This window comes from Passer domesticus, chromosome 2, assembly GCF_036417665.1.
Source record: "Passer domesticus isolate bPasDom1 chromosome 2, bPasDom1.hap1, whole genome shotgun sequence".
NCBI classification, from domain to species: Eukaryota; Metazoa; Chordata; class Aves; order Passeriformes; family Passeridae; genus Passer; species Passer domesticus.
Genome location: NC_087475.1, coordinates 122,763,677 through 122,873,351, shown reverse-complemented (window position 1 = coordinate 122,873,351; position 109,675 = coordinate 122,763,677). Strand labels below are relative to the sequence as shown.

At 46.3% G+C, this 109,675-nt stretch overlaps 2 protein-coding genes across 2 annotated transcripts; both read left to right on the top strand.

The window, feature by feature from the left end:
• The first annotated feature begins 3,903 nt into the window (after positions 1–3,903).
• PTGFRN (prostaglandin F2 receptor inhibitor) lies at positions 3,904–69,519 on the top strand. The gene is made up of 9 exons (XM_064411026.1): positions 3,904–4,136; positions 31,768–32,133; positions 32,982–33,401; positions 36,793–37,176; positions 40,411–40,836; positions 47,533–47,952; positions 57,474–57,581; positions 64,422–64,727; positions 66,003–69,519. The coding sequence occupies exons 1-9, from the start codon at positions 4,073–4,075 to the stop codon at positions 66,167–66,169; spliced, it is 2,661 nt and encodes an 886-aa protein (XP_064267096.1). The 5' UTR covers positions 3,904–4,072; the 3' UTR covers positions 66,170–69,519.
• Positions 69,520–70,706: 1,187 nt separating this feature from the next.
• On the top strand, positions 70,707–95,600 carry CD101 (CD101 molecule). Its single transcript, XM_064411024.1, has 16 exons — positions 70,707–70,950; positions 73,172–73,232; positions 73,671–73,689; positions 73,763–73,857; positions 75,403–75,491; positions 76,437–76,547; positions 76,658–76,804; positions 80,267–80,403; positions 81,299–81,676; positions 82,440–82,856; positions 85,545–85,922; positions 86,745–87,128; positions 87,910–88,314; positions 91,721–92,122; positions 92,946–93,341; positions 95,286–95,600. The coding sequence occupies exons 7-16, from the start codon at positions 76,746–76,748 to the stop codon at positions 95,477–95,479; spliced, it is 3,150 nt and encodes a 1,049-aa protein (XP_064267094.1). The 5' UTR covers positions 70,707–70,950; positions 73,172–73,232; positions 73,671–73,689; positions 73,763–73,857; positions 75,403–75,491; positions 76,437–76,547; positions 76,658–76,745; the 3' UTR covers positions 95,480–95,600.
• Positions 95,601–109,675: the final 14,075 nt, after the last annotated feature.

Genomic DNA, 109,675 nt, shown 5'->3' with positions numbered 1-109,675 from the left:
GAAGAGGAAATGAAGACGAGTATTGTGCCTGCTTGGAAACACAAAGGGAACCTAAGGGCGGAATGAAATCAAGCAACGTGGGATTTCGCCAGCGTGCTGGGGATGAAGTCCTTAACTCTTGAGAAAAGGGTCCTTAAATGAGACGGCACATCCCTGCACAGATGTCTCCAGTTTGTGGTGTGGCTCCTTTTCCCCAGGCTTCTCATGCAAACAGCTTGGAAGCCACCGAGCTCTTCCTGCCTTAGAGGCTGCTGTGCTGCTGACAGGGCAGTGGAGCATGGCCTTACCTGTCTGTCTGCCTACGCCTCTCGTTTGTTGTGGAGAGCTCCTGGCTGCCACACGCCAGGCAATGGCACCAAAAGATTTCTCCTCTAGTTAAGGTTTGCAGCCTGCAATCTGCACTGCATGTGAGGAGCACTTTTGCACCTCTGCCCCTAAGCAGGGTGCTGGGTCCTCATCAGGCCGGGTCCTTCTGCTGTTGATCAGCCCTTCTAAATGTTCTTTATTCTTCCACTCCGTGTTGGATGTGGGCCTCGTGCACAGACATTTCACCCCGTCCTCTGCTGCTCAGGCAACAAGGTGGGGAGAACAAAAGTTTATCCATGTTTGCCAAGAGAGAAACTGCAAAAGCTAGCAAGTGTATGTTGGGGGAGTGGTGCAAGCAGGGAGTGGTTGCGTGTGGGCTTCTTTAGGATCAGGGTGTGTTCATGTTTCATGAACATGTGCATGCATAATAGTGTCTTTAATATAACACTCCAATCTTGATCCTTCCCCGAAATTCTGCTGGCTAACCTAGTTACCCCCAAATGAGAGACACTTTCAGCCTATACATTATGCAGAAATGTAGGTATGAAGAAACGTAAGCAAGCATTTTTACAGCATCATCAATAAATAAATACATGCTATCTACTCAAATCAACAACATGCTAAACAGTGAAAGTCAAATGGGATGCCTTCCTGAGAAACAAACAACTGACCATGTATTTACTCTGCAGCTCATGAATAAACATTGAAAATGCACAAAAACAGAGGAAGATATTTGTCTCAACTTGGAGAAAGCTTCTGGCTCAGACTGGCTCTCATAGCTGAACGATACAAAATGGAATTGGCAAGGGGGAAAAATGACATAATCACATACATGTAACAATCCATTGAAAGTAGGACACACAAAAAGGAGAAGAAAACAGGCTTTGAAGGAGAAGGTAGACTACCACAGCGGTCAGCTTCAGACCTGCTCTTTCTGGCATCTGTGCTGGCAATTTACCAGGCTTGGAGAAACGGCTCTCAAGTGGAGTGAGAATCTCAGACACCTGCTTAAATTGTCACAATGTTACAGAATGTATTTTAACACACCCTGCTGCAAGGCCATGTTCTGAGAAGGGAAGAGCATAGTGATGAATAGCAGGATAAAGATGCTTTCAGGAAAAACACAGATGCAGAAAGAGATTTGGGGACTCAACATGGGTAATGAACTCCACGAGCTTTTTGTACAGCACAGGAAATGGTCTACTTCCATTTTTAGTTATGAGAGAAGGGGGAAAACAATGACTGAGAAATTGCTTTTACTCTGTGCACAGCATGTGTGTATAGACCACAATGACATTGTACCCACGCTGGGTGCCTGCAAGTCAAAAAAACGCTTAGAAACACTGGAGTCCAAAAAGTCTGCAGTGACCAAAATGAAATGTTACAATGTGAGGCTTCAAAGAAAACAATCTATTCAGTTAAACAAGAAGTGATGGAAGCACCGTGTATAGTTACTTATCCATGAAAATGGGATGGGTGTGCAGTTTTGTAGGCAAAGGCATAACAAGTTCTGATGTCTCAAAGTTGAAGTTAGACAAATTCAACCTTGAAAGAAGCAATTTCCTAGCAGCAAGGATAATTAAACATTGGAATAAATTAGCAGGTGAAAGAAGGCAGTTGTGCCATTACTTGGAGTCTTTAAGACGTGTTGTGTTTCCAACTCACTTTGATCCAGCTGCTGAGGAAAAAAATCTATGGCTTTTGTATATGGGTCAGATTAATGGGTTACAGTGGCCCTTCAGTGTGGAAGTCTGACTCTATGTGGGGGAAAAGTGATTCTTACTGAACCTAAAGAGTGAGAGGTGCTTGTTGAGAACACAACCCAGGGAACAGGACAGCAGGGTTTCAGGACTAAAGCTTGATGAAGGATCAGGAGTTTAACCAGCGTGGTGGAAGCTGACTGGTAAGGGTGAGACATCTAACCTGCTTTCTGAGTTTGATGTAAGGGACACATCTTGGTTTATGGAAGTGACATTTTCAAGTGAAGAAAAAGTGTGTTTAAATGCTGGCTAAAGGAGGAGATGACTGGAAACAGGCAGCAAGAATGAGCAGGGATATGAGGGCATTTTGAACATATTTGAAGACAGCCTTGTTTTGATCAGGCATTTTCTTCTCAGTCACATTTGTGGATTCAGCCTCATTTGCTGTCTGGGAGCTGGGAGAACTTCAGTTGTGCACAGGACCAAGTGTCCTCCAGACAGCTCGTGGCTGCAGCTCTGCAAAGAGGTCAATCTACTCCTTGCAGGAGCTCAGGTAACTGTGGCTGGAGGGTGAAAGTTCTCCTCATCAGTTTTAGGAGGGTCTCATTTCATTCCTATCAGGCAACACCCTCTTTCCTGTAAAGCATAACGGAAGGAATAACAAAGTCCAGCCTAAAATCCAGTCTGATAATCATGCACAGTCAAGAACACAGCAGACACTTCCTGAACCTCGCCCAAGCCAAGTCATGCTCAAGAGCAAGGTGCACTGGAGATGCTAGAATAAAACCTAAACCAGCCAATTTGTGCAGGAGCAGCTGCCCCAAACCATGCACAGGATCCAGAGATTCCTTGCTGGAAAATGTATAACACGGATCCCTCTCTACCAGGGAGCCTGGACAACAGGCAGAAAGATGTGCCCAAGATTTCACAGAGAATGTGGCAAGGGGACTGAAAGAGCAGATAACTGCCCGAGTTACTAGAGAGCCGCCCAGTGCCTCCGCTCTTTGTTTTTACAAACAAACAGGAAATTAAATCCCCGAGCAAACAAAAATCTCTGAGCGGGCTGGGAAGGAAGGCGGTGGAGTTGGTAGCACGAATGTCACGCTGCAGCAGCCCCTTATTGAGTAAACTGGGATCTCAGGCGGGGGAAAAGAAACCTAGTCTCAAAAAAGTGCAATGCTGCTTGTGGGGCTGCCTGGCTCCAGTGGGCGAGGGAGCGGTGGCCTTGCCCACGAAGCGCTTGGGGCACAGACACACTTGAGAGTGCCCGTGTCTCCTGCTCCCAACCCGGGCCGTGAGCAGGGTGGGATCGCAGGAGCGCGGGCAGGCCCGCTGCTGCCCGCGGAAGGGAAGGGGACACGGCCGGTGCTGGTTTTTGAGGTTACACACGCATGGAAGGGGGCACGAGTCCGCAGCGCCGGGGCTGTGCTCGGGGCCAGGGCCGGCGGCGGCTCCGTGCGCAGGGATGTGAGGGGACACAGGCGACCCCCGAGCCGCGGGAGCGGACACGGGGGGACCCCACCCCCGTGAGGCGGGGCCGGACGGGCTCCGCAGCCGGGGCAGGAACGAGAGACCAGAGTATCCCGGCCCCACGCTGCCCAAGGGCCGCTCCGCGGGTCCAGGGCACGCTCCCGCCCTCCCCGCACCGGGGCTTTCCCAAGCCACGTGTGCGCGGCGGCGGCCCCGGGAGGGAAGCAGGGAAGGAGGCGGCGAGGGCAGCGCCGTCCTCGGCTGGGCCCTGCTCGGCGAGGCGCTCGCCCCGGGGCCGGCGGCGCCGCTCTCCTCCCTCCCTCCCTCTCCCGCCTGAGGGGAAGGGGCCGGGCCGGGCCGGACCCCGCGCCGCCCCCGCTACCTGCGGGCGGGGGCGGGCGCTGGGAAAGTTTGTCTCTGTGGTTGGCTGCGCCGCGCGGCGCGGCCGGTCGGGGCGGGCGGGCGGCTCCGTGCGCTCGCAGGGCAGCGAGCGGCCGGCCGAGGAGCGCTGCCGCCGCCGGTGCCCCCGGGCCAGCCCAGCCTGCGAGCCCGCGGTCCCGCTCGCCTAGGGAGAGGCGCCGCGCAGCCCTGCCAGCATGGGGCACCGCGGGGAGAGGGCGTCCTGCCTGCCTCTCCTCCTCCTCGTCCTGCTGCTGCTCGGTGAGCCGGGGGTGCGCGGCCGGGGGCGGCGGGGAGGGCGGCCGGGGGTGCTCAGCCACCTTGCCCGCAGGTAGCGCGGCGGGGCCGGGAGGGAGCCGCCCGCCGGGCCGTGCCCGCCCGGGGCGCGGCGGAGCCGGGCCGGGCGCTGCCCTCGGCGGGGCCGGGCTGTGCCGGCCCCGGGAGCGGGCGGAATCGGCCGGCCCAGATCCCCCGGTCCCCGCTGCTCCCTCCGGGGGACCGCTGCTGGGCATTTCCCCGAAACTTTAGGGGGGCTCCCCGCAGCGGGGGTGGGTCGCGGGGGCTCCCGGCCGTGAGGGGCTCCCGCAGGCTCCGGGGTCCCGCGGCGCCGCGGATCGCGGCGGGCGAGCCGTAGTTGCTGGTAAAGGAGCCGGTGCGGGGCTGTGCTGGCGGTGAGGCGGGAGCGCTCTTTCGCTCTTGGACCTCACCTGGCGGAGGTGGAGCCGCTTGTTGAGGTGGGCACCGTCCTTGTGGCCGTCCCCCGGGGGCCCGCACCCTGCTGGGGCTCTCCGGGCACACGGGCACCCCTGGCGCTCCCCTGGCGCCCTCCCCGCCGGGCTCCCGGGGTTTGCTGCCTCTGCCGGGAAGTTCTCCCGCTAGGAGATAGCGTGTGGTTGGGTAGGTGGTGGTTGAGGCTGTGTTCAGGTAATTGTGTAGCTGTCGTTAGCGTGACATGTGGCATTGTTCCTTACGGGTGTCAGTGCCAGCCAGGCAGCGTGCAGGGATAAAGACAAGCAAGCTGTATACAAAAGGGTGGGTGGTGGGTTGTCGTGGGATTTTTCTTTTCCTTTTTTCTTTTTTTTTTCCTTTTTCTTCCCCCCCAACGCTGTACTTGTAGCGTTGTTGCTGACCCCGTTACAGAACTAGCAGTGAATGTAAAAGTAGAGAACTAGAAGACCATTGGGGTGAGATAGCTCCGTCTGGTAGTGTTTGAGCGGCTTTGTGTCAGCTCTGGGCAGCCAGAGGGACAGCGGGTGCTGGTGAGCAAGCATGCCCCACAAGTTACGTAGTTCATGATTCAGAACACCTGATTAATTGCAGGTAGTAAGTGGGAGCCTTTTGCAGATTTCAGGTAGAAGGAATAACTAAACAGTGCCCCGGCGCCACACTTGCCAACAGTCTTCTTTAAACAAAACTCTACTCGCTGACTTAGTTTGTGCTTGTACTTTTGACTTCGCTGCGACTTTTTTTTTCCTTAAGTCTGCCGGAGCACTTTCCTGATAGTTTGGATGTTGAATCTTTCACAGCCAGGTCTGCAGAGCTGAGAGTTGCGGTTGAAAAGTCAGCTTCCTAAACCTGGTCTTGTCCCAGCCTTTTTCCTGAGTCTGCTTGCAGGCTGCTGGGGCAGAGGGTGTTCTGTCTACAAGATCCTACCAGACAAAAGTGTCCACTGTGCTTTTTCTTACTTGCAGCTGACGTTAGTCATCTCGTTTATCTTTGCAACATAGGCGTGCTGCCAGCTGGGGAAACAGTCAAGAGCTGGAGAGCTCACCTTCACTATTTTTGTTTAGAAACAGAAAGGGAATAAGATTTTTCAAGAGGATGGTTTAATAGGACAAGCGGAAAATCAAGACTCTCAGATGTTCAAGGTCATGCAGCAAAAAGTAAAAACTATTAAGGATGACGCACAACAGGAAAGTTGTTTCCTTCTTAATTCAAGATGCAATGATTTGAAGAACTTAAAGTGTGCATGCAGAGATATATGGCCATTGTTCATCATCTGGTTTGTCTAGATGTTCTGAGTTGTCTCTTGGGGATCTTTTTTTTGGTAATTGGAATGGTGCTTTTAAAACTGAAAGTGTTTGTGTGTACAGAAAAATCTCTGAACTGTAGTCTTATTTGTAGTGTGTGTTGCGGAGTGCCTATCTTCTGATACCATTGCTTGAACACTTATATGAAATATTTGAAAGGTTAAGAGGTTTGGAAAGTAGTCATTCTCTCACTCTGTACACTTCTTTGAACCATTTCTAGCAGCTCTTTAATGGAGAGATGGATTGGAGCTTTTGCTGCAAGTATTGAGGAATTCTTGTGTAAGGGAGGGAAGGAGCTGAAGCATACACAAGTTTATCCCTTGTGAGTACTTAGACTTGACTGTTTTCTTCAGATATTTACAAAATAATCCAGCAAAAGGATGCAAATGGCTGAAGTATTTGGCTGTGACAAATGAGAATGTTTTATCATCCTTTTTTTTTTGATCCAGTACAGTTATAATCTGTTTGGTAAGGAGATTTTGGGATCCTGATACTAAGGCTTCATCCAGTCTCTCTTTTCTTCCCTCCTCTGGTGTGGTTAGATCCTGTGAAAGGAGGGCACTGTAAGAGCATTTTGCTCTGTCTGTTTCATGTATGATTTCACTCTGTAGCCAATCTACCTAATCAACCTGTGAAATGCTCTGGAAACCAAAACATCTCTCCTAGGACAAGACAGCCAAAAACCAAAACAAGTATCTGATTGTTACCAGGGCTCAGACAGTAAAGTAAACAATAAGCATTCCACCTCCTGGATTTTTTTCCTGGTTCTTGTTTGAGGTCCAAGGTAATAATTTCAGTGGACCTGATAAAAAAAGGTTTTTGTTTAGATGCTATGGGGCATGTACTCAGTAGATCCTAGGGGAAAACCACTGATAATGGGTTTCCCAGAGATGGCCTTTTTCTTACTCACCTTTTAGACCCGAGTGGCACTCACTGTCCGCTATGATGGAAGTCAGTTCCAGCATGCCAGAACCCCAGGAGCTGTGTGTTTAGATGGATGGAGTTGTTTCCTGCATCTCGTGTCTGAAATTATTTTTTGTTTCTTTTCCTCAGAAGCTACAACAATTAGTCATTTGAATCGAGGTTTAATTCAAGCTCTGCAATAGAAGGCTTTTGGTAATTAGTGTAAGTTATTGTGATCATGCACTTCAAGGAAAAGCACGCTTTAATCTTTTCCTGCATTTGCAGCTAAAGTGGGAGCATTAGAGAAAGGGAGAGCCTCAAGGTTTAGGGCAGGGAGGCAATGAAAGGATGATTGCCTGCGGAGTGTTCAAGGTATGTTGGAGTGGAATCTCCTCCTTCTTCCCTTGCTGGTGCCTGCTCACCTGCAGGTGAGCCCAGGGCTGGCCCTGGTGGCTTTTGCCTGCCTGTTCTTGGAAGGAGGCAGGCTCAGATCCTCACTGGTGCTGAGAGAAGGCTTACAGCTAGACCGGCCTATCTCTTGTGACTTAGGAGGTGGCTAAAAAGGCTTCCAAAAGGGAAGTGCAGGCTGCTAATGCACTAGAAGCACGTAGTGAGTGTTGGAACTGGGTTGGTGAGGCACTGAAGGGCAGGTGGTGTTGCCGAGGAGGAAGCTCTTTCCCTGTGGCTTTGTCATGCTGATGTATTTTCTTGGTGTGTAGGCTGCGGGAACATGTGGGAATCGAGGGGTGAGCAGTGTAGGGAGTGTTTGTTCTTTACATCCTGTCTTCTTTAGGGCTGGCAGATGATAGCTTAGTCACCTTCTCTGGCTCTCTCTTTGTAGGTGCCTGTCTGGAGTTGCTTTTTAGGGGTCTAGGTGCTTTTTCTGAAATTCTTTGACCTTGTTGCCCAGGTTTCTCGATGGCTACATTTCAGCGTAGCAACAGCTTGCTCTCTTTAGGTAGCCTCTGTTGTATTTGGCTCTAATCCCCGAACTGAGGTATAAACCTGCCTGAACAAGATTTGAAGTAAGCAGTAGGGGTCGTTTAAAAATGCAGCCACATGCTTGATTAGAGGGGAATGTGCTTAAGAAATAATATATATCCATCCGTCTAGTTATATAAACAAACATTCAGGGACGTTTGAGATTTCAGCTTTCACATCTAATGTATTCATGGGTTGATTTGTTTCTGCGTGGTTGTTTCTTGTTGTTGTGGGTTGGGGTTTTTTTTCCCCATTTCCATAATCCTTGTCAAACACTAACCTGCAAAACAGAAATGTATATTTTTTTTAGAAGGGAAATGGATACATATCTGAATAAGGTATTTTTAGAAAGAGAGCATTTCAGTTGTCTGGCTTTAGATGCCTTTCAGTGATATATTTTATGGTGTGTAAAGTTCTGTGTTTTAGAAGGAAGGGAAAGGGGACACATTGTCTGAAAATGTGAATTCTTTCAGATTATGTATAGAAGTCGATTGAAAGTTAAGTTGGAAAGAACTTGAGGAAGACAAGGAGCTAGGTCAAAATAGTGGTTATGTCAGTGTCTATAAAAGTCTTTAGTACTTTCAAAAGAAAGATATTAGATGGAGTATAGAGTCAGTCTGTATATTGTAATGCAAATAAAAATATCTGTTTAATACTTTGTTTTTGACTTTTATTGGAGATGTTACCAGGCCTCTGATATTTGTTCTGCTTTCTCAGATCTGTGATAGTAAGTGATAAAGTCTTATAGACTTTAAAGTTTTATAGAGACCTGCGAGGTGAAATTGTCTAGGCATACCAATGTTTCCATTTCTGTCCAAGAATAATAAGCAGTTTCCAGCGTGACCCCAGTTCCTAACCTGCACAAGGTACCTCAAAATGGGATTGAGCAAGGCAGGGAGAGAATGTGTCATAAGCGGGTTTGAAGCTGTTAGAATTTCCTGTTCCAAAGAAGAAATGAGCTTACAGGGAGATACTAGTTTCTCAATGGTTCTCAATTTTTCCTTTTTTTGTTTTGTCAGTTGATTCTCTAGAAAGACTCAAATATCTACTGAGAAGAGGCTTTAAAAATAATGAGAAACTTTTAATACACTTTGTGTTTTGCTAGGGGCAAAGGTGCAAAATCAGTTTCAGACCAAACTGCTTTTGGATAAACTGACAGGTAGCTGCAAAGGTGCCAAAAGTCTTGAATAATGTCTTTCCAGATGATCAGCATATATAAAATAGGATAAGAAGGAAAACGGGAATTAAGGAACTTAGATTTTTTTTTTTTTTTTGAGTTTCATATCAGAAGCTGGCTTTTTCATATACATGTAAGATTTCATAATTGGAAGGCATAACTGATTTCTTCATAATGAAGTCTGAGACAGAAAAAAAGGATGGTTTTTTTGGTTTTGATTTTTTTCCCATTCCTTCCAGAGTTGGAAGTGGTTTCAAAACTGCCTTTCCAGAGCAAACTGTAATCATCTTTGACATTCTGACCAAGTTTAAAGTGAATTAGGTAGAAGGTAGAACTGGTGTTGCTAAATGCCTTTGCTGAGTCTTGGAAAAGTTATAAAGCAATGTGGTAATGCTTGTAGATTTGGGTTGATGTGACTGCCATGGGGACTGCTTGAAACTGGCACTGGAGTATTGCACTTGGTGCTCCTGTTCATTACCCTGGAGGAGGCAAATTTTGGGGAAAGAGGGGCTGAAGAAGCAGCCTGGGGAATGGTATCTGTTGTGTGCAGCAGAGGCAAAATACTGCTGCAAAAATATGAAGAATTGCTGAAGCAAGCTGAAGTATTTGACTAGTGATAATCTCCACGGCCAGATGGAATTTGCATGGATGCTCTAAAGGATCTGAACTGTTAGCTGAGCTATGGGAAGAAGAGGTAAGAAAGGCAGAGAATTCTGGACAGGATTTCCTTTAAAAAAGAATCTGAGGGTGGTTTTTAGAATTAATTGACTTGTGAACTTCAGGAATGAGAACTAATTAAAGACTGGAGCTCCCAGGCAATCTGTCACAGCTGCCAATAAGCAGAGCTGGCAGCAATGCCTGTAGTATATCTGCTTGTTACTGTTTGTTATGAGTGCCATCTCTTAAATTGTTTATTATTCTGCAGGACTTCAGGCATTCATGCTGAAATTTTCTGGGCTGGATATCTACCACAGGTTGACTTCCCCCACCCCCACCAAGGAAACACTGCTCCCCTTGCTCTCTCTTTCCTTAAAATGCTCCAGTATTTCCAATAGTTGCCCTTGGGAAGGCAGCAGGGTGAATTCTTTTTTTTCCTTTTTGATTCTTGCAGGTTCTAGCTATTTCTTCATTGTCACTCTTGAACCAATAATAATCTCAGCTGCCAAGTTTGGAAGTTCTAGCACAACCGTGCCGTGGTTTAGAACAAGAACTGGAAATTTGGCTGGAGTGTTAACTCTACATCAAGAATGTGGCTTTTGCTGTTCCTAGGAAAATGTCCAAATTTGGCCACATTATAGACTTGGAAAAGCATCAGTTTGTAAAAGCTTAATAGGGAATTAGTCTCAGGTCCCTAGAGAAAGCATTCTGTCATTGCTTGTAAGGTGTCAAAGGATTACAACTGCAGTTGGGGGTGGAGAAATGGAGCCCTCCTTTTTATTCCAGTTTCAGACTTCTGTAAATGTGTGTGAAGGCCTTTCTCCCTGCTCCCTTGCCCCACACTTCTGTTGTTTTTTCCTCCCCTTTTGCCAAATTGGCCAATGCTGGATTGATGTACTGGTTTATGTGAATCACTGATCAGAGCTGCTGTGAGAGTCTGCTGCTTTTAGCACACAAAGTATATATATCATCTTTCTTATGTGTAGCTTGGAAAAAAAATCAATGTAAACTTTGTGTTGCTTTTAACTTTTGTTCTCTGGCTTCAGTTCTTCTCTCAGGCTTTTTTCCCAGATATCCATCACCATTCTTTACTTCTCACTGGCTGTAAAACAGTTCCTGCTGCTGTAGCTGCTCTTATTCCACTCTTTCTGTTTAACAGGCTTGATTAGTCTGGACTTGCCTTTCTGCCTTTCTTAAAGACGTGGTTTAGCTGTGCTGCTCAGTGCTTGCTTTGTGACTGTGATGTGTGTGCTCTCCTGCTCTTTGAGTCATTCTCTCCTTGCCGTATCAGAAAAGAGTTTGGTGGAACCATTGCTGGGGGTTGTGTTGGTTAGCAAGAGTCCAGTTCCAACAAAAAGCTGGCTCTGCTTAGGTTTGCCAGTCTCAAAAAGAATAATTGCCAGTGTAAAGGACTTTGTTTCCGTGCATGTTGCACTGCTGGCTCCGAGTGCAGAGATTTAGCGTGGAGTTTCTGTGGGCCTTTGATGCGGCGTGGCTGTGGGGAATCTTTGAGCGGGCTGTAGCACATTGTTCTCCTACACGCATTAGAGTGATTGTTGCAAGAGAGGCATCCGTGGGGACCTCTGCCAGCTCCTTATTGATGTGTGCAGTTTCATCTATTGACACGCTACCCTTCATTATTACACAGTGAATCCTGTGGCAGTGGAATTCGCTATTAAATCTGCCCCGCGAAAGAGAATTGGCAGAGGCTGCCTTAAAAGCAGTGTGACCCCTGCATTTGCAAAGAATAGCTTCTAAATGTGAAACAGATGCTGAATTGATGGAGGATGCTTCCTAGATTTTCAGGGTACCAAACATACTCATTTTGAGCAAGAATTCGGAATTTGCTTTGCATTTGATTTGTGAATGGTAATTTAAGTTTCAATGCCCATTTTCCCCCTCAGAAATGCATGTCTAATCAGTACATGTATTTGTGCTTGAATGAAGCTAGTAATACTGAGGTGAAAATAGGCAATTATTTGTTAATGGAAACTGTTAGAATAAGCAGCGAGGTGTTAGTCTTTCTGTCTGCGCTCTAATCCTCTTCCTAGAGGGTGAGAGAGGTGATGTATCTTCCTTTGCCTTTTGCCTTTGCCACCAGACTATTTTGTGCTTTCACCACCTGTAATATTTACCCAGATAACATCCACCTTCCCCCAAAAGAGGTGTTACGTTGTTTGGAAGCCCAGCAACATACTGTGTGTTGGGGAGGCGATGTCTGTGGATGGTGTTTGTGTAAAGAGCCTTTACGCTGTATGTGCAGTGTTCTTGTTCCCATCCACTTTATACAGAGGTTTAAATTAATGCTGAGTAAGAAGTGTATCACATCAGCCTTGTTTCTGTTTGATCTCAGGGCTTGGTTCTAGACAAGGCATGCTGTACCTTTTGGCAAACAGAGCTTAAGTGTTTGGAGGTGGCCTCATCAGTGAGAAAATAAAGAGCATGACAGCTTATTGGAGACAAAATCACTCCGTGATTGGAAGTGGGAAGTAACACGAGGCTGGGTCTTCCCTGTCTTATCACGAAGCTGGGTTGAATGGTCACTAAAGCTATTGACTGAGCCCTGTCTGCTGGCAACTCTATTGATGGGCACCTGTCAATAGTTGCAAAGCTGCTGATATCCCTAGGTCTGTAGGTTTAGCTATTAAAAAAAAAAAAGGTTGAGAAAGTAGAAAATACTCTGGGGTCCCTGGGCATAGAAGTATGGCTGTTGCTTGAAATTAGAAGTGGGAGAAGGAAGTGGAGGAGAGATAAGTGGAGCAGGGCATGCTTTCCACAGAGAAATGGAAGTGGGGGAATAGCTTGTTTAAAATGGAAGAATTAGTTAAATGTATGTCTGCATGAGATGGTGGTGCTGGGGCAGTTATCACCACAAAACAGCATTGGTAAAAACCTGCCAGTTTCTCAAAACTCTGCAGTTGAATCTTGAAATACTCTGGTTTTGTAAGCAAAGTTTTCTGCTCACCACTGGCAGGTAAATGGAATATCTAATTGTAGACGCCTGCAGAGTTTAAAACAAGGACTGAAGTGTGGTGCATGTGGCTGCAGGGTATGCTGTGGCATCTGAGTAGTTGCTGGTGTCTGCCTTTAAAGTCTGAAAGGGCGGGTTGAGGGGGAGGCTGCAGTACTGTGAATAGAGTTACTGGGTGGGGATGTCCTTCCAAAATAGCTGAAGAACAAATGACATTTCACATGGTACCCTTGTTCCTGCTTAGGATCAGAGGCTGCAGGGCGTGTGCCTGTTCTGGACTTTGCCTTATGAACCTCTAAGGATCAACAGAGATAGCCAAAGCTACTTAGAAAGTAGCTGTTAAAGGTAGTTTGGAGTATTTTTCACTGATCCCCCTCTTGATGTGAGCTGTCAGCTTTTAGTTTGTATGTATATAGGGAGATTTTTCACCCTGTCTGATGCTGTAGAGACATTTAAACCTCTTTCTGTGTGTGGACAAGGGTAGTAACCTACAAGTCGGTGCAGGGCAGTGCATGGGGCACTTCTGTACTCAAACTTGTAAGGTGGGTCCTTTCCTTGCTTGAACAATTCCTATCCCAGAATAAGAAATGAGTCCCCTTACCTGGACTTTGACAGAACATGCGTTTGTCATCAAAGTAATGTGCTGGCTTTCTTCTGTATTTTCTTTTTTGGTTGCACTTCTGGTATTGGTGCACTGGGGCGAGAACATGCTTTGCACATGTGGGTTTGGCCCACATCCAGCGCGAGTTCTGCTTTCACACGAGTGGCAGTCTGGGCTCAGCACTAATCCTCCAGTGTCAGGGCTGCCTTGTTGCTGTGGGATCTTGATTGCAGTCCAAAGCGGGGCTTTGGTCAGGTGACTCTCACAAGTACACAGATGTTTCTTGGAATTAAAACTCTGCAGCTGAGGTTGGCTCCTGAGTGAGCTCGGAACCCAGTTTCTGGTACAGAACAGCCAGATATGCATGTGTCAGCCACAGCCACTGCACAAGGAGGGACAGCCCTGTCTGCCATGGTTGTGACTGCTTTGTTTGCGTGAGTGAGTGAAGAACTTCGACCTTCAAAGTTATTTGAATGCTTCTTGGCACTGGTTAACACCAGCCCTTCCTTCTGCACCTCCCCAGCAATTGCTGTTTTTGTATGCATTAGAAACTTGAAAGGCTCATGAAATGACAATTGTTTTCAATACATGAAGCCAAGGAGATTTTTAGCTTGTGGTAATTAATGTCCTACCTGTAAGACCTCTATATTGTCCTGGATGTATGTCCCCACATGACGACAGGAACTGGTCTGATGACTGTTTCTGAGTCTTTTCAGGATCTCTAAGTTCCTCACAGGCAATTTCATGTACCCTTCTCTTGTAATTTGATATAAATTTTCCTCTTGGTACATTTACCATGTTTCAGACAGATCTTCAGTGCTTCGTCAGAGGCAGTGATGTGTCTGGGTAAGTCAGGCTGGGTTTGGACACTCTTTAAAGATGTGCAAAGGGGAGCAAGCATGGCTTGCCTGTGTTCTTGTTCTGCTGTAGCATTTTTTGGAGATGCCTGGTTCATGCAGTAAGCATAGCTTGGAAGGTTGGTGGGAGCTTCAAGGGACCTGTGGGTCTGCTTCAGCAGCCTCTGCCACAGGAGCCTCAGACTGTCTCCTAACTAGCCTGCTTGTGCTGAGGAGGTTCTGCTTTCCCTTGGAAAAGATGGCAGGTGTGCTTTGTATTGAAGTAGGTGAAGGGCAGTGAGTACCTGCTGGGAAACCTGAATAGCACTTGGACAGAATTCTGCTTATCTGGTGGTATATATTGTTGGCATTCTTAGGGGAGTAAAATCTCTTTCGTGCCCTCTTTCAGAACATCTGTTTCTGTGCATGAAGTCATCTTTTGCCTGCCTTTTTTTCTTCCATTTGAATCCACTTCTACCTAAATAGTCTTCTTTGCAGCATGAGAAGTGTGAATGCCAGCAAGGATTTTGTCAGGTCGTCTTGGGTGTTTTGTTCTGCAGGAAAGTCACAGTGAGCAGAAGCATTGGAGTGTACACTTGTGATGGGCAGAACTGTGAGAGGCTGTGGGACGTGAGCTGAGCTGTGTTTGAGCTCACTGAGGCAGAATGATAGCAAAGGTATAGCAGTAGAGGATTTTTTTCTGTGGGATCTTGGTGCTTGTGAAACTTTACAGAAGTTTCTTATTGTATCTGTTTCAGAAAAAGGACATGTATGTCATCTCTTCTTACTGTGACAGCTGGTCTAATGAAAGATCTCTAAAGAATATTGCCTTATATTACTGTGGTTACATAAATACTGCTACTCTACTATACAGTTATTCTGTGACTTGTAATTTTGATGAGTTTTGCCACATGAATGCTGAATTATGCATTGCATGGAAGCTCCTGTCACAAGTCCCAAGTAATAATAAAACTGGAGTTTAAAACCAAGTGAGCTCTAAAAATGAATTAGTTGGCAGAACATTTTTGAACTTTTGGTGGGGGTCATACAGAAATTCCACTGTCCATTACTGTATTCCCCCTCCTTAGCACCATCTACCTCCAATTGTTACAGAATTTTTTTATGTTGAGATAGAAACTAATTGGAATTAGGGCTGTGAAGATGGTGAAGGGGCTGGTGGGGAGGCTGTACAAGGGCAGCTGAGGTCACTTGTTTTGTTCAGTGTGGAGAAGAGGAGACTGAGATGGTCTTCAACATTCTCATGAGGGGAAGCAGAGAGGCAGGCACTGATCTCTGCCCTGTGGTGGCCAGGGACAGGACCCAAAGGATTGGCCTGAAGGTGTCAGGGGAGGTTTAGGTTGGATATTGGGAATAGGGTCTTCACCCAGAGGGTGGTTGGGCTCTGAACAGGGTCCCCAGGGCAGTGGTCACAGCACCAAGACTCACAAAGTTCAAGAAGTGTTTGGACACTGCTCTCAGGTACATGGTGTGACTCCTGGGGTGTCCTGCCCAGGGCCAGGAGTTGGACTTGGTGATCCTCATGTGTCCCTTCCATCTTGGGATACTCTGCAATTCTGTGAATATTTTCTTTCCTGTCCTTTAACATTTCTGGCATTTAAGGATGAAATAGGGACAAATATTTAACTGACTGACATCCAGGCTTAGCAGGAGCTCATGAAGTTAGGCTGTTAAAGTCTGTTCTCTTTCACTGACAGAAACTAGGGAGCCTCATTTTAAGCTTTTCCTGCAGGATATTTCTTGTAACCCCAGTACTGCCTCATGGACTTAACCTGACTGTGATAATGGCAATTGAACATTCAACTCTTGTGCATTTCCATAAAAATACATAAATCCTGAAACAATCCACAGTAGTGATGTTAAATTTGTTATTGGCTTCTAGTGTTGACATTCAAGGATACAGCTTTTGCCTCTGCTGTTGTTTCAGGCTCTCTGCAGATAACTTAACAGCCTTGGCTTACAATACTCTGGGTAGGCTTCACTCAAAGTTTGAGCTGCCCTGTGCAAATGTGTGTCCTTCATGCAGAAAACAGGGCTCTGATTATTGAGTTCTGCTGCTTAACAGATGTTTGTTTCAGGGATGACCAGTTGACTGACCATGCCTGTGACTTTTCCCTGGCAGTCAGCTGTGTACATACCTTTTCTTAAAGTGGGTGTCAGCTAGGAGTAAGAAATGGTTTTGATGATTTACAGCACCATGCTCAAAAGCTTTCTTTTCCCAGAGAATTTGTAATCTGAATAATGTGATGTGAGTACAGCTTTGTTAGATTTGTAAACTCACATAATGATTAGAAGGGAAGAATGCATCTGCCAGGTGGATTAATGAAGATGGTTCTTTTCATCAGTAGTGAGATTTTTTCAATAGGATCTTGGAGAATTCTGGGAGAACTCACTGATTGTACTGAGCAATTGTAGGTGATGGACAGGTAGTGAATTTCTTGCATTGAATTGCTAAGAGATGAAAGTGAAGTTTGAGCAGGGTAGGCAGAAATATGAATACCTTAAAACTGCCCAGGGAAGATAATTACTCAAATATTAAACTGTTGGGGTTTTTTTTAACACAGTTCTCTTTGGTAAAGAGGATATCCTTTTACAATAAAGGCAGAGTGCTGTTTTTCCATTTAGGGACAGACTGGACTTCTTTACTTTAAGACTTGCTGGCAATCCCTTGTCCAAGGCTTCCTTTTTCTTCGTGAAAGGAATAAAGATCTTGAAATAATCTGTGTTTTGTCTGGGGAAAGGCAAAACATGATCTAGCTGTGTGCTTTTGACTCCAGGTAGGCTTAGGCTATAAAACTACAAACAGTGGAGGCATTTGTAGGCTGCTCTTACATTCCCTTAATGCGGGTGCTCTTCTGCTTGAATTCTTTGAAACGTCATAATTTGCTGTTGTGGATTTGAACAGGTTTAAGCTTCTGGGAAATGCTCTTCAGATTATTAATCACTAAAAACCTGTTATTTTTCTGAAAAATTAAGTGGGGAGGCAGGAGGTGAGAGCAGAATTGTATAGATAACTAGAGCCCCGTAAATTCTGTGTGTGTACCTTCTATTTAGACCTTCACTAGCAGCAGGAGTGCCTTTTAGGCACTTTGTTATTTTCTTGTAACAGTAGTAATACTGATTGCTCTCTAATAATAAACAAATTTTCTAGAGGATAGTGATGCTGTTAGCATGACTTATGACTGCCATTCCAGCAAGACAGAAACCCAGTTGGTTATGTGGTATAGTAAAATAAAAATTGAGCAGGGCGTGTAAGTAGTACTTAGAAGGTTTAAAGTGTGAATTTATAAACAGTGAAGAAATTAAAAGGGAAATAAACAGTTTTGTTGTATTTATTTATGAAAGGCTTGTCAGGCTTATTGTTATGTATTGCTGACATTGGACATGGCTAGACCTGGGAGGAGGATACTTTATTTTTAAACCATCCTTTGAGAAATCTGAGTACATGTATACCTGAACATTAATGAAGGCATAACTCCTTTTCTTTTGCCCAAGGGGGCTTAGATACAGCACTGACTTTTTAAACAATGATATCTTTTCAGATGTTATCATGAAGTATTTGAGCAAGGAAAAATTCTTGGTGCTGCGCAGAATTCTGTCTCTTACTTGCTTATCTTTTTATTTGGGTTTTTTGTTTGTTTGTTTGTTTTTGTTGGTGTGGGTTTTTTGTTGATGCTTGTGAAATCAGGCTTTCAGTTCACTTTTTTTTCATCTACAGCTCTCCAGGTGAATTTTAGCACCTTGACTTTCTAATTGATGATGTACTTTACCCTTCTGTTCTTACACTGGTAGACAGCTACTATGCTTGCACTAGACATAATTTCAAGTGATGTTAAAATTTTGTTTGCATCAACACAGGGGTTGGTGGAGACTTCTGAGGCTTATTCAGCTCTGCACTGTTGCTTTTGCAGTGTGTACTTGAGGTGTTGTCTGTAGTTGTGCTACACACGTGCACCAGTGCAGGATCCTCAAAATGGCTGATGTGCTGTCCATTGGGATGCAGAGTCTTTTGTTCTGCTGAACAATGTACTGTGGGACATAACTCTTCTTTCCAACGCAGCTAATGTGAGGATGCCTGGGGTGCATGCAATCTGCTGTCGGTTTCAATGTGAGCTGATTATAAGTGTTAGTTACCGAATAATTTCAGCATATCCCAAGTTACACCCAAATATTAACAGCTACTTATTTTGTGCGTAGGTTGTCTTGTTAAATAGTGTAACCTAGAATAGTTCTGCATGGAGACTGGAGCAGAAAAGAAACAATTAAGCATTTTCCCTCTGGGTGTCTTTCAAAAATTGTATTCTCCTCCTCCTGCTATTTTAATGTCATGTTGGTTCTCTACCCGCCTTTCACTCTTGTTTCATGCTCAAAAGGATTCCCTCGCTTCTGATTTTGGAGTTATTTGAAAATTCTGTGTTCTTTCAGTCCTTTTTTTGTCTCTGTTCTCACTGCTGGGCCCAGCCTAGTCACCAGCCTGGGCTCCACTGAGGAGCAGCAGTGATAAAAGGGTAGTGCCTCCAAGCTCCTGCTTCCTCAGGCTGTGGAAGGAGGGGAAGGCTGACACCAAAGATGTATTTAGCCTCAGGTCTTGCCTCTGACAGTGGCCATGAGTGAAAGCCTAGGGAAGAGTGAGCACATTACTATCCTAATGCATCATTTGATGATCATATGTAGCTTGGAAGCTTCCTAAATTAGAGGTGGTATCCTCATAGAATGATAGGATGGGAGGGGACCTTACAGATCATCTAGTTCCAACCCCCCTGCTGTAGTGGTTTTGATCCCATGCAAAATCAAGACACCTCCCATGGAGAGGAACACTTCCCACTGGACCAGGTCTCTCAGAGCTCCATCCAACCTGGCCTTAACATGCTTAACCTTGGCTAATTCCCCCAAGTATTTGCTGGCTCATGGGTGTTGCATTTGGGTACCTCTGAAGTTGGTTTCTGAGATGTTCTGGGTGTTGGCACCTATTAGCTAATCTTGTTGTCTTACCTTTCTTTTATCACCTCTGATGTTGACTGTCCAACGCATAGCATGCCAATGACAGCAGCAAAGTATCTACCGAGGAGAGATACATTTCTTGAAAGCAGGAATAACAGGAAGCATTTTAATATGTGTATTTGGGCATGCTTAAATGGAAGTGGGTAGCTAAAGGCTGAACCCCAAACTTTGCTAAGGCTCCAAGTGGTGCTGTGCTGTGCTAGTCTTTTATTACATGTGGATCTTCTCATGTCTAATGGCATCAAATTCTCCCCAGAAGCTTAAATGTGTGTGACATTCTGCAGTGCTACCTGTTCCTGTGTGTACCAGGGAGGCTGTTCAAGATTGATTGGTGAGGCAAAAGTAGATACTGCGGCAAATGCTGCAAGTTAATCAAAGCAGATAGCAGTGATAACTTGCTGGCATATAATCTAAAGGGGGAAAAGACTTTAAATTTGTGATGGGGAACATGAAAAGACTGCTGGTCTTCTTTGGCCAGGTGCTGAAATGATGAGCCTTGCTATTCTGCTACTGGAGGTAACAAAATACCTGCATTGAATTCAGGGTAGGGTTTTCAGAGGTGATGGAAGGCTTGGGATTGTGAGCTTGGAACTTTAGAAAGGAGGCTTGGTTCCCCAGGAGATTAATGCTCAAGAATTTTTGATAATTGAACCTCTTCATTTCAAGAACTACCTAACTTTGGTCACACAAGAGCAGAGCGTTTTTTCTGCTTACTCTGTAAGTCACAAGTAGAAATGTTTGTTTTTCTCCAGGATTGGGTAATTTGGAGTGGAATTTCGCCAGGTGCTTGCTCAATGCTTTGCTGGTTTCTGGATCTTTTTTGTGTTGCCCACATGCACATACCTGCCCACCTGTTCCAGAAATCCTTTTCTTCTGTCCAGTAAAATTAATCTTCCAGGAAATTAAACAGCAGCCACATGCAATACTGTTTCCTTTCACGTGTGAGGACAGCTTTCTAGAGGTAGGATTCAGGGCCACAGACAGCTAATTACACAGCTAATTTGCCTTCAAGCTCTTGGAGGCACTGAATGCCAGGAAATTTTTGACTCTTGCATGCTTTTTTTTGGAAATTTTGGCTGTTAAATTTGTTGAGCAGGCATAAGTGTTGCTGCGAAGTGTGGGTGGATTTCAAATCCTGGCCACACATGTGTTCATGGCTTTAGCTCACTTTTGTGGTTTAGGGAAGAGCTTCTATTTCCATACTGAAGTTCAAATGTGAACAGTCCTTTAAGCGTCCTTTACAAGCACACAGGTTGCATCTTCCTTATCATTTTGGTTGTCGAGGACTGAATTTTTGAGGTGAGTCCCAATTTCTGCACTCTGCTTTTTCCTGGGAAGCAATCTGAGTGTGCAGTTAGTATTCCTTGGGATGTAACTGACCCAGAAGTGTCACTCCAGGAGCATATCTGCTGTGCTTCAGGTGTTTTGGATCTTTGGTACACTGCAACCCCCCCCCCCCCCAAAGATGCAGTGTGATTTTTGGGGGCTTAGCACCAGCTGCCCTCTGTAGCCTGTTCTGTTTTTTAAGACTGTGCTAGTGCCAAAGTAGACAGTTGTGGTAGTCTTAATTTTCTTTGTGATGCAGATTTTTTTTTCTGTTTAGATATTAGTGAAGTAAATAAGGAGGCTATCTTGAGTTCCATCCATTAACCCAAAACTTTATTCTGAATTTTCAGGAGTCTTAATGAAACCAGCAATATTGATTTGACTGCTTTTTGTGAGGCTTTTTCCTGTGTTTCCAGAAGTGTCTTGTGTTGGTATTTGTCCCTTTCAAATAATGAAGAGTGCTGTGGCATGCCTGTTTTCAAAGCCAGCTGTTTTGCAGACCCATCTGGGGGCAATTTTATTTAACAGTCTGCGTGGGGGTTGCACAGAGACCTTGACTGGAATTCCTGTGTGCCTTCTAGATGTTGTTTTATGTCCCTGACCTCTCATCTTTTTTCCTATCCAGACCTCTTTTCTTCCCTTGCTCCCACTGAACCGCTGACCCTCTGCTTTGGAAAAGAGAAATGATTCTGTAATGGAAAATATCTCTTCCTGAAATGGGTGATTTCATGTGTCTCCTCTTTTTTTTTTTTTTTTTTAATGCTACAGATGAAACTACCTATCTTTTCTGGGGCAAGAGAGTCTCTCATTGTCTCTCCCATAGCAAATAATAAAAGCTCAGCAGCATTAAGTACTGTAAATACCTTGCAGTCCTGTTCTCAATTACAGAATTAGTTATGTAAATCTTGTCTTAAAGGAGGAAGAGCCCTGATGTCTCTTAAATCATACTCTGTGTGCACGCATGCGTGCAATTCCTTGTTGTCCAGGAGAGAAATACCATGCAGGCTCCACAGAGATTAACATACTAAACACTGTTGCTCTGCATGACCTGAAATTGGCTTTTGGGTGCTAATTAGATCTGTAGGCTTTGAGAGAAGGGCTTGGAAAACACTGGCCTCCAGTTTTCCAGGTTTCAGGCAGCAGTATGGATGTGATTGGTGTGTAGGGGCCCAAGTGAAGTCCTTGGGGGCACCAGTTGCTAGAGCACAAGTTAGGTAACTGTTGGCTTATGTCATCTTTGCCTGGCTCTTTGCATTTCTTTATGTAAAGAAACTGATACAGTGAACACTAAGCCTGAAACCAGCAATGCCTGTTATCTGTTCCTAAATGTTCCTGTATTTTAATTTGGTCTAGTTGGTTAATCTGTCCAAGTACATCTGCTGCAAAAGGACCTGGCAAAAGCTGTGCTACTGCACTTACCTGCACGGTCCTACAAGGCACAGGCACTCATTTCCATGCCATAACACCCATTCTGTGGGCATCTGCTGTTGGCATTTTTAATGTGGCTGCTTGCTTGGAGATTATTTACGGTGAAGATGAGACCATCAGAAAATTAAATTACAGGCAGAAAGGATTGCTCTAAAACACTGAGCTCCATCCCCCCACTGGCTCCTGTGGCTGCAAATCAGTTGTCAAGCGTGGAGCCAAGGTGGGCCAGTGCCATATGCTGCCTTGTTCAGCACTTCCAGCAGCCTGGCTGCCCTGCCACCTCGTTCCATAATCTCTCACAACAGCAGATGCAGGCAGAGCAAAGCTGCCCTTCAGGATCCCAACTGGAGAGTCTGGGAGCCCAGGAGTGTGTGTGTGTTGTGTCATTTGGTGCTGTGGCTGCTGCCTTCTGTGATGGGCCTCTGGTGCTGCTTTTGCTGAGGCCTCCAGGATGCCTTTGCTCATCTGGTGAAGTGCTTGTTAGGAAACAACACTCAAAATCCACTGTGTGTGGAGATTTGAAGTGAACCCCAAAATAATTCTTGGGGACATAAAGATTAGTAATACCTGGATTATGAAGGTATTTGGCCTTTTGAATTTAATTTCCAAGTCCCCTTTAGATTTAACTTGGCTTTAGACAGGACCTTGTCTAGTATGAGTGGGGCGTTGGGTTAAACTGCAGTAGACAAATTCCACCGAATTTAAGCAGGTAAAGAACACAAAACACCACCAACAAAAACCTCCTGCAGCCTGCCCCCCTTCATCCCAAACACCAAATAAAAAGCTCACATCTGAAAGCAAGGCAAAACAATCACTCAAGCAACTCCCCACAAAAAACCTCCAGAAACCTGTTTGTGCTTTTTCTTGCTTTGCTTTTTGGATTTTTGTTTTTTTTTTTTAGTGCAATTGTTAATGAAAAGTAAAAGACTTAGCACTGGTTTCAGCATTTCTTGTATTTGTTAGCATTTTTAAAGGATTTTTTTTAATATATATTACCTAGCATTAAAGATTACTTGGAAAACAAATTGTTACTTCACACTAATAAAAATCAATGCGTTCTGCTTTAGGAGAAAAAGAGGGTGATGATAATGGAAATTATTTTGGGGAGAGAAGGGAGTATTTCAGGATTTCCTTTCTAAAATATGTATATATATTATATGAATTACGGACTTCTGAAACACATGGATATTGCTATTCATGCAACTTTTTCAAAAGTCTTTTGACAAATGCTTTTTCTTAGATTTCCAGCTTTATCAGCTGTTATGAGCTATGTCCTGTTGAGAGACATGTTGGTAAAAAACATAGTGGCTTATAATGTTTTAATGTGATCTTTCTAGGATATAGATTTTTTTTGTCTTGGATTTTCACTCAGTGTATGATTTTACTTAATGTAGATGCAGATTTAGAAATTATCTATTCCAATTGTTTACTCCAGTTAAACCTTCCAAGAGTTCAATTTAATCCTAGTGGTGTGCTGCATTCCACACAGAGCAAAGAAAATGGTTTGTCTCTGCCCAGAGGAAATTGCAGTATAGAACAAATGGATGTGGACTGCTCTGCTCAGTTCCAACTGCTTTGGGAAAGATTTAAGATAAGAGATAAGTGCAAGTTAATGATGTTGCAGAACAGCACTGATTTTAATTCTGTATATTCCAGTTTAGGGACTTTTAAAAAATGCTGCTCTTGCTCAAGTTGGCGTTAATAGTAGGGATTTTTTAACCTGTGTCCTTCCTCCCCACTAAAGAAATGTGAAGATACTGTAAATACAGCATTTCTTGAAATATTTGCAGCCTGGTTTCCATCTGTGCTCTTAAGCCTTCACTTGTGGGCTTTACTGCTTTGTCAACTGTTTTCTTTAGAATGCAACATATTGAACTTCTCCTCTGCAACACAAATTGCTTCTGAGGAAGAACAACAGAAAATCACCTGTCTTGTGTGGCAGTCTAAACACCACTTCCAGAATCCCTGGACTTTTTGGGTCAGATGTCTCCAGGTAACCTAAATGGGCTGCTCTGTCAGAGTAGGATAAAAATGGAGATCTGTGAGACAACTTGGAGGACACTAAATGAAGGCCATTAGCAGGGGCAGGTTTGTCAGGTGAGACCCAGGAATAAGTGGCATGTTAATTCTGGCATTTAGTGGGTTTTTTTTTTCCTATCCCCTTTCTTTTTCCGCTCCCAGATGCATTTTAGGGACTTGTCAGAAGCAGTTCTTAGATACAGCTTTTTATCTTTAACTGTCAGTCAGTGATAGGGAAGGGAATAGAGATTATATGTGATGGAATTTTTTGACATCCAGGGAATCTAAAGCATGATCTTTAGTGTTATCTTTGCCTGCTAGGTGATTTGGTGGTGGTTTTTTTTGTTGTTGGTTTCTTTTTGGTTTTGTTTTTTGGACGGGTGGTACCTCAAGTTCTCTGCCTGCCAAGAGCTGCTCTGTTTTACAAGGTAGCCTCTTGTTTTGCAACCTCTGTGAAGGTTTGTATGGCTTCTCCTTTCCCTTCTGCCTGCCATATGCCTTGGTCTACTTTCCAGTAGCAAACCTCTCCCCATGGCCAGGAATCAGTGGTGTACAGAGATATGTGCTGCCTGCAGCCAGTGGTAATGTTCTAAACTCTACCTGCACGTGAAACCCGGCTTCTGCCTTACAGCTTCCACTGCATTTTACTGGTCTCTTCTCCTTGTACTGTGGCATGAGTGATCCACAGAAGCACTTGCAGGAAGTTTCTGTAGCTTGTTTTGGCACAGGATTGAGATGGGTGATGTGCTGGAGTGAAAGATGCCAGTCAGCCTTGTCTTCAAAAGAGAGGAACTGTACAGGTGACCAGTGCTTCATTCCCAAAAGTCTGAGATGGCAGGAGAGGCAATGCTGCCTGTTGCTGCTGCCTTGGGAGAGAGACAGAAGGTGGCTTTCATTTTTGTGAGATGGTTCGGTGATATTTTTCCAAAATGAATCTTCTTGGGCAGTGATCAGATGAACTGCTGACTATGTGCAGTGTAATGAATATGGTGAAGTGTTGTTCTCTTACTGTCCCTCGTTTTTTGGACAGTAAGATCTGACTGCTGGCAGGGCTGGAACTTGTTTGCTATGGAGAAAGGCTGAGAGAACTGGGGATGTTAAGTCTGGAGAAGACTCCAGGGAGATGATCTTGTGGCCTTTCAGTACTTAAAGGGGGCTTGTAAGAAAGGTGGAGAGAGACATTTGACCAAGGCATGTAGTGACAGGACAAGGGATAATAGCTTTAAACTGAAAGGGGGCAGGTTTTGATTGGGTATTAAGAAGAATTCTTTATGATGAGGGTGGAAAGACACTGGAACAGGTTTCCCAAAAAAGCTGTGGATGCCTCATTATTTTGATGGTTCAAGGTCAGGTTGGCTGAAACGTTCAGCACCTTGTTCTAGTGCAACATGCCCGTGGCAGGATGTTGGAACTAGATGATCTTTGAAAGTCAATTCCAACCCAAGCCATTCTGTGGTTCTGTGATAACTGAGAACTGTGCCCTAGTGAAAACCTCATGGTTTGTTCAGGTGCTTCTGTAATCCCATGCCTTGGTGGAGTGGGTGAGGGGATGAGTGGTGAAGAAAGCAGGTTGTTCCTGTGCTGCAAACATAACACTCATGTGCTTTCACGTGGATCTTAGTCCACATGGTGTACATGGAGTTCTGCTGGGAAGGTACTTGCTTTTTCACCCTGTGCTGGAGATGTGGCTTTTCTGAGATCTCAGATGGTATGGAGATAAGAGCAATCCAGCAGCCTTGCAGTTTGATAGCTTTTCTGAGGCTCCACTTAAGATGCAGTATGCGTTTCTTCATCCTGATAGAGATAATGGGTTTTAAGCAATTACACCCAGGCTAATTCCTTTTGATAAGAGCTCTACATTATCTAAAAAAAGAATCCTAGCCGCCTGGGAAGGAACAATGTAAATGTCTCTCTCACGGACTCTTTCATTTGCTCTTCTCTGAAATCTTCAGATGTTAGGCTGCAGATCTTTCAAGCCATAAAAATCTGTCAGGCTTTTTTTAGGTAAGGGAGTCTTACAGTCAGAGAGGTGTAACACAACTGTTTTCTTACAAGGTATGGAGGGAGCCCTGTGTGCCTCAGATGATCCCAGGCTACTGTGGTGATTACAGCTTTGACATAAACAATCAAGTTTGGTCTCTTTTAAAGGAGCCCCTTGTTTCTTCCCCGTGAAGGCTGGCAGGTTGTAAAGTCTGGGTTGCTTCTGCTGGTTAAGACAATCTGAGTTTGGTAATTTGGAAAGAGTAGGAATAGCCTACCACATAATTTAGCATACATCCCAATCTCTGCTGTGGGTGTGTCTGCACTGGAAAGAAGTGTATGATGATGTTCATGTGCTTAGCAGGGATGGTAAGGGATCTCACTTACTTAGTTTTGGTTTTTTCCTTCTCTTTTTAAGACTAATTTGGAAATTTTGATCATTAGCTGCCTTTCTGGTTCTTCCAGAACTTTCCTTTTCTGCTTAATCACTGACTTTTCCTCTCAGAGTACACAGTGTAGCATAGAAAATGTAATTGACTGCATTTAAAAAGTGGAGGAAATACAAAAGTAAAATGTTTCTTTAAATGTGCCTCTTCTAGGAAAATTGTATTATTTATATATTAAAAAAAGAGTTGCTGTAACAGTATTGAAAGATTTTCAAACATTGTGGGTGTGTTTGGTATAACTTGTTCTTTCTCTCCCAGATAGTCACTGATGACATTCTTGATGTGTAGCTGCCTGATTATAATTGAAGCTGGGAGGATAGGCAAGGGGAATAGGGGCAGATTGGAGATAAGGATTATAATCTCCTGTGCTGATATGCTTTGGCTCTCATTCCCAAGAGGAGAGCCTGTGAATGTGTGGCATGCTACCTGTCCCTTCACCTGCCTGCTTGCTAGGGAAAATTGCTGAATGCTTTGCATCAGGAGCCTGATAATTTCTTTTTTGAAAATGGATGAAGAGTATTTGAGTGGACATGATTCTGGTGGGATAAAAAAAAAAAAAAGCAAAAATAACTTTTTTTCTTCAATTTGGAAAATGGCTTTACACATCACAAACACTGTAGTTAGGCAGTTCAGTACAGAAGTAAGAGGGTTTTTTTGTGATTTTGCTAGAAATAGCTTTAATGGTAGGGATGCATTGCTCACACTCCAGTGTGGCACAAGAAGGGTTGCCCCTGCTCAGCCCACTCCCACAGTGCTGCAGCAAGTGTTGCTTCGACTGGAAATAGATGGAAAAGTTCAGGGAGGGAGGATTATTACCACCATTTGCAATGTTGGCTGCAGTATTTTTTTTCCTGTCATAAACTGTTGTGAATTTGAAAGGGCTGCTGGGTATTTCCTTCCCAGACATGGTAATGTTCAGTTGGCAAATGAAACAACCTTTTGTTCGGAAAGCTCTTTTGAGATGAAAGGCGTCAGCAAAGTTGTCGCTGTGTCTCCTGTGACTGCCTTGGTTGAGGAGCTGGACTGTGTGTTCTAAGTCTTTCTGATGCAGAGGCTCGAGTGCTTAGTCTGAGCCAATTTACTCATTCGTTAGCTCTTACTTTTTTGACTTTAATTGGCTTCCTACTGCATGTCAGATTGCATTTTCCTTCAGCTGGCGGATGTGGAGGCGACCTCCTTCTCTGGGCTGCTACGAGAACATGTTTTCTTATTAGAGAGAGCTGTCTAGTGCAGGCTGGAGGAAGCACCTTGTGAAAGAGAGTGCTGAAGCACAAGTGTGTTCTTTACAATACCTTCTCACGCTTGTGGATGACTCCACAGGTTACTTTTCATCTTGTTCTTTCATAAGTGATACGTAGATGCAAAATCTATATGAAAATAAAGCTCCTAGAAGGCTTTCCACATGTCCCCAATGCAAAGGGACATCCTTAACCAGCCCTTTCCTTGAGGAGTTTTGTAGCTTGTTGAGAGTTTAAACAGACTACCTGTTGTGTAGGTCCTGCACAATTTTGCTGCCTTGTTTTCTTGGTTATCCTAAAAATGACAGGTTTTATACTTGGATTAACTTCACAACCCATCTATTCAATCATCTGCTTTCCTTGTTCTCCATTTTGGAAGGATTTCATTTAATGCCAGCAATGTGATGGTGCATCTGGGTGGTGGGTCAAATTTATGTACCATTGCTAGGGAAAAAAATACTAGCTCAAAGCTGCCTTGGCTATGTCTGAACTGTCTTGCCCCTGTTTTACTAACATGGCAGACTCCAGTGTAATATTATTCTACCTTGAGCCAACTTTGTCCATGTTTCTGGTGAAGTATTTCATGCATGCCTGTGGGAGAATCCTCTAGTCAAGTGCTTGACAAATACCCACGTGGGCTCTGTGGTTATTTTACATTTGTGTGTTTCTGGCCCAGCCCTGCAAAAGGACCAGTGTTGCCTGGTGGTGCTGTCACCTGTTTCAGGAACCCGAGGAATATATCCCATGCCTTGTGTTTGTGTGCTGTCCTCCTTACAGAGGCTCCATTACCTTTTGTTTTGGAAAACAGTTCCTTCCAGTTTCATCTGGTGGTGTGGTAACTCAATAAAAATAAAATTTTGTATTTAACAGTTAACCTTGGGCTTAGGAAAATTTGATGTCCAACACTAACTCAGATCCAGTTATTGAGTTCTCACTAAATACACATCTTTGGTAGGATCAGTGATACTGAGAAATACAGAATTGTCAAAGTTCTGTTGTTTTCTGTCACTAGTGTATACATTGTTTTGTCCTCCTCCATCTGTTTCTGTAGTTAAATGGGATTCAGATGAATTCATTAAGAACCTGTCACCTTATATTAGCAATTAAATATATTGGGTGTCATGAAAAATAAATGTTTCCAACAAATTTACATAGTTTTAAGCTCTTGTATCATGATTGCTCTGGGAAGGTGAGGGGATGTGTGCAACTAACACAGGAAGAATAAAATATTTGCAAAAGCTCCTCGCTTGTCTGCTTGTCTGCCAGAGTAATATGGAGCTCACCTTTTGCCAAGATTGATGTCTGTAGCTACTTCTGCCACAGTTGCACGAAATGTTAATCCCTAATGCAAGGCAAAGGACACCTTGTTTAGTCTCTAGGGGACAGCCTTGCTGCAGGACCAAAGGCAGAACCTTGAATTCACAGCCTGCTGGGTGACTTAGAAATGCAGCTTACCCTTGGAGTGCCTGCCCTGTGCACACTCCTCCTCACTTGTGGGGAGGGCAGAGCAGCTGCTCTGCAGGAAGTTCTCAGTCTCTTATTTGGTGATGTTGCCTCTGCTCCTGCCTTACCAGAATCCTGATTTATCTTAGCAATAACAAATATTATTATTTGAAAAGTATAAAATTCTGTTACACCTCATCCCTCTTTTCTCCTGCAGTCTGTTCCACTGCCTTCCTTCCAGCCCTGGGTTAAGCAGGAATTGCTTGTGGGATTGTGGTGTGGGGAGGGGGATAGTCATGGCTTTACACATCTGGTGAGGACTCCCTGTGCTCCTATCTTTCACTTTGGTTTGCCTTTTTGTAGGAAGGTGCTAATCACCCCCTACCTTCATTTAGTGTCAAAGGGTCTTTAGTGACCTTGGAAGGAGAGAAACTGAGCTGTCGGTGCTAATCTCAAACACAAATGTGCAGCCCTTGCCACATTAGTCATGCCTTTGTCACCTCTAGATTGGATTAGCACAGTGCACGGTATGTGGGTCTACAGCTGAGGACACATGCAGAACAGTGTTGTCTGCTTGTTTTAGTGTCACCAGAGAGTATTTTCTAGAGAGATGTCAGTGCTTGAAGAGTGCCCTCAGTCAGGATCCTGAGCTGACTTCTCACAGTGGTTTGCTGGAAGCTGGTTTGACTGCCAAGCTTTAAAGCTTACCTGCTGCTGTTACCGCTTTCTGTAAGAGGATAAGTTGAGGGATTGAATGCAACTTAAAACTTTGTGAGGAAATCTGTCAGAGTCCTGTAGCTTGCTTTATTTTTTGTTGATTGTTTTTCTGTATGGATGATTTTATGATTTTACCATGGTGCTTGGGTTAGGAGATGTGTCCTTGAAGACATCTGTGGAACAGTACATTGTCAGAGGAGGTTTTCCTCTCCAATGCACATGTGAATGGTGCCCAGCTTCCTTATTAGGACTAGTCAATCACTTGATCAGATATATATAATAACAGTCTTCTGGGAGGGATAGAAGGGGTAGGAGATTAACCCCAGTCTGCATTACAAATAAGTTTAATGAAGTACTAATGTTGAATACAGAAGGTCATGGCAGTGAGGAAATTGGACTGTTATGACAGAGCCTGTACACGTGAACAGCCTGCAAAGTAAAGAGCATGATAAGAGTTCTGAACTGGGGAGGTAAAGGCAGTTTTAGTTCTTGGTTCAACTGTTTGCTGAACTGTAACTGCAAATAAAATTATGCTTTTTCTCTTGCAGTTATGCTCAGTGTGTACAGCTGCTTGTGTAGTTTTTAAATGCCCACAGAAATCTTATTCTTTAACACATCCTTCTCCACACTGCTCTGGAGTGGACAAGGTGTACATTATTATTAGCAGGTTCCCCAGTGGGCAGTTTCTGTTCACGAGACTCTTTTGCCCACACTTGGACACCCATTGATGTGCCTAAGCCAGCAAGTGGAGTCCTAATCTACAGCAAGAAGATGTGCACAGTGATAGGAAAAGGCTCAGCAAATATATTGGTGTTAATGTCACCAGCTGGTGGCTTTTCCAATGGACTTCGTGAATTGTGGCAGATGTGGAATGCTGTACTTTGTGTGTTGGGAGTTGTTTGTTTAAATTTGTCTTTTCCTCTGCAGCAGTATCTCAGATCAATTTTTTGGTCCAATTGCTTTTTTTTTGTTGTTAGATGTCTTCTTGGTTGTATCAAGATCTGTCTTTCAGTGTTCTGGCTTCTGTTCTACCTGGCTGTTAAAATATTTTGCTATGGATATGGAGGTGGTGGGATGCAGTAAGCTGTTCATGTTTGGAGGCTGAGTTTAGGTAGTACTCATCTCTTAAGAGATTTCTCTTGTTGGAACTATGAATCAAAGCAGTTTGCTCTTTGGAGAAGTGAGGACCTGCCAAAATCCATGTGCAGCTGCTGGGGGTATTCTCTGGACTACAGAGCCAAATCAACCAGAAGAGTCTCTTGCTGTGTCCCTGCCAGGTCCTCTGGCTTGTTTAAGTGGTTCACACTTCTGCCTGGAGCATAACGTTCTGCTTTGCCAGCTTCTGCAGAAAACTGCTGTTGTCCTTTCCTTCTGGTGAGACGGTCCCAGGAAACACAGTCTGAGCACTGTGCGTTCCTCTGCTTTGGGGTGAGCCTGCTCTGCTCGCACTCCCAGGTTCTCGGCCTTCCCCAAAGAGCAAGCTTGTGGTTGCAGAAATCCACTCAAGCAAACTGTGTGAGTTGTTGTCAGTTCTTCCTTTTAAATCAGTTTGGAGGGCAAGGAATTTCACCTGTGTTTAAGAAGCCATAACCCTTTAGGGCAGCTATGACTATACTAATTTCTGGAGAACGTCAGCTTAAAATTCTCATGGCCCTCAGTCTAGGGGAGAATTAATTTCCTACTTCAGACGCTCTAGTAGTATTGGCAGAAGTCTTATAAAAATTCCTGATTAGATTATGCCCTCATTGTAGTTATGAAAACACTTATTAATGTTGTTTAAACATCCTACGTAGCACTTGCCTTGTAGTAGAGAAACTGTTATCCATTGGATCTATGGCTAATTCTCTTTTTTTTTTTCTTCTTTACAGTTTTCTCTCAGTGAGTATTTTGTTACCTCATGTGGGATTATATAAGCAGCAAAAAAACAGATTGCCCACACTAAAAATTGTGTGTTTAGAGGCTCCTGCTTCAGTGAGATGAAATGTCAATGGGAAATATTGCTCTTACTAGCTCTTGCTTTCTGCAGAGCGGGATGCCCGACCTTGGCATGTTTAATTTTTGGTGTTTTCCTGGTTGAAGGCTGTCCTTAACTGTGCCCTGTTCTTCACTCTCCTGCCTAGCTTTCTGCAGAGGGCGCATTGTGAGAGTGCCCAAAGGTCCCCTCATTCGGGTGGTGGGCACGGAGGTGGCGATCCCGTGCAGCGTGAGTGACTATGATGGACCCAGTGAGCAGAACTTTGACTGGGAGTTCTCCCGGGACACTGACTTCGTGCGGATAGTGAGTACCTGGGATTCTACCTTCACCTCTGAGGAGTACCAAAAACGCGTGGGCCGCGGGGATATCAAACTGAGACGGAGCAGCAACGATGCTGTGGAACTTGTGATTAGGAACATCCAGCCAGCTGACCAAGGGAGATACAAATGTTCCACGCCCAGCACTGATGCCACCGTTCAGGGAAATTATGATGCAGAGGTCCAAGTGAAAGGTATTTCTGAAGAGTGAGGTGTGCTTTAAATTTGTTTTTGATATTGATTATAGATGTACCCTTAAGAATGTTGATTTTCTGTCGTTTATGATCATTGTGATTTTTCATTTCTTTTTTTCTTCTTCTTATTCTTTACTTCTCCTGAAGCCAGAATTTAAAATTGGGAAATATGATAGCAAAGGCAAGTGAGGTGAAAAAGTGAAGAGAGGCTGTTTACTATAAACACCACTTTTCTTTTTTTCTGTCTAGTAAATATGTAAATAAAACACTAAGTGGTGGGTTTTCTGAAGATGTCTGCAAATATTTCATGTCCCTAATCCTCTTGGTAGAGAAGCTATGTTCAGGTAAAAACCACAGGCTGCCTTCTCTCTCAGTTTTAGTGTCATTTAGGGATCTTTCTGTATGAAGGAGGTAATCTTCCTTGGCTCCTTTATAGCATGTTGATACTACTGGTCTTGTCCTAGCTTTGCTCTGTCACTTAGCATTTTTCAGTATTAAATTTGGACACTATTTCTTTTCCCATATCTTATTTTTTACTCACATGAATATCAAGATTAGTTTTGTATGGGAATAGTTAAAATGATGATGTTTGGATGAGAAACTAAAGTGAGTGGAAGGATAAATTAATTCTTGTCTTGGCTTGTTTGAAGCAGAGCACTTCCTTTAGTGCTTTTTCAGCTGAATTTCCTTCTTCCTGGAATATATTCATGTGTGGGAGAAGGAATGATTGGCAAGGTGTTGCTCTGTGGTGGTTTTATTGCCTCACATCTGAACAGCTCGCTGTGGGTGTTCTCTACTTGATTCTGTTTTATGATGCTTGTATCGTTTGGGTTTTTTTTCCCTAATAGTGATTTCCGACGGCTTGTCCGTGAGCGGCTCCAAAGCTCGTTCCTCGACGTCCCTCCGGCTCTCTGAGGGTGACTCCTTCAAGCTGCGCTGCTCGGCGACCACCACCTCCCCGGAGCACACGCACCTGCACGTCACCTGGCAGGTCAAGAGCGGGTCCTCCTGGCGGGACATCCTCTCTTTGACTCACGAGGGCAAGTTCCAGCCGGGCGCCGGCTACGAGGAGCGCTACCGCAGCGGGGACATCCGCCTGGACACGGGAGCCAACGACACGTACCGGCTGTCCGTGTCCCAGGCTTCCTCCGCGGACGGCGGGGCCTACCGCTGCCTCGTCAGCGAGTGGGTGAGAGGGGCCGATGGCTCGTGGCAGAAGATCCAGGAGAAGAGCGTGGAGATCGCCACCGTGTCCATCCAGAGGACCGGTGAGTGCTCCCGGTGCGCTGCGGTCACGGCGCTGGGCTGTCCCCAGGCTCTGGTGCTTTGGGGTCAGCTGAACGAAGCGAGGGTGTATTCCAGCAGAACCTGGAGTGCTGTTTGGATAGCTGGCCTGTTTACATCCACAACGTAATTTTTCTAGCTTTATTTTGGAGAAAAGGGGGTTGGTGGCATGGAAGGATGTCACCGTGATATTTTCTGAAAAATCCCTTCGCCAGGATTTCTTCTCCTGGGAGGCTGAGAAGCCTCAGAGAGTAATGTAAACAACAATTATTTGATTCACTTCTCCCTGTTTTGCTGCTTTGGAATGTGGTCTGGACATTGTTTACCAACAGGTGCATGTTTGATTCATTCCATGTGAATTGTGTTTTCTTAATGTCCAATCACAGCCAGCTGTGTCAGACTCTGAGGAGTCAGTCACGGGTTTTTATTATTCATTCTTGTTAAGCCTTCTGATGTATCCTTTCTCTATAGTTTAGTACAGTTTTAGTATAGTGTTATTTTAATATTATATAATATCATAATATAATAAATCAGCCTTCTGAGGACATGGAGTCAAATTAATCTCTTTCCTCATCCTGGGACCCTCACAAACACCAGAAGGATTGCCTGGAACCTCTTAGATGCCTAGACGCAGATTTTATCTCATCTTTTATTCACTTCAGAGGATTCATGGTTTTTATATTACTTAAATAAACATTATATTTAACACCTGGTCCCCCAAAGCCTTCCCTCTGCTCTCTTAACACAGGGTTCCATAGCACTAAACAACTGCACTTCCCCTGTGACAGTGGCTTGTGATTCAGTAGATGTGGAGCTTTTCTGTATGCATCTCTGCACCAGATATATGTGTAGCTTTTCTGTATGCTGTTTATTAAAATAGTGTGGAAAGATCAAGAGAAAGGAGGAAAGCAGTGATAATTTAACAGGGCAAATTACCCAATGATTTTTATCACTGGTCTGATTGCTCTGCTCTGTTGGCAGGGGTCTAGGACAGTAATGGTTCTGTTAAACACATCATTGCATGCTTGGCTAAGGAGACAAAAATACATGCAGCTCTGTGCTGAGGATATCCAGATATCCCTGCCCATACAGATTCCAGGACTAGATGCACTAAGCACTTGATTGCATTAGCATTATCACTGCTGGTTGGAGGAGGGAGAGAGGGAGTGGAGTGAGTGATGTACCTTATCACTCAGTAGGTGGAAAAACAGGCAGTGATGGTCCTTCAGAAATAAGAGATTATCACAGTATTTTAGAACTGTTCAGACAGGAAGGGTATCTTTTCATTTTTGTAATCCTTTAATCACTATAGGGAGAACCCAAAAGTCTGGGTTTTTTTTTTTTTTTTTTGATTGGCTCATTTGGATGTAGTTTTAGTGTCTTGGTGGTACTTAGCCTGTGAAATTTTACAGGATCAATCTGCCCCCTCTTTTTCAGGGTGTGTTTTGCACAGCTAAGTTTGCAGGTGTTCTCTGCTGACACGGGACTTGGCTAATTAAGAGCTGTAATACTCGATTTTGTCACACTTTTGCAGTGTTTGGTTTAAGTAGGTGGGGTTTAATCACTGGCTGAAAACAGCATGAGGCTGGCCAAGACCAGCAGTGGTACAGTTTTTTGATGTGGTTTGGTTGTGTGGTTTGTTTCTTGTGGGGGATTTTGTTTGTTTTTCTTTGGGTTTTTCACCTTCATTTTAAACTCAGTCATTAGCAGCACTGTCACTTTATCAGGGGCATGAAGGCTTTTTTAGTTATGCTAAAGGGGATAGATTATTCTCCACCAAAATGCTGTATACACATCCTATAGAAGAGCATCTTGTGCTGACATCTGAAATCTCTGCACTTGCATGCTAAAAGAACTTGAGATGTAAATGGTTCTATGCCTATGGGTAAACTCTCTTCAAGTCCCTCTATGTGCATATATTGCCAGATTGTGAATGCCCATCACTTTGATGAAGACAGAAATGTTGCTTGGAGAATTGCTGCTCTTAACCTTGCAGATGAGTCTTAGTTTGTATTCTGGTGTTAGTCTGTTAAATTAGCTAGGCTTTCCTACTTTTTAATCTCATGATAAGACAGTGAGGCAAGTCCCAGTGAGAGATTCATCTGGACTTGGTTTCAGCCCTCAGGTGGGGCCTGCTACTCTCTGTCCAGTTTGACTGCTCTGCGTTATCAGGTGGTGAGGGGTGAGAATGAGCCTTGCTTGGTTTTACTGGCAATAGTTCTGACTACTCAGTTTGGCTCTAGCCTTCATGTGTTGTGTCTCATTCCAGATGATAGTCCGAGGAAGTTTATGCAGATGGGAAACTATTATGTAGTAGAACATGATTTTACATACAGGTCACTAATCTTAGCAGAGACACAGCTGCTGGCTTAAAGCAGGTATCTCTATTCCTGCTTGTGCTGAGAAGAGCCACTGCTGTAGCAGCCTTGTCCACTGGCCTCAGTGGAGACTTTAAGAGCAGCTGCATTACACACTGTAAGAGTGTGAAAATATACACACTGTGGGAATGGTGCTGCACTGAGACCCAGATCTAATCTTCAGGCAGTGTAGAACAAGTGAATGAGCAAGTGAAGACATGTGATAGCCTGGTCTTGACACTGTGCTTCCATGGTTTTCTTTTTAATATTCTATATCTAGTCCTGTTTGATTGCTGGCTATGGCCATATGTGATATGTATATTAAAAATATTCACAGGCCAGTGGTTGCTAAGTGTGTTTGGAGTGGCTGTTGGTGTTGCTTTGAAGTCCCCAGCGTGTGTTGTTCTGAGCAGTAAGCGGAGAATCAGCAATATAGGCAGTTACTGCTGCCTTCTGTTTGCTTCCATTTCATGTTTTTGCAGCACACCTGAGGTCAGTCAGGACTCCAATATGTGGCCATGGCTGCTTGTCATCTAAATCTGCCCTGTTTGAGGAGCTCAAAAATGTCAGCAGAAGGCATGTTGAGCTCCAATGTAGTTCCTAGTGATTTCTGCAGATACTTGGTCTTCTGAGGCATAGTCCCAAAAATTTTGACGTTCCTGTGAGACTGAAAAATTCTGTACACATTTTCCTGCTGTGCAAAGGTGATGTGTAGTCTGTGCATGAGACAAAGCCTTCATGGACCAGTTGCTGTTGGGTTATAAAAATGCTGTTCTCCCTCCCTTTCTCCCCTCTGCCCTCATCACACATCCCTTGCTTGACTGATAATGTGTATTGCCCTTGTAATAGATCACTCAGCTCAATATCCAATAGGCATTTGAAGGTTGGGCTACTGAGCCTGTTCAGAAGCTCCTGTTATAGAATGTGAAGTCCTGGATGACTTAGAGTGAACTATGTTTATTAAAGTAACAAATAAAAAAATATTTTTTGTTTGAATTTTTGTGTCTCTCTTTCCAAGCTCTAGATGTGGTCATCTCAACCAGCAATGTGTCTGTGACCGAAAGAGACTCCCTGGATCTTACATGCAACATCACAACAGACAGAAGTGGTATTTTCCAAGCAGAGGTGATGTGGTATTTTTCTGCATCACCTGATGACACCTTGTCAGATGCTCAGCTCTTGCTGAGCATGGACCACGATTCTGTTGTCAGTGATTCAACTCTCATCAGCCTCAGCCATGTGGACAGGAACTCCTATCGCCTCTTGGTGCGTGATGTGGATGTGGAGGACTCCGGCTACTACTTCTGTGAAGCTGCTATCTGGGTGCCACTGCACAATGGGAGCTGGCATAAGGTGGTGGAGAGGACCTCTGCACCAGTCAGTGTGGTGGTGACAGCACTGGGTGAGTGATTGTGCTGTCAGACTTCATGGATAACGTATCCCTCAGTGCTTGGCCCTGTCGGAAAAGGGAGAGTACCTTGCAGAATCTCTTCTGCACTAATGTTTCTCTTGTTTGCATCTATTATCTATGTGTAGGAATCTCTCTCACATATATTTCTCTTTATGCAAATATTCTTAGAAGTAAAGATACCTGGGAGAATTACTAAAAATGAAACTCCAGTAAAACTTCTTAAAAAGCCTATTGTTTTACAGATAGGTGTAGATATGTCAGCCTACCCAATCTGTTCTCTAGTTTATTCTTGAGGAGATAATAGCTCCAATTTAGTGGCAGTGAAACTCAGGATGTTGTTGCAGAATGGTGTAGGTGAGGTATGCGCACCTGCTAAATTGCACAAGGTATTGGTGGTATTGGAAGCATGAATGAAGCTGGGTGTGAACTGGCAGAGCTGTAGTGCTTGGTGCCTGTTCCCAGCTCTGACTGGAGGCAAGCAATCCAGGCCCAAACCCTTTCAATGTACCCTTTCAGATCTTCTTGTCATGAGAAACTGGTGGTACTACTCAGTTACAAAGGCAGAGCTCCTCCAACATGAAAGTGCTGAATGAGGCTAGCATATAGAGAGCCTGTTTTTCAGCAATAAATAGCTGTGCCATAAGGTTAAATCCCATCAACAATGACTTTAAATGTTGCATTTTAGCATTGTGCAGAGCAGCTGAGCCGTGGCCGTCTCCAAGTACACTTGTAATGTGTACTAAAGTGCACAAGTGATTAATGTCTTCATTTCCTGTCCTCATTCAGCCATTCACATTGCACATTTAACTTGTGAGTGTTCCTCCTTTCCCCACTTGTGTACGTGTGCAGTCATGCACGTGTGTTCATGTGTGTACAGATGCACTTGCATGCTCATGTGCTCCCTTGTCGTGCCTGTACCTGTAGGGCTTCTCCTTACTCTTTCCATTCTAATTTAGCATTATTTGGGAACAGGAGAAAATAAAATCTGCTTTTCAGCAGATGCAGATGCTTGGTTGCTAGGGAGAGGGAAAGCAGAATAAATTTTCAGCGTTTGAGGTTTTCAACTGCATCCAGAATTCACCAACTCCTCCTTCTTAATGGAAGTTAAGAGCTCCTGGAGTATTAAGTTGTTGAATTGTCAGTGAGGCTGTTCTTTGACAGCTGACAGAGTGGAGGAATGAGGTTTATCCAGCCAGCCTTTTATTCTTTCTAAATCCTCTGTTTGAGTGTCTGTCAGGGTGAAGCGCCTATCTGGAGTGGTGCTATCAAAGAGAAACTCTCTTCTTAGGGTCCTTCTCCTGCTCACAAATAAAACAAACCACAAGTGATTTTCTGAGAACTTGGGATTCTTGTGGCTTTTTCTTTCTTGTGCTCCTGTCTAGAGAAGTGCATCTCCTTTTGTAGTCTTTGTTGCTGTGAAAATATTAGCTGGTCTTCAGTGCTTTCTTTTTGAGGGGAAGGCGTGGCAAAGGGAGAATTGTAAGAGAGTTGTAGAGTGTGAGCAATACATCATGAGGCCCTGGAGTAAACTACTCTTTTGTGAATGAGAAAGGAAGAGCAGTGTAGCTGTAGAATCTAAGGGGCCTTATACCAAAATTGGCATTTGGCCATCATTAATAATCTGTGCTTTGGTTCTACCAAAATTCTGTGCATTTTCTTTTTATTTTGTCTTGCCCTGAAAATGTGCAGAAATCTCCACATGCTCTCACTGGTAGTAGGTACCACAGATTTTGTAAGCAGTGCTTTTATGATTTTATGTTGCCTAGTGTCACAGAAGCTCACCACCAGTATTACCAGATTCTCTGGGGTCTGGTGTGTGTTGCTGCCCTTGTTCTTGCTAGATGCAAGGACATTGGTGAGAGATCTTTTCTGCAGGCTGACATAGAAGCAGCCCAGCTTGTTTGCTAGAATTGTTTTTATCCTTTGCATCTCAAGTCCAAAAGTGCATATGCACACAGAGTTTCCACAGCAGTTCTATTAAGATGCTTTATTATCTTGGCTTGTTGGTGAGCTAAGCCTAAGTTTTAGCCTTGGATTGCCTTCTTTGTCCCAATTATAGCTTCAGTTAATTGTTTCTAGGAGGGCAAAATGCCAAGTAAAACATAAAGCAGGAAATAAATACGGAATGCTGAATACAGTTAGGCTGTAAAAGCCGTGTGATGAGTATTGGCTGAACAGTTGGGAAGCTGGTCATTTTTCTGAATTATAGTAGACAGCAAGACAAAAATATTCTAATACTAGTAAATAAATATGTATTTCCTTTGTGGTGTGAGGTTCTTGCTGTAATCTTTTTCTTTTACTATCTCTGTAGTCTGAGAGAAAATAGTCATGCGGCTCCCTTATCGCTTTTTAGGCTTTGGGCAGCCAGCTATTTCAGATTTAAATACAACAGCCCCATTCTTAACCCGTGAAACTCAGGCACTGATTTTCCAGCCTGAGATAGTCCAGCCTCACAGCTGCACAGCACATACTTCTCTATTCAGACTGTGAAGTTTTTTTCTGATCTACACATCTTCAGCTCTTATCCTACCTAGTATTTATTGACCTAGGTGGTATTTAAAATGCTGACCTCTGAAATTTACTGTGCTCAGCTCTTGGTGCTGCCTCTGGCGAGTGCCAGTGGTATTCTGTGTCCCTTGGTTTGGGTGTCTGGGTGGGTGAACTTTTGGCTGGTTTTTATCATTCTTAAACTGTTGTAGAGACACAGTGGGATGGTTAAGTGTGGAAAAGAAGGCTTTTCAAGATGGGAGATGGCCTCTTATCCTGGAGAGATACCAGGAAAATGGGATGTCTCTGGTCAGTCCAAAGCTAGAGGATAACCAGTGTCCTACTGTAGGCTGCCCCAGGCATTTGACAGGTGCAAAAAGGGTCTGGCTGGGTTGAAATTGAACCCACAGGTGGGTTCTTGGGGGCACACCTAAAGGAGGGAGTTATTTTGCTCAACAAGATCTATTAGTCCTGATTTTTCTGAAATGGTCTGACTAGACCTATGAAATGGAGTGTCTTGTTTGGAAATGTGGATTTAGGGGTACCTGTTTCAGAGCAGTGCAAGTCTTGAGAACCAGATTCCAACTCCCAAAGTCTTGTAAGAAAAATGCATATTGTGGCACTTAGCTGGGATGCTAAAACTGGATGTTAGAAGTTAGTGTATCTTTTAATGAAGTCTGACATTTTCTGCCTTCTTGCAGATCCTAACCTGTTTCTTCTGTGTTTCCTCTCCTGCAGAGCCAGACTATGATGTGTTCCTGAATGCCTCTAAAACACCCAAGTTTTCAGATGACCCCACAGAGCTCAACTGCAGGATCACAAACGTCCAGGACACCGAGGCGAACATCCGCTTCACCGTTTCCTGGTACTACAGGCAGCGCCTGCCCGGGGATGACGTGGTGGCAGAGGAGCTGCTGGCTTCGATGGATGCAGACTGGACTCTGCTGCTTGGGGACAGGGGCAGAGAGAGGATTCAGAATGGGGAAATCATCTTGTTGAAAAAGTCTGCTGACACCTTCAGTTTGAGAATCCAGTGGACTTCAGAGAGTGACAGAGGGGATTATTTCTGTGTCGTCTCGGCGTGGAGTAGGCACCGCAACAACAGCTGGGTGAAGAGCAAAGATGTGACTTCTGCATCTGTCAACGTTTTCTGGGCTACACAAGGTAGGAACTTCACACCTGGGTGGCTGAGAATAGGCTTGTCAGCCAGAAGGCCTGATAATGGGCTTTGGAAATGTGTTCTGTGTTGATGAAGGTTTAAAAGCACTGTCAGCTTGTGTGAAGGCCTCCTATCTGTGGAGGGGAGTAACTGCTTTACATCACTCCTTTATTTTACATTACTACTTTACCCCTTTTATGTAACAGTTTGGAGTGGAAGTGCAAAAGAAGAGACACCATCAAAGGAGAGATTCCATCGAGCTGCTGAGACTTCCAGGAGCTGGGCTGGAAGTGGCAGGGGTGGCATCCAGCTGCGTTGCTGTGGTCATTGCCCACTTTTGTGGCTTGGAGTATTGTGGTCTCTTTAGGGTGCATCTTGCTGCTAACAGCAGGGTTGTACTGAGGTGAAAAGAGGAATGTCACTTTGTCTTCTCTTTCTGACAGTTTGGAAGTTGTGGTTTTATTTTTGTCTTCTATAAGCACATATTTAAAAGGCAGTTCTGAGGAAGTTCATGGGCATAGTACTACCAGAGTATCAAAAAATAAGTGGGTAGCCAAACAAAGTAATTCGGTGGTTTTCTTGGATCTTGACCTTTTTTGGGAAAAGTGAACAAGCTCTAGTCAGTATTTAACTTATTCTGGGGGCCTTTTTAGAAGCTTAATAGTTACCTGATGTTGCATAACTCTGGTTTAAAATGGGATCTGTGTTTCCTGGATGTGCTGTAGAGTGATGCTGTTTTGGCTGAGAGTGAAGTCATGCAAGAGGGTCTGTTAGAGAGCATCAGAAAGGTTAGGCTAACCTAGGATGCAATGTCTTTGTCAAAAATCTGTGGTTAGCTAAGCTGCATTTATCTTGATAGCCTAGTTTAACAGTCTAGCTTAGGCATCCACAGGCAGAGAACTATATTCCAGAGACAAGCAATTTGAAATAATTTTGAAGTTGTTTAGGGATAATCCCTGAACAGCAAATTGGAAATCTTCTGCTGTGACTCTGCTTCAGTGGAGAGAGAAGTGGTGGGCTGCTTGCTCAGTACTCCAAGCGTGTGGTCCAGGGAAAGGCTTGGGGGTTTTTTTGTGTTTGTTCATTTGTAATATTTTTTACCCCTGAAGCTGACTTCTGCAGCAGGACTGAGAAGTCTCATTAATGCTGGATGTTGGTCAAAATTAGTTCAGTGTTATGCCACAACACGGAGTGTGTGCATGTGCATGCCAGTGTAATGGATCGTCGCCTTCGGAGCAGCTACAGAGACCAGCTGGAGTTGAAAAGTCTCAGCCTGTGTTGACATTTCTGAGGGAAAACAAACCGTGACAGGTGTGAACATTCTCTTGTTTCTGGTTTTGTTCCAGAAACTCTGCTAATTTTGCAGCACAAATGTAAATGTTATAGTCCCTGTGCTGAAAAGTACGTTCTGTTGGCAGAGCTTGGGGTTGGGGGATTTATTATGTGAAAGTGAGCTCTCCTACAAAACCTTCCCCTCCTGAAAAAGAATGTTGTATGTATATGAGGTAGGGAGGGCAAAATATAGGTTTGATTTCCCCTTCTCTTCCACCCTTCAGCAGTGCAGCCCCAGATGCCTCTCCTTGTGTGCCCTGTCCCCTGCCATATCCTATTCCTGTGAGCTCCAGACTCGGCTGCTGGGAGCCCAGTGCTGTAGCCAGCAGCTATGAAGGAGTTAATCTGCTGCTGCCTGTGCTCTCTGACTGTTGTTTTGACAAGTATCTCTGGTGATTTGAGTCCCTAACTGCTCCCAGTGCTTATAAAAGCCAGCAGCCAGGCTCCCACGTGTTTGCCTAAGGAGAGAACAGAAATTTGCCTCTTCCTTGCATAGCTTATGCCTATACAGAGACTTTTCTTCCATCTATTTCATTGCTTGCATCTTCTTTGTTGATTTTAGAGCACTGCTTTGGGGGAGGATGTTGGAGAAATCTCACTTTGAAAACAATTGTTCTAAGTTCTTGAGAAAGGATAAATGGGTTTGTATTGTGTCTGTGGGTCTCTCAGCAAAGAGGGGTGTTCAGAGCCTTAATTCAAAATGTAAACATCATGTAAATATGTAAAAAACCCTTTTTTGTGCATTGTATAATAAGTTACGTGTTTGCCCATTTGAACTTGGGGTTTTATTGTCTCTGTTTTCTATTTTATTCTACAGGGGCCAATAATGCTCACACATCTTTCTGCTTACTCAGCTTTGCAAATGCAGCCAATTGCTATCATAGATCACCATTGTTTTTGACATAGTCTGCCTGATGTTTCTTCCCCTCTTCTACTTCTCCCCCTGCCAAGGTGACAAAGGCATCTCTGTCTCATCTCAGAAATTAAAAACATCAGTTGTATTACGTTTTGCTGATTTAGAGTATAAATTCCAGTCAGTGAAAAGGGATGAAACCTTTTTTTACTAGCTCTGTAAATGCTTTTCAACCCAGAAAAAAGTTTGATATTCTAAAAGATAATTTTATTTATTTATTTGAATATGAGTTACATTTGGAACGCAGATACTGTTTGCATTGAAAAAAAAAAAAAATCAATGCTTTTTTCCTAAACCAGTGTTGTCAGCTTTGGATCTGCATGGAGTACTTAGCAGAAGAAAACATTATCTTTTAATTGAAATTCCAAACCCCAAAGGTACTATTATTTGGGGTTTTGTTAATACTTCTTTCTTTAATTTACAAAATAATTATATTTTACATAATATTACTTGTCCTAAGCGTTTGCCTAGGCCCTCCCATCACACTTAATTGGGAGCAAGGGTGCCTTAATCTTTCAGACAGTCCTGCAAATAGAGAACAGATAATATTTCTGCCCCCTACTTTTCTTTATCATTGCTGATGTATCACAGACACACAGGGCACAGAATCCCCATGGCACCATGCTGGAGTGTGCATGTGCCAGTTTGGCTGTAGGGACAGGAGTTCCTGCAGCCAGGTGTGTGTTCTGTGTTCAGGTGTAGGCTTTGGTGTGCCTGCTGTGCTTCCAGAGCTGCTGGGGCCGCAGTTGTACCTCAGGGTGTCGTACAGCCACCTCCTGCCATGGCAAAGCTGTCACTGCCTTAATGCCTGCTGCATTCCCTGCACTTGCAGCCTTGTCAGTGCACTGGGGGATGGAGGGACCTTTATGAGCACCAGGATTCTTGTCGGCAGCCTCAAGCAGCACCATGAGGCTCCAATATTGCTGTCAGCCCTGGCCAGTGTGCTGCTTTTCCAGCTGCAGTCAAAGCAGTGCAGGGAAGGTGTTTGCTGTTTATTCTAAAGCCTCCTTGAGCTTGTAGCTGTTGGGCTTCTCTAGAAATTTGCCTGCTGTAGATTAGGTGAAAACTGGTTTTGGTCACTACCCAGGAAGTGCTCTTGAAGCTGAGCACACACTTTGTGGTAGAAGAGCACTGGGAGAATTACAGTGTGGCTTAACCACTTGGACTGGCCAGTGATGGAAGGCAGAAGCTTGCACTGCCAGGCTCCAAAGTACAGTTTACTCAAATTTTATTTGAGTAATTTGGCTAGGATTTCTTCTGTTGCTAGCCCGGTCTTGGAATAGTGCCCAAGCTTTGGGTATGGTTTACTTAGGATCTCTTCCCCTACTGCTTTCCAGAATAAACTGCAGATTGCAGCCTCCTGTATATGACCAAGCAGGGTGTGTTTTATTGTGCTTTTCATTCATGGAGCTTTATGAGAAGATGAGACTCCACAGGGGACTGCAGGTGTGTATGCAGACAGGCAAGTGTGTGGAGTAGTGGTCAAGACACACACTGCTTCCTTGGCAATTCCCAAAAGATTAGAAATGAGACCTTAGCTTGCAGTTCTTGGAAGAAAACATTCATTTGACCTCTCTGGCTCATCTTATGCTCAAGATCTGATGAGTAATTTCTGCTAACACAGGAAACATGAAGACACTTTCCATTCCCTCTTAATTTTCTGTGCAGATTACTGTAATTTCTAAGATAAGTGCCAGATCTTTGGGCTGCCCTCTTTTTCATAATGTGGACTCTTACACACACAGACAGCTACATGCTTTTATAGGTGGGGGTGAAGGAGTGCTAATTACATTTCATCTGCTGCTACTGAAGAAGAACAATATTGGCACAGAACCAGCATATTAAGAATAGTGATCCAGGTTTTTCTAGTTGATAGGATATGGAGCCTTTTTGTTGTTGTTGTTTAACTTTGCTACATATGCAGGTCTCTAATATTATGGCACATACAGAAACATCCCTTTGATCTTTTTTGTTTTGCCTTTGTTGCAAAAGGAAATATTCAGCACCTGTAGGTGATGGGTTGTGTGTCCCCTTCTCTATTCTGTTCTAGATTTCTAGTGGTCTAACAGAAGAGGGGGGTGCCTCTGTCTTGTGTGTTCATCCAAACTAAGGATCTCAGGGGTTTTTAAAGGTAGAAAAATGCTTTAAAAGAACTTTCATAAGAACATATCTCCTTGTTCTCCAGTCAGCATCCTAATTTCTAACCCTTCTGAACTCTATCACTGTTTTCCAGCTGCATCTCTGGGCTTCATTTGTTCTCTTCCACATTCTACCAGTGACATTTTTGCTGTTGTCCCATGCTACTGCTACTCCTTTCTCCTTTTCCTTTAGCAGAAACACTTAGTAAAAAGTATTTGCTATTGCCCTCAGATGGAAAAGCAATAAAGGATATCTAGGAACAAAATTTTCTCTGTCCTTGTTGGGGACAAGGCACTGCCCTTTCTGCTGCTGCCTTAACTGTGGCTCAGGGAGTAGTGGAAGTTAAGGCGTTTGAAGCCCAGGTAGTAGTGAGAGTTATCTCAGCTGAAGCTGAACTGCTCTGAACATGTGAGGGTGTTTAATCTTAAGCACATATACCAGAGACCCAATGTAAGATTTCCTTTCTGGTGCCTAGGACCCAGTGTTCTGATGTGAAGATCAACAATGTAAAGAACATTTAAATAAGGAGGGATTTTTGCCCAGAGCCTCCTCATATGGCCTAGAAAGCAACAATATGTGCCAGAAAAGTATAACTAGCTGTTTGTGCTTCTGCTTTTGGGACAAAATATAATTGCCTACTATATTCCTAAAAATATGTGAAAAGCTGATCTGTGCTGGACTCCTAAATACTGCAGCCGTATGAAGAAGGAAATATCAGAGTCTCATAGATACAGAATGAGGACAAAAAAAAGGATTTGAAGTCTGGAATCCGATATCTGATGAGTCTTTTCACAAGGGAGAGGAGAATGACTCTGATGCTATACAACTTCATTTGTGATTGTACCCTGAGTGCCTAAATGTGCAGCTCTCGTATTGTCACTTGCTTAGTGGGTGGAAGTGTGAGGGGGGTTTGGTGTGGAGTATCAAATAATCCTGTGCTCAGCTAGACCACTAGAAGCATCTCAGCCTTCACTGCTCCTGCTGTTTCTTTATATAGCTTTGTACTGTGATCTGCTTTATACAGTACTGATTTAAAGTTGTCATACCGGGTTTCTCATCTTGTGGGCTGTGTTTACTCATTGTGAAAACTGCTGCTTGAAGGCAAAACACTGCAAAATGTAATCTTGACAAGTATCTTGTTGCTCTTGTGGGGAGGACATAAATATTACTGCATTTAAGTTCAGTTTTGGGAAATGTGTTTCAATCTCACCATTGCTTATTTCCCTTTTCCTGAAAAGTTTTGTCTACATAAAGAAGTTCTGTGGAGCTTTTAAACAGGTCTGCACTCTTTTATTTTTTTCTTTTAATAAAGGAGGGAAGGGAGAATATGGTGCAGCAAAGGCAGTCCAGAGAATTGGATTGGCTGTCTTTTTGCAATACTGGTTCTTCTATGTATTCTGTCCTAGCCCCTCATTCCTTAAGAAGAACCTTGATGTACAGGGTGTCTTTTCATCACAATGCCAGGAAACTAGCAACTCCCTTTCTTTTTATCTGATTCTGATTTCAGTCACTCCTCATTTTCTCAGTTTCTCACTGTGAGCTTGTATTTTGTGTGTCTTGGAGCTGTGCTCCGAGATGTGTAATTTTCCTAAACCCTGTAATTAAGGGATTCTTGGGATTGAGGAGACAGTAAAGAATGGAAGGAAACTAAGCAGTAAGTGTTGCTGGAATGCTTGATGTCAAATGGGAAATGGCAAGACTTCTGCTAGGCTTGTATGCAAGTAAATGTATGAGAAGCAAGGGGTGGAAAGACTGACACGGAGGCAGAGGTGTGTGTAAATCTGTATGAGGATGCCTGGGGTGGAGACTTCTGTTACCACCAACTTCTGTCATGTGTTTTCAGCTGAATGTGTCTGGATTGCCGTTAGGAATGCTGTTAGGGTGGATTTTCAAGGGAAATAAAAGATGCTACACTACGTGATGCCAATTTAGCAAGTGGCAGCTTTTGTCATTAGTCATGAGTATTTCAGCAGCGCTCTTATTACCCCATCATTGAGGGTGTCCTTCCAGATCCAGTATAAAACTGGGACTCCGAATCTTGTCTAATATCTTTATTCCTGAATAAAGCAATCCTGGGGATCCTGTCTTGTTACAAGTTGTGTATCCTATTATCCTTTCAGTGTTTGGCGTTTGTATTTGTGCATCTCCGTTGAGTAGTGTTCTAGGCTGTCCACATGTTTAGATAAATGTGCTGGGATTTGTTCCTCCAAAAAAGAAGCTTTGCCTGTCTGTCTTCTTCTAGGTCGAATGGTGCTGCAGAAATACCTGTGCCTGTTTGTTAACCCTCTCTTGCTGCTTTATTTCCTTCCCTCTTCAGATTACACACTTACAGTGGAGGCGGTGAAACTGAAGCCATTCTTTGTAGCGGGCCACACCTTTGAGATGACGTGCAAGGTGTCCTCCAAGAACATCAAGACGCCGCGCTATTCCGTCCTCATCACAGCCGAGAAGCCCCTCGCGGACCAGTCGAACCCCAACGGAACCACTCGCATCATCTCCCTGAACCAGGATTCCGTGGTGCGGCTGGAAGACTGGACGGACCAGACCCGCGTGGATGGGGTGGTGCTGGAGAAGGTCCAGGAGAACGAGTTCCGCTACAGGATGTATCAGACCCAGATCTCTGATGCTGGGCTCTACCGCTGCGTGGTGACCGCCTGGTCTCCGGGTGGTGGGGGCATGTGGCGTGAAGCAGTCAATGGCTTATCCAACCCTATCCAGATAGACTTCCAGACATCAGGTTGGTACAGAACCTGGCAGCCGTCTGTCTAAGCCAGAGAGGGAGGGAATTCTGTGGCGCTTTCCCTTTGATATCCCTGTGTCTCAGAAATACCTACTATTTGGAACAAATGGTATGATGGCTGAGAGCTGTGCTTGTCTTCTTTGGTGGTACTTGTGTCCTTTGTGCTATTGATTGTTTACAGAAAGATGTTTAATGAATTGGCTGTAATCATAACCCCTGGGTTTTTCTCTACTAATGCAGCTTTTATGGTCCTGCAGGCTCAGAGCTCATTCTCAGTATGGAGCAACTGCTGCTGCATTTGCCAGCTGTATCACTAGATTGTTAGTAGTGGCTGCTCTGGAAGAACATTAATATAAACTGGATTTCTGTTCCAAAACAGACTCTATTAGCATAGCATTAAATTCCCTGAGCACACCTCACTGTTGATGTAATTGCAGAAAATGGTCAGGTCAGGGTAACATTTCAGCCATCTCAGTAAGTGTATCCTGCCACTGCAAGACCTTAGAGGTCCCTCGTGGCTGAGCTACAAAGCTCCACAAATTGGGAGGAATTTCAGTACGGAGAAGGACATCCTGTTCCTCAATTGCTTGCTGAAACCCTTACCTTCAGCTGTAACTAAGCCTGCCTGTTAAGATTTTTCTATAGAAATGTGCCTGTCCTAATACTGTGTTGGATGGAGGGAGAGATGGATGGCATTGATTTGGATCATCAGAGATGCATATTCACTCTGACTTCTGTCATGTTATATTGTTGGGAAGTACAGTGGGAGGTGTTTTTATAACACTGGTGCACATAGGAGTGAAGGGCTCCTCTCATGATCTGATAAACCAAGCTGGTGGGGTTTTGAGCTGGTAGGGCTTTCATGCTCATATTCTGCTGGTAGTAACAGGCTGTAGCATATTTAGGAGATGTGTCTGTGTCTAGGCAAGAGCAGCCTGACTTCTGGCTGCATCCACATCTAAAGTAATTATTCTAGATGATGTGGTTCCTAAGATCTGAACTTGCTTATATGGCACACTGGGAAAAGGACAAGGGCAGATCGTAGGAGGACAGCCTGGCAAAGAGGACATCACTTCATAGGAAGCTTTGAGATGTAGATTTGATCTAAGCTGGCCAGACAGAGGACATTAACTCAGCTTCTTTCAGTTTTAGGTAATTTCTCAAGATGGTTTAGTGGGCTGCAGTTTTAGCCTTATTACTTTTCATATCTGGGTCAGACACAGTGGGAGAATAGTGTTTGCAAAGGGGGTGATAAAAGAAACCAGCAAGAATGGAATCTGCACAAAACCCCACCCTGCCCCTCCAAGCTCCTATGCGGAGGCTTTCCTGCACAAAAGTGGTGGTTTGTGCCTCTCCCAATACTGCTGGTCTCGTGTCACTTTGAACTCCCATCCAAAAAGTTTGTTGGGATGCTTTGACACCCAGGGTTCAGAGGGAACCCTGCGAGCAATGCGAGGGAGGGAAGCGTGCGTGTTGTAGTCTTGACTTCTTTTTGCTGTCAGCCTCTCTTCCCAGCCCCTCCACCCAGATAGGATTTCTGGAGCGTGGAGTGAAGAAAGGGAGGCAGCGTGTAGAAGTGCCCTGGGAACGTGTGAATTCCAGTAGCAGGGCTGGAGCAGGGGGAGGGATGGTCCTGAAGCCCTGTCAGCCTTTCATTCTTTACAAAAGAATGAAGAAAGAAATGAGATCCCAGGCACTATTTGCTGCAGTGCTATTTCCCAAAATAATCTTGGCATGTAGCAAAATCTGTTTTGAAATACCTGCAATTTTCTTTAATTGATGGATGAACTTTGTGTCCTTCAGTTGTTACTCAGATATCCCTGCTGGATATTCACCCCTGGGCACGATGAGAACATGTGATGAGCACAGTTAGAATGGACTAACTGTGGAATTATTATTTGGGAAATCATCTGGAATTAAGTATACAAGACAGAAGATGTTTTCTGGGTGTGTTACTTTGGTTTTGTTTGCTGAAGCCTCCTGTCTTTGATGCAGACTGAGTCAGGGAGCCAGAGGTAAATGGCAAAGTTGTGGAGCAGCTATGAAAGCACAGCTCAGATATCACACCCTTCTCTTGCATCCTGTGGCACAAGCAGCTGTCAAACTTGTTCTTCAGAAAAATAAGTTGGTGCCAGAATTTCCCTAATGGGCATAGTGAAAGGCAGAACTGCTGAGGGAGCTAATTATTTGTAGGGAGAATTTCCTCAGAATTGGAGGGAAGACACTAACAGGAAAGGTGCAGGGAAAAAAGAGGGGCATGCAGCTTTCCAGGCAACTGGAAAAAACACCCCAAAACCTGGGGGCACCAGTGTGCTAAATCCTGAATTGTAGGGAGGGTGGGGTGTGGTATCTTATACGTATTTGTCCCTGATAGGAAAACTGTTCAGGAGTCAATTGCACTGATTTCTCAAAGTGTAACAGAGAGACAACTTATCTATAACTGCTGGAGGGAATATATACAGCAGTGTAATTTTGAAAAATTGGATGTATTCCTGTCTCCTCCGAACTTTGAAATCTTGGGCTTGGGCAGCATTTTCAGCTTCCATCATGGCTGTTGGAGTGGGGAAGGGATCAATAAGGAAGCAGCATTTTCAGCAAAAGGAAGCCCTTAAAGGGTTTTACGTGAAGCTTTTACTCCTAGGAGGAATTTCTTTCTCAGTTGTTTTTATTGATTCCCCTTTGATGGGGGATGGTGAGGCTTGCTGGGACTGGAAATCCTTCTCTCTCATTTGACTCTCTCCCAGATCTCTCTGAGCTGAGTGATGTTTCAAAGAGGAGCTCTTAAGCGTGCATACATATTGTGCAATGTGATCTCTGAGTGGCAGGGGCCTGTGAGCTTTTCATATATGAGCTGGGGACTGCACATGTGAAACTTCAGTGTTTCCTGCCACAATAGGCTTGAAATGTGGCAGTGCTCTGAAATGTTTTTTTCATGAACATCTGTGGAAAATGTCTTGCTCGGATTCTTTCCATTCAGGGCAGAACTTGCTGGCTGCAAGCAGAGATCTCCTCTCTTCTTTCTCCACTTGCTGTTGCAGACGGATGTATTTATTCAATTTGGTGATGACTAAAATGCTGGTGTAAAGGGTGTTTGAAACACCCTGAACTAAAAAAAGGGAAATGTGGATTTTGTCCACTGGACCATATGAACTGGGAGTGTGGTGAGGAGGAGACTACTAGGCCAAATATTCAATCAATGGCAGATTGTTCTCTGCTGGATATATTTAAGGACCAGAGAGGATCTTGTGAATCTTCTGGTATGACCTCATGGATAACATGGATCACTAGACCAGTTCCATAAAACGAATGCCTTCTGTATGTCCAGCTGCTGTAAGCAAAATAAGCTTATCTGGCAGGCAGGGAAAGCTGTCCCATATGAAGAATTTAATATTCGTCAGTACTTTTTTGTTTTTCTTCCCAGTCTAGGACAGAGAGGTTCTGCCATGTCTTTTTTAAAAGGTTGCCCAGTGATGTGAGGAACAAGAGCAGCTGCCAGTGCCTGTCTTGAAATGTTCTCTTAATTTCATTGCACATTTTCTACTCCAGTGCATCCTCTCTCCTCCTGAGCTATTGGTTGATGCATGTGTACAGAGCCTTTCTTTCAGCTTGGAACACACCAGGCTTCTGTCGCTCGTGTTCTTCTCAAGCCAGTGTATGAAGACATCTTCATAAACTCTGTTTTGGCATATGTCCTTCAATCTTCAAATCCTTTCATCATGAACTGGACAAACTAGGTTAGTGTTTAGAATGTGTTTGCCCACTATACACTCAAGGATTTCCACAGAAGTGACTTATTTTCCTTTCCCTTGAAGGAAGCAGGGAGAATGAAGCTTTTAATCTCACATTGCGAAGTGTATTATGAGAGAGATCCATTTGGAGCTTGGCTGTGCTCTGAGCTGTCTCTGCTCTGTGCCATTCAGCAGAGGGTAGAAAGTTCTGGAGAGGCAAAAATAAAAGAGAACTTGTAAGGGAAATATCTCAATGAAATCTTCAACTCTGGATTACATCTGCATGTGAGCTCATCGCACAGCAATGTATTATCGTTCACTTTGGAAGAAGCTGAGATAAACCAAGAGCTGCTGAAATATGAGCTGAGTATTGATGTTGAACTTGCAATTAAAATGAAATGATGCCCTGCAGTGACCCCGAGAGATACTCAATTTCAAGAAGGGCGAATAGAAAGATTCTTAAAGGAAAGAAAGCTTAATCACGGAAATGAATGAAAAGCAGTGCAGCAGAAACTCTTTGGCAAGAAAGGCTGGTATTTTCCAGCCACTGTTAATGGGCAGGAACGTGCTTTGTCATTGTGTGCCTTTGTGCCTGTGTGCATTAATTTGTAGCTGGAAGTAGAAACCACGGACTTAACTACTGAGGGCTTCTTCCAGTAACAGCCATTATGAGGCTTGGGGTGAAGCTTGTTAGGGAACAAGCTTCATGAAGAAACTGGGAAAGGGCAGGGGTCTGGAAAAGTGAAGGTGAAGAAACTTATTATCTGGAGAAAAGCAGGTCATGGAATTCTCAGCTGAAGAGTGAACAATTTGGTGCCAGGGCAGAGATGAGTAATATTTTGGACGATGCAGAGCTCGTGGGTTGCATCAGTTGTTTTTCCCGTTGTGGTCTGTGGTGCGGTGTGATTGGAAGCAGGGAAGATGCGTGCAGGAATTCCAGCACCCCTGATAATGGCCTGGGCATGGGCTCCTTGGGGGGAGCAGCCTGCCCCAGGTCTCTGTTGTCATCAGATTACTTGACCTTTCTCTTCTCTACTTGGCTGGGAAATAAAGGTAGCTCATGTCTGTGGGGAGACTAGACCTTGTTTCTGCAGAGAAGTACAGGGTGAAATGATAATCAAAGAAGACAAAACATCACCTAGGACCCCAGATAATTAGGACCTCTTCTGTTACAGAACTGTGTTTTAACTGGCTCTTGGTTTATTCTCTTTCCTTTTCCCATTTTTCTTGCAGATTGAAAGTGTTGGGATTACTGGGCAGGGAAGGAAAGCAGGGAGAAAATGAGGTGACATCAGGTGAAGGGGGCTCAGAATTTGTCTCCAATTTGTAAATACTTAAGTTGAGTAAATTAACTCGATCAACTTGAACTCCTCTGTTCCACCCTGAAGCCCCTTCAGTGTGAATCTGACTGAGCACAAAGTAATAAACAAATCTTGGTTCAGCTTACAAACACTTTTTCCTTTCATTTTAGTGTGTAGAAGAATTAGCATAGCACTTTTCAGCTGAAAACTGTATCACTGTAGGGTCTGGCTCCTGGAGTTACCTTCCTGGTAACATGAAATCAACAGTTTGAGCATTGAGATCTATTATAAAAGGGAACATTCAGAGAAAAGTACACTGAACAAATCCTGATTCTGGAACCTGGTTTTTCTTTAAGCACTTCTAGATTTGTACCAGTAAACTTCTAACCTCAATTTCTTCACTTTCTGTTTAAAGTTGTGTAGTGTTTTTCAAGTGTTCAGGAGTCAAGAAATGCTCTGAGAACTCTTACCATCCTAACTGCAGATGCTTTTTAATATAAAATTGTTATTACTTTAATAAATAAAACTTCTTTTAGGGGTTTTATCTAGGCTTACATAAGGCCTTATTTATAGTGAGGAACAGATATTTTGGCTTATTTTAAATCAAAGTTCTCAGCGAAACATGGCAATTTATGATGCTTAGCTCTTAGAATTGGGAGTGCTGGTTTGTTTTGTAAATCTGTGCTCTTTAGCTTCCAAATTATCTGAGGGAATGACACTTAACTTCAAATCTGAAGTTATTAAAATCCAGTTATTTCTCAGCATTCAAGCTCATGAACAGCTTTTCAGCATTTAACTTTGCTTTGTTCTTGATGAGTTTTACAGGTCATGCTTGATCTGTCAGCCCTGCAATTGAAACTAAACTCTGGTTTGTTTATTCTCCCGAGTGACCAGTAGGTGCCAATTACAGTATTTCAAACTGTTAAATGCAGGTGGCAAGATGGCCAAAGCCACCTCATCTGTTATCTGCAGAGTTCTGTTTTTCTCGGTGTTAATGTAGCATGAACTCATATCTCACTGAAGGAGAGGGCTCCTGTCACCTCCCCAACCCTTCCAGTGACACTGAAAGTGCTTGAGCGTGACGGTGCCGAGACCCTGAGCCAGTGTCATCAGTGTCTGCTGGGAGCTGCCTGTTTTACCACATCCCCGTATCTGTAACCTTGGCAGTGAGATGCTTGGCCTCTTTTTTGTGGGGGTTTTTTGTGGTTGGTTAGTTTGGTTTTTTGGTTGGGTTTTTTTTTGTTTTTTTTTTTGGTTTTGTTTTTTTTTGTTTTGTCTTGGAGGACAAAAACTTGAGAAAAGTGCTTGGGTTTTGTGTTCTGAGCCTTGCTTGGTGTGGTCCAGATCCTGGGCTTCTTGAACACTGGGTGGGTGAATGGGGCACTCAGACAGCCTCCTGCCTTTTCAGGCTTTTTAAGGGGGGCAATAAATCTCTGAAGGTGCTTTATTCTGTCCTTTCATGCCTGAGGGCAGCCTGAGGCCCAGGGCATGGGTCATGTGGGCAGAAAGCCTGAGATACCCCCAAAGAAGACATATAATGCTAGGAAGTTGCAGCCACACAGTTTTTGAGACTGAACTGAGGAACTTTCACTGTAATTAATCTTGCTTAGGTTTTAAAAAACAATTAAATGTTCTTTTCCCTCTTCAGCTGAAGAGGGAAGAACACAACCCCCAACACACATCTTGACTATCGATATCCAGTTCTAGCACAGGACAGTGATTTCTCCCTGGAGGTAGAAAAGGTAATTTGCAAGAAATGTTACCTGCTAGGGAAATACCTAAAGGGAAAGAACTGTTTGTGCCTTACCAAGGGAAAGCACAATCCTGAAATGCCAGTGCAGCTGATGCCTTGGAGCCTTCCTGCCTGGGAAGTTTTGGCTCTTCATGTGGAAGGCCCAGTGGAGAAGTGCTTGGTGACCCAAACTGAGGAGTGTGTTGGGAGGGCTGCATTTCCATGATCCACAGCCTTTCTTGGCTGAGTTACTTCCAAGCTCAGCTTTTACCCTTGTGACATCCAGCGGCCAGAAATGCTCTGACTCCACTCCACATCAGTGGTTTGTTGGTTTGCCAAGGTTTGAAGGCAGTTTCTATTCAATGCAGGAGGTTCCTGGACTTTCAGCCTAGAAATAAGGCTTGAAAAATCCCATGTGCCCTCTTGTTTAACCTGCCAGGGCAGGCTTAAGGTAGCCCATCCTTAGCCTGACAGAGTTGGTGTCATGCAGTTCATCTCTCTTGCTCAACTCATCCCAGCATCCAGCCTGTCTGCTGGAGTAGGGCATGCCCTGTGTTCCTGATGTGATGTCACCTCACTTGCTGCAGGGTAGACTTAGGATAGACTCTGAGCTATGGCCAGTATCAGGATTAGTATGGTGCTGTTCTGCCTTTGATCAGTGCTGCAGAGGGACTGTGCTAGGAATGCAGGGATGTTCCCAGCAGATTTTGACAGTCTCTTTAGTTCTTTTCTCTGACAGTTCACACACAGCTTGAGATTTTTCTGCTTCTAGTTGGCTGGAGTGCCCTGGTCTGTGTTGCCTTTAATCCCCTAGGACCTTAAACTTCTGTCTGCCCAACTCTGAACAAGTGGATGGAAAATGTCTTGATTTCTCTGAGGACAAATAATCAAATTGGCTGCAAGGGGAATATAGTTTGGTGTGTGTGTGTGTGTGAATGTCAGGAAACAGACTGAATTCACACAAAACCAGTTTAGACAGATGCTGAGGAAGCATTCAGATTAATCTCTGTTCATCTCCTAGGAAAAGGATCCCATCATGCTGAGGTTAAGGTAGGGCTGCAGTCTGCTTGTGAAGTCACTACCTGAGCAGCTGATCTCAGTATTCTGGGTCTCTTGTTTCCTTAAATGTGTTCTAGCACAAACATGTAGGAGTCTTGGTTGGTGATCCATTATAACCTCTATTGCATCTCTACCACCCTTTTATGTTTGTTTGGGGGGGTAATTTGCAGTGTTAACTTTAAGAAAGATCTTCTAGTGTCAAAATAGGTGTCTAACTCTCAGATTGTATGTTTGCATACTACCCTTGTGTACAAAAGTACAACTGCTTCTGGGGCAGAGCAGACGGCTGGTGGAAACTGGGAGAGAGGGGACTTTGAAAGCTGGAGAAGTAATTATTGTGCTGTAGTTGGAATGAATTTCTTAGCGTGCTGTGTATTTTCTGTTGACCAAAACAAGTCAGGCCTTTGAGTCTAGAAAACTTGCACCAAAAATTATAGCTCTAGCTTCATGATACATCCAAGTTTCTTTCCACAATCTCAGTTTGGGAATGGTGTGGTGTGTGCTATGTAGTGAGCTATAAGTGTAGAAACCTGTTGAGAGGGCAAGGTACAAGTGGTTGTTTTGGATGATTTCCTAAAGTGTTCTTCATTAAAAGCATTGTTTGCTACTGATCTTCAGTGGATTTGAAATGTAGGGTTCTTGTATTAAAAGAGTAGCAGCTGAGAGTGGAGGAGAGCAAATAAACAGTTTTTTCTTTCCTCCCAAGCCACCCTTCTCTGCTTGTTGTTGCTGCTGCTGCTGCTGTGCCAGAAGTAGGTGAGCTAGGTAATAATGGGAGTCTAGGGAGTGTAAAAAGGGTTACTTTAATCTGAGTCCCAAGTTTCTTCTTGGCTTCCCTGGCTCTTTCCCCCAAAGTCATCCTGGAGGTCACTGTTGGGATCAGCTTTCCTTCTACTTGTCTCCTTCACCTTGATTAGCAAGAGAAATCACAGAGGTATTTTGGTACATTGTTCAGTTTCTGCCCTGTGAAATAGAGAGTATTAACAATGCTGGCATATCTGAGGAGTTGTGATTTTGTTACTTTTGCACTAGAGATGCAGCTGTTGTCAAAATTCGGGGAAGTTTTGGTTTTTTAACCTATGCATGTCAGAAGTCTTTTAAAACATCACAGTGTTGTCATGGTATCTGAGTATTTCAAAACAGCCTAATGGTTTTCATTGATATCATCACCACTTTGCAGCTGAAGGGAGTTACTGTACCCTTGGGCTTTCAGACATCTTCAGAAGAAGTTATCTGTGGCAGAGCCTGAAGGAAAAACCACAAAAAAGTATTATCAGATGTACTACTTGTATTGTCTGTTCCAGTGTAGAGCCATTGGTATTGTTAAGATACTGTTTTGCTTTAACTTGAATTCCTATTAACAGCCTCAACAAAAAGATCCATTCTGGATTAGCCTGAAGATCTGAACTCCCATGCTCTTAAAGGAGTCACCAGTGGAAGACCAGCTCCTTTTGTGCTGGAGAGCAGAATGCAGATTTGGGCAGCAGCCTCTGTGTTGGATGAAAGGTCTGATGGTTTGGGTACTTTGTCTTAATACAGGATTAAATGGCTAACAATGAACAACTATTTTACAACAAACTTAAATTGCTGCTTATCCCTACTTCACAGACTAGGAGAGGATACTTCAAAAATGTGCAAGAAAGGTGTTGGACAATGAAATAAAGCCCATCATGATTAACTGTGGTTACTCTTTTCTAGGTCCTGTGTTCAATGTCTCGGTGCATTCTGACAGCCCAACGATTTACCAGGGTGAGGTGGCAGATTTGCTGTGCATCGTCACAACGGAAGGAATGCCACTTGAGCCAGGTATTTCAGCAAAATTATTTCACCTGTAACTCGTTTGCCTTCAGAAGTTACAGCCCTATGTCCTTTGAGTGAGGCTGGAGAGCTGAGAACCAACAATTCTGTAGAACTAGATAAAAGCAGGACAGTGTGCTTGTTTTTATACAGCTCAATTTAAAGCAAGTTTTTTTTTCACCTCATAAGGGGAGAGGGAAAAAAATGTTCTTACCATCAAATCCCCCTCTGCTGTCCCCACCAACTGACCCCACTGCAGGTAATCTCAACCTACAATCATCAGGTGGGCCATGAGAACTACTCCTATTCCCTCTAAATGGAAAAGAGAGCCATTGGCTAAACCATTTAGAAGAAAATGGTCATCTGTAAAGAAATCTTAGACACCTGGCCAGTCAGCTTCTCACTTGAGAGTGAATTTAATGCTTAAGGTAAATCTAAAAATCGTAATAATTGACTGCTGCAGCCTAAATGCCAAAAGGAATGTTCATTGCCTTCAGAGTTGAGCATCCTTTTTTATGTGGAAGAAAGAAATACAGTACCTCATTCCTGTGAGAAGGGTAGGAGACACAAAAGCAAATTTTTATGGAGAGCTGAAAAGTTTAGAGATTTGCTCAAAAGCTAGCTGCTTGCCAAGCATTGTCTGAGCTGCTTTTCATCAAAATGCTGTAAGAGTAACTCTCTTTCTTATACCCAAAATTTGGGTTTGGAGTCAGTTGAATCATTATGTATATGGATATAAGCATCTCTTGAAAATAAATCTACTAATATATATGTAAATATAAATATATGTGAATATATCTAAACATAAAGTTATAATGATTTATGCCAAACTTAAAAGCCTACACATAAACCACTACAAAAGAGGTGCTGTACAGAAAATATTACTTATGATGTAGTGGCTGATGAGATGAGGTACCAGGCTTAGTAAAGGCCCATCACTTTGAAATTACAAGATGTCTGTTCTACATTAAATGTGAGCGTGGCAGGGAAGCAATTTGCTAGATTACAGTCGTGTGCTGCCTGTGAAAAAATGATAGAAGTCTGTAGATTGTATTATTGAAATGCTTAGTAGGGAGGAAAAGCTGAGTAAAATTTATTTCTGTCAAAAGACTCATAGCCTGGGATATTGGGCACAGCAAGCAGCAACGTGTGCCTGTGCATCTACCTCAGCCTGTCCTGTGGCTTCTGCTCAGCAGGAAGCCTCTTCCACGTTGAGGTGTGCTCAAACTCTTGCAGGTATTGTTGTGAGGCAGTACCCAGAGCAGCTGCTTTCCTTTCCAAAGCAATAATTGCTGACAGGGAGCAGCTGCTGCTTCTGCGGGTGCTCGACAGCCTAAATAAGCTCGGCGTTGCCTTATGAAAGAGGCCTCAGCATTCCTCACTCACTTAAAACTTGAAAACTGGAACACAAGTTGTGAATATGAGGAGGAACTTCTTTACTATGAGGGTAACACAGGTTGTCCAGAGATGTTGTGGAGGCTCCTTCTCTGGAGAGATTGAAAAGCCCTCTGGACAGAATCCTGTGTCATATGCTCTGGGATAACTCTTGAGCAGGGAGGTTGGACCAGATGACCTCCAGTGGTCCCTTCCAGCCTTAACCATGCTGTGAAAAAAAGAGACCACTTAGTAGCAGTGGGGCTCTCCTGTCAGGGCTTCACTGCAGTAGGGTTTGGGATGGATTTGTGTGTATTTGGTACCTTGAGACTGGTAGGAACACGGACAGTATAAAAATAATCAAAAAGGTTGAAGTAAAAAGGTGTTGCCTTTTGAGGAGCTGCTCACCACAGCACAGTTAAAACTTAACTTGGCAACTTCACAAGGGTTTGTGGGTGTCTGTTGAATTGATAGATTATCCCTGGAGCTGGAGATGATGCTGTTTCCAGCAGTCATGGGCAACCAGAGCAGAGTCTTAAATGTCAGCACTGTAATCTGTTCCATAGCTGGGTAATGTCATCTTGGACATGGCAGACCTCTGTGGTGTTTTTTAATCTTGATTCTTTCATGTTGGTGGTTTGGTTGGTTTCTTTCTTTTTCAGTCTGTAATGGGGCAGATGAGGCACAGACAAGTAAACCTAGAGTGGAGTAAAATGTGGCATTGTGGCAGGCTTTGAGGGGGCTTCTCAGTCCATGCTTTGAGCCCCCAGTTGCAGGATGAGCAGGATTTGGGGCCTAACCAGTTATGCTGTGTGATGAAACACAGTCCTTGCTGGTCCTCTGGATGAGACTGGCAGAAGAGCTGCAGGGAACAGCTGGAATTGATGCAGGGTGTGCAGACTTCCCTCATCCATCTGCCTTCTTGGCCTTGGGAGCTGGAGGGGGCTGATGGAGCAGGTCAGAGGAAGGGCTGAAGGCTTGTATGGTAGCAAACATGTAGTTCCTTACTGGTAGCCTTATTCTTCTGTGTCCCATCTTTGATCTGTCTTTATGCTGTGTCAGTATCACAATTTAATTCACAATTGGAATGGAGGACTTGCTTTTTAAATTAGTGCCAAATGTTAGACAGACTGTGAAAATAACAGGGCTGTCTCATCCCACTGGGGACATGAGGCATGCTGTTAGGGAAAGCCTACACCTGGCATTTAAAGAAACAAGGCAAGAGTTATCAGCATCTTCTGGAAGAAAACAGATGACTGCAGTACAAACATGGTCATTCCATTTGGGAATGTGATGAGAAAGGAGAAAAGAGCAAATGCATTTGACTCCCTTCTGAGGGGTGCGGTGGCTTTCAAGGCCATCTGTACTTCTTGTGTCAGACCTGCTGCAGGGCTGTGGTGTGGGATCCCCTGTGAGCAGAGGAGGAGCAGGATGTTTCCTAAGATATCCTGTTAGATGCACATCCTTTGAATGTATTTGGTGTGCCAGGCAGCTCTTCTCTTGAGCACACAGGCACTCAACTTTGTATGTATGGCTCCTGTAGTACATTGGTGTCAGGTGCCACCTCTTCTCCCTCTTTGTATGCACAATTAGAAAAATAAAGTGCTTCCAAGGAGCTGAAGAAAAGTTAAATGACCAGTTATCTTTGTCATTTGTTAGTTAGATTGATCCTTTTTTTTAAAATTTATTTTTATTCTAGAGGCATCACTTATGGTTTGAACCTTTTTCTGATGGAGGCAGCTCACAATGCTTTCAGTGTGTGTTTGTGTGTATCCACCCTGTGGGAAATTTTCAAAAGGGTAGAAAAGGTTTTGGCGTGACTGCTACATGCTTTAATTTCCTCTGCTTCTTTGAGACCCGCTGAAATCGAGTGTGTGTTACTAAGCCCAGTACATGGCAGATACTGCTCCATCTAAAGAAGTGCTCCTTTGGTTTGGCAGCTGTGGTTGGTGTTCTGAATTGATACGAGGGGAATATGTGTGTGTGTCAGTGGGGAATAGTAGTTCTTCTGTGCCCTGAAGATATAAAAGCTGCTTCTGATACTTCTGTTGAATACACATTTTCACAAATGATCTCTCTAGACTTCCCAGTTCACCCATTCTTGGGCTGTGTGCTTAGGGATTTAAAAGTATTACTTACTGTGTCTGAAAGGAGATGTGGGGTTTTTTTTATTTGCTCCAGCCAGACCCAATGGGCACTCTGGAGAATTTAACAAAACCAGCTTGTTTACCCCTTATATGGCTTGAAGTGGTTTGCTCAGCTCTCTAGGAAGCCCTATTCAACCTCATTTAAATGTAGTAAACAAAAAGGGTCTCAAAATTGTGATTCAGCACTGTAACAGGATGCTGAGAGAGCTCCATTCTAAGCAGTGGAAGTGTATGGTTCCTAAGAAGCTGGTCTAGAAATAGGATTCCCTCTTTTGAGGAGTGATTGGTCAGGGAAGTAGCTAAGACCCAGACAGCTTAGCCCTGTGTGTCAAATCGAAAAGTGCGTAAAGATGTGCTTTACATGTTGATGATCCTCACTGGCTGAGGAGGGGAGGAAGCACAGCAGCACTGCTAACTCTGCTCCCAGAGCTCTGAAGTGGCCAGCTCCCAGTGCTCTCTGCTCCTTTAGGGTTGCATGTCCTGGTGGCACTGAGGTCCTTGATGCCCTTGTGGGCACTGGGATGTTACGCTTTGCTGTGGGGCACCTTGGCCAGGTGTCCCACACTACTGACTGTGGCACAGAAAAAAACAGGAAAAGAAACCTTGGTTGAGTGTGAGTCTGGTTCTTGAAGCGGAGTTTTTGTAGATTTGGGTCAAAAATTGAGAGTGACTCATCAACATTGATGTGAGGTGTGTGGAATGAGGCAGATGCCTAGTGTGTGACCTGTTTCATGTCAGTGAATCTACATATTTATTAGCACTTGGGAGCTGCTAGGCATGTTCATCTCTGATATTTGGAGAGCACCTGATTTATGTCCTGGCTTTACTAAATTTGTCTGTGTTTTTATTGCATGAAATCCAGAGATATATAGAAATGAATCAGATGACTTTGCTGTATTAAGCTATTTGAAGGAGGATAGTGGCAGAGTGCTCGGAGCCAAATCCTCCCTCTGACTGTCTGTAGTGAGTCACTAATTGCAAACTGTATACTGGCTAATAAAATATGTTGGCATAATAATGTTGTTCCACGTTGTAATTACAGAAGATAGATTCAAATATTTCAAAATGACAGCAAGTGCCTGTACTCATGTGAAGGGACAGGAACCTCAAATTATCTGAGATGCAAAAGAAGGAAGTTTCCAAAGCTGCCTGAGGATCTGAAGACTAGAATATTATTATCATCATTTAATATCTAAATTTATTGCTTAAGCAAGGTCAGGGGTGTGTTAAGTATAATTTGACCTAGCCTAAAAAGTGTCCATATGCTCCTACAGCACCTGGAAACACAAGAGCAAGAGTCAGTCTTGGATCTTTGGAAGGAATTGGTCATTCCCAATGTGACTGCCCGTGGACCAGTGCTATTACTATATTTGGCATAAACAGACAGCAGGGATGAAGAGTGGTTTCTATAAACAGAGCTCTCTCCAGCAGAGGCCCTGTTTCCCATAGATATTTGGATGAGTGCACAGAGCAGAGGTCAAAGTTTGGTCTCTTTGACTGAACATGTGTTTATGGTAATTTTTATTAACTTTGGTTTCAAGGGAAGTGCTCTGAGTGCTTTGCCAAGTAACTCATAGTAGCATTTGTAGGATGAGAGGCAAGAGGGATTGCTCTGAGGGCTGCTGGTCCATGTGACCTGTGCTGAACCCCATGTAGGACTGGGACACTTGCTCCTGCTGTAGGGCTGCAAAGCAGACCAGGTGCTCTCCCGAGGTTCTGTGCATTGCCCAGAACACCAGGCTGTGGCAGGCAGGGCAGGAAACTGGCTGGTGTCCCAAAACAGTTTGGTCAGACACTGTCTCTGGTAGGAATATGTGCTTTCTCATATTTTTTTGTTTCTGGAGATGTGTGTAAAACCAGTGCACCTTAGCAAGGAGTTAATTATACCCCAAACACTGGTTTGTTTGGCTTTTTTGTCTGCAGTAAGGAGGAATGTCCCACATGGCCAGCTGATAATATACTTCAAGTAAAAGAGCTGTCCCTTTACTTTAAAATATGGAGGTTCCCTTCTTTTCCAAAGTGCTAGCTTGCCTGATAGACATAAAAATCATCTTCACTTAGATCTGTAAACAATTTCAGTACAACATCAGGCTTGGGGCTTCTGTTATTCCATTAGCCTGGAGGTCAAATGTGAAAGTTTAAGAGAAAAGCAAACTCAGTTAGCCAGAAGATCAGTTTCAAAGCAGATTGCTAGTACTGTATTTTTCAGAGCTCTCAATACTAGAAAATGGAGATTTGATACGTTGCCAAGAATCACTGGGACTGCCTTAGGTGTGCACACGCTGTACCAGTACTCCAGACTCAGGACAGAAATAGTAACTGCTGTTTCCACTTCAGGCCCCTTGGTTTGTGATGTGCCAGGAAGGAAGACCTGTGAGGAAACAAGTGAGCAGGCTTTCCTGCCTGTGCTGTGGGTCATGCCAGGTTTCAGACTCTGACAGGTGTGGCTGGGCTCATGATAGCAAAGAATAGCGGTGCTTTTGAAAGTTGATACTCAGCTACATCTGCCTAATAGGCTTAGGACTGAGATCTGCTAATGAGATCAATAGGACCTTGCATGAGCACACAGCGAGCTGGATGTGCTGATGGACTCTGACTACCTGTCAGCTGTGTTAAAAGTGTAAGTTCCTGCAAATCCATATTATAGACTGTGTCTTTGGGTGGTGAAACTCGTTCAAGGCATCATTCTGATGTGTCACAGTAACCCGCAACTCTGGGGAAAAGTATAAAAGCAGCATGGTCAGGCTTTGCTCCTGAATGTTTTGTAGTGTTGCAGGTATTTTTTGTGCACTGTGCAGAATATGTGTTAATTTAGGCAAACTCTAAATATAAGGAAGGAGCCTTCGGGATAGAGCCTTCTGATCTTGTGGTTGTGTAGGCCCTCATGAAGACAGTGACTGTAAATCACTCTCGGCTAGCAAATATCTAGCATTCTACTACTTCCTTTCACTATAGGTGCAGCATAACTGTAGAACTTCTTATGATACTAAGCCTGCTTGGTAAAAACTTAGAGTTAAATACAAATTTCAGAATAACAGGCAGAAAGTCAAGAAATCACTTCTGTGTCATCCCTGTGGTAAGTCACCCTTTCTGTATAACTCCATTCTTCCTGTCAATGCATTTCATTGCAGTTCATTGCTTGAATCTTCCTAGAAAGGACATGTTCCGGAGACTCTCTCTTTTTCTTTCTGTTTTCTTCTTTTTTCCCCCGCTCTGTTGTCAGACCATTGTGTTGCTTACAGATTAACCTTTCTGCTGAGAAATGGCGCTGTGAATGCTTTTCAGGACTCACCAACACGTCTGAATTCTTCTTTGTCCACAAACACAGATGATATGTCCTTTGATGTCTCCTGGTTTGCCGTCCGCTCCTTTGCCCTGGACAGAGAGCCCATCTTGCTGGCCTCGCTGGACCGCAGGGGGATTGTGACACAGGGCAGGAGGAACGGGAGCAGCGAGCTCAGCCTGGAGAGGATCAGCCCCCTGGAATTCCGGCTGCGCGTGCACGGCTGCGAGGACCACGACTTTGGGAACCACTACTGCGTGGTAACCCCGTGGGTGCGGTCTGCCACGGGTGTGTGGCAGCGGGAACCTGACATCAAAGCCAAGCCCATCTTTCTGTCCGTGAAAATGGATGGTGAGAGACTGAAACATGTGTTACTCAGTTTGGGTTTTAACACCTTATTATGTCTTTTTGTGGCAAACATTCCCCGTAACTACTTTTAAAGGTGCCTCTGGTAATCTCATTAGATTTTGTCATCTTTTTTTATGGTTAGCAATTTCTGATTGAAGATTCTTCAGAGTAGAAGAATCTGTTCTGCCTACACAATTGATAGATATAAGATTGGAGCATTTTCTTTCCTGATCACCTCTTGGTGATGTTTTCCATAGCTGAGGAATCTTTTAGTCAAGGGCAGAGCATTCTCTTCAAGTGTTAACCCTTCTGCTGCCTGTTGGAGGAAGCCTTGGTTTGCAGATGGGGTGTGTGAATTAGTCACATTGTGGTTAGTGTCAAAGCTGAGAAGAGAAAAATCAGAGCTCTGAGTCCTTCCTCCCTCTCTAATGACAAGGCATGTTGCTCCCTGCACTTTGTGCCTTGTCTCCTTTCCACCCAGGGTTGCAAGTGTTGCTAGACTTCGTGAGCAGGAAGTTGCACACTAGATACTGCATTCAGAATTCAGCTAAGGAGTAAAATGAATACAGGAGGGGTTTTGAACTAGTTGCTTTCTTGATATTTCCAGGAGAGGTCGTTTTTGGAAGTTCCATGAACTTGAAATGAACAAGAAGCTTTTGTTCTCCCCACTGTGCTGATAACTATTATAACTGTACTTTCCAAACCCCTTTCAGTTCTTACTGCCTTTTAACTGAGCAGTAGGTAATTCAAAATCTTTCTTTTTTTGTTTAAGCAACAGCTTTGAAGGTGATTAGATAGGGTAAATATATAGTAATTCTAATAATTGGATAGGGTAAATATATAGTAATTCTAATAATTCAGAGCACAAAGGAGTCCACTCCTTGCTTTTTGGAAAAGCATTACAAAGAATGCAGCCACACTCTGATGGGGAAACGATCCAATATTTTGTTTGGAGAAATGTGTGAGAGGATGACTCTTGAAATAAACTCCACTTTGCTATGTCACTCCAAGGTTCTGCTGGTGCTTCCAGCCTCTTCAAGGCCTTGAAATTATAGAAGAAGAATTAGGGTGAAGAGGAAAGGGAGAGACTAAAAGACCAATTTTTCAAATCTGGGAAGATGAAAATCAAGAAGGAAAATGAGTGTAATTTCTTTCTGAAATGATTAATCTGCCCCTGACTGAATAATGTGGAATTTTCTCCTTTTTTCAGTCAAGCAGAAATAAAGGGGATGTCTGAATTTCTCAGTGATATCTAATGACTCTGCCTTCCTTTTTCAGTTCTGAATGCTTTCAAGTACCCCCTGTTGATTGGCATCGGTCTGGCCACTGCCATTGGACTCCTGTCCTGCCTTATTGGCTACTGCAGCTCCCGTTGGTGCTGCAAGAAGGAAGTGCAGGAAACGAGACGAGAGCGTCGCCGGCTGATGTCGATGGAGATGGACTGAGCTCTGAGCTGGACACACTTGCATTTCAGAGAGACTCACGGGGCTCTTGGATTGTGTTGAGACACTTGCTCGCAGGCCCAGACAAGACAGTCGTTTGCTCTCTGATTTCAGCCTGGACCTCAAGCTTCTCCTGGTTACACATCATGTCCTGAGAACAATCAGGCCATATTTAGCAACTTGGGAGTTCCCCTTTTCCAGCAGCACTTTCTGCATAGGGATCATGTCCTTCTAATGTGCAAACTGTTGAGCCTTCTTTCAGCAGGGCCCTGTGACAAAATTCATCAATGTTTTGTTTATTTGTTAATTGGATTTTTGCCCCCCTCTTTGTGGTTTTGGAAAGATGTCCCTGTATGAAAGCAAGGTGGGCAGGATGATGAATGGGAAAGAGGCTGGTAAAAGTGTTAGACTTTCACTGTATTAACCAATCTGCCTTTCCCCTCTGTCCCCATCACACAATCATGTTCCCTTTCTCTTTTCACCTTGGACTTCTCTGTGTTGGGTTGATGGCTGGGGAAGGTTCCTGTGCTGGAGCCATCGTGAGGCTGTTCTGGAAAAGAATTCTTTTATGGTTGTCAGCATGCCTTCTCTTCCCTGGCTTTCCAAGAGATTGCAGTTAATCCTGACATGTAACTTGCCTGGTGGAGGTCTTTGAAGCACTTTTTAAAAACCTTTTATCTTCAGTGCTCAAATCTCTTAGCTGTGATGAGTAGACACTAACTTGGCAACCCTGAAGAGTCAATTCTCAGACAAGCATTTGATGGATGTCTGCCTATGGCCACCTTCTCCTACACTCTTCCACCTTCTCTTCTCCCCACTACAGCTGCTCACATCGTGCCTGAGACCCTGTTCTGCTTGTGGCAGGGGGGCACGTGGTATCTAGGGACAAGGCTCAGCCTTCTGCTGGCCTCATCAGGGAGGTTGGAGACCTTGCTCCCCAGGTGATGGTGTGACCGATGAAAATAATGAGAGATGGATCTTCATCTGCAGTTGGCCAAGTGATCGTGTTTAGAGACTTGTAAACTATGTGTTACCAAATGCACAGACCAGACTCCAGTGCTGCTTCTGCCAGTCACTCACTGGTAACCCTCAAACCTGTGAGCAGAATCTGAGATCTGCAGTAGCTGCAGTGCAGCTCAGGGTAGGAATGAGAGCAAGCCCAAGAGGGCAGCAAGAATCCTTCAGGTTCCAGGGGCCCTGGTCTTGAGCATGGGCTTGCAGCGGGGCTTTCCCCGTGGGCTTGAGACCTATTCCTCGGTGCTATAGTATGGAACTCCTGCTTTGGTCTTCCAATTACACTGACCTGGCTCCTGAGAGGGAGGAGCATCTTTGCCAGGCAGTTCTGTCTTCCCAGCATGGCTGGTGTTCTAAGCAATAAAGGTCAGAATAAAGATACTGTGTACAAACCAACGAGGAAGTAGGACTTCACCACAGTCTGACGTTGCAGCCGTGGTTTAGCTTGCATCAAGAAGGGTGAGAAATGCAGAGATGAGGCCACAGCTCCATCCCTACCATGGCTTCTAAAAGAGCATCCATGGAAGGTAGTGGCTGTGGTGTGCTGTTGCCTGATTAGACATTAGTTATGTCGTAGACAATCTGCTTCTCTATTAGCTCATCCCACTGCATATTCCAGGGGAGCTGCAGGTCTGGTATCTGGCCTATGAAGGTTTTTTGTCTTAGTGTGGATTGTTTTTTTTCTGTCTTGCATTGTGACCTTTTTTCTGAGGGTGATGTGAAGGGGTTTTCCAGAAGGCTGCTCTGTGTCCTGTGTGTGAACATGTATGCAGTCACATCTCTGTGCATAGAGGTGTCCAGGGATTTTTGAAAGATGAGTATGAAACATCGTCATAATTGGCTTAATTCACAGAATTGGGGCTTGAAAGTTTTTATTTAAGACATTTCATGTAATATTCCAAAACTGGGACCCCCAGACCTATGAACCTCTGAAAGACTCTGGCCTGAAGGAGTAAAAGCAAGTTTTCTTTCTGGCCTGATGTTTTTCTTTCTGGAAGAGCTCTGAAAAGGCCTCTGTTGCAGGCAGACTCAGCTGCCTTTCCTAAAGAACAGGGCAGAAGCAGTCTCCAGCTTCCACTGTGAAAGCCCAGAAATCTGTAGCAATGCTTTCCAAAGGAATGGAGTTCAGGAAAAGATTCGCTCAGATACTACTTTGACAGCAAGAATTTGTCTTCCTCTCCTGTCTCTACTGTAGTGAAATCCTGCTTTTTCCTGGGGTGTTATGAAACACTATTCTGATGTTTGGGATGCTGGCTGTTCTAGCAGCTTCTTTCCTGCATTAACATCTGCTTTCTTCTCAGAAGGCTTGTGGCATTGGGGCATCTTGGGAGGGGTGGAAGTCATGGTGAAGTTCTAAGCACAGCATCAGTCACTTTTTGTCCTGGCAGACTGACTCCTTGTCTATCTATGCCCTTGGTTAAGTTTTAGAGGGAGAGGATCATGACCGTAATGCAATAATTAGGGAATGGATGAGCAGGGCAATAATTAGGGAATGGATGAGCCAGCTCTTCCCAAACACACAATATAGCACACTTCCTCCCTGCTGGAAAAAAAACTCAGGGTTATTTTGGTCAGGGCTCCCTTCTTCTCTAGTGAAAGGTCCTCGTGTCCTTATCTAATGCTGACCTTCCTCCACAGCCCATAAAAAACAGTCTTTGTCACTCCAAGTGAAGGAAGTTTGCCACTAGCTTGTACTGCTGACAGCCCCTTGGAAGGCAATGCTGCATCCCATCCCACCCTGTATTTGCTGTAGTTGGAAGGCTAGAAGCTGATGGGCTAGACCTAGCCCCCAGGTTTCCTTCTACTTGTGCCAATTTTGTATTATCCCCTTTTTTAAAAATAGAGTGTGAATCTTCTCTCTAAGGGAAAAAAAATCTAGGTCACTTTTCATGTTTTTTATTATTATTGTTATTATTATTTTGTGTGTGACCAGGGTTTGTGTGAGTGGAGGTGTGTGTGCATCTGGTTGTGTATTAAACCTGCAGAGTATCAGAAGAGTAAGCTGCCTGTGGTGCAGTACAAGCATCCATATCCTCCCTGCTGCAACCTGTGGTATTGTCAAAGTATCCTAAGGGCTCACATTGATCTTCCTCTGTTTGCATTGCCACGTCTCCTGGTTAAGCTGGTAAATTCCTCCAGGCACTTGGAATTTCGATCCAGGGCAACCTTGAACATCATACAGCAGAAGGGCAAGATATTTTCTTTCTTTTGTTTTAATTTCAAAGTTATAAAATAAAGTTTTGGGCACAATTCTGGAATGCAGGTACTGAATAGTTCTAACAGTGCTGTGTAAAATGTTTCTATTAATGTTTAAAATAAAGAGCGAGCCTTTTTGATTATGTCTGTGCTGTGGGTCTGGATGTTTGAGCTAGGGGCAGTTCTTTCCTTGTTCCCTATATGTATGCACACTATTGTTGAAGGTATAAAATGTAAACCTCACAGTCCTTTTTCCAGCACTGTTTACCTTGTAAAATAACCATGAACCCTATTTTTACAGGAAGTTTTAAATATTTGCCTACATTTCTGGGATGAATTGGGAAGCATAATTATTTTCTGAGTCTATTGTGTTTCTACCCCATTGTAAGTCGTCCTTTTTGTTGGGAGAGTTTTATTTTGATTAGCTAAGGACAGGAGTCACAGTTGGGAGTGTATTTTTAATATCTGCTGTAAAACCTGGTGTCAGATGTTGAGTCTTCCTTGACCCCTTCATGAGGCTTCTCATTCCCAAGGTACCAGGAGGAAAATCAATAGTGTTGGAAGAAAACTTCCTGCTTTCTTTGCCAATGGCTGAATTTAGGATGTTTTTTTACTCCCAGCAACCATGCAAAGACACTGAAATAATACAGCAAGGAGGTGTCTTGCTGTCATGGTTTGATCCCAGCTGGCAGCCAAGCCCCACACAGCCACTTGCTCACTCCCCTAGCAATAGGATGGAAGAGAGAATTGGAAGAGTAAAAGTGAAAAAAAATACCTGTGTTGAGATAAAGACAGTTTAACAGGGAAAGAAAAAGCCATAGATGGAAACAAAGGAATTCATTCCCTGCTCCCCATGGGCAGGCAGGTGTTCAGCCATCCCCAGGAGAGCAGGGCTCTGTCACATGTAGTGGTGACTCGGGAGGACAAACACCTTCACTCTGAATGTCCCCCTTTTCTCCTCCTCCCACCACTTTTATTTGCCCAGCACAGCACTGTCTGCTCTGGGGTATCCCTGGGGTCAGTTCCCAGTATCCCCTGCCCTGGCTGTGTCCCCTCCCACCTCCTTGTGTTCCCACTCACTGCTGGTGTGGGGTGAGAGGCAGAAGAGGCTTTGGCTCTGTGCAAGCTGTGCCCAGCAGGAAGGAAAACATCCCTGCTTTATCAGCACTGCTTCCAGCACAAATCCAGAACACTGCCCCATGCTAGCTACTGTGAAGAAAATGAACTCTATTCCAGCCAAAACCAGCACACGTGCTTTCCAGCAGGAAGTTGTTTGAGGCAGTAGTGGTTTTGGGAGGCCAAGGCAGGCTTTGGCAAGGTGAGTTTGTGTTCAGAGTGGTGCATGCTGTGTCTGAGCAGGCTGCAGTGCAGGCCGGGTGACAGCAAAGTGTGTACCTTTGGCTTCTTTCTAGATGGAAAGGTGTGCTCTGCAGAGTCTGCTTGCTGGAATCTGGGAGGTGACACCAAGCTCTAAATCCTTAAGGAGCAGCAGGAGCCATCAGCCACGATCCAGGAATGTCACAAATGGTCCCTCAGCAGAGACTCTGCCAGCTGTAGGTGCTCAGCACACACAGGTACAGCAGGAAGGGGTGGTGTGCTTGTGGGACAGCAGTCCTTGGCCTCGAGCTGTGCAGGTTACAGCTCACAGGTAAGTTTGGATTAGCTTTTATGAAATTCACTTGCCTTCCCCAGCCTCTGGGATGACCTGTGTCTTAACACTGCTTTTGTGAACGTGCTTGGATTTTGTCATAAGAAAGAAAGCTGAAAATAAGTCTGGAAATGCAAGGGAGTACTGGCAAGTGCCTGGGTGTTGCAGTGAGTGATGGAAGGTGTCAAGTCTCTAACACTGCCTTGTACTGCCCTGGGCTCAGCTCTGCCAGCTGCTGATGGAGGTATGGCCTGCTGCCATAGGGGCAGTCTGAAGAGCACTTTTGTGCCAGAGCCTGAGAGTTTAGTTGCTTTCATAGGAGCAGGCTCAGGCAACATGCTTGGCTGTCCTTTTTCTCTGACAGACCCTAGTGGTGCTGCTGTGGCTCTGGCTGACTGCCCTGCTCGGGTCAGGGCCAGTCCAAAAACCCCCTCTGGGCTGGAGCTGACTGGTGTCAAGCAGGATGCCTGAGAAGACCTGCCTCCTCTTTGTCATGTGGAGCTGAAGCCCAGTCATGCAAATCTGCCAAGGGAATGTGTGGCTTTAGCCTTTCCTGTGGGACTTCCCACACTTCTGTGACTGCAGGGGGCTGAGGTCTGCACTGCAGGTATCAGGACAAATGGTGTTTCAAGAGAGAGTCTTTAGTGACTGATTGAAGCTGTGGGATGTGCTAACTGAAGGAAAAGCCATTTATCATTCTTGTGCCAAATACACCTTAAATGCCACGTGTAGCCTTCAGTCAGACAGCCTTTTGCCAGGGGTCTCCTTCTGCTGCTGAGGAAAATGGCATTGTGCTGTAGCCAGCAGATGACTGAGCCTGGGTTATGGAGGAAAACAGGCCCTGTGGATTTCCAGGTCCCTCAGGAGAGCTGCCATAGACACAAGCTGTTCTCCTCTCCCTGGCAGCAGAGTTGCATTCCATGAAGTGCCAGAAGCATAAGAGCATGTCTGCTTCCACCTCTGCCAAGGGGGTAGAGAGGCAGGACTTTGCAATACAGGCTTTGGGAAAGCAAGCTAGCATTATATTATACTTCATCTGGGATTTTATAACCTCCAGCATGTGCTGGGCCTTAGACCAGACCACAGACTTAGTCTGTTGTTGTCAAAGGTGAGTGATGGAGCTGCAAGGCAAATGGGCACAAAGTTCTGTTTCTTCTTAGCAACTTAACCTGGCTTATGCCCTCTAGTTCCTTTCTTCTGTGATCCTGGCAATAGTTTGACATACTTAATGGATGGTAAGGAGTGCCAAGGACACTAAGTTCCTAAAGGTTTCCTAAAGGGTGGAGCTAGAGAGAAGGGAGGATGAACTTCCAGAGCTCCTGAAGCCGAGCTGGCAATATGAACATACCTGGGCATCTGAGAACCCAGAGATGTCTGAGAGGACAGGACTGCTGTTGCCTTTTTAGTTCTTGTTGCCTCCTTGCTGACTTCAGCTCTACAAAGACCCTGGCATAACGTGCAGTTGCTGGGATGCTAGGACTGTGGTAAAAAGAGAAAATATCCATGCTGCTTAGATTCTGCCTGGATGTATAAAGTCTCTGTGTGGTTATAGCCAAATGCATGTTCTGAATGCAAGTGCAGTAGTTGTAACCTCCCCTTCAGTGTTCAGGTACATCCTTTTAGTGTCCTGAAACTTGTTTGCTGATATAATCTGTGTTTTCTTCCCTCTGCCTTATCTCTTTTGTTCTTCATGCTTCATTTCAGGAGCCTTTTCTTGCCTTTGTCTCTCTGCATCTGAAGGACGATGGCCTTTTGTGCTCCTCTCTCTGGAGGACAGCAGGGGTACTTTGTTATAGTGTGTTCTTGAATCATCTGCTGAGAGCTCAGGCTGCAGAATTCCAGCCCAGTGCCCACTGCACAATCACCTGCAAGGCTGGCACCCTGTGCATGTACACACAAATGTTTTGTAGCCGCTTTCCTCATGAGGACTCCAGGCAATATGCAAGGAAAGTAAGCATTTCTGATGGGGAACTGACTCCAAAGAGACATTTATATTCCATTTGCCAAAGCAGAAGGGACAGTTATTCTTTCTAAGAAAGATGGTTTAGCCTTTTTTCTCCATCTGCTTGCTGTCATAATACAAATTCTGCTCAGTGTCCAGGAGCTCCAGACAAGCGACCACTGTGCTGAACATTTTTATTTTTCAGGATAACAATGACGTGATTCATTGTTAACACCCAGGATAGCTACCCTGGACTTGAGAAACAGGTAATTAAAGAATGTAATTTATCTGAGCTACTCAAGATACACATCTCAGAATAAGAACTGAAGGCACTTGTTTCTCACTATTGCTGTAGAGGAAAGCATAGCTCATCTAAGACATGAGAATTAGGCAAGATACTTGTATAAAAGTATTGGGCAAACAGGGGCTGAGAGAAATGAGGTAAAGGCAGCTCCATCTAGTGATGGACTGGGGAGGAGGGAAGAAGTCCCAGCAGGGAGCAGTGGTCATTATTCAACCCACAGACAGGTGATGGGTCCTCAGTTTCTCTCCAGACATAGCTTATGTTTCCATGAAAAGACTTCCAGATGGATTCTGATCTCCATTTTGTTACTTGTATAACACCTCTGCCTTTGTGCAGCAGCCCTTGGATGATGGTTATCAGGATGAATCTAGTCTACTCTGTGGTTTTTATCCTTTTGCAGACTCCTAGGCTTCAGCCAGGTAGCTTTTCTGCTGTGTGGCTACTGGGAGTCAACCGTGCCTCAAACTGAGGTCCCTGCTGTGTTATCCACAGAGTCCAGCCCCTCTGCAGGTGTTTTTCCTAGTGGCTGTGCCAACAGTGAGTGACCAGGCTTCTTGGAGTATTTAGAGCAAAATCATTGCCATAAGGTGAGTCTTCTAGTTTAAAAAAAAAAAAAGAAAAGAAAAAGATAATGTGTCTTTCTGCTTTATTGTGGTTTTGGCTTTCTTCTGCAGGGACAGACCTTACTAGCTGTTTTTTTGTCACTGCTCACTCTCTCCCCTGCCCCCATCACTGTAGGCTGACAAAAGCATGGCCTCTTCCTCTAGCTCAGAAATGTCCATCTCTGGTTTTCCAGGGAGAGCCCCTTCAGCTCAGAGCGTTCAGACTGGTAGAATTATCCATTTCATTAGAAATAAGATGTTAAGGTCCTTTTGAAGTTGGTGGCTTTTCCTGTAGTCTTTCAGGTCCGTGCTGAGATGTCTTTGCCTTGTGCCATTATCCTTTTTTTCTCTCTCTCTTCTTTCTGTCTCCTACAGTTCCCTGCATGGATGAATGCAGAAAAGGTCTTTTCAGAAAAGGTCTATAAAGGTCTTTTGTGAGTTGCTATTCATTAAATTCCCTTTTCTCGACCCGACTGTGTACAGTGTTAACAAGACAGCTCTCAGGACCCTTGGGCATGGCACTGCTGTCTTTAAACCCTCCTTTACCTCATGTCACTGGTGGCAGCAGCGTGTTGCCAGAGTGTCACCTCTTCCCAGCTCGACCGAGACACACATTTCAGTGGTGAGAGGTGTTCTCCAAGTCCCTGCGAGTAGCAGGGGAGTTCTGCAGGCTGTCTTGTGTGGAAGGTGTCAGGCAAAAGGAAGATAGCTGCTGCTGCTGTGTTGCAGTCCTGAGCACATCCTTTATCAAGGCCTTCAGTGGCACCATTGAAGGGGGAGTTGCTTTCACACTGAGACTGACAACCGGAGCACAAACAAGTGAGATGTACTGTGTACATTTGCAACTCTTCCTGCCATCTCTGTTTAATCAAAGCAGTATACCCTGCAGGCTTTCCCTGGAGTTCACTGCAGCTCCTGCCTTTTGTTTGAAGGGAATTTGTTTGGCTCAGAGTAAATACAACTTAGCCTTTCCGTGATGATAGCCAAGACACCGTTCTGTAGTGCAAATGGAGGAGAGCAGCAGCAGCCTCAGTGTTGCCTACAATGTGCTCTGCTCTTGTGGTGCTGGTGTGACAGTGAGAGCAGTGTGGGGTGCTGCTGTCCAGAGTGCTCTACTCAAACTCAAGGAGGGTGAAAAGGTGTCACATAGAAACAGAGCATCTGCTGCATGGCCAGGTACAGCTCTCTGGTGTGGCTAAACACACCCAGCCCATCATGCTGATACTACCTTGGGAGTCAAGGTTCCCCTGGCAACCCCTCAGGCCCCAAGCTGACTTTGGATACCTGCATGCTTGAAGAGAAGAGAGAAAATATGCTTTTGGAGGTTCAAGAGGAACTGAAGCTGGCAGTTCTGGGATTTAAAAAAGGACCACTCTGCCTCTGCTGTTGGGCCTTGAAAAGCCACTGTTATTCCTGTGATCTTAGAAGAGTGGGAAAGAGGGAGTTCTTTCAGGCAGATGAGCAAAGCCTTTGATGGTAGGTGAGGTGTAAGTGTAGTTCTGCCATTGCTCCCTCACTTTGTCATTTCAGGAGCACAGCTGAGAGATGGTCCCACATTGTTGGCAGTGCTGGGCCAGCCCTACTCCTCTGGTGCAGAAAACACTTTGGTGTCCTGGCTGGTAAGGATGGGACTTTGTGTAGGTGGTGGGGTTTTATGTGGTGAGGTTTCCCCTGCCAGCCCCAGTGCTGCTCCGTGGAACCCCCAGCTCCTCCCTCTTCAGCCCTGAAGCTCCTGCCTACAGCTCCTGGATGCTCTGCTCACTGCAGTAGCCTTAGGGCAGGGAAAAATTCACACACTTCCCAATTCACACACTGCCACTGGAAAAGTGTGTGCTTCCTGAAGTGTCTTGGAACCCTCTGCTTACCTTGACTGGGAAACATGGTTTTGTGCATATTCCACTTGGGTTTGTTAGGAGAGCACCTCCCTGCTGCAGCCACTGGTGCAGTGAGTTTTGGGAAGTGGAGTTGTCATTTTCCCAGCCTAGATGTATTAAACAATTGGTTGCAGCAATGGGTGTTTAATTCTCTTGCTAGCATTTCCAGGCCAGCTATTTAATTTTATTTTTTTTTCAAACCCTCTTGCTTCTGGAAATCCTGTAATCGAATCCAAGCTCTGTCAATCTAATTAGTTTTGAAGTGCAGAATCTCCATAACTTAGAGACCTAAATAAGCAGCTTAATATGAAAACCTAGTTTCTCTCCCAACACGTAACGCCATCCTGTATTCCCCCACAAGAAATTCCTCCTGAACAAGAGCCCACTGTGGCTGCTCTCCTATCCCTCTGTTAACCTCCCTCCTCTCTTCCCCGGCCTCTGCCCGGGCTGTATCCATCGGGAACTGGAACAACCAGGCTCATCCCTCCGCTGCTCTGCTTCAAAGAGCCTTTCATGATGCTGCTTGCGTAAAAGATGCTGATGCTGCTTCGCATGCCAGCAGCACTTGGAGACTCCGCTGTGACGTGATCAGGCCCTGCTGTGCTGCAGAGGGGATCACCAGGATTTATGGAGGGCAGGCTGCTCCCTTCTTTGATTTGTTTTTTTTTTAATTTTTTTTTTTTTTTTTAGAAATGATGGTGCAAATAAGAGCAAACACCAGATCATTGAAAAGAGTTGTGCATGTTCTCGGCTGTTTGCTACTCAGCATGCCCAGAGTCAGCTGCAACTGGTACAAGACAGGTGTTTCTCTCCTCCTCAGCCACTTCTGCTCTTAGATTTCAATTTCTCTTGTTTTGTTTGTGGTTTTAATTATTTGCTTTCACTTGCTGTACTGTGTTGTGTTTTTTCAGTGCAAACTGACCCCAGCAACCTCTCTGTGCGGCTGTGGGGTTTTGCTCATGAAGAACCTGACCTTGCTCTGCGTTGGAGCCATGTCCCATGAGGGCCATGAAAGATTTGACTAAAGGATGGAGCCCTTCCCACCCCCATGAGAAAAGGTTGTTGTTTTTTTCTCTTTTGTTAGTCTTCCCCTTTTTTTTTTTTTTTTTGTTTTTTTTGTGGCTGTCTGGTTTTCCTGGGACTGACAGGCCCCACAGCACATCAGCGGGGAGATCTGTATCCACCGAGATCTCGCTTGGCTCCCACAGCCCAAGGTGAAAGCCACGTGGCAGCCAGGCGAGCTCCCAGCAAAGTGAGCCTGGCTCCAGCAGGAGCTGGAGGGAATTTGGACATTTATGCTTCGTCAGGAGCTTTCTGGCCGTGAGAGTGTGCCCGGGGGAGCGCGGCTGAGCCGCCGGCCTTGGGGAAGGCAGGCAGCAGGCCGGCTCGCTCTGTAATTGGGGGCAGCAACCAGCTGCCTTTGATGTCTGAGCCGGGCTGAGAAAACCTGATGGCAGACTTCAAAGTCTGTTGCGCCGGCTCCCCTGATTATCTGCAGGCTTCTGGCGCGTCCCCCAAGACTGCCAGATTATCCCAGCTAATGCTGTGCTCTTCCCCCTGTCCCCCCCACCCTGCCTGGCGCCAGCCTCTTGCTTCCAAGGCTGCAGCTTCCATCCCTCCCTGTCCTCCTGCCTCTCCACATCACTGTGGCCATGTGGCAGTGGCATTTCTGGGTGGGAGACAGAGCTCCTGAGACCTGTGAGGCAGAGGCAGCATTTTTGGAAAGCTTGCCCACAGCCTGCACCCCTGGGCTGTATTCCTCCTCCCCATTTGGTCACAAGAGCAGCCTGAAATGTGGGGAGCTCTCTGCAGCTGCTCTTTGCAAGGCACAGAGGTGTTTACAGCCACACAGGCTGAAAACCCTTCCTGTGCAAAGCTGGATTTGCCTATGACATGGTTTGAGGTCTGATTTCCTTTGGATGGGGGTGTTTGCTGTGACTTCACATTCATTGCTGGCTTCCACTGGTGGCTGCAGGCGCAGGAAACCACAGCTTCCCTAACCCCAGGCGCCCAAATGGGGTGAGAGAACTCATGGGAGCCATACAGCCAGACTGGGATCTGGGTTACAGCCTTTCCCCTGTGCTTGCCTAATCGCTTCTGGGTCTCAACAGACTCCTCCCCCTAAAAATAAACACTGGTTGCTGGGTCACCTCCTTCATCCTCAACAGCTTCCTCCACAGCCTTTCTACCCTGATGTGGGGCTGAGCCTGCCTTATTTCCATCTCTCCCCAGGCTCACTGCAGTGTGTCAGCACTTGTCTAGCCAAGAGGTTTCCAAGTCACTCTGGATGCTGCTGGTGGCTGCTCTGCTCTTTTAGGCAGAGCCTCCACCTCACAGTACTGGACTAGGTAAAACTTTCCATGCTGCATTTTTGGTGGCATTTTTCTGGAAAGCTTTGACCCAAAGTGGCTGAGCAACATCCAAAGAGAGCACCTTCAAAGGGATCAAGGGAGAGGCAGGAGGAAGGAGAATGGAGGCATGCAATTAAAGATGGTCATCACCAGCATGAAAGACAAAGCCTGTGGTCTGGGCAAACCAATATCCAGCTGTATGCTCTGGAGTGGGAGGTAGTTGTACCCTGCTGAGGTGTACTGAGGTGGCCCTGCTGTGGTGACCCTCTGTGCTATCCAAGAAGCATATTTCCCTGTCATTTCCTGCCTGGGAAAATAGGGCAAGGGAATCTTTCTCCCCATGGATTTGGGCTCACCAATGTGGCTTCCAATGGCAATGGTGTCTTTGTAAAGAATTCTCTGATCCCCTCCCTTCACTCTGCCCTGCTGTATGTCTGGTTGCACTGATTTCCCAGGGAGGAAGAGAGTGAGTTTTAGACTGTGCAGTCCCAGGAAGAGGGAACTGTTGGTTTTGTCCACAGAGCATCATTATTGCCAGGGACAGGGCTGGGCCAGGCAATCCTATTCTCCCCAGTTTCTCTGCTGCAAATGTAAACTGCGACTCATGCATCATTAGAGTTGCAAGCTTGGAGTTAAACTGTCCCCTGGTGTGTGTTTATCTGCACACTGCCTGTCGGAAGCTCACTGAGGTTGAACTCCAAGTTTCCTTTCCATTTACTCTGTCACTGTAGCAGAGATGCTTTTGATGCTTTTCCCTCCTCCAAAGTGGTAAGTGGGTTGGCTTTCTGTCAACAGGATGATCCCCCAGGGCAGTGCTGGCAGTGGGTTGCTCTTGGAAAGCAAACCTCTCCATCCCTTTCCTTCTGAAATGGGAAGGTTTAATCCTGCAGCATGGAATGTAAGCCTCCCACACAGTTATGGCTGTGTCCTGCTGCCACAGGGCACAGACCCTCCTCAGGGTACAGGTGGGATCCTGCAGGGACCTCTGCCTGCTGCCACAGCCCTTCCCCTGGTCTGGATTTGGTTTTCTGAGGAGCTGATGAGGAGCTGGCTCATGGAGGGTTGAGCCTTGCAGCAAGAGGCCTCTGCCTCCACCTCCCAGCCTGTCATATGAGTTGGTTTTATTAATGGGGAAAGGAGGGACCTCGTGTTTGTTTTGGGTCGTTCCATGAATCTCATTCCCTCTGGAAGCCCCCTGGGATCTAGCAAGAGGAGCTGTTTTATGGCTGGTTTTTGCTTGCGAATCCCTGAGCTAATTAAGGCATTCAGTCAATCCCTCTGGCAGCAGTGGGAGCAGCATGGCTCAGGGATAAATGCTTTGTGCCACCTGGGGAAAATAGCCCAAGAACTCAAAAACAAAGAAAACAACCCCACCCCAAAAATCCCCAAAACAAACAAACAAACAAAAAAAAACCCCAAAAAACCCCACCAAATCAAAAAACTCAAACAAATAATTTCAGCTGTGCCTCTGAGCCCATCTCTAGTGTTATGGCTGTATACCTCAAAGACTAGGCCAGCATCTCCCACATCCAGGCACTTGCCCCATGGCATGTGCATACAGGATAGAATTCCTGGGCAATTCCTGGCTCTGTGGTGATCCCTCAAGAACCAACAAGCTGTCTGGACTGGCTGCTATGATTCTCCTGACCGTGTAGTGGATGGGCTGGGCTGGTGGGGGTGCTTGGGAGGGATGCCCCACTGGGGGCACTGGAGTGGGGAGAGCTTGATCAGCCATCTTCAAGGAGCACTGTGCCACCCTAGCCTCTACATAAGGCATCATGCCTGTCTGCAGCCATGGGAAATAAATAGCTGGAGGAACCTTCATCCCTAGAAATCTGCTTCCATCCCTCCCTATAATCCAGCCCCATCCCCTCCTCACTGTCAGCAGGGAGCAAGCTACTCTATGCAATAAAGGGGAAGGAGTGAGACAGAGTTTTAGCCCACAGTCTGCTGTTGGACAGCAAAGCCACAGCCAGCAGGTGGGCATCTGGCATGGTCACAGTGGCAGAAGGGGCTTTGGGCATCGCCACACTTGCCCAGGTGGCCTGGGGACAGGGTGCAGGCTGTCACCTCCCAGAGGGTGTTACTTTGCTGATGCACCCCGCTCTGTAACTTCTCCCTGCCATTCTAAGCAGAGGAAACCACCACTGACAGACAGTTTCCTCCCAGCCTCTTTCTAAAGAGCGGCGTGGCTGTCGCCCGTGAGAACCCACCACCACCCCTCTGGGAGAGGATCCAAGCACAGAGGATTCCCATGGGGCTGGCACAGTGCCTGGCAGCTGCCTTCCTCTTCCTCCTCCTCCTGGGTGAGTGCCCTGCCCAGTGGCCGGAGCTTTCTTGGAAGCGTTGTGGGGAAAGCAGGGCATGGGGGACTCAGCCAGCGCTGCTCTGGCTCAGTTGCCATGGGAAGAGGTGCATCAGCATGTGCTCCTTTTGCTCTGTGTTTTCACTCCACAATGAGAGCCCAAACCCTTAGGTTTCAGTGAGGGGACACACACATCCCTGTTGAGTGGCTGATGGCAGTGTGGAGGGTGTTACCTCACTCCCTCTCCAACTGGGAGGGAATTTATGAAGGTTTTCTAGGCACCCCTGTCACCAGCTCTCTTCCCTTGCCACCACGGTTGTTTTTTGACTCAGGACCCATGTCCTGTGGGCATTCTGCTTGGTGTGCATGCTGAGGTCAGAGTGAATGTCACTGCTGGGAGCTCTATGGAAGGGGAGAGTCTGTGGGTGGCAATCCCAGACCCTCTGCAAGCAGAAATGGAGGGGGCTCTTGATGCTTCTTTGCGCCCCCTGCCTTCAGAGTTCTTGCTGACCCCCTCTCCTGTGCTCTCCTCCATTTCTGCCTAGAGAGCATCTCTGCTGGTGACCTCCACTGTCCTGTATCCCTCAGCTTCTGCGTTGTATCTCCTGCTCTGGCAGTGATCAGCTCTGCACCCCTGCTCCCTGCGAGCTTGGCCCTCTTCATTTTAACACACCACAAGCTTCCTCCAGTGATCTCAGCCTGGTTGCTGCTTCCCCTGCAACGCTGCCTGAGAGAGGCTCTTCAGGCAAGAACGTGCTTGGCCGCCCTCTGGCCACGATGCTCTGGTCCCTGTTGTGTGACCCCCAGTGTGGCAGGAGACAAGAAAGTTCAGGGCTCTGTCGTCGCAGGGCTTGTTCTGGTAACTGCAGCCCTGCAAACACCGTGTGTCTTGACAGGTCTGACCACTGGCCAGCGGCTGGTGACTGTCCAGCAGGGCCCCCTCTACCGCGTGAGGGGGTCCCACGTCACCCTGTGGTGCAAGGTGAGCGGCTACCAGGGCCCGGCGGAGCAGAACTTCCAGTGGTCCATCTACCTGCCCTCGGCCCCCGAGCGGGAGGTGCAGATCGTCAGCACTGTGGACCCCTCGTTCCCCTACGCCATCTACACGCAGCGCGTGCGCGGCCGCGGCATCTTCGTGGAGCGGCTGCAGGGGGACGCCGTGCTGCTGCACATCACCGAGCTGCAGGAGCGCGACGCCGGCCAGTACGAGTGCCACACGCCCAACACCGACGAGAGGTACTTCGGCAGCTACAGCGCCAAGACCCACCTCACAGGTGGGTCCTGAAGGAGAGCCCTGCTCCCCGTCTCCGGGAAGGGACGTCTCAGCTGTCAGAGGGATGGCTGGGGAAAAGGGTGATGAGTGGGGCTGGGGTATGTCCAGATGTCCCCGTGCATGTTCTCTTGTCAGAGTGAGGAGAGGAAAGGAAGCCTCTGCTCTCCCGTGGCCTGACTCAGCTCCTGACACAGACACAGCATGTTGCAGCTGAGCACTGCAGGAGTTTCCAGGCTCTGTGGGTGTGGGAATTGACCCAAGTGGGGTAGCCACAGATGAAGGGAGGTAGCAGATCCTGCAGACCACTGGGGAGGGAAGGCAATGGGGTGGAGATACAGAGGGAAAGGCCCAGCTGTGAGCCCACTGAGTCTACATGGTGCTTCCACTTGGTGTTCAGCCCTGTTTTCTCCTTTATCTTGGCATTGCACCAGTCTACATTTGGGATAGTGAAGGGATGGATTCTAATCTCCTTGGGGTTGCCTGATTAATACTGACTGTAGTTTGATTGAAGAGGGCACTGTAAAGAGATTCACTGTTTTTCTTGTTTGCTGAGGTTTTAGTCACTTCACACCTCAACGCAAGGTGATGGAAGCCTTGTCAGTCAGATACAGACGATTTTTCTCCTGTCCTGTCAGATCCCCTAGGCCCTGGTTGCAGATTCTTGGGAGTTGTCCTATGCAGGGCCAGGAGCTGGACTCAGTGATTCTTGTGGGTCCCTTTCAACTCAGGATATTCTATGATTCTGTGTTTCTCCCCATGCTCAGTGATTCCAGACACACTCTCGGCTTCCATGGCACCCCAGGCCCTCAGTCGCATGGAAGGGGATGTGGTGGAGCTGACCTGTGAGGTGTCCAAGTCCACTGCCCAGCACACTCATCTCTCAGTTGGCTGGTACCTGCTCCAGGGAGCAGGAGAGCACCGTGCCAAGGAGATCCTCACCCTCTCCAAGGACTTCATCCTGAAGCCAGGGCCCTCTTATGAGCAGAGGTTTCTGGAGGGGGATGTGCAGCTGAACAAGGTTGGGAACACCACGTACAAGCTCATCATCAGGGGAGTGAAGCAGTCTGACCAGGGGCAGCTGTACTGTGAGGCAGCCGAGTGGATTGAGGATCCTGACGGGACATGGAAGGACATCTCCTGCAACCAGACACAGAGGACTCAGCTGGCAGTTTTGAGCCGGGGTAAGGCCTTTGCAAACTCACGTGTTGGCTCCAGCTCCCCTGTGCATTCCAAGCTCTACAGCAGTAGATTTCAGTGCCCCTTCAGCTGCCTCTGCCGCAGCCCAGGGACACACTGGTGGGTCTGCTGGGCACGGAGGGGGTGGGCTGGGCTGGGCTCAGGGCCATGGCAGCCCTGGCTCAGGAGCTGCTGGTGCTTTGGCTGTTCATGCAGCCCAATCCCCGATGCCAGCAGCAAGCCCACAGCCTCAGACCCTGCAAGGTGTTAGCAGAGGGCACAGTGTGGCCCACAGCAGCCTGGATCCTTGGCAGTGCTAAGCTCCAGAGTGTGGAAAAGAGTTGTTATGCTGCCTCGAGGCTCTCGTGGCCTTAAAACAGTGCACCCCAGTCAGCTGCTCATCACTGTGCCTCAGCACAGGCACAGAGGGACACAGGGATGGCCTGTGTGTGCTGCACAGCTCTCCTTGGGGGCGGCTTGTCTGTCCCTGCTGCCACCAGCCCGCTCGTTTCCAGAGCAACTGGGGCTGCTGTTTATTAGCCTTTCCTCTGAGCACCCTGTCTGCCATCCCTCCTGCCACAAGCCTTTGCTGGCTGCCATCCCTCACCCTGCTCTTCCCCCAGATGCGTGTGAGTAGCTGTGCCCAGGGGAAGGGAGAATCTCTCTCTCTCACCAGTCAGCTTCAGCTCAAAGCTGCCAAGACAAGGTTGTGGCTAGTTGGTGTCCTTTACCATAGGGTGCAGTAAAATTGGAGCAAGTCTCCCACTGAAACCCTGCCTGTGGGGGTGGTGTACCCTGTCCCCATACCTCAGGGTGGATGGAGGAGGCTACAGAGCGGAGCTGGGGCAGGGAGGGGAACTGATGTCTCGTGGGAGGGTGGTGAGTCAGAGCAGGAAACCAAAGAAACAGACGGGTGAGAACTGAGTACTCCCTACGTGGCTCAGGGGAGCAAGGTATCAGGAGGAGGGGGAGGGAAGTCTCTTGTCACTTTGTCACTTTTTGTCTGACTGGCTAAGCTTTATTCCCCTCATTTTGCAGTGTTTGCAGCAAAGGCTTTCCAAGCCTGCAATGGCAGTCAGTGCGCTTCTGTGCATCCTTTTCTTGAGGAGGGCTTGTCATGACTGGTAGTGTGATGATTCAGGTATCAGTGCCATGGGATTGTTTAGAAACCTTGTCAGAGTTTGATATTTGTCCTGTGGTAAAAGGTAGAAGGGAGGTGATGGTGGTGAGAGGACATTATGGTGGCAGCGTTGGTGCTCCTGGTATTGCCATGGTAGGACAGCAGTGGGTGTGCAAGCCCTCCATCAAATTTTCAGGGCTGGTTTCTTCCTCCAGCACCCAGGGGGAACCCAGGGCTGAGCACCCTGTCACTCTGAGAGCCATCGACCACTCTGGCCATGGGTAGCTGCTCCAGTGGTTTCTATAAACTCTGCAGCAAATATTTAGGAATGCCAAACATATCTGCAGCAGCTGGGATTCCTGTTCACAAACTGTTTATGAACCAGTGTTTAAATTCACAGGGTACTGCGCTTTTGGTAAATTATTTGAGCCCTTCCAGTTGTTGTCTGGGAGCTGCTCTGTTTTACTTCCAAACTACAGCATGTAACCTTTCCCTTGTTTTGAGACTCAGGGGACACCACAGTGACCCAGAGACACAGTGGTGTGAGCCGGGGAATGAGGGCTCAGTCCTTCCTCCAGGTTTTTGGCCAAGCCAGTGCTTTGTGGGGTCATGACTCAGGGTTTTGGGGTACCCAGTGGGTCTCCTTCCAGCCAATGTCCAGCCAGGCTGATGCCAGGAGCCAGGGGTGTTGAATGCCCAGTGAGGAAGGTGAATGGTACCATAGGACCCAGAGGTGGGGTCCCTACCTCAGACACAGCTGACTGACTGCCCAAGAGGGTCTGCCAAGGGGAAGATGACTTTGGGTTCCCCCTGTCCCTGCCTTCTTTGCTCAGCACCTCCTGCTAATTGGTATGGGGAGCAGGATCCATCTTCTCTTTCTTCCTTCCTACCTTCCTGTGATGTGACAAGTCTTGACGTTTCTGCTTTCTGTAGGAACTTAAGCAAAATCCTCTCCAGCTTGGAGAGCATCTCTTGCCCACAATCCACAGCAGCCACTGGGGGTTTCAGCATGCAGGAACAGCCACAGTAGATTCAGACAAGCCACTTGAATGCCAGCCCCTCGTGCACCTTTTTCTACCACAAGCAGAGTTAAAACCACCACTAACTAAATAAAACCCTGATAAATTATAAAACCCCTTTGTGCCCCTTTTTGGCTTACAGGATAGGTGTTCCATGAGGTAAAACAGCTTCAGGAGGTGAGGCAGAGCAGCTGATGCCTCTGAGTTAGGGCAGCCCTCAGTTTGGATGTCTGAGCTGAGCAGGGGGAGGCTGTGGCCAAAGGCTGTCCCAGTGAAAGCTCTGCTCTGTTGGGTTTATCTGCTCTTAATGGGGGAGCTCAGCTCCCCAGGGCTCTGGCTCTTCCTCCACCTGCACTGCTGCTTAGTGGCCAGAGCTGGCAACCCTCTCCCCAGGGCCAAAGTTTTCCATCCTGATCACTTTTCTTATGAAAAAACCCCATGTTTTAACAGAGAATTCCCTCCTGTTGCCCTCTGCAAGGCCACTGGTGCTGCCAGGCAGGAGGGAAGCATGGGCAGGGCCACCCACCACCCTCCTTGTTTTTGGTTGCCCACAGGCAGAGACCTCTCCGTGGACATCACTGCTGCTGAACCCTCCCTTTCTGAAGGGGACACCTTGCAGCTCAGCTGCGTGGTGGAAGCCCCAAAGAGCAGCAACTTCAAAGTGATCTGGCTCTTCAATGACATGGAAGTGGTCGGGATTGACCCCCATGGGGTATTGATTTGGGAGGAAGAATACGAGGAGAGAGCCAGGCTGGGGCAGCTCCGAGCATTCAAGCCAAGCAACACAGTTTATGTCCTCACCATCCCTGAGGTGGAGCTGGAGGACCAGGGCACATACCAGTGCTCTGTGTCGGAAATGAAGACTCCTGGAGACTTGCACAGCATCCAGACCGTTGTGTCATCACGCATCCAGGTCGACGTGAAGCCAATAGGTTAGTAAATCCTAACAGCTGCTCTTCTGGGTAAAGTCTGCAGGATCCTTGCCTGGGAAATGCTTTAGGTCTGGCCTCATCTTGACAAGGGCAGCAAGAGTGCAAATGTGCCGTAGTTTTTGATAGATAATGGGAAAAGCACTTGCTTTAGCACATATTAGCATGACAGACACAGTAGCTGTCAACAAAGTGAAAACCTTTAGTCCAGTCTTTTCACAGTAAGTTTTGGGGCAAATAGGTAGAATTCTGAGGAGTCTGGGTCCTCCTGTGTCTTTGGTACTGAAAACTGTGAGCAACATCTGCTGCTGCTCCTGAAAATCACAGGAAAACCCAGCAGAACAGGCGCGTCTGGGGAGGGGGATCATTGCCATTTCCATCAGGGTACTCTCACTGTTTTGGATGGATGATTTGTGAGAAACTACTCTAAGAAAAGTGTGTAGGAGGCTCTTGGTTTCCTTGTCATAGCTAGATAATGGTTATTCTGACAACATTAGCAGGAGGAGCAGTGTTATTCTGATAACATTAGTAGCAGGAGCTGCCTGCTGGGACTCTGTTTCTTAACTGTATCCATGTCCCATGAAAGACAGAAAACAGAAAGATTAAAAAAAAAAAAAAGCCAAAACACAACAACAAAACAAAAAACTGCAACCACAAAGCTTTCTCCAAATTTACAGGAAAAGGCTGGTTGAAAATTTCAGGCAATTCCCCAACTCCTTTCCTTTTCCAACACCAAGATTTATCTAGCCTTTCCATTTAACGCTACAGTACCTCTGGCTTTTCCTAAGGAGCGCAGCATCCCAACGCGGTCACTGTTGTTTGCAGAGAGCCACATGCACCTGTCTGTGTCCACCAGCACTCCCCAGGTGACAGCGGGAGACACCCTGGTCCTGCACTGCGAGGTGCAGGGAGCCACGGGCCCCGTGTCCCTGCGCTGGTGGCACCTGCCACCGCAGCACCCGGGGCGCAGGGTGCTGGTGGCTGCCGTGGAGCGTGACGGCACCCTGAGCCTGGGCAGCGCCTACCAGGATGGGAGGGCTCGGGGCAGCCTCCGCCTGCACAAGGAGAGCCCTGGCACCTTCACCCTGGTGATCCCCAGCACGCTGGGCGAGGAGGACGGCGGGCAGTACCGGTGTGAAGCGACGCAGTGGGGCCGAGGCCGGAACTGGACCGGGAAGGGGGAGGCAGCAGTGACGGTCAGCTCCATGCGTGAGTTCACCCTGCTTCTGGGTTGGAGGCACTGCTGGAGAAGTGGGATGTGGGCCTGCCGTGCTCTGAGCTCTGCTGCTACTGCAGGGTAACCCAGGTGTGAGCACTTGGCCCTGCAGTGCTTCAGTTTCCCCATTCCTCCTTGGTGTGTTTTGGGAGAGACCAGTGGGAGACAACAGCTAAAAAGCTCTGAGACCTGAAGAGCAGTATCTTGCTCAGCAGGCCTGTCTCCTTAAGCTGGAATACAAAATATCTATTCTAGCAGTATAATTACTTGCAGTAATTAAGTTCCACAAAGCTACTTGCTGAGTAGTGGTGGTATTTATCAGAGATACACCCCTGGTGCTGGCCTCTGATTGCTTCTTCTGCCCTCCTCTCTGAGAGCAGAGAAACTCATCTCCAGGGTGTACAGCAACCATGTCCTTCCTTCTTGGGTTCCTTTATGGAGGGGCAGCTTTTGGCTGTGATTTAGGGTGATTTTCCTTTCTTGTTGCTGGTCTGGGTGCCGAGAGCACCAGTGAGGCCACAGGAATTGTTAAGCTTTTGTGGAGGGTGGAGGGAAGCAGCAAACAGGACAGCACCATCAGCAGAGAATCCCTGGCTCCTCTGGTGTGGGTCTGGGGACCTTGGAAAAGAGGGTACCCAGAGTTTTCTGGGAAAGTGGCAGGTAGGAGAGGGCCAGGGGCTGCATGGGGTTGGCAGAGCACAGTGCATTTAAGTGGAGAGTGGCACTGTCACAGGATTTGTGTCCCCACACCAAGGGCTCTCTCCTCCTGGGCAGGTCTTGGTCTGCGCGCCACGCTGAGAAGCCGAATTGCCACCGTCACTTACGGGCAGAGTTTTGAGCTCTTCTGCCAAGTGGAGGCCAGCTACGCCCTGGAGGAGGTGCCACTGTCTGTGCAGTGGCTTTTCCAGCCCAGCCCACCCACGGGTCCCTTACACCAGGTGGTCCAGGTCCTTCCCAATGGCACTGTGGTCTGGGGGACAGCACAGCCGCACTTCCAGGGGCAAGCCCAGCTGGCAAAGACTGACACCTCCTTCAGGCTGCACATCCACAACGCCTTGCCTGCCAATGAGGGGACATACCAGTGTGAGGTGAAGGTCTGGAGGAGGAACATCCAGCCCCTGGGGGAGCCAGCAGCCAGCACCAGCTCCAATGCCGTGGGAATAAAAGTGGTGCTGCCAGGTAAGCAGAACCTTCAGCAGAGGTCTCTCCTGCAACTTTAAATCCATCAAACGTGACCAGGGGCAACCAGGGCCACTGGTGTCTGGGATGTCCCCAGCAGGGTCTCCTCCCAGGGCTGCAGGAGATGGTGCTGCTTGTTCTGGTGCTTCCTCAGCACCTGGCAAAACCTTGGAGGCAAATTTGGTGTTGGCAAGTGGGAGTATCTATTTGTTTGCAGATTACACCAAGCATATAGGGATCAGCCTTGCCACTAGGATTTTAAGCCTGGTTTCTGGAAAGAAGCACTGCCCCCCCAAGAAGCCCAGCTGAATGTTTGGGGTGTGAGGTACACCCCATGGTGTGGGCTTCTGGGGGGCAGTGGAGAGAGACCAGCCCCTGAAGCTGATACTGGGATATGCCTGTGCTCCCTGACCAGAATATTGAAGGTATGCTGGGAAAGCAGCAGGCCTCCCTGCCGGGCTGGGAGCCAGCACTGAGCCTCAGGAACTCCGTGGGGAGGTATCTCCTGCAGGGCACAGCTGGGCTGAGCAGCTGAGCCCTGCCCAGGCTTCCCTTTTATGGCCAGCCCTGCAGGCAGGGTCTGCGCTACCATCCCTCCTGCCAACATCCCGCCGGGAGCTTCATCCTCTTATGGAAGAGAGATGGTGCAAGCAGACCCCAGCCCCCCAGGCCAGCCTGCTTCCTGCCACCCCCGGCAGCAGCACGGTGCCCTGCTCACAGCTGGGGCTGCTGCAGGAACTGCAGGGTTTGTCCTGGCCAAAGCCTCCCAGCCTCTGGAGGCAGGCGTGACAATATGGGCTGGTTTGGTTTTTTGCCCTCGTGTCTGTTCTGCTAGCAAAGGAGAGTTCTTGCTCTTGTTCTTTTTTTTTTTTTTTCCATGCATTAAGTGTTCTTCCTTCCTCTAAAATCCTTGGATTTTCAGAATCACAACCCAGTGAACTGAAATCATGCATTTTTCATGTATTTTAACTGATGGGTTTGCTGTGGCATAAGCTAATACATTTCCTATCCTGTCTGGGTTCTTTTCTCTGGTGCTCTCTCCTGTTCCATTCTTAGTGGTTCCTCACCCCTGTGGAGCTGACTGCTGGGATGCTCTGTTGAACACTGGGGCTACAACCAGCTGGGGCAGGGTGGCAGGGAGGCCAGGGGTGACAATAATCAGCATCTTTGAGTGCACATATCTAGTGTAGATGGCATTAAGATGAGCAGGTGTAATTGCAGAGCATCTACACAGAGAAAATGGTAGCAGCATGAGACTACAACATTTGGCTCCAAATGTGTTGCAGCTGCTGCTGGAGACTGCAGCACGGTAAAAGATGGTGGGAACTGGGAGAGGGTGATGCACAGTGGGAAGTTCCTGCTGGCTCTAGTGCCACCTCTCTAGGAAAGACAGCATGAGCCAGTGAGGGATATTTGGGAAGGTAGGGAAGTCTGGGGAGGAAGCCAGCTCAGGCAGCAATAGGGTTGAGGGGAAGCTGCAGAAAATTAAGCTGCAAATCATGAAAATCACCAGCCTGCTTCTCCTCATATAAGACCTTATAGTTGGAGCCTGCAGAGATTCTGGAGTTCTTGACTTTTTGCTTCAGCACTTTGTTTACTACTTGATGTCAGTCGGTGCTTTAGCAGTTTACATGTTGCTGTGGTCTGCAGACCATCTTCAGATGGGAGGGACATCCATGAATGATTATAACAGGCAGGGAAGGAGGACAGCTCTTTTCCATTTCAAATATTTGAGGTGGGATCTCATAATTAGTGCTCCATGAGCCTCTCAGTGTAGCTGCTTCCCCCGCTCTGGAGTGGGCTCTTTCACCTGGTCCCTCAGGCCAGCAAGCCCACACGGACTGTGTCCTTCTGCCTGCTCCTGGGCCAGGAGCAAGCCAAGAGTCAGCAGGCAGGGCTCATAGGGAGATGGGCACTGAGGTGCTCAGCTTGGCTTATTAAATTGAAAATGAAAGGGAAAACAGCACCATGGCTTTATGTGAGACAGGAAGAGGCAGGCAGCTCCTCTGCCCTTTTGGTAAATGGTCTTTGGCAGTAGAGAGAGAGGAGACCTGAAATAAAGCAAAGGGACTTTGCAGCAAGCGCTCTGCTTCCTCTTGAGGTGATCTCCAAGAGTGTAATAGCAATTTTCCTCATCAAAATCAAGCACTCAAGGCAATGGTTCCTGTGCCTCGTCTCTGAGATGTAGTAGCTTTTCCTTCTCTGGAGCATTTTCTGCCCCAGCAGGTGTCAGGCTAGGCCATACTCAAGCAAGACCCTGCCTGCCCCCTCATCCCCTGGCACTTCACTGACTGGCCAAGTGGTATCCTTGGTGCTGAGCAGATGAAGTTCAGGATTAAGTGTCTTACTTTTTCCAGTTCACCTGTCACAGAAATACAGATGGTGGAGACATTCTGAGGGACCATCTCAGTGTGTCCTCTGCTGCCTGTCCCCAGACCAGCACCCAGGGGCTGAGCCTTAAGGGAGCTCAGTTTTCCCCAGCCTCTGTGGCAGAGGGTGTCCTGCTGCTCAGCTCATGTAAGGAAAGTACTAAGAATGGAAACTCAGCCTACAGTCCCTTAAAACCCTGATGGTGTCTCCTGCTGAGTAATTTCTTCCTACCTGGGGGTAATACCTGTGTGTATTCCTTCCCCTGACTGCTGAGCATGGAGGGGAGGGTGGAGAGGAAATGCACGAGGATCTTTAAAGATATGGATGTGCAGCCTTTTCACTGCTGGAGGAGAGGTTCCAGCAACATGTGGGAAGAGGTTCCCTCACAGCAGGAACGGCACAGACACATCAGGATCAGAATTTCCCTCTGCCGAGGGCAGAGCTGCAGGCAGCACCATCCCTCTGCTCTCCTCAGCTGCACAGCACTGAACAATCACTGGGTGTGATCACACAGGGTGTGCAGGACTGTTGTTGTGGTTTTGGATTGATAACCACAGCAAACACCTGAGATGGCAACTGCTAGTGCAACCCACAGAGGCTCTGTAGTCTCTCTGCGATAAAAGACACTTGTTCACAGTCTCCAAAGCCGTGGGCTGGTTTGTCACATATCTGTGAGCCTGCTGATGGGAGCAGTGGCAGACACACACATTTGCTTCAGACAGAGGCTTTTCCTCCCAGCTCCAGCACAATGGCAGCCTCCATCCCCATTCCTGCTCCGTGGTCTCCAAGGCACCTCCTCTGCTGCTCTCCTGCCCAGTAACACCCAGCTGTGATTCCCTGCTGTTGTTTCAACAAGGGTGTGTGGATTTCCTCTTTCCCTCCTCCCTCCACCCTCTGCTCCAGCATCCCCTAATGAGCCTTTGTCCTCTGTGCCCCCTCTTCCTTACTCCTCTTCCTCTTTTCTCTCTTCTCTCCTTGTCAGTATCCTTGTAGTGGCAGCTGCATCTGGCATGACTGTTTTGTTTCTCCATTTTAGAAAGCAAGCTTCAGGTTGCTACGAAAGACAGCTCCGTGGAAATTGCCGGTGGTAACGCAGCCATTGAGTGCAGGATTGCGTTTGCCCAGAATAATTCACAGTTTGCTGTTACCTGGTACCTCCTGCCTCCTCTGGCAGACACAAAACCCCTGCAAATCGTCAGGGCCGACTACAACAGCATACTGGAATATGGGTCTGAATTCAGCTCTCCTGCACAAAAGTCCCGCTTCCTGAGCCAGAGGGTATCCAGCAACATCTTCCAGCTGCAGATTCTGTCTGCAAACCTGGGGGACCGGGGCAGCTACTACTGTGTGGTGGAGGAATGGCTCTGGCTGGTGGATGGCTGGTACAAGCTCGGAGAGGGAACATCGGGAAGGACCACGCTGAAGTTCAAGCTCCCAGGTGAGCAGGTGTGCTCCCTTGTATAGGTGCTGCTGGAGGAGGCTGGATCAACTTATGACAGGCTCCTGCCAGGCCTCTCCTAAGCTGGCAGGGCTTAGGAAAAGCAGCAGCTCCTGTGTTGGATCAGAGGCTTAGGGATGCAGGAGTTGTCAGTGTCTCTCAAAGGGAAATAGGGAATTAGGAAGATTTACCACATCCTCCCAAGCCAACCGAGCTGCTATTTTTGCTACTGGCAGACATAGTCAGATGCTTCATAACAAAGTGAATTGTGGCCTTTTTCTTTTCCCTCCAACACCTGGTGCACTTGGGTGGTTGTGCAACGCTGTGAACAGAGAAGCTGCCCTTACCTGGTGCTCGTGAGCATCCTGAAGGAAAACACTTGGTTTTCCTTACCCTGCAGCACTTTGCTGCTGAGGAACAAGGCTGGAGGTTCAGCTGCTCTCACCTTAATCACTGCACTCTGGGGTGCATGGTGGGTCTCCCTGACTCAGTTCTTCCCTCTCTCAGCCTCACTCCAGCCCTAAATAAAGTGGATCAGAGAATTTCACCTTCCTAAATAGCTTTTGGTCCAAAAGATGCCTTTATCACTTATTTGGAGGGGCTAGGAAGTATTACTGCACAGGGGGCAGAGATGATGGGGAAGGTGGGGACACGACAACCCAGGGAGAATGAGTCACAGGAGCAAGGGGCCCGTGGGAGGCCATTCCAATCCCTCACACTTTCCTCCAGAAGGCTCCTGTCAGCCTGCGGGTGCAGGCAGAAGTGTTTTTACAGCTGTACGCCACCACAACGCCTCTTTCAGCTTGCACTCTTCCCCCCACAGAGCGCGAGCTGCCGATGGAGAAAGCCAACCTCAGCATCTCGGCGCGGGAGGGCGAGCAGGCCACGCTGCCCTGCCGGCTGCAGGCCGCCCTCCCGCCCGGCTCGCACCTCGCGGCCACCTGGTTCCGCGTGACGGGCAGCGGCCGCGGCAGCGCCCTGCTGGCCCTGCGGCACGACGGCACCGTGGAGTACCCCGAGGGGCGCCTGGCAGCCAGGCTGCTCCTCCGCCGCCCCTCCGCCGGAGACTTCAGCCTGACGCTGAGCAGCGTGGAGAGCGGAGATGCTGGGGCCTATTACTGCCAGCTGCAGGAGTGGCGGTGGCTGGGCGAGGGCAAGGACTGGGCTGTGCGAGCCTTGGCGTGCTCGGGGTACACCCAGCTCGCCACCATCCCGCCAGGTAAGGCCACTGGGTGCCAGGGGCTGGTCGCCCTGCGTGCCCACAGCCTTTTCCCCCCAGAACCTAAGTGTTTTGGGGGGAAAATTCTTGGTGTGATTTCTCTGTCCAGACTGAGGTCTCTAAAAACAGCCTCTGTTCGCTTTGGGGTGAGTGGGGGTGCATGCTGGTGTTAGGTTCTATTTTGTCGGGCCAGGGTTTTATGAGCCTTCCAAAGGGAACCTAATACACCCAAGAATAGCTTGGCTATTACCTTTGGAGGCAAATAATGAGCAGGATGGCTTCTGCTGCAGTGTTAGAAACAAAAAGGTTTAATAAAAGGCAAAATAACAAACAGAAAATCCGAGCCAGGTACAGTGGTTTGCCCCTGGTACAAACACCTTCACAAAAGCCTCGTGGCTCTTTTGTTTTCTTCTTTTCTACTTGATGGGCCAGGCGGGACTTTTTGGCTTCTATCCAATTAGGTGACCCCAAGGTTTTAGTGAAGTCTCTGGGGTCCTATAAGGTGGCTTTTCACCTGATTGTTGGGAGAAACTTCTGGGCCTCTTTCCTTTTTTGGGGGACAAAGGCTAGCTTTGCCACTCTCTCATTAGGGGGCACTCTCCTACACTCCTACATGCTGGGTGCGAAGGTAGGACTGGATTCTGCACGCAGAAGTTTAAGTAGATAAAAGCAAAGGTTTCAGTCAGGTGCACGCAACATTTTTAGGAAGGTAATAGGCAGGAGTTGTTGCTGCTTTGGGAAAATAGGAGGCTTGGATGACCCATGTGGAGGAAAAAAATATAAACTGTGAAATCAATCATGATGCACCCAGCTGAGAGGATCTTGCACTCGTACTGGCCTTCAGCTCTGGAGCTGCCATGCCTGAAGCCAGCCTGGGTGCCTACACAAGTTACGGCTTCTGCAGCAATTCCCAGAGCTGACCAGCATGGAAAGAGTGACCCTGCAGAGCCCTCCCCTCTGCCTGCTGCTCCCACAGCCAGGCACGGGGCCTGCTCTCATGACTTTGCACCTACAGCAGGGCTAATCTGGGTTTAATTGCACAGAGAGGGCCTGACAGCACTTCATCCCCCCTGCTGTTGTGTTGCTGCTGTTATCCATCACAGCTCTCTAGCACGCAAGATTTCTCCTTCATCAGCTCCCTCTATCTCTTGTTACCCATTACTGGTAGAAAAAGCATTGCTAAAATTGCTCAGTAACTGGTAGTAAATTCTCCTCCAATTTTTGAATAAGTGTTTTTGCCAAGTGGTTTTCATGGTTTTCACAAAAGGCAAAAGATTAGCTGGGTGTTTTTTCTTTCTCCCTCTCTTTTTAATTTTTTTTTTTTTTTGAGGGGTGGCCATGTGTGTGCATATGTGTTCCTCCAGTGATGCAGGTTATCTTTGAAGTACCCAGCAGCCTCCACCTCAGCTGGGGAGCTGCTCTGCTGGAGCTGCCAGGGATGAGGATGGTGCTCACAGCTGCCTGCAGTTCAGTAAGGATGAAATATGATAGCAGATCAGCAGTAACAAGGAGGGGAAGATGTCTGGAGGGACAGGGGCCTCTTGATCTGGTTTCCTTAGCTTTCCTCTTATCCCATCTTGCTCAGTGGTGCAGCCTCTGACAGACTTCTACCTCATCCCACTGTCACTGGTGTCAGGTAAGGTGTGTTGCTTTTCCTTACTGAGCCCAGTCTGGAATGGGTTAGCAGAAGAACTGGGCTGTTTCTCTTGGGATGTTTCAGGTGAACAAGCCAGGGCCTTATCTGACCTCCCCAGACAATAAATTGAGGCAAATTACCTGGTTTGTCCCCCTCTTCTCCTCAGGTAGCCTGTATGAATTCTTAAAAATAGGTTGCTGTTGAAGATTGAGGGAAAAGTGTTAAGAAAATAGCACTTAGAGATAAGAGTAGGAGAGAGAAACTCAGACTAGCTTGGGGCCTCACTTTTTCTTTCTTTTCTCCTTCAGAGTCAACTGTTTTGTCTAGGATCTGCTCATCCCCACCACTGCTGAACTTCATCTTATACTTACCACTGGTTCTCATCCTTCTGCTGGCCCTTGCTGTCTTCTGCTGGTACTGCAAATTCAGGAAAAGCAAGAAGAGGAACATCACAGGGTGGATGATGGAACTGGAAGGGAATGAAGAGGCCAAGAAAACTTAGCTGGTCTGTGGAGGCAGATGCAACTTGGAGGAGCAGAGCTGCACAGCTGAGGAGGACTGAGTACTTGCAGAGGGGCTTTTTATTGTTTTGTGGTAGCTCTTGCAATAAATCATTGAAATTGTGGGTTTGCTTTTGGTGGATTGAAGCAGCTTTGGAATAACTGAGCAAATAGGGTTTTCATAACGAGTGTTTCTGTCTTTTAGGTTAGGTACTTGCCCATTTCCTGCTCTGGTTGTTGTGGTACATTTGGAGGTCCTTGCATCTCCCACTGTGGATGGAAGTGGTGTTATTTCTCTGCAGGAATAAGGGAAAAAACCAGCTCTTTCTGCACTGTGACACAAAAAGTACCACATTTCTACTAATTTTAGGTGTCTTGACAAAATCTATGTGGTATCCAGGCTAAAAACCAGTGGTAGAACTGGAAGGGGACTAGTGGTGTCCTATTGAAGTCATTGCCCTTGCCTTTGCCTACTCTTTGCTGGGGAAGCTCTTGGACACCTCTGTTTTCACATCCTGAGAGTGCCAGTGCCCAAAGAGCATCACCTCTCCAAAATGAAATGGGTCTTCATCACAAAAGCTGTCACAGGAAAGTGAGGGCTGAGCAGGGCTGGTGGGCCTGAAGAAAGTCCAGAGCAGAGGAATCGCAGCCATCCACAAAAAACCAAATCCTGTTGACCTAGTAAAGGACTGGCATGGAGTCTTGGATCCCAGAAGGAAGATGTGGACATCAAACCATCTTGGAGATGAGCCTACAAAGTTCCATCTCCTTCCTTTGCTTCTGCTGTAGGAGAAGACAGCATCCAGCCCCTGGTACCTGGGCTGTCTGTGGGTCAGGGAGCTGCACAGCTGGGACCTGGTGTTAGACACATCCAGGCTGTCCCATGTAATGAAAAAAGTCATGTGTGTGCTTGTGGGGCAGCTTCTCCATACCCTGGAATCCAGCTCAGGCTCAAGTTTTCAAGGCTGAGGAGCGCTGCTACCTGAAGAGTGTCTGGCTGATGCACAGAAGAAAGCAGATTTCTATCCAGTCCTGATAAGCCCAGGGATATTCCACCCCTAATTGTGCAAAATGGGATGTGTTCCCAGGGAGTTGTAGGGTCAGGTATCAAGGCAACACTGTGAGCACTGTCCTCAGACCAAAGTAGCTCTATAGAAACCGCAGCAGACACTTCCAGACCTGCTTCCTGTGACCACAGAGAGATTTGGAGACACCACAGCCCCTCTAGATCTGTTCTTTCACTTTGCAGTTAGGGAAACTGCCTGACTTTATCCTGAAGAACTTGCAGGTGCTTCAATCCCTTGAAAATGCAGTTTTTGCACACATCTGCTCCCGTTTCCGTGTTCAGCCACCTCTGTCTGTGCTGGCTGGTTCCAGCTTGCTCTGTCTTTCCCTGCAGGATGTTTTCTGGACCCCGTGCAGCTTTTCCCTTTGCTGCACTGACCCCAGCTGCCTCTCCCACAGCGTGAGTGCTCAGAGCTGCATGTGGGGCTCTCTGCAGAGGTTTCCCCCCTGCCTTGAGGGTTATGTCCCATTTACACATCCCAGTAGGACGTTTGATTTCCTCTTTGCGTGTGACAGCGCGGCGCTGTTTGTGCTTGGCTCGTGACCATCAGGCTCCTCTCCTGCAGATTTGCTGTCTAGCAAGCTGTGTCTCCACTCTGTGTTCAGGCTGTTGACTTTTCCTATCTAACTGGGGCCCCGTTTTCGTGGGGGTGTTGAACAGCTTTCGGCACCAGTTTGTGGAAGATCCTGCTGTCTGTCTTAGCTCTGTCTCGGTAAAGCTTTAACTCATGGGCTGGTTTCTGTCTTTTTTGACAGAGAAGCAAAATGCTCCCAGGATATTAAACTCCTACAGGTTTCATGGAGAGTGGTAGGTGGATGAAGGAGAGGAGGCAGGCCACCAAAGGAAGGCTGCAGTGTGAGCTGGCCACCTGGTGTCTGGTTTGTGTTTAGGGGATATGGAAAGGAGGTGCAGATGTGTAAGGGCACAGGAAAGGAAAGACAGAACTGCTTTTCTCTATTGACTGTTAACAATAAATCTGTGCACATAGCTTATCTGCAAATTTTGTGCTGTTTATCCAGGTTTTCATTTGGATCGTTTCCTTAGTTTGCCCAAGAATACCTTGGGAGCCTACTCCACCAACCTTGGTAAAGTCAAGAATATATGATGCCTGCTGCTTATCCCTTCCCACCAGGTTTTCATTCTTATTGCAAGGGAGATACGTAGGTCTGCTTTGGTTTTGTTCAAAACAAACAAATAGTAGTGGGTTGGTTTCTTTCCTTGCATTGTTTTTTGTACTTTTATGTACTTTGTACTTTTATGTACCCTGTATCTCCCTAGGGATTACAGTTAAAAAGATGGTACTCATTTTCCACTTATTTTTAGATATAATTTTGCCTTATTCGCCTCACTTGGTGTCTCACACTGCCTCAGATATTACCACAGCAAAGTACTAATAGATGGCTTGACAACCCATTCTTTATGTGCCTTAGGATGAACCTCCTGAAGACCATCTTTCTAGTCAAAAATCTGAATAATTTAGCTTGCTACTCATTACCAGAGTGCTGGGGACAGCCCCTACCCTACTGTAGCAGTCACATCTGTGGGTCAATCTCCAAAAGCTGTGTGAGCCCTCTGAATGACCTGGGTTTGGTGCACCCCCCAGAACTGTGCTTCCCCCTCACTCCTCAGGAGCCCATGGCAGGTCTGTGGAGGCATCTTTCCTGTTGTCTGATCTGCACACAAAAAGCTGCAGACTGCTGTGATGCGAGATTTTTGTGTCTGGTGGACTGGGAGAAAAAGGTGGCCAGAGACAGAGAGGTTTCTTCATCAACAGAGCACTTTGTTCTTCTGTGCCATTTTTGCTCAGTTAACCAGAGCCCCATAAGTAGCAGCTTTCTATTCATGCAGGTGTAGAGGTTTTAATTTAAGTTTGTAAGTGTGCCTAGGGCCTTGATGAAAGGGTCTGCAAGGAGAATGTGCGTTTTTGCAGCGGTGGGCTTTCGCCCCTATTTTTTCTTCTGGCTTTGCTGGGTCACTGCCAAACCTTTCAGCTAAATATTTAAGATGTATTTTTTTCCATGAGTGAACTTAGGGTTGTAACTTATCACAGCAAAAGCTCCAAAACTGTCCTGTTTTTAGAGAGAACAGTTCTGTCACTTGTGGTAAATGCATGAGAAGGATGTGTGTGCTTGGTGGGACAGGGGGAGAATGTCAATTTTGCTGCTGAGGCTCTTGACCACCTTCACCCACTCCCATCAACACCTTTTGTCCAAATTCAACTTGTGATATAAATTAGAGCAGCTGATAAAATATCTGTTTAGCTGTCACATTCCCCGCCTGAAGGGGAGAAAACTGCAGCAGCACAGCAGTGCCCGTGCTGCACCCTGTCCTGCCATGTGCCCTTGCCCAGGGAATGAATGTCCTGTGTGAGGGCAGCACGTGGCAGGGAGATCCAGGGTCCTTTCACAGGTATTAAAGCAGTTTAAAAGGGTTACAGAGCAATGCAGGGCTTGGTCCATGAGGAATTAATCCACTCGGAAGTGGTTGCATGGAGCTATGAAAACAGAAGTGTTGTGCTGTGTGTGGAAAGTTTTCAGAGGAAGGTATGGAAACTGTAAGGCAAGGGGAAAGCAGCACACTCCTGCAGCTTGGATGGGTGATGTGAGGGTGGGATGGGTAGGAATATAACCCCTGCATTGTGTGTCCTTCCTGAAATGCTCTTATGATACCTTGCCTTTGGGCAGGGAAAAGCCCGCGTTCAGTGATTTATCCAACATGCAGTGGGACAAAGGATCATACCAGTGATTCGCCTGAACTGAGGATCTTTTTTGGCAAGAGAGAGGGTGGATGATGAGCTGGTTGCTGTGCAGGAGTGGAGGGAAGTGGTTTTCAAGCAAGGAGACAGTTTGTGGCTGATGGCTCAGGGTTTCCTGGCCTGCCCTGCTGCCCTGGAGCAGAGGGCACAAGAGCATTGTGCTGTCCTGGACTGCCAGGACAAGGCTGCTGAGGAAGGTTGCCAAACTTCTGATAAATTATTCCAAACAAATGACCTGGAGTTTTCCTGGAATGCCCCCTCTCAAGCAGCATCTCTTCATTACTTCCTGTTAACTCTGAGACAGTTTTGAAATCTGACAATCAGTTTTCTTCTGTTATGTGCTATGGCCTCACTTGATGCCATTTGGCATTCCAACTGGTTCCTGCAGCTCCTGCTTGTTTTGTGTATCCTTTGGCCTTGGTCTTTGGCAACTTAGACAAAGCAGAACCACTCACATAAATCTGAACCTTCCCTAGCCATTGAGAAACTGCTGCACTGGATCTGCCTGCTGCTGGATTTTTTGGTCCTTCTCAAGTCACCTGCTCCTCCCTCTTTTCTTCCAGTGGATAATATGGCATTATGTAATTATTGTTGTAGTTGCATTTGCACAGGGCAGGACAGGAGTAATGCCTTGCAGGGCAGAAGCAGTACAGCTGTCAGGCTGGAGGTGTGAAGGATGGATGAGAGGTGGCAGGGTGGAATCTGGCTCAGTTTGCTGCCACAGCAGGCAGGAGGAACCAGCTCAGTGTCCTTTTAGCCAGCTGCACTCCCCAGAAAATATTCTGGTTGTGGTGGTGTGGGACTGACAAGATTAATGTGTGTACCTGTGCTGTACCTACTCCTTGTAGGGGTGAGAGGAACATTCATTTCTAGGGCTGCCGGCTAAGTGTGAAAATTGACCTGCTGGGGGGAGAATGCTGGTTTTATCATAATTTTAAGCATGAGGGAATTAATGGGTGAATGCTGGAAGCAGCATGGCATACCAGGAGGGGCTGTGACTCCTCCCAGCCCCCTCGTGGGATGCTAATAGGGAGGAGAGGTCCACTGTCCCATTTGAAAGAGCAGGGCCATGACCAATCGATGTTCAACGTGGCGGCAATGCCTCGCGCGGTGGCCGCGGGACAAAAAGGCAGAGGCAGCCTGAACTGTAAAGACATTTCATTTCCCTGGTAATGAGGGAGACACACTGTGGCAATGAAACCAGGGAGAGGGAGGCTGCGAGATGCTAATTTCTGCTCCTGCTGCCGCTGCTGCTTTGATCTGAGGCAAATGCCCGTTCTAAATTGCAAACGGATGCGAGTCAGATACCATCCAGCCAGTGGCTTACAGGCTTAATGAAGTGGGACGTACGCTGCTGCCTGGTAATGTCAGGAGAGGCAGGCAATTCAGAGGGGAATTACTGAAGGTCTAAAGAGACAGGGAGCAAGGATAGGGGGGTTGTCACAGGCTAACTCTGTGTGGCACAGTGTCCCCTGGTTTCTGTCCTTGGGAGGCTGTCCTTAAAACACGCCCACGTTTTAAGGCACACATCCTGTGCAGGCAATGCAAGGTTATCCTGCTCTTTGGTCTCAGAGCATGAAAGTCAATTTACATAATTCTCCAGGTGAGGCAAAGGCATGGGAGCTTAGTTGTTTGTGCTATCACTTGGGCATTTAATTGAACTCGAGCAAGACAACTGACAAAGATATTCTGGGACAGACCCTGAGGTTCCTGGGGATGGAATTGTTAATCCAGAAGCAGTGACCTGGGAGCCTGGTAGCTGATACTGGACAATGGCATCTTCTTGAGATTCTTTTGGGGAAAGATCTGAATTGTCTTGAAGAACGAATGTCTAAAAGGATATTTATTATACTCTTCACTAACACAAGGCTTTTGGATCCTGGGATGAGAGTTTGTTCTATGCGAGTCCTGGAGTTTGTTATATGCTTCCTGTGGGTATTCAGAGGTTTGGATGTCTCTGCAAGATGCTGCACTTGACCAGGCAGACATGAGAAATCTGAGGGACCTGCAGGGAGGATTGACCTCTGCTCTAAGCAAAGAAATGGTCTGGCTATTGAAAAAGGCTCACAAATCTGTTAGGCTCTTTGAAGGAGTCAGCATGAGAATGGGAAAAATCTCGTGGCTGTAGTCTGTGTGGAGCCAAAAGAGGCTCCACAATGTCCATGGTTATTACAGAAACTAAGTAACGATAGGACAAGGCTGGCAGCTCCTCGCAGGGCTAAGCTATTTGTTAAAAATACCAGGCAGAAAAGAAAGTAAGTGGTTCTGACAGAAAAGGGAGGTCACCAGCGATGAGACCTGTGCTGCTCAACAAATGCAGAAATGGGCTGGAAAAGAGGATGATTGCTAAACAAAGAAAGATAATATTAAGTTAATCAAGGCATTAGCAGCAAGGGCTGGCTCTGATGAAATTCACAGGGTGCTATGAGACTGAGTGGCTGGGTAACAAAACAGGAGATGACTTTTGTGTAGGTGGCTGTAAAGTGAGACATGGTGGCAAAAATTAGCCAGTCTTAGCTTCACGTATGGAACGATTGGCTCTGAGCTGACCACTGTCATTCAGGAGCAAAACCTTCATGTGAGAATAGCCAGGTGTGTGTAACATCTGCACGATGATCAGAGCAGCCAAGGCAGCAAAAACAGGAGTGAGTTATCAGGAAATAAAGACAAAACCGTAATTTTGCTGCTGTGTACACCTGGGGAGCATTCACACCTTCCTTGAAGGGCTGTTCCTCCTCCCCCACAAAGGACATCACACCTGGCCAGGGCACAGGGAGGGCTGGCAAACAGTTTTGGTTGTTTTTTTTTCCTAAATACTCTTTTAAAAGCATTAGAATCCCTATTCAGTACAGTAAATCATGTTAATCTGTAGGCCACTAGGCAAGATGAAGCTTTTAGATTATCCATTATCCTTTCTTTTTCTACAGCATTCAAGGACTTCACACTATCACAATAAGATAGTTGAGAATTTTTTCTGCTTAACAAATGAGGGAACTTAGAGATAGTGGTTTGCTGTGAAACAGGCAAAGAAATAGGAAATCTGTTTTTTCAGAATATCTCTAGAGAAAGAGACAAGAGAAAAGACTGACTCTAATAGTGAGAATCAAAGGGAGAAATCTCTCTGCTGGATTCAAAATAAGTTTCCATAGAAACAGATTTTTCAGAGAATGAATTACTGCAGTATGGAATTAAGATTGTGGATCTAATTCTGCAAAATATTTAAGCATGTTCTTTGCTTATCCCTATTCAGTTCAAGATGCAAGTGTGTGATTTCCATGGAGGCTTATGTGCTTTATTTGATGGAGGTAGAAATAAGGATAAGGTGCACTGAGGTGGGATCCAGGTTTTCTTGTGCTTTCTTGTCACTGACAAACTTGCAGTTTATTTTTTATGACAGCATGTGTTGCTTTGCTGCCAGAAGTGTAGGCCTCAGTGCCTCCATTTGAGAGTTCAGCACAAAGTTCCATCAGACTCTTGCCACTGCTGGGGAGTGGAGTCAGCAGAGTTTTTACATTGTTGGGTACTTTATTGTTCTCTTAATTAACCTTTTTTTTCTATTTATGTGCAGGTTTAATTTTAAATGGGATACTTATTCTGTAAATGAATGTCATGGTGATTATCAGATAATTAATTTGAGAAGTGATGGCATAAGAGGTTGAGATTTGCTTATAATCTGTCTTTTGTGCACCTCTATTTGTGGCCCGTAGATATTTTAAAGGCAGGATAGGTTCTTAATATTTTGCATGCTAATTGCTTTTATTGTAAGTGTGTTCTGTTAAATGATTGGTTTTAGTTTAAGCTATTTAAGACTGTTTTGTATATCTTTTCCTCCCCTCTCTGTTGTGACTTTATTCGTAGCTGAATTAGCAGGACAAATAAGGTTTGACTCAGAGTTTTATTTCCATTTACTGTACTTGGAATAGATGAAGCTGTTGTGTAGCCAAGCTGCAGCTACTCTTCTTCATGCAAACTTTCCATGTTCTTATTCCCTCTTTATTTCACATATTCCTCTTTATTTCACATCTTCCAGCTTTTTATTTGGGGAGGCATATATTTGTAGCCCCCTTCCAAGCATTTCCCACCAGCACTACAGAGCTCAAAAAATTAACTTAAGCCTAGTGCTAATAGTGCTTTGGGACTCTGTTGAGATGATCCAGAACAAATAATCCTCATGGAAATTGTATCTAATTTTTTTTCCCTTCTCTGAGCCCTTGTGCTTGTCCCAGCCAAAATAAACTCTCAAGGCATTCAAACAATCCATCAATGTTCCATCTTAACATGGAAGCTCTTGACTTGCTTGGGTCCAGATGAACTATTTCCCCCTGCTTGTCACCCACCAGGCCAGCCGTGGCTGCAGGGGGTTCTTGCCTTCCCTGGGGTGGTCACGGGTGGTGAACCTGGTGCTGGAGCCCAAATCCTTAGCAGAGGAACAGTAGCAGCTGAATCTGTCCCCTAGCACTACTGAGCTTCAGTGTTCCCTTACAGATGGAAAGTATTCTTTCTCAAAATCTCCCCTGACAGGGAGATGGAAGACACACTTTATCTCCCAGAGACTCAGTTGTTCCTCCTGCTCACTGAGAGCCACGCCTGCTTTGCTGGCATCATCCCCTCCTCCTCCTCCTCCCTGCTTTGGGACAGATTTTTTGTTTAGTCAAAGCCTACCATCAAAAGGGTACATCAGTGGTGGCAGAAGTTATGCCTCTCCTTTGGTGGTGGTTTACAGCTTCAAGCTTTTCCAGGTGTGAGGAAAGGATGCTGTCAAAGGATATTACATTCCTGCAGCAAAACCACTGAGGGGAGCCTAATGGACAGCTTTTCTTCTCAGATGATTTCAAATCCCTGAGGAGGCCATGACCTGTGTCAGAGACCAAAATATTGAACAGATTTGCATGGGAAAAGCACCTTTTCTCCCTTTTTGCTGCCTCCTCAGACCTCTGGCCCCACATGCCCAGCAGAAACGGGCACCCAGTGCAGAAGCCAGCCCTGCCCACTCCCCATCTAGGCTTGCCCAGGTGCCCCTGCCAGGCATCCCAGGCCCAGAACACAAACTGTGGAGCTGCACACACCTTCCTCAGTGCTTCAGACCTGAGCCAGGTGAGTACATCCCCACACAGACCAGCTCTGCTGGCCCCCAAGCCAGGCACATCTCCCCTTTGAACTTGCAAAGCCTGCAGTTTGCATGCTCAGTTGAAGCAATGAGAATGGATAAAACCAATCTATTTTTAATCCAGTACAAGATCTCTTACTCTTGGCTATTTTTTTCATAATTGGTTCTGTTTTCTGCTAATGATCTGAAATTTAGCATCTATTTCTGCCACAGATATTTTGATAACTGGTGTTGAGGAAGGAGATTAAGACTGTTTTTAGCACTGAAGGCTGCAGGACATATGGATGCTGCAGACCTGTTAGTGACAGACAGAAAGTTGTTTGGAGGCAACAGGACAGATTGTCTGGGATTCCTGGCTCAGTCCCAATGAAAGGCTGATGAGGTAAGTAGTGCTGGGAAAATCCTGTTAGGGAAGGAAAAGAGCAGACTGGAGCTGAGAGATCACTGGATGTGCTGTACTGAATATGCAGTTTCTCTACAAAATTGAATTCACTTTTGGCACAGAAACGGGATTCATATTTCTCTCCTTGGTGCACTTGCTTCGTTAGCAGGCTGGTAAGGCAGTCTGGACTGTCCAGCTTTTACCAATGGATTAAGACCAAAAATTCATTCTGAACCATTGAGGCAGTTGGCTCAGGTTTGGATCAGACATTTCTGTCTCCATCCCATTTGCAGATGCCATAGTGTGGGATGAAGCATCTAGAACAATATCCCTGTTGATATGACAGAGGTCAGAGGCTCCAGTGTAGAAATGTTTCTTGCTGAGCTGGAGGAGACCTGTTTCCAAATTCAGGCAGGGCATTTTGGGTAGTGGGAATGTGTACACACAGATATGGGAAATCCATTTGGTAACCACCACCACCATCTCTCTAATCCTGGGAGCTGCAGTCTGTATTTCCATGTTGAGCATGTTTTACACTTCCCTGGTCCCTTTGGTCTATGAGTGATTTGTGCCCCTTCCTCTACAATAAATAGATTAGCTGTGATTTATTTGGGACAGGCCTGGGACTGGTGATTTGTGTGCTGCTGTGGGTGTAGGAGTTGTGTGATCTCATGCAAAGGGTGATTGCTGCCAAGTGCAAAGGCGCAGATTGGGATAAATGACACTCTGGATCCAAGAGCTGAATGGGGATGTGGGTGGGATATCTAAAATCCTTCAGGTGCATTCTTAAATACCTCCTCTTCCACTCCCTCCACCCTTCTGATTAGGGATAACAAAGTGGCAGGTTTGTCTCTCCTTTCATTCTCTGCTTTTTCAGGAGGAGGTGAAAGGAGAAGCAAAGGACCAAATTCTTCTGCAGAAGAAAAGAAGCAGAAAAGGGGTCTGCAAGCAGAGATAATGCTTCTCCTGTCAAGGGCATATGCTCTCTGGTCAGGGCAGAGCCATGATTCCCTCTAGTAGGAGTCAGGGGAGGGAATTCCAGCAGGGATGGGTGGAGGCAGTGTCCCTGAGTAGCAGGAAAATTGTCCAGGAGGGAACCTGCACAGGGGTCAGGAGGGGCAAGGACCTGGAGGGAAGCTGGGGTCTGGAGATGGGACCAGTGTCAGAAGCACAGAACAGCCCAGGCTGGAAGAGACCTCAAAAGATCAACTGTTCAACCTTTCATAGGAAAGAGAGAGTGTAGATGAGATTCTCTGGCACCCTGTCCAGTCACATCTTGAAAACTTCCAGTGATGAGGCTCCACCACATCCCTGACGAGACATTCCAGTGATTGATTGTTCTCACTGTAAAAAAACATATTTGTTATATCAAGATGAAATCTCTCCTCCTACAACTTGTACCCAACTTGTACCCTCTCCATGTGGCTTCTTGTAAAGAGAGAACCTCTGTCTAAATTGTAGTCACCCTTTAGGTTCTGGAAAACTGTGATGAGGCTTCTTCCCAAGCCTTCTCCAAGAAGAAAAGAACCTAATTACTTCAGTTTTTCCTCATACTGAAGGATCTGCAGACCTTGAGATCCCCCAGCAGAGAGGGGAGCTGGCCATGGGTGCCAGGGTTTGTTTGCACACTGAAGGTGGGCAAAGCAATTGCAACGTGGCTCAGGAGGATTTTGATGCCACAGGAACCCCGAGGCACCATGATGTGTCACCTCCCAGCCCTGCAGGGAAGCAGCTTCTCCTTTCCCATGGGAAGTGAGGGGCTGGGGGAGGCCGACAACACGCACGCTGTGGCTTCTGCCTTGCAAATCTGCTGCCTGCTGCTGCAGGCCCTGTATCTACACCTCTTCCAGGCAAGGCTCTGTCCAGCTGGCATGGGCATTTGGAAAGCATTTTCCTGATGCTTGTAAAATGGCATTTTTCTTTTCCAAAATCCCCATCTTCCACGTCTCTGCGTGGCAGAGCTGACCCCTGGCATCCTAAACCTCCATATGGAGCCATCACTTTCCTGCCTGGCTGACTTTTTCTTAGATTTTCATGCATCATGGGAGCGAGGGGAACAAGAGCCTTCCTGTTTTTCGCCTTGCTGCAAATCAGCACCCTGCCAGTGACGGCAAACCTGCAAGAGGCTTGTCAACTTTTTTGCTACAAATCCATATGAAAATCTGACACCTGCATGAGCTGCAGACTCAGCAAGGTAAGCAACATCTGGCAATAGATAAATTTGGCTGCAAAGACAACATGGAAAGTGAGAAGTGCTGTTGGAAACAGGCACATCCCACAGCATCCAGTGGGTTGAACTGGGAGCTGTCCTGCTCCTCTTCTGCAGACAGAGGGGAAACAGATTCCACTGGACACCTATCCCCTGATGGAAGCAATGCTTGGACTCTGCAGTGAGATTTTGGGGGATGCAACCTGTGCTGTCCTCCCCTCAAAGAGGTAGGATGGTGGGCAGGGAGGAGTGCCAGACTTCCCCCTGAAGTCCAAGAGCTGTTACCAGCTCAGCTGGCTCTTGAATCCCATCTTTTCCTTTGAAATGAAAGAGGATGAGCCTCTGTTTTTGCATCTTGTTCAGGAGGAAGTGAAAAAGGGTGGCTTAAGGACCCGTGACAGTGGCCCCAGAGCCATGACCCACAGAGCAGTAAGGAGAGATCCAAGGAAATGAGAGCCTGTTTCTGGTGTCTGGTTAAGAAATGGAGAGGAAGGCTGCAGGGAGATCTACAAGAAACTCAAATTAAAACCATGGTTTGTTGCTTCAAGATGCTGAAAATCACCAAACCATGGCAGAAGTAGAAGAAATCAACATCTGAAAGAATCAGTGGGCTTTTGGTCTGGGGGTCAAAACCAACATTATTACCAGCAGGAACCTGACAGGCTGAAGGGGTTCATATCTGAAAATCAGTGTTACCTCCAGCCTCACGAGCAATCACAAGAGTGAAGTACTTCGTTGGCCTTGAGCAGGGCTCTGTCTAGGCCTGGAAGAGCATCTGCTCAACCCAGAGCTGAGAGGAAGTTCCTCTGGGTCAGGGTGGGCACAGTGTGAGGCACGGTCTCCATCCTGCAGCCCCTGGCTCTCACTGTGGCTGGGCTCACAATAAACACACATGGTTGTTGCCCAGTCTCCATCCTGCAGCCCCTGGCTCTCACTGTGGCTGGGCTCACAATAAACACACATGGTTGTTGCCCTGCCAGGCAGAAGTCCTGTGTCCCCTGGGCCAGTGACCAGCCCTGGACACGTCTGGGCACCACAGTGCTGCTCAGGGGCTTGTCACCCAGCTGGGGCTGACACAGCCTTTTGTGTGCCAGGAGCTGGAGAGCAGCTTAGACTCACATCCAGTGCCACCAGCTGCCACCACCACCAGCTGTCACTTGTGGTGGGACTTGCAGCTGCCACCTGACAGGCAGCTCAGCATTGTGGCTGTTTCCCCACCCCGTTACCAGCCACGTGTCACATCTCTCTCGGGCACCTGTTAAAAGCTTGTACTGAGAGCCTGCAGCTTTTGGGTCTTGGTTAGCGTTGCAAAGCTGCCAGAATGTTTTGGCTTTTCACTTGGATGCCTCCTGTTAGGTCTCAATAGTGATAGAGAAGTTAAGATGGAGAGTCTCAAGCCCTGCTCTTGGAGTGAACTACACTGGATAATTACCTTCCCCAGCTAAGAGGACACGGCTTTTCTGACTCTAACTTTCAGTCACTGAATCTTCTTTTACTTTTCTCCACCCAATCCTTAGACTGTTCTGAAAGCACTTGCTCAAAGAATCTCACAACTGGTTTTGGACAACTCAGACTAAGCTAGCTTTTCATGCTCTTCATTGGACAACATTTTTTACCAGTCTTAGAAGATCAAAATGAGTTTAAGCATGCAGAAACCTAGAGGTGTAAGAACATTGATTTCCCAAGTAACCCATATATTGGGAAGTCTGTTTAAATATTTGAGGATTGAGTCACCTGTACTTAAAATAGAGCAATTTAGGAAACTAAATATGTTCTTCAAGAGCTGAATAATTCCTTCACATCAGTATCCACTATGAAGATGGCTCTGGAGGTGCTTACTCAGATCTTGCCCTTTTCTGCACCAGGAGCAAATAGCATGAGAGACTGAGAGAGGAGGAGCTGGAGCAACCAGTAAGTATCATTAAGCTTCCAGGTCATGATGGTGTACAGCCAAGAGGTCTTGGGGAGCATGAGGATGAAAGGGCCAGATCTCAAATAGAAATATTTCTCCCATTGAAGAAAAAAGAGCCCCATACACACTTAAAAAAATAGAAAGGGAAAAAAAAAGACAATGTTTTACTCACATTTTTGTCAGCTCTTGGGCTGATCTGGAGAATTACAGGTCTCTTTGACATGCATGCAAATGAACGCAGTGCCTAGCAAATTAGGAGAATTGGCCATGAAGCTTACATGGGTAAGACTGCTTGGAGGTGCAACCTGCAGAGATTCTGCAAAAGGAAACCACATTTCCAGCATTCATGCAAGTCTTTGAACAAACCAGTGAACCAGCTGAAAAGAACTGCCTGACACAACTCAGTTACCTTTTTTGGCAGGCTTTTTGCAAGTACACATTCAACTGCAGATGTCACACCAGCATCAGAGGAAGTAGCTCATCACTGTGGCTCTGACACTGGCCAGGACATGGAAGAGCAGGTGGTCAGTGCTGGTGTGGGATGAGGTGTTAGTGACATGCCTTGATCAGCCATGGCATCCTCTGGGGACAGGGATAAAACATGCCAAAGCTGCAGCGAAGATCAAGAAGGTCACTCCAGAAAGAGGAGAGGTGGGAGACCTGAAGAGGAAGCAATGGATTCAAAGGGGTACCTGTGCCCAGGATGGTGCTATAAAGAGGTATTGAGGGATGAAAGTTGTTGTCTCCTCAGCACTGTGTGTTTATGT

What these genes read in the sequence shown, in the direction of transcription:
- PTGFRN (XM_064411026.1), top strand. Translation starts at nt 4,073, where the DNA reads ATGGGGCACCGCGGGGAGAGGGCGTCCTGCCTGCCTCTCCTCCTCCTC. An exon ending in CGTTTTCTGGGCTACACAAG is followed by an intron (nt 40,837 to 47,532) that starts GTAGGAACTTCA and finishes TTCCCTCTTCAG; the next exon opens with ATTACACACTTACAGTGGAG. An exon ending in AGGAATGCCACTTGAGCCAG is followed by an intron (nt 57,582 to 64,421) that starts GTATTTCAGCAA and finishes CCACAAACACAG; the next exon opens with ATGATATGTCCTTTGATGTC.
- CD101 (XM_064411024.1), top strand. Translation starts at nt 76,746, where the DNA reads ATGAGGGCCATGAAAGATTTGACTAAAGGATGGAGCCCTTCCCACCCC. An exon ending in GGTCGACGTGAAGCCAATAG is followed by an intron (nt 85,923 to 86,744) that starts GTTAGTAAATCC and finishes TGTTGTTTGCAG; the next exon opens with AGAGCCACATGCACCTGTCT. An exon ending in GCTCGCCACCATCCCGCCAG is followed by an intron (nt 93,342 to 95,285) that starts GTAAGGCCACTG and finishes TTTCTCCTTCAG; the next exon opens with AGTCAACTGTTTTGTCTAGG.